Genomic DNA, 144,179 nt, shown 5'->3' on the forward strand with positions numbered 1-144,179 from the left:
AGTAAATTTGAATCTTCTTTAAGCTAAAACAAATACATAGAGAACATTTGATGGCTTTTGCTGTCTGCAAGGCAATCCTTTTGCCGTCCTGTAATGCATTTGGTATATTATTCACTGTAAAAATATAAGATACAATCCTCAGAATAATATTTGATATATATACTTATTTACTCGTCTGGTGCAAAGATTATTTTAATTGTCTTATTATTCTGTTATTCCAAATATTACACTAACCACTCAAATGTGCATACACTGTATACTGTCTGAGGCTTTCTGTCCTCTGTCTCATAGTTGGTTTGGGTGCATATTTTTTACTGTATGTGTTTGAGAGTCTCCCATTTTGCTGCTATCTCTAACCTGGGGTTGGATAAGGTTGCTAGTGCATATGTTTGGTCACAATGACAAACAAGTATATTGAAGAACAGGTCATAGAATATACTTTGTAGGATTTTGGAAATACATGTACGTTTCTCAAAGTTGGATTGTAAAATATATCATTGTATATTTGAATATACAAACAGTATCTCATCTTCTTTTTACCATTATTACCTTGCCAGACATGTTCCGAGACCGGGTCATTGGTGTGTTCTAGTGAATGGAATTACACATAACAGGCAAATCCTGCTATTGCTTACACAGGCTTATTAAAAATGGTAACCGTAACCCAGGTCTTTCGTGGCATGTTCCACATTTACTCAGAACTTGTGGAATTCATTATTTGATTGGTTCCATGCCACAATGATTGGCTTTGCGACTAGACTGATGTGTGATAGATATTTATTTTAAGTGAAGCAATAATCATGGATAACTAACTACTCTTACAAAATGAATGATTTTAAGCTGTTGATAGAAGAAAGTGTGAGAAGAGGGGGTTATGACTGTTGTTATACAAATGTATGCAGATTACGTTCAAATGAAATTGGCACCTCTTTCCTGTAATAATTAAGAAAGTTGAAACCCCAAACAACGTCCCACCATTTAGATGGTGGCAGTATAATAAACTGACCAATGGACTGGCAAACTTTCTATAAAGTGCATGGTTTTTCTATTTCAAAATAGAAGCAATTGAACGGCCAATGTGTATGTATAGTGCCTTTTAATTGGACCATACATCAGTAAATGGAGTGCTTGCTTTCACATTCAAAAGCTTTACATTAGCCTACCCCTACAATTAAAACACACTGTTGGACAAAAGTTTCCCATCAACTCAGGTATTTCAAGGCACCTGTGACGTGTCTCTCTAAATAGTCTAAAACATAAGGAATATTTTTGATTTAAACAAAAGTACATGTTTAAAGAATCAGTTAATATAAAGAAATAACTCAAAGAATCATTCCATCCTTAGATAATGTGGTCTTTAGGTCCTCTGGAAATGTTGTGTAGTAATATAAAAAACATGTTGAATCCCTAATGTCACCTTGTCTGTTTAACCAGTTTTGTTATCTGAGAGTACACTATCAACTAGAGTACATACAGGGGTTTCCAAGAAACTCAAATTAATTCCATTTGAGCTATCTGATAAGTAAATCCATTAGGGGAACTTAAAACGTTCTGTTCAATCTTCCTATGTCACGTTGTCAGAGAGCACATTATGATTTGAAGCTGTTAACTTGTTTTCTATTTAGATTTGTATTTTTCAGCCTGCAGTTAAAATAAATTACTATTGAAGATTGACAATAAGATTCAAGTTTTCCATTGTATACAAATATAAAAACTTGAGTCCAGTTTGGATTATTATTTTATGTTTCAGTCAGAGGATTTTTATTTTGGATATTTTGAGTGTGATTTCATTAATGCTGTCGTTTTCAATAATGTACAGGTAGTCTTGTTTCTTTGATTGTATTTGTGATATTTCTTTTAGATGTATTGTTGCTAGAACATTTCCACCTTCCTTATTTCTCTCCTCTGCAGTTGATCTCTTTTACAATATCCTCTCTAAAAGGATAATAGTGTGAATGTTTCTGATTTTCAGTGCAGTGTTTGAATGTACTAGTAATTTATTTGGGGGTTTATGTCTCGTAACAATGTTAATTTGAACTTTATTGAGAACTTTTATTTGAAATGAATATTCCGGTTATGGCAGCTTTTCCTCTTGTAAATGCAATCAAGGCTGTTTACTATATCTAGATCATTGCTAATTACCCTCATCCCAACTCTAAGCCAAAAAAGCCTAAGTGGGAAAACCATTGTTTAATGCTTCGTTTGAAGAATATAGAAAGCATGTCTAGCTTGGTTTTTCTGTCACAGAAAATGTCATTGTAGAGTTAACTACCCACTGGCTGGCTCCATGTTTTTCCCCAAATAAAAGTACTCTCCCTCACCATCAACCATCTCCTGTCTTGGTCTTGTTGAATAATTTTACTGAAGTGTGATATTCGCACTTGGTCAGTATACATTTTTGCTAAGCCCTTGGCTTTTGGAGTTCCATATGAAGTCACGGTTGTATATCAACAGTACTCTCCAGCCTTCTATTGTGACTCTATCACAATGTTCTACACCTTTCCGCAAACTTTCCTCCTTCCTGTAACATACACACAGTTCCTTTGATACTACAGATGTACTTTCTATGTGCTTCCTGTTTCAATCACTGTAACAGGCAAAAGGTAAATGAAATTAGCCTATTTCAATAAAGATTTCATCGTTTTAGTATGGCGTCCTTCCAAAACAAAAAGCACTTTCAGATCCAACACAAGAATTTGCATAAAATAAATCTTAACAAAATGCTGAGGATATATAGCTCAGACAGGAAAAACCTCAATATAGAATACCAAAGAATAATCATTAACACATTTTGACAGCAGGATATGTAAACATCTCTTCAGAATGTCCCATAAGCTGTGACCCCAAGGCCATTTCAGGGGTAATTAGTTTAGGGGTATTGGTTACATACTGTTTCTATTTTTGCAAAACACAGACTTTCTTTTATGAAAAGATACGTTCATTACTCCGGAAGGCCCACTGACATCTAAATTAAGACTACGTCTATTTTTAACTGGAAGTGTAATAAGAGCAACATGTAGTTCTACAGAAGCATCATGTCAAAACAACATTTTTCTGCAGACAGATCACGTGTGTGAGCACGAGGCTGCTTATTGGACTTGAGTAAGCCACACTGAATATTTCTAATAGTTCTTGCTCATCCATATATTTTATATATTCTTATCCCATTCCTTTACTAGACTGTGTGTATTAGGTTTTGTTGTGGAATTGTTACTGTCGGATCTAGAAGCATTTCGCTACACTCGCGATAACATCTGTTAACCATGTGTATGTGACCAATAAGATTTGATTTGAGTTCTAGTAACTTCTACAGTGCCTTCAGAAAGTATTCACACCCCTTGACCTTTTCCACCTTTCGTTGTGGTCCCGTGTGGCTCAGTTGATAGAGCATGGTGTTTGCACGCCAGGGTTGTGGGTTCGATTCCCACGGGGGACCAGTACGGAAAACAATGTATGAAATGTATGCATTCACTACTGTAAGTCGCTCTGGATAAGAGCGTCTGCTAAATGACTAAAATGTAAAAATATAAAAAAATGTTGTGTTACAGCCTGAATTTAAAATGTATTACGTTTAGATTTTGTGTCACTGATCTACATACAATACCCCATAATGTCAAAGTGAAATTGTTTGAATATATATATATATATATTTTTATAAAGCTGAAATGTCTTGTCAATAAATGTTCAACCCCTTTCTTATGGCAAGCCTAAACTTCAGGAGTAGAAATGTGCTTAATAAGTCAGATGATAAGTTGCATGGACTAACTCTTTGTGCAATAATGGAGTTTAACATCATCTCTGTACCATACACATACAATTATCTGTAAGGTCCCTCAATCGAGTAGTGAATTTCAAGCACAGATTCAATGACAAAGACCAGGGAGGTTTTCCAATGCCTCACAAAGAAGGGCACTTATTGGTAGATAAAAACAAACAGACATTAAATATCCCTTTGAGCATGAAGTTATTAATTACACTTTGGATGGTATATCAATACAACCAGTCACTACAAAGATACAGGCATCCTTCCTAATTCAGTTGATTTTATCATGAGGCCAATGGTGATTTTAAACCAGGATGGATCAACAGCGGCAGCGTAGCCTAGTGGTTAGAGCGTTGGACTAGTAACCGAAAGGTTGCAAGATCGGTACAAAATCTGTTGTTCTGCCCCTGAACAAGGCAGTTAACCCACTGTTCCTAGGCCGTCATTGAAAATAAGAATTTGTTCTTAACTGACCTGCCAAGTTAAATAAAGGTAAAATAAAATAAAAATTGTACTCTACAATACTAACCTTAATGACAGAATGAAAAGAAGGAAGCCTGTAGAGAATAAAAATATTCCAAAACATGCATCCTGTTTGTAATAAGACACTAAAGTGAAGAAAAAAATGTGCAAGGAAATGAACTTTTGTCCTGAATACAAGGCATTAGGTTTATGGCAAATCCACACATCATATTTTCAAGCATGGTGGTGGCTCCATCATGTTATGGGTATGCTTGTCATCGGCAAGGACTAGGGAGTTAAAAATAAATAAAAATAAAATAGAGCTAAGCACAGGCAATGTCCTAGAGGCAAACCCGGTTCAGTCTGCTTTCCAACAGACACTGGGAGACAAATCCACCTTTCAGCAGGACAGTAACCTAAAACGCAAGGCCAATTATACACTGGAGTTAATTACCAAGACAGAATTACATCTTCCTAAGTGGCCTAGTTATAGTTTTGACTTAAATTGACTTGAAAACTTACCCAGAAAGACTTTGCTGCCAAAGGTGATTCTAACATGTATTGACTCAGGGGGTTGAATACTTATCTAATTGAAAGTGTTTTATTTTCCATAATATTTTTTGGTGGGAATTTTGTGTAGATCATTGATGAAAAATAACAATTAAATTCATTTTAATCTCACTTTATAACACAACAAAATGTGGAAAAAGTCAAGGAGTGTGAATACTTTCTGAATGCACTGTATTAACAGAGGAATGTTCCCGCCATGGAGGCAAAACAAATCTGTTCCTGGGAGATCACCAGAGTATTGAACATCTTGCCAAACCTTTGAAACAACTTTTAGAATTAAATAACTTTCTTTAACACAGCTGCCTTGAGCTAGGGGTGCAGATAAACACATCATCATTCTGCAGACTCCTAAATATTTACACACATTCCATCTCAAACAATTCTATGTCTTGCCTGCGTAACCAAGATGTTCACATTATTTGTTGATAACAAGTCGTCTGCCGACGATATCCCATTGATGGAGATCAGAGTAGGCTGGTGGGAGGAGTTATAGGATGACATGCTTATAGGAATGGCTGGAATGGAATAAATGGAAATTATAAACACATCAAACATATGGAAACCACATGTTTGACTCTGTTCCATTGATTCCATTCCAGCCATTACAATGAACATGTCCTCCTATAGCTCCTCACACCAGCCTCCTCTAATGGAAATACAGTGCCTTCAGAAAGTATTCAGACGCCTTGACTTTTCCCACATTTTGTTAGGTTACAGCCTTATTCTAAAATTGATTAAATTGTTTTTTTTATTATAAATCTACACATAATACCCCATAATGACAGGTTTTTAGAAATGTTTGCTAATATATATATACACTGCTCAAAAAAAGAAAGGGAACACTAAAATAACACATCCTAGATCTGAATGAATGAAATAATCTTATTAAATACTTTTTTATTTACATAGTTGAATGTGCTGACAACAAAATCACACAAAAATAATCAATGGAAATCCAATTTATCAACCCATGGATGTCTGGATTTGGAGTCACACAAAATTAAAGTGGAAAACCACACTACAGGCTGATCCAACTTTGATGTAATGTCCTTAAAACAAGTCAAAATGAGGCTCAGTAGTGTGTGTGGCCTCCACGTGCCTGTATGACGTCGCTACAACGCCTGGGCATGCTCCTGATGAGGTGGCGGATGGTCTCCTGAGGGATCTCCTCCCAGACCTGGACTAAAGCATCCGCCAACTCCTGGACAGTCTGTGGTGCAACGTGGCGTTGGTGGATGGAGCGAGACATGATGCCCCAGATGTGCTCAATTGGATTCAGGTCTGGGGAACGGGCGGGCCAGTCCATAGCATCAATGCCTTCCTCTTGCAGGAACTGCTGACACACTCCAGCCACATGAGGTCTAGCATTGTCTTGCATTAGGAGGAACCCAGGGCCAACCGCACCAGCATAAGGGGTCTGAGGAGTGTGAGGATCTCATCTCGGTACCTAATGGCAGTCAGGCTACCTCTGGCGAGCACATGGAGGGCTGTGCGGCCCCCCAAAGAAATGCCACCCCACACCATGACTGACCCACCGCCAAACCGGTCATGCTGGAGGATGTTGCAGGCAGCAGAACGTTCTCCACGGCGTCTCCAGACTGTCACGTCTGTCACATGTGCTCAGTGTGAACCTGCTTTCATCTGTGAAGAGCACCAGTGGCGAATTTGCCAATCTTGGTGTTCCCTGGCAAATGCCAAACGTCCTGCATGGTGTTGGGCTGTAAGCACAACCCCCACCTGTGGACGTCGGGCCCTCATACCACCCTCATGGAGTCTGTTTCTGACCGTTTGAGCAGACACATGCACATTTGTGGCCTGCTGGAGGTCATTTTGCAGGGCTCTGGCAGTGCTCCTCCTGCTCCTCCTTGCACAAAGGCGGAGGTAGCTGACAGACACAGCAAACCTTCTTGCCACAGCTCGCATTGATGTGCCATCCTGGATGAGCTGCACTACCTGAGCCACTTGTGTGGGTTGTAGACTCCGTCTCATGCTACCACTAGAGTGAAAGCACCGCCAGCATTCAAAAGTGACCAAAACATCAGCCAGGAAGCATAGGAACTGAGAAGTGGTCTGTGGTTACCACCTGCAGAACCACTCCTTTATTGGGGGTGTCTTGCTAATTGCCTATAATTTCCACCTGTTGTCTATTCCATTTGCACAACAGCATGTGAAATTTATTGTCAATCAGTGTTGCTTCCTAAGTGGACAGTTTGATTTCACAGAAGTGTGATTGACTTGGAGTTACATTGTGTTGTTTAAGTGTTCCCTTTATTTTTTTGAGCAGTATATATATAAAAAGTTAAATGTCACATTTACATAAGTATTCAGCCCCTTTACTCAGTACTTTGTCGAAGCATCTTTGGAAGCAATTACAGCCTCGAGTCTTCTTGGGTATGACGCTACAAGCTTGGCACATCTGAATTTGGGGAGTTTCTCTCATTCTTCTCTGCAGATCCACTCAAGCTCTGTCAGGTTGGATGGGGAGCATTGCTGTACAGCTATTTTCAGGTCTCTCCAGAGATGTTTGATCGGGTTCAAGTCCAGGCTCAGGTTGGGCCACTCAAGGACATTCAGAGACTTGTCCAGAAGCCACTCCTTCGTTGTCTTGGCTGTACGCTTAGGGTCGTTGTCCTGTTAGAAGGTTGAACCTTCGCCCCAGTCTGAGGTCCTGAGCAGGATTTCATCAAGGATTTTTGATACCACCATGCTTCACTGTAGGGATGGTGCCAGGTTTCCTCCAAATGTGACGCTAGGCATTCAGGCCAAAGAGTTCAATCTTGGTTTCATCATACCAGAGAATGTTGTTTCTCATGGTCTGAGTCTTTAGGTGACTTTTGGCAAACTCCAAGCGGGATGTCATGTGCCTTTTACTGAGGAGTGGCTTCCATCTGGCCACTCTACCATAAAGGCCTAATTGGTGGAGTGCTACAGAGATGGTTGTCCTTCTGGAAGTTTCTCCCATCTCTGCTGAGGAACTCTAGAGCTCTGTCAGAGTGACCATCGGATTCTTGGTCACCTCCCTGATCAAGGACCTTCTCCCCTGATTGCTCAGTTTGGCCAACTCTCGGAAGAGTCTTGGTGGTTCAAAACTTATTCCATTTAAGAATGATGGAGGCCACTGTGTTCTTGGGGACCTTCCATGCTGCAGAAATGTATTGGTACCCTTGCCCAGATCTGTTCCTCTACACAATCCTGTCTCGGAGCTCTACGGACAATTTCTTCGACCTCATGGCTTGGTTTTTGCTCTGACATACACTGTCAACTGTGGGATCTTATACAGACAGGTGTGTGCCTTTCCAAATCATGTCCAATCAATGGAATTTACCACAGGTGGACTTCAATCAAGTTGTTGAAACATTTCAAGGATGATCAATGGAAACAGGATGCATCTAAGCTCAATTTCGAGTCTCATAGCAAACGGTCTGAATACTTATGTAAATAAGGTATTTCTGTTTTTTTTAAATATATTTGCAAAAAATTCTAAAGACCTGTTTTTGCTTTGTCATTATGGGGTATTGTGTGTAGATTGCTGAGGACATTTTTTGTTTAAGACAAATAGTAAAACAACAAAACAAGCACAACATTCTGAATATCTGCAAAGCATTAGCCAACGTCAACCCAAGGTCTTTTAACACACCTATACTTGGAAATGGTCTTAAGAGGCAAATTCCTAAGAAAAAATTGTCAAACCCCCTGGGAACCGTTGACGATCAGGAGTTTGCTGTTGGCTGTTCCTGTGTAAACAGTAGTGTGTGAACAGCTGGGTGTGTTCCCTGTCTGACTGTTATCGCTTAAACATTTTGCATTCCAGTTGAGTGCCTCTATTCAACATTACTACAGTGCACTGCCTCAGACTAAGCTGTAGGTAAACTAATAATTGCCAATGTCTGCCCTGGATGACTTGAGTCCCGTGGCTTTAAGAGCTCTGTAGATCATCTGTAGGACCATTTAATAAGCTGTGAAGCTGCTGAAACAAGTTTTTTCTTTTGGTTATTATTTTCTATCTTTTCCAACATTGGTGATTTAACCTCAGTGATTACTGCATGCAGCTATTTCTTAACACTACATTCAAAGACTCGTTATACTTCATACCCAAAACAGAACAAGGAAAGAAATGCAATACTGTATTTCATAACCTGGGGACTACAAGATTCTGACATTTTGGTTAAAAAATGAGTTATTCACATAGAGTTGCTCTTTAGGTGGTCCTTTACCTGTGAGATGTTGCTAGTTATCCATAGGATACTATCTCTTTAACAAATGTGTGATGAACATGAATTAATATATTTGATAATGTGATTAGAAATAATGAAGGGTATTTTCTTTATTTAATCATTAAATAGCTGTACTTTTCTATTGAAATTGAAATCATTTTAACATCCTGTGCACCTCAAAAAAAAAAAAAAAAAGATTGACAAATGTCTTAGAATTGGGATACTCTGCACTTTAGGTACCTTGATGGCGAGGACCTTAATGGGTTATGAAAGCAAATAATTCACTACAAAACATTTCTGAGATGTGAAAAATGTAATTCTCAATATCTCAGAACCATGCTTTGTGCAGATATAACCTTATAGTCCCATGGTCTCGATTTCCAAATACCACAAACCAGTTTCCCTGATGAGGAAGAAGTTAAGCCAAAAATAAGAAACTAGGCCTACACTATTAGGCTACTCTTTAAATAATACAATTGCCAATTTAAGGTGAGAGCTAACAAAACATCACACAGTAGTATGTAGCTGAACCCATGTTCACTAATAAACAAAATGTGGAAAACTAAATGTACTACTAGTCATAGTTTCCTTATGAAGAAGTGCTTCCATCTTGTGGCTCAACCAGTGCTCTGCAGGCTGGTGCTCCTGCCTTGGATCTGTCTGATATGATGTCTCCAACAGTAGTGATGAAGTAGATTTATCGTATAATTCAAAGGAATAATTACCAAAATATCAAGACAAACATTATTGATAACTTAGTAGTTAAATTCACATTTACATAGCCCTTGGAGGAAGTTTTTTTTATAAATGTTGTAATTATATACATTTTACATGACACCTTCCATGTAAATGGAAAAGTATTCTTGTTGAAAAAAGCATATACCAACTTAAATTTGTTATTTTTTAACAAATTAAAAAGTGTCTGTTTTAGGTAAAATTTTCACAGGTTACTGTAGAAATGTTAAAAACTTTTCAGTGCTCATGTCTCTTGTAGGACAACAATGTGAGCCCAAATAAGACATGCAGTATCCTGCATACTGTCGTTCAACTAAATTCACAGCTACATAAAAATGTCCTACAGTTTAATACAGGAAGTATTTCCTCTGAGATGTCCGTGTCTGACAGACATCAACTGAGCAGGAGGTATTTTCCCAAAAGCGTAAGGGTCATTTTGATAGAGACATACAGTACATTCCATGCTGTGTTTTTAGATTATGTTCCTACATCACAAGAGCCAGTGTGGAGACGCAGTGCCCCCTGTCTGTGGAGTGAACTCAGGGTCCTGAACTCCAGTGGCATAGTGTGTGGACTGGCATGGGACGTGTACTCGTAGGTCAGAGTGTCATAGTAATGGTACTTCACTGATTTCCCCTGTGAATCCTGAGGGAAAGGCCAGAAACCGTACAGGTGGATCTCCTCACAGAAGCGAGTGGCCATGGTGTACATCAGTAGACCAGTGGTTGGTCTCTTTATCTGGACGTTGTTGGTCAGCCAATACCTGAAGAATGGAGCAAGATAGTTATATAACCAAGCTAAAGGTATTTTAAGGCACTCAAGAGTTACCTGACATCTGAAAAAAATACCTAAGAAGAAATATTTGGAATCTTGTTTTAGGATAGAGCTATTTCTCAGTGTCCAATATTTCCCATTGTATCTGGAAAATCAATCTACAGAACCTATAAAACTAGTGGACACTTGCACACACGCCAAGGTCCTATGACAGATAACACATAGCAAGAACACATAGCAAGAATACAATCGTGTTGAAGATTATCTGAAGCAAAGTCTGGTAGAGGATGAGTGCATTGAAGCCAATATCCATTAGAAAGCACTGAACCCTCTGCATTCTTAGCACTACAATGGCAGTCCACTCACCCTTGATAAGCCCCTACAATAAGCACCCTTTCTCTCCCTATGTGGTGTCTTTCACTCAGCTCTTTGGGTGGATGTATGCTGAGGCGCCAGTGGACTCAAGAAGAGGAAAAAAATTGTAATAAGAGAGACAGGTCTCGGGCCTGCAGTCAACAATGCAAGCCCCATCTGGTCCTCTCACTCACAGGCCCCCAGCCCAGCATGGCCTACCTGGACCTCGAGATACTCTAAGAGGAGCCTAGTGACCTAGCAGTGGACTAGGACTCGCAGGAGGTCAATGGTGGATCTATCGAGTACTCAGAGAAGCAGAAACCCAGGGGAAAGTTTTCAGTTTGGCATTTATCAAGCACGACTGTAGCTAAAAGGTCATAGACACGTACTGCATTTCTAACAGCGTTTTCCCTGCATTTCAAAACATTTATTGCCCTTTCAGAAAAGATTCAAGGCTTTTTGTCAAAATACACTACAAAAAAAATAACACTTCTGCTGGCTAGCTGTCCTCCTGCAAACTCAACAGCAGGCAGAGAGGCCAGCAGCAGTAAGTTGGTCACCAATGGCCTGTTGAGTAGCTCTAATAATTGCAGGGGACCTGTGAACTGCTGCTTAATTAGTGGCTGCCAGACCCTGGATTGTGGAGCTCACAGGTGTACAGACTACGAGCTTCAGTGTCACAAAGAGTACACGCGTTCCCTCCTTGTCTTACCCTCTGACAGCATGGAGAAGGCGCAGTGAGGGGAAGGCGGTGTGCACATCAACCGTGTGCAGCAGGATGAGACGGATGGCCCACTCCACCCTCTCCTCTCCTCCCTTGGCCATGAAGGCTGGGATCCACAGTACGCTGCCGCTGAGGCCCCGGAGCCGCTGCAGGAAGCGCTCCCTCCACTCCTCACTGGCCAGGTCCTGGAAGGCCCGCTGCACCACAGATGGGTTCATGGTCACAAGGTTGGTGCGCCGGCCCACGTCCCCAGCATACTCCTCCACTGGCGCCAGGTTACATCTGCAAAGATACATTTATCTAAATTACTCTGCAATCACTTAGTCCATTTGATTAGTCTTTCACAAATATTAAGGTCAAACCACAGAACTCATAAATTAGCCCAATCCTACTGTCCTCAAACTCCATGAAGATTTGTAAACTCCACATACACTAATTTAGGTAGCTCTGACATTGTTTAACATGCATTAAACACATAATCAGTCAGCTAAGAACAACCCTACACCAAACACAGCTAGCTCAAGGGTGAACTGCAACTGAAAACCCTAATGAATGTATTCCATGTGTCATCCTGCTGTGTGTTGGTATCGTGTCCAAAGAAGGTTACTTGACTGACCTCAGTAAAAGTAATTACAATACTATACCAATGCACCGAGAGATAATGACCTAAGGGGAAATAAAATGTCCTGTATCTATAAAAATAAATAATGTGGGGCTGTGTGAGAGCCAGAGTCGGGTTTAACTGAGCACTGCTGTGAGCAGAGGCATTATCTCCCTACCTGAATACCTCAGCAAATCCCTCATCACTCCCTCCCAGCTAACGGCCCCTGCTAAGCCATGTCTTTCTCTGCAAACCCATCCTGACCTGTCTTTCCGTTTCCCTGTTGATCTGACACTCCAGCAGCAGGGAGGTTGGGGATTTACTCTTCCACCAGAGGCATACAGTATGGCTCTGCATATCCAGACGGTAGATCAAGTTACACAAGGAGAATGGGGAAAAACACCTTCCCAAAGTAATGAGGGACTTCAAATATCCCAATCTCATTACAGCAGTACAAATGTATCAGCAGAAATCCACTGCCTTGCTACAGTTTTGCAATTATTGTACAGGAATCAAAAAAACGAGATATACTATGATTCCCCTTCCAAAAAATCTGTGAAATATTGATATGGTTTCGCATATTTCCCAATTCCCATTAGTTCAGATGCCTCTCTTCATCATTAATTTATGTCATGTGTCAAACTCATTCCACAACTGGGCCGAGTGTCTGTGGGTTTTCACTCCTCCCCTGTACTTGATTGATTAATTAAGGTCACTAATTAGTAAGGAACTCCCCTCACCTGGTTGTCTAGGTCTTAATTGAAATGAAAAGCCAAAAACCAGCAGACACTAGGCCCTCCATGGAATGAGTTTGAAACCCCTGATTTATGTGCTCTACCTTCTTATTACCCATAATCACAATGCAGTGGATTTTTTTTTGCCAGGTCACAGAAAGCTGCTGTGTTGTGCACTGAAGTCCACAAGCGAAGGGAAAAGATGACAGGAGGAGAGTGCGTAGATAGTTGCGAGAAGGAATTATATATACAGCGAGCAGTGATCATGCTGTTTTTATGTGGCTGTTATGAAAGTGAACTGTGTTTGCGTGTGATCAGTGGTGTATTCATTCTGCCGATTCTGTTGAAAAACGCTTTTTAAATGGAAGCAAAACGGAATCGGGATTAAACATACCTGAATTTGTCCAATAGAAACTCTAATTTGTAATTGTTGGACTAATGATTACACCCTAGATCAGCTAGATGCAGGCAAGAGTGTGCAAGGCGTATTGAATGTGTCAAAGTCTGTCACCTTGATTAGTCAAAAATCTCTCGACCTGTGCACCTACATTGTAAACTTTTATTCATAGGTTAGGTTGTAGCAACCTCATGATGGGTATAGGGAAAATTGGTCTATCGCGTAGTAGCCTAAACCTATCGATGTTACATTGAGCTGGGTGAATGGCATTTGAATCCAATATGCTGTAACAGAAATAAAGCCATGCTCATAAAAAAGACAAATCATCCTCCCTCATCTCAAATGGCACCAACCGCCACTGTCACAATGCCTTGCTGTAGTGTGGACACAGTTAGGGGGAAGAAATCCAAGGTTGCCTATAACATCTGTAGTTGTACAATTGCTATGCATAGCTGTACTTTCTCTGTTGCTATACTGACAGACAAAGCAGTTATATAGCAATAAATAACCCACTCACAGAAAGCCGTTTGCTGACACACTAGCACAGAACAGTACTGACGGATGGTTTCAGACAGACATTCTCCCCTGGTAAATGAGTGTAGCAGTCCTAGGAACAAACGGCAGTGCTTCTCTAAAGCACCTCATTACATTTCGGGTGGATAGCAGTAGTTTTTGAAAATGTCACATTTACCCAGCAGGTATTTAATTGCTGTAAGTACTGCTGCTCATTTCTAAAAGTAGCAGGCATTTCAAAGGCGTGGAGAATATTTTATAGAGCAGTGGCATTGAATCCTCAAGGTAAAGTATTTGTGAAATCTAAGGGACTGTGCTTACATAAAAGTTATGAGTATAAAGATGTATAGTGCTTTAATAGATAGAGCCTCATTACTATCCTGAATATTCCCCTGCAAATCCAATGATAAACTAACTCATAATTCACTTTTATACACAGCAAATTGGCCCGTGTTACCTAGTCTTGATTTCTCAGTGTAACATTTCTAGTGTTGATTCAGGTGTTAAATTACGTTAACACTCATTCATGTAAAAGAATCCCAGTGTTGATGTTAATAACCAATCTTAAACCAAAATCACGCCCAAAATTATCATATTTACCAGAATGTTCTATTGCAGGTAGATTTTTAGAATTGTTTGTTTCAAATGCTTCCATGTTTTTACATGTACATTGATTGATTAATTAATATTATGCCCCTCGAATATAAATAACATACATTTTTCTAAACAAAACCAATCAGTTACTGGGACTTGTTGCACCCATTACTGAAATGGTTGTTCCAGTTTAGATGCTTTAGGTAGTCTCATATTTTATTCCTCCTGCAGTCATTCTGAATGCAGGTTGCGGGTGAATATAAATTAAAAATGTTGGATATCCCCACTCTGGCTGAATTCCAATAGGAATTACACATCACTTTGCAAGCCAGCATAATGTTACTTGCAGGCCTGGTGTTGCCTGTAAACCATGATTTTCAGACCACTGTATTAGGATAAAACTATGCCCTCAAAATAAGGCCTTATGAAATATGTGTTGTATTGTGTTAAATAATTTAATTGAATGATACCATATTCACTTAGTAGGCCACAGGACCAAAAATGTAAGAATGCAACAACCATGTCTCTGTCACCAGGGGTGCAACTTTCACTGGGGATGGGGGGACATATCCCACCCAAATTCTGAAATTAGATTTTTGTCCCCCCCAGTTTTATAATTGGAATGTGAAACAAAACGATGCAATGCTGTGTAGGATCATGCGGACACCTCCATGAGATCAGGTAGGCTGTTTGGAGTGTTTATCCGACTGGATAAAAAAAATATATATATATTTGTCCCCCCTACTTCTAAAACCAAAGTTGCACCCCTGTCTGTTACTAACAAATACAGTCATGGGTGGTAACTCTACAATTCACTTGGAAGGCAAGGCTCTGTGGGAAATATGCAAATAAGGCTTTACACTAAGCAGTGTGTTAATTTAACCCTGAAAAGTGAGGATCGGTATAGACACTGGACTAGTGTTGAATTTAACACTGGAGAATTTCCTGTGTACAAGAAGATAATTTGATTAAATGGAAATAACAACACTATATTGAAACTCACCTGCATCAATTCATTTCATGCAATAGTTGTTATAAGAACCAGGGGTGCAACTTTCACTGGGGATGTAGGGGGGATATGTCCCCCTCACATTTTTAAATGGAATTTTTGTCCCCCACAGTTTTATCATTGGAATGTGATACAACACGAGGCAATAGTGTGCTTTGGGACCATGCGGACGCCTCCGAGTGGTCGGGTAGGCTGTTTGGAGTGTTTATCCGACTGGAAAAAATAAATAATAATATGCTCCCCCCACTTCTAAAATCAAAGTTGCGCCCCTGATAAGAACCAAATAAAATAAAAGTTTATTTTGGTCGTGTACACAGATTTGCAGATGTTATCGCAGGTCCAGCGAAATGCTTGTGTTGCTAGTTCCAACAGTGCAGTAAAAAAACAATACACACATAATCCAGGAAAATAAAAAAAATCATTATATAGGTTGAGCCATTAGTAGAAAACAGTACTGAGAGTGTACAAAACATTAGGAACACCTGCTCTTTCCATGACATAGACTGACCAGGTGAATCCAGGTGAAAACTATGATCCCTTATTGATGTCAACTGTTAAATCCACTTCAGTGTAGATGAAGTGGAGGAAACAGGTTAAAAAATAATTGTTAAGCCTTAAGACAATTAATACATGGATTGTGTTTGTGTGCCATTCAGAGGGTGAATGGGCAAGACAAAAGATGTAAGTGCCTTTGAACGGGGTATGGTAGTAGGTGCCAGGCGTGCCAGTCTGAGCGTGTCAAGAACTGCAATTCTGCTGGGGGTTTCATGCTCAACAGTTTCCTGTGTGTATCAAGAATGGTCCACCACCCAAAGGACATCCAGCCAACTTGACACAACTGTGGGAAACATTGGAGTCAACATGGGCCAGCCTTCCTGTGGAACGCTTTCAACACCTTGTGTAGTCCATGCCCCGACTAATCAAGGCTGTTCTGAGGGCAAAAGGTTTTGTTTTGTACACTCATAGTATATAATGTAGGTATTCCTCTTGTCTAGATGGGATAGGGCAGTGTGCAGTGCAATGGTGATCTGTTGGGCCAATATGGAAATTGTAGTGGGTCTAGGGTGTCTGATAAGGTGGAGGTGATATGGTTCTTAACTAGCCTCTCAAAGCACTTCATCAGATCAGTTCCTTTCACTTTCTTGGGTACAGGAACAATTGTGAACATCTTGAATCAAGTGGGGACAACAGATTGGGATATGGAGAGTAAACACTCCAGCCAGCTGGTCTGTACATGCTCTGAGGACGCGGCTAGGGATACTGTCTGGGCCAGCAGCCCTGCGAGAGTTAACATGCTTAAATGACTTACTCACGTCGACCACAGAGAACGAGAGCACACCTTACCTGATAACAAAGTCATAGGAGTCTATCTCTGGCCCACAGCTGCTGTTGAGTAGGATCCCAGAGTTCCCTATGATGCCACAGCGCCTGTGGTACTGGTTCTTCATGGGGGATACAGTGGGCAGCAACTGGTATAGGTTTTCTGAGATATTGGTAGTGCTCTGACGATCAAAGATGTAGTGGATGACATCTCCAGGTTTCAATGTGCCCTTCAGAATAGAGATGTCCCTCTCTGGGTCGAAAAACCTCAGGATGTTCTTCCTATAGAAAGAAAATAAGTTATCCATGAGGCTTAGAGGAGTGTGAGATCTGATGGAGACCAATGCAGAGGTAGGCCTACCTGATGAGATTGGAGAGGGTCCTGTTGAACGTCCAGTTATCAGTAGAGAGCTTGGTGGTATTATTCGAGTATGAAGTAGAAGCAGGGCTCTTGTCCTCCCCTTCACTGACTAAAGGTTTAGGATTGGCCTTCACTGCTACATTTCTACAACAGGACAGAGAGGCATTAATCCTAAATTAAGGGCAACATGACTTTGATACATGCGATATAAGAATTAATGTCATCACTTAAAAAAGCAGTGTGAATGAACAACCATGTCCTGTGTGTAAAGCCATCAAACGTGTAATGAAATCCCTATAGTCCATTTCATGACATCCTTAATGAGACTTATTTTCAAAGCCCAGGGAATTTCTATGTTTATATCATTTTTAAACTGGACAAAAATATAAACACAACATGTAAAGTGATGGTCCCATGTTTCATGAGCTGAAATAATCCCAGAAATGTTCCATAGGCACAAAAATGTCTCTCTGTTAGCAAGCATTTCTCCTTTGCCAAAATAATCCATCCACCTGACAGGTGTGGCATATCAAGAAGCTGATTAAAGAGCATGATCATTACACAGGTGCACCTTGTGCTGGGGACAATAAAAGCAACTCTAAAATGTGCAGTTTTGTCACACAATACAATGCCACAGATGTCTCTAGTTTTGAGGGAGCATGCAATTGGCATGCTGACTGCAGGAACATCCATCAGAGCTGTTGCCAGAGAATTTAATGTTCATTTGTTACCATAAGCCGCCTCCAACTTCCTTTTATATAATTTGGCAGTATGCCTAACCGGCCTCACAACCACATACCACGTGTATGGCGTCGTGTGGGTGAGTGGTTTGCTGATGTCAACGTTGTGAACAGAGTGCCCCATGGTGGCGGTGGGGTTATGGTATGGACAGGCATAAGCTACGGACAAGCAACACAATTGCATTTTATCAATAGCAATTTGAATGCACAGAGATACTGTGATAAGATCCTGAGGCCCATTGTCGTGCCACCATCACCTAATAATGCACGGCCCCATGTCGAAAGGATCTGTACACAAGCTGAAAATGTCTCAGTTCTTCCATGGCCTGCATACTCACCAGACATGTCACCCATTGAGCATGTTTGGGATTATCTGGATCGACGTGTACAACAGCGTGTCCCAGTTCCTGCCAATATCTGCAACCTCGTACAGCCATTGAAGAGGAGTGGGACAACATTCCACAGGCCACAATCAACAGCCTGATCAACTCTATGCAAAGGAGATGTGTCGTGCTGCATGAGGTAAATGGTGGTAACTCATACAATATACTGCCTGGTTTTCTTATCCATGCCCCTACCTTCTTTTAAGGTACACTATATATACAAAAGTATGTGGACACCTCTTTAAATTAGTAGATTTGGCTATTTCAGCCACACCAGTTGCTGACAGGTGTATAAAATGGTGCACACAGCCATGCAATCTTCATAGACAAACATTGGCAGTAGAATGGGCTTACTGAAGAGCTCAGTGACTTTCAACGTAGCACCGTCATAAAGATGCCACCTTTCCAACAAGTCAGTTTGTCAAATTTCTGCTCTTCTAGAGCTGCTCCGGTTAACTGTAAGTGCTGTTATTGTGAAATGGAAACATCTAGGAGCAACAACGGCTCAGCAACGAAGTGGTAGTCCACACAAGCTCACATAACGGGAGAGCCGAGTGATGAAGAGCATAGCATCTGCAACACTCACTACCGAGTTCCAAACTGCCTCTGGAAGCAACGTCATCACATGTACTGCTTGTCGGGAGCTTCATGAAATGGGTTCCCGCACACAAGCCTAAGATCACCATGCCCAATGCCCAGCGTCGGAATAATGGTCGGGGGCTGTTTTCATAGTTCGGGCTAAGCCCCTTAGTTCCAGTGAAGGGAAATCTTAACGCTACAGCATACAATGACATTATAGACGATTCTGTGCTTCCAACTTTGTGGCAACAGTTTGGGGAAGGCCCTTTCCTGTTTCAGCATGTCAATGCCCCCGTGCACAAAGCGAGGTCCATACAGAAATGGTTTCACTAACGCTCTTGTGGCTGAATGGAAGCAAGTCCCTAGTGGAAAGCCTTCCCAGCAGCAGCAAAGGGGAGACCAACTCCATATTAATGCCCATGAATTTGGAATGAGATGTTCGACGAGCAGGTGTTCACTTACTTTTGTTCATGTAGTGTATCTATGACCAACAGATGCATATCTGTATTCCCAGCCATGTGAAATATATAGATTAGGGCCTAATGAATTTATTTTAATTGACTGATATGAACTGTAACTCAGTAAAATCGTTGAAATTGTTGCATGTTGCATTCATATTTTTGTTCAGTACACATCAGAGATTGTACATCAATTATGTGATTTATTAATTATTTAAATTAGATACACACAATTCTGTAATCCATGCAGCTTTCCCAAATCTCATAGGTCTTACATGTTTCTATGGAAACAAGCAATTTAATGTTTTTTATTCAGGTTCATTCTCTTGCCTTAGGGCAAAACCCAATCATAGGGTAATGAGATTGCTGATATGTTCATGTGTATTAAATCTGTTAATTATTTTACATGTCTGCAAGCATATGAGCTCTGAAGGGTAGAAAATAAAAAGCTTGAATAACAGAATTGATGAGTATTACAAAACCATAAGGCAATGGAGGAAGGGGCAGACCAGCCTGACAAACCTGTTTGGCTTGGGAATGAGGCTGTGCAAGCACAATTGTCTGGAACCTCCAAAATTCCTAGACCAAGAAAAAAGTAATTATAGCCACCAACAGCATAATTCACAATATTGTTTATATGTGTATGTTTTGTATTGTATTGTTAAAAAAAAAAATGGAATCGTGCAGAACATGAAGTGTGAGGGGCAAGAGCTGGTTTAATCAAATTCCAGGCATATAACTCAAGCTGTCAGAATATGGTATATGGCTATGCTCTTAATGTGTATTTAGATGAGCCTAAAGGCTCATCACGCTGACGTGAACATGAAGGACAAGAGCATGCATCAAAACGCAGTCAGATGGTGAAACAGAACAGCCATTACATTGATATAATACTGGAAAATGTGCGCTGAAGGCCATGCTTGTCATTAAAGAGGTATGTAAAGCAATGTGTCACATGATCCCTGGTAGCGCGGGATATCTCAATGTCTCAGGTATCTTATGTACCTGAGGGAAAAAAACAGGACATGCCAACTGATCTACCAATCTGACTGTTACCGAGTCTGGATAAAAACGTGTAGTCGGTCAACATCCTCTACACATCCTGCAAAGATCAACCTGAATGGTATATAATCTGTACTTTATGAGTAGCATGGACTACTGTTCAAGATATACAACATTAGATACATCATCATTGCCTTTTATGACCACAATCTCAACATAATAAAGAAAAGATGATAAAATCTCATCACATATCTGCTTCAAAAACCCAACTCTCACGGGGTGTGTAAAACTATAAAGCTCCAGAAAATCAATTAGAGCAAGTACCATAACACTATTGCTCCACTATTTGGAAGGTGCAAATGGAGAGTGAAAATCCCAATTAGGTATGTGCAATTGCATCTTCTGTCAGTTATTACAGAGGCAAGGAGAATCACTAATATACCAGGCAGCAGACAAGGAGCCAGGAGCATTCAGTCTGCTGAAATGAATGTGACAGGCCTGGCTGTGCTATCTGGGGAGCAACACAACTATTCTATTGTTCTTGGAACGGAGATATGTACTAATATAGGCAAGCTCCTTCATAAAACATTTGTAACTCATTGGTTCTTAGCATGTAATTACCATATAAACATGATTATTACTGTGTAATTACCACCATCATTTTGTTAATAAATACCTGGTCATTTCTGAACCGTAAGACAAAGTACTACATACCAACTGTTCCAGCTGCTTAACATTTACAGCCTTAAGAATCTTGACATTTGTGCTATCATTCTCTCCAGCCCCAGAAGTCTCCAAGACAGAACTGTTTGCAGCACATGTATCTTCCAAGCTTCAAGAGTTGTATTTGTGTAACAGAGGATTTCTGCTGCAGGGCTCAATTATGTCTGGAGAAAGGCAAACTGTTTCTTCTGTCACCAGTCTGTTGCTCTCTCAGTAACAAATCAAACAGTAATCTCCTATCTGCACAGCCACCCACCAAACAGCCCTCTACCATGACATGACTGGAGCTGGAGTGCAAACAGGATACACTGAAGTGTGGAACAAAACCACCAAGCGCATACCATTTGTCACGAAGCCCTGGGGTGTCTCAGCTCAGCCTGATGATACTATTGATTCAAGGTTTGATGTGGAAAGAAAAATGGGCTTCCAATTATTGGACTGGTTCCTTTTGATACAGTGGTCTGTTCTGTTGTGTTAGTATCTCTTCTAAAACAGTGACTATACAGACTGTTTTTATTATGAAAATGCAATAGAATTAGAGCAAAATCCAGTTGACACAGCTGTTAGAGAGTACAGTATTCTTCACTGAAGAGAGCTAACAGTGTAAAGTTACACCTGAAACTATCTGATTACCAGCACATTGTCTCCCCCCCAAAAAACTCCCCTGGTTTTGTAGCAATTAGTTAATCCATGCACCCCATAAGTAAAGTGCCAAGAGTACATGTATACTCACTCACTCACTCACTCACTCACTCACTCACTCACTCACTCACACACACACACACACACACACACACACCTAGGATCTGAAGGTAGTCCTTAAAGATACTATACCCTACTGTATAATGCATGGAGGCTACACTTCACACAAATTGCTCTTTGGAGATACAGGTATTGAGCGTCTGTTGAACAGCTGTCATCAATTGCATTATTACACTGGGATATCACAAACAAAGGAACAGCTAAAGTGAATGGTTCGATTAAAAATCCAAGACTACACTCTTTGAAAAAAGGGTTCCAAATGGGTTCTTCAGCTGTCCGCATTGGAGAACCCTTTTTAGTTCCAGGTAGAACCCTCTGTTGAAAGGGTTCTACATAGAACACAAGAGTTCTACCTGGAACCAAAAGGTTCTACCTGGAACCAAAAAGGGCTCTTCAATCCTATGGGGACAGCCGAATAATCTTTTTAGGTTCTAGATTGCATTTTTTTTTAAAGATGTACAGTAAAGGAATAGGAGTAGAACGTATCAATACATGCACAGGGGTTTATAACCTTGAAATGCACAAAAACGCATTCAGCCTACATGCATCCTACTGAAGAAATGTAACAGGAGCGCTCAACATCTTCTAAAGTTCTAAACTGAATGAGTGAAGATAACGCTGAATCTAACAATTCTATATGAACATAAGATAATTATATTTATCTTAATAATGCATTTTAACATCTAGATAACACGTGCAACAAAATGCATGAACAACTCGAATCAGAATCCACCGCTATACTTACGCAATTTCTTTCTCGACTTCAGCAATATCAGCAATGATCAGAAATAATACCAGCACTGTTACAATTCCAAACATCAATGTTCGTAATTCTAACTGCATGACTGAGAAGGTTGAAGAACTAATCGAAGCTACACTAAAAAATCCAAATCGATTGCATATATTATCCTTTTAATCGCTGACATTGATAGATTGTACGCAATTAAACTCAATTATGTCCACCAATATTCTTCAATGTTCATTTTAAACGAAGCCAATTTGTCTTCGAACAAATCCCAGGTTCAAGTCCTTTTTTAACGTTTTTTCTCTCTCCTTTTTTCCCAATAGCAGCGGCACTGTTTTCATTCTCACCGCAATTCCCCCAGTCAAACTTTCAAAGCTTGTGCTTGAAACTACAAGGGATTGAGATACGAGCAATACGGAAAAGATTTAAACCTTAAAGGTACAGCACGCCTTATGGCTTTCTACAGTAGGGTAGCCTATAGCTGCTCTTGGAGGCTTAGGCTGTAGGCTGCTATATTTGGCTACTATCTATTACCATTGTCTGGTCATCATTGAATTGTGATTGACTATTGTTATAGAACTAACTGATAACCAGGTTCAAGGGACCACCTGACACTATTAGGCTACCATATGTCATCAAATTAATATTCACCGTCTATATTTAACCATTCATCATATAAAGAGCATTGTAATAGACACAAAATAATAAAATATGTCATTGCTGTCTTTGTGAGGTTAGGTTTGTTGAGATAACATGTAAAAAATGTAATTTGGTATCATAAAGATATTTATTGGGTTGCATTCTGGTGTCATCATAACATAAATTATCCTTTGTATAGCTGGTTGTCCTGTCTGAGTCTGATTACTGTCCTCGCTCCAATGCAAAACCTTTCAGCTTTCAACTTAATGGTAGTCACGTTGAGTCAGTGAAAATTGTGTTTGTCAGGCGGATGGATGGGTGAGTGATTGAAGACCTAAGGGAGGAATTAAATACCGCCAGTACTCAGTTAAAAAACATTTGCATTTACTGTACACTTTGTCACTTTACTGGCTCATCGTACTGGTACACTGGTAATTGGAAATCCATTGGAAATGGATTTCTCAATAAAACCTTTTAAGGATTTTTTTGCTTGGAGTGACATGGGTTGTGTGTGGCAGTGGTACTAAGGTAAATGTATATGATTTTCCTACAACTGTGAATCAAATCAAATCAAAGCAAAATCAAATCACATTTTATTTGTCACATGCACTGAATACAACAGGTGTAGAGCTTACTGTGAAATGCTTACTTACAAGCTCTTAACCAACAATGAAGTTCAAGAAATAGAGTTAAGAAAATATTTACTAAATAAACCAAAGTAAAAAAAAAAAATAAGAATCAAAAAGTAACAATAAAATGACATAAAAATAACGAGGCTATATACAGGGGTTCTGATACAGAGTCAATGTGCGGGAGTACAGGTTAGTCGAGGTCATTTGTAAAGTGACTATGCATAGATAATAAACAGACAGCGAGTAGCAGCAGTGTAAAAACAAAGTGGGGGGGTCAATGTAATACTCCGGGTAGCCATTTGATTAGTCTTATGGCTTGGGGGTAGAAGCTGTTAAGGAGCCTTTTGGTCCTAGACTTGGCACTCCGGTATCGCTTGCCGTGCTGTAGCAGAGAGAACAGTCTATGACTTGGGTGACTGGAGTCTTTGACAATTTTTTAGGCCTTCCTCTGACACCGCCTAGTATATAGCAGTTGCCATACCAGGCGGTGACGCAACCGGTCAGGATGCTCTCCATGGTGGAGATGTAGAACTTTTTTAGGATCTGAGGACCCATGCTAAATCTTTTCAGTCTCCTGAGGTAGAATAGGTTTTGTCGTACCCTCTTCACAACTGTCTTGGTGTGCTTGGACCATGTTAGTTTGTTGGTGATGTGGACACCAAGGAACTTGAAGCTCTCTACCTGCTCCACTTCAGCCCCATCAATGGGGGGGGGGGGGGTTAATGAATGAATGAGACATTTGCTCCCCTAAATGCAACAAAAGTCAAACTTGGTGGGGTTTCCAAATAATGCTAATTTAACCATTCTCCTATTTGTTTAATATGCAGTGGAAAATATGTTTTACAGTGGTAAATATGAAAATAACAGCTTCCAAATGAAACGAACACCCCTACCTCTCTGTCAGGCTTTAAACCCTTTATTTCTACATGGCTGCACAAACCGTCTCCCTGTCCGCTGCATTTCGGCCTCAGCTGAGCTCCTTTAAACGCATAGTTTTTCCTTTGTACTTGCTCATTTTTGACATTTGTTTGCCATGTGTCCTTGATAAAAAAATTGCCTTTATTCAAATGCATTAGATTTATCCGTTGATTTATCGTTGTTTGCTTTTGTCAGTCAGCTGTTTAGAGTGCTCATTGCTTTGTTTTTCAAGTGTGCATGGGTACTGGTGTTCTTTGCACCGTCAGTGGTCAGAACAAGTAGACCATTTATTTAGCTTTATTATTTTTCCATCAATATTTGCTTTCTTTACTGGATCAGCTGATGATGGTCACCAATATCATTAGACAGCTAGCCTAATGTACAGCTAGACACCAATGTGCATCCAATCCATCTAACGTTAATGACAGTAGGCCTATATTTGACTCTTTCGGTTAGAAGCATTCAATTTTGCAATGGCATAGGCTTACAATATTTTGGATTTGTGTGCCCTTGAGAACTGTTTTCTTGGCGAAACTTAATTAAATGTTACAGTGCATTTTCTGAGATCTCCAAGATCCAGGAATCATACAGGGTTTAAGTTCAATGTTCTAATTCAATTGTTAAACGCTTAATAATTACAAATAACACTGTCATAAATGTTATTCATGTAAGGAAAGAAAGTTAGTGTTTTAAGTCACACAATCTGTGAAGACTCCAAGCATTCAACTCATGAATTATGGAAAACTCATGAACTAAGGTGCAAACATGTTTTGATTCAAATCGTGTATTATATTGAATGTAAGCTACCTGTTCTGCGTTTGTTCATGTGTGTAAAATTGCCTCGGCTACCGGCAGTGGTGTAGAGCTAGTGGAGGGTAAACGCAATTAAACACAGTTTACCCACCTTTTTCTGAAAAATACATTGAAAGTATAGGGAGCGTTACTTTTGTTTTACCGCAACCGGCAATCAGAGTTTTCCCAGCACCTATTTTTTTTACCACTACATCACTGCTTACTGACCAATTTGAAGTTCATAGTAATAGGCCTACACATTGTAGTCTAGTGTAGTAAATTGACCGTGTGTGTTTGGGTGACCATCATGTTTTTCCCGGGACAGTTTCAGCCCCACTTCAGGTGTCCCAACTTTTCAGGCTACAAAAATGTAAATTTGTCAACAAGAAACATCAATTAATGTAGGCCTAAGGAATGACCATCACTGAATGTCATTAGGAACACTATGGTGTTTTGTAACAGATGTCTATTTCCATTCATCAAATGGTGAAAGTGTACATACATTGCACTGTTTGGATTATTTTGGAGTGGCTGAACATGCACAGGTAGCCTACTTTTTGAAGTGATTTGTTTGACAATCAGATGAAAGCATCATGAGTGGTTGTGTTCATGCCACATTAAAAAGACATTCACTTTTACTGTTAAATTATGTCTTTATTAGTAGATTTGTTGTCTCTTTTAATGTGTGCAAACATGAAAAGATCATTGGAATCACATGGTTTGGGATTTAAAACATAGCAAAAAAGGCTGTCCAGATTAAATACATTTTATGTGTGTTTTTGAGCTTGGTGACAAAATATTTCAGGCATTCTTCTTATTCTTCTCATTCTCTATGCATATTGTGGTAACGTGAACTAGCCAAATAGATAACTAAAGGCATTGTAGGTAAGGACAGTTCATTTCTTTGCCTCCATTGTATTTCACGCATGTCCATCCAATTGTACTCTGGGAAGCAATAGGCATTCATTTCTGTTGCCTTCAGAGCACATCTGATTTCATGAGGTACTCAGTCCCATGGCTGTAAAGCAGACTTGGATTCAAGAACCACTAATAATAAATGCAAGACATTGCCTTAACCACATACTGTAGCCAAAAAACAGAATGAGGAGTTCCTCGCTGCATCTCAACACAGTCAGTTATTATTCACAGCAGTGGAGTGTATTCATGGATGCCAAGGGAAGCCAGGCTTCCCCCAAAAATCAACCTATTTTTTTTCTTCAAAACATACATTTTTTAAAAATCTTTCTCTCTGTGTTTCATAATTGTTCTTCAATTCACAAGATGCTGAACGTATCTCACAGGAGAAAGCATCTGCGCGAGTGAAACAGCGCCCCTCTGTCTCACTACGTGTAGGCCATCTATCTGATGCTATCTGGTCCAAACAAGATTGACATTGTTGCCACCCGTAGCATTGAAGGCAAGGAAAGCCAGAGAGCATTTGTCCTCCCTTGACAAAAAAGTAAAAAAAATTTGCCAATCAGCGTTGAGGTAAACTGAGTGAGTTCAACTGTGAATGGTCCTCGCTCACCCAAAAAGTGTCAAGGGAATCCAGCTTGGATTTGTCGTCATTCCTTATCAAATCCCATCGAGAGCATATGTCATGGACAGAATAACTTGAATTGTTGCATCTCGTTGTGTTGTTGTCCTCCGGTGGTTAGCTAGCCAGCTAGCTAAAATTGCCCCTTTCCTAAATTACCACTGGATGGAAATAGGGATTTAGATTTGAGGTTTTACTTAATTTTCTGTACTGGCCAATTATTATAACCAGTAGCGATTTTAGCATGTAGATCTTGGTGGGGCCCCCAAAAAATGTGGGTTGCATTCCAGCAAAGCTACAACGCAACACTAAACAATGCATTAATTGCATTGTAACGGTGACAAACGGTGCCCGCAAACTGTTAGGGCCTACATAAAGCTATCCCAAAAGCAAAGACCCAACAGCAGTCCCAACACTGCTACACCTGGCAATCAGTCAGCTGAGCCTTGTCTGGCAGCGAAACATTTCATTCAGTCTCATTTACTGCCTTTAAAAAAAATAGCTGATATGGCTGACTTGCTTAAACAAATGCGGTTTCTACTGACACTTGAGATGTACAAATTATGGCATAAGGGGATGACAAGTGGATAAGAGGCAATCCATAATTTCGATTAAGACATTAATGAGCGAGCTAGGAAGGACGTCGTCAATATAACTATTTGTTCAGCAGCACTTTTGAAATTGACAGCAACAGAATTCAGGACATGGGCTGTTCTTACAGTATTCTATCTGTATACCAAGTAAGAACCGTGGGATAAATAAAGGTGGCATATAAGCAGACAATGAAAGTTCTTACAATATCCGACGATTACACTTCTCAAAAACAGGTTATAGGCTACATGTGCAAGACCAAGTCAGAACAGTAGGTCGAAATTAAGAGGTGAAAAATAGACAAAATTATTAGGGTGAGGCACATGGGCTACTAACAGCTTACTACACAACACACACTTAGTATTACTTTCTTAGCTACAGTATAAATCCTCAAGTCTTTGGAAGTCTGTAGTCAAGTATTGTGGTCTTTGAGTGAAACACTATTTTACGTTGGCTGTGGAAAGCTGGATTCTTTACAGGAAAGTTAGCACCAGTTGGCAGCTGGGACTGTTAGTCAAATCAAATCAAATCAAATCGTATTTGTCACATGCCGCCGAATACAATAGATGTAGATCTTCCTGGCATATTATATCAGCAGCATACAAGACAGTTGTCTTGAACTCACTAAAGTCAGATTTTGCAGTTCCGAGTTAACAGTTGTTTTGAGCGCGACACAAATCATGCTTCATTGACAGCATAGCCAATGTTGAAGGCTTATAATTTGAAACTAGGAAAAGAGACCTTTAAACTTAGACTTGGCACCACACAGCCACCCCACTGAATAGTAGGCTAATGATTGCTTTGCAATGCTTGAGATTAGCAACTGATTCCTTGAATTTGTGATTTCCAACTTGTTGTGTAATGTTTATGTTCAATGGCCGATGAGCACCGATACATTTTATCTATAATTTCTCTTCATTATTTCTCTTCATATGACAAGGATTAAAAAGGATTTGCCAGTAGATTGAAGACTTGATTCATGATGATGATGAATGCTAGCTAAGATTTTGAAAGTATGATGTTGACATGATCAGTCCAATCAAAGCTACTGTAGATATATTGTGATTTGATGTCATTTAATCTGTGGCCAATCACCTTGAGCCTTCTCGGATGGGCACTTCTAATGTAACTCTATGACAGCACCCTAGGGACTAGAATTTTCTAGCTCTACCCTTAGACTTGGTGTTGACATAATGTCCCCATGAGTGACAGAACACCGAGCCAATCACCGCGCAATGCTCCGTATTTTCTGCTGGCTTGCTCCACCACCACAGAAAGCACTGAGCTTGGCTGAAACACCTGCATTTTGGAGCTGCCTTACTCAAGAAAACAAAAAAGAGACCATGTTTGTATGCAGCATTATTAACTCAATGATATATTTCTTTTACATTGTTTGCAAACTGTTATGTGACATGCATTAATGGCAAAATAACATGGAAAACATGTGGGGTTCTGCCCCACCTGCCCTGAATGATGGGTCGACACTGATTATAACGCGATTCTGACCCAACCATTAATTCATACATTGCTGTGCCCCTGGCCTGAGAGGACAGAAGTTCAATATGTAGCTAGATGTAGAAGGCTAATGTTAACTAGCTAACATCACCCATGAATGGAAGTTAGGCTAGGGAGCAAGCATTTTAGCCAAGTAGCATAGAACAACAAAAACTAAAAGTGTGTACTGTATGACATGTTTTGTCAACATGACAGAGAAGAAGATGGCATTGGCATTTCTCTATAAGTAGGGTGAGTCAACATGTTTTTGTACTTGCACGAACGCGCATGCACACACACACACACACACACACACACACACACACACACACACACACACACACACACACACACACACACACACACACACACACACACACACACACACACACACACACACACGGACACGGACAGCCACATCATATTTAGCTTACGTTGACTGGACTAAATTGTTTTTAGTATCTATTAGTTGTCACTCTATTAGACTAAGCATAGGTGATGATGATGAAATGGTGCTGGAATAGTGGAGGCAGCTCCTGTTTTCTTCGCGACTTGTGGTAACTCGCTGGTTCTAAATCAATAGTTAAGTGGTCTGAATATGTCGGAAACAGTAACTTGGTTAATCATGCTGTAGGTCATGTACAGTTGAAGTCGGAAGTTTACATACAGCTTAGCCAAATACATTTAAACTCAGTTTTTCACAATTCTTGACATTTAATCCTAGTAGAAATTCACTATCTTAGGTCAGTTAGGATCACCACTTTATTTTAAGAATGTGAAATGTCAGAATAATAGTAGAGACGATGATTTAGTTTATTTCTTTCATCACATTCCCAGTGACACTTCCGTGACACTTCCCACAACATTTTCTAAAGCCATGACATAGGCTCTGTCAACTTAGTGTATGTAAACTTCTGACCCACTGGAATTGTGATAAAGAGAATTATAATTGAAATAATTTGTGTGTAAACAATTGATAGAAAAATTACTTGTATCATGCACAAAGTAGATGTCCTAACCGACTTGCCAAAAATCTATAGTTTGTTTACAAGACATTTGTGGAGTGGTTGAAAAATGAGTTTTAATGACTCCAACCTAAGTGTATGTAAACTTCCGACTTCAACTGTAACTGTCTGTTACTGTACATGCAATATGCTTTGTGGACTTCACTGGACAGAGGTTGCTATCTGGTTTTGTGATAAAACAAAGGTTTATTCTGCCACTGTGTCTTATTGTCTCGGCCTTCAGGCCTATATATCACGGTCACAAGGCATATGAGCTAACAGGTTATAGAGCAAACAATGCAATTACCACAACACATAGGTTGTAATATAGCTTTTCTTTATGGGGCTTTCCCAGTGAATTTACCCATGCACCGATACTGGTTCAGAGTATATTTTCTGGGCCATATCTCAACTATGCAAACCTCTCTGAATCAATCTGTGACCTCTACATTAAGACACTGAACATCAACCTCTCGTTCTCCTCTAAATGTCACCCAGTCAAGCTCTATTTGGCTAGAATATTAATATTCCTTTGAATATGAATGTATGGATTTAAGTGTGTTGCTAAAAATGGTAGTTCCATCTAAATTACAGTTTCAAACTGTCATGTTTTGTGATGCTGTGTTTGATTCACAAGGTGAAGCTTTCATTAGTTTGACAGCACCGGATGGGACGAACAAGCCTTGAGACAGGAGGCTTGTCATGCATGGATGTTACTTGCAAAATATATATTTTTTTAAGAATGATAATTGCATTTGTGGGGCTTTGGTGTCATTAGCATTCTAAGTGTGATACATTTCGAGGAGTGTGTTTGTAACTGAGGTGCCTCTGATGCTGGAACCAATGTCATTGGCATGCATGAGCATCTCTCCTTTGTTGAAGCGTCTCACTGTGCTGTCTGATATGATGATGGCTAAAACCCACAAAGGATGACAATGCTGGGAGAAATGGCACAAGGGCTTTAAAGGAATCCCAGGAAACATTTTACATCAACAATGGGTTGGAATTAGCAAAAATTCTATATATTTTTAGAGCAGCAATCAGTTGCTTTTAGCAGTGAACTCCAAGTTTAGAATATGATGATATTGTTCTACAAGGTAATGCACTGTGAGTGCACTCCCATACTGTAGCTCTTGACATTTGTCCTGTATGTTCACAAATATTTTGAAGCTCTTACAAATGGTAATTACAGAGTGATATTTGATTACAAGAACACTTGTCATAGTTAACAACATCATTAATTATTGTCATTATGAGATCAAAATAGATGTTTTAAGATGAATTTATGTGTAGAAAATACTGGAAACCAACACTGTAATATTGTAGTAAATGTTAGTATTTGAAGAATATCCTAAAGATGAAATGGAATAGGTATTTATTTCTCTCTTTTTTTATGTGGGTTATATTGGTGGTTTGCAATCATAAAGACCTGGCACTGCTTTAATAGGCTACACCTGAGGGATAGACCTCTGCTACATTACGAAGTTGTTAGTTTGATTTATAAACTAAATGCTATGTACTTTAACAAACTAAAGGCGCAGGTCTCTGGAGAAATCAGTTTGCGCGACGAATCCCCAAATGAATTATGTGCAGTGTGATACAATAGCCAGCCGGCTGATGGATCACCACATGAAACAAAGCATAACAGATGCAGTGTAAACACACACACACACATACTGTACAGATAAACAAAGCACAATTATTTGCCTTGTTTGATTTTGCAGCATCTTGAGACTGGCATTCAATTATTGCGTACTCAAATGGTTGGTGGTTTATCACAGATTTCTTATGCTTTCCCTCTCTGTTTCCTTTCTTTCTCTCCTTAGAATAAAATGTTTATTGCAGTGCTAGTGCTGTCAACTATGTATGGTTTTTTATATGTATCTTTATATTGCAACTCTCTATTGTACAAACTGTCACTCTCATAAATTCGTGTCATCCCTATCAACGGCAAACAAGACCAGACCCAGAAAAAAATCGGTTGCGGACAGACTGAAATACACAGATAAGTATTGAACAACACTGTTACTGCTAAATCTGTGCCAGCATTGGTTTCAGACATTTGTCATTGGTTTTAAACACATGCAAATGTGGTTTGGGATAAGATTGCGCGTCGCCTTGTAAAAATCGACAGCATGGAATGGGTCTTTTGTCCTGCTGACAGATATCTTGCTTTTTCCCTCGGATGTAAACCATTGGCTTTGTACCACAGTAAACAACTGCATGCAATCAAGGATGTAATCAAGGATTACAATGGACATCCAACGCTGTGAACATCCAACACTCTGGAATAATATGGTCTCTGAGAAATTGACTATAAAACAGAAAGCAACATCAAACACATCCCATAATGTTGCAATCTTTAAATGTTCTATGACTTCCTTGGTTGTTCTTTTTATGATCAAGGGCTATAAAAGCAGACCTATCAACATGCACACGGTGAAATTGTGAGCCCATTTTGTAGCACAATGTTTTTTCTACTTGAATGAAGAGATAGAGGTAGAACCCTGCACACACAGGAAGAATGGAAAGCCTTAGAGGGATGTAAAGACTGTTTCTCTTGTTTCCTCCAGCCAGTGGTGGAGAGGAGAGGTGAGTGGGCTGATAGTTCCTGTCTGTGTCTGTGCTACTGCATTGCCAAACACTCTGAAGGCTGGAGTAGTGATGATTAGCTCTAGGCCTCCTCTGAAAATCCTGCCTTGCACTCTTTTCCCCTCCACCAGTGTTAACTCAATTCATCTGGTATGGCTTAAAAGAAAATTTAAGCCATATCAATATGGCTGTGTTAAGACAGGCAGCCCAATTCAGATTTTTTTCTTCACTAATTGGTCTTTTGACCAAACAAACCAGCTCTGAAAGAGATCTGATGTGAACATATGTGATGTGATTGGTCAAAAGACCAATTAGTGAGAAAAAAATCTGAATTGGACTGCCTGTCTAAATGCAGCCTAACCCTAATCTACCAAGCAGACCAGATAAATGCACTGCACGGTTGTCCGTTCACATTTTCAAAAGACACTCAGCAAGTACAAAGCACCAACATATGCTCTGGGAAGGCTATTTTAAACACTAAAACATTTTGGCTAATAATGGTGCTGTTGAGCATTATGAATCAAGTGTGTCTATACGATGAGCTCTTTTACAGAGAGCTTTATCTGATTTATCTGGATAAATCAGCACAGATAGCTAATAATGATATCAAATTCTGACTGAAACCGATATCAAGTATTGCTCAATTTTTACATTTACATTTAAGTCATTTAGCAGACGCTCTTATCCAGAGCGACTTACAAATTGGTGCATTCACCTTATAATATCCAGTGGAACAACCACTTTACAAAAGTGCATCTAAATCTTTTAAGGGGGGGGGGTTAGAAGGATTACTTTATCCTATCCCAGGTATTCCTTGAAGAGGTGGGGTTTCAGGTGTCTCCGGAAGGTGGTGATTGACTCCGCTGTCCTGGCGTCGTGAGGGAGCTTGTTCCACCATTGGGGTGCCAGAGCAGCGAACAGTCTTGACTGGGCTGAGCGGGAACTGTGCTTCCTCAGAGGTAGGGAGGCGAGCAGGCCAGAGGTGGATGAACGGAGTGCCCTTGTTTGGGTGTAGGGCCTGATCAGAGCCTGAAGGTACGGGGGTGCCGTTCCCCTCACAGCTCCGTAGGCAAGCACCATGGTCTTGTAGCGGATGCGAGCTTCGACTGGAAGCCAGTGGAGAGAGCGGAGGAGCGGGGTGACGTGAGAGAACTTGGGAAGGTTGAACACCAGACGGGCTGCGGCGTTCTGGATGAGTTGTAGGGGTTTAATGGCACAGGCAGGGAGCCCAGCCAACAGCGAGTTGCAATAATCCAGACGGGAGATGACAAGTGCCTGGATTAGGACCTGCGCCGCTTCCTGTGTGAGGCAGGGTCGTACTCTGCGAATGTTGTAGAGCATGAACCTACAGGATCGGGTCACCGCCTTGATGTTGGTGGAGAACGACAGGGTGTTGTCCAGGGTCACGCCAAGGCTCTTAGCACTCTGGGAGGAGGACACAAGGGAGTTGTCAACCGTGATGGCGAGATCATGGAACGGGCAGTCCTTCCCCGGGAGGAAGAGCAGCTCCGTCTTGCCGAGGTTCAGCTTGAGGTGGTGATCCGTCATCCACACTGATATGTCTGCCAGACATGCAGAGATGCGATTCGCCACCTGGTTGTCAGAAGGGGGAAAGGAGAAGATTAATTGTGTGTCATCTGCATAGCAATGATATGAGAGACCATGTGAGGATATGACAGAGCCAAGTGACTTGGTGTATAGCGAGAATAGGAGTGGGCCAAGAACAGAGCCCTGGGGGACACCAGTGGTGAGAGCACGTGGTGCGGAGACAGATTCTCGCCACGCCACCTGGTAGGAGCGACCTGTCAGGTAGGACGCATTCCAAGCGTGGGCGGCGCCGGAGATGCCCAGCTCGGAGAGGGTGGAGAGGAGGATCTGATGGTTCACGGTATCAAAGGCAGCAGATAGGTCTAGAAGGATGAGAGCAGAGGAGAGAGAGTTACCTTTAGCAGTGCGGAGAGCCTCCGTGACACAGAGAAGAGCAGTCTCAGTTGAATGCCCAGTCTTGAAACCTGACTGATTAGGATCAAGAAGGTCATTCTGAGAGAGATAGCAAGAGAGCTGGCCAAGGACGGCACGTTCAAGAGTTTTGGAGAGAAAGGAAAGAAGGGATACTGGTCTGTAGTTGTTGACATCGGAGGGATCGAGTGTAGGTTTTTTCAGAAGGGGTGCAACTCTCGCTCTCTTGAAGACGGAAGGGACGTAGCCAGCGGTCAAGGATGAGTTGATGAGCGAGGTGAGGTAGGGGAGAAGGTCTCCAGAAATGGTCTGGAGAAGAGAGGAGGGGATAGGGTCAAGTGGGCAGGTTGTTGGGCGGCCGGCCGTCACAAGACGCGAGATTTCATCTGGAGAGAGAGGGGAGAAAGAGGTCAATAATTTTAGGACCTGGATATCAGTATACGTATAGAGGACTGATTGAGTGCTTTAGAGACATCAAATACAGGTCATGTATTTACCTGCCTACACGTACATTTCTTATGTCAGTACATCACTGGGGCCAAGCTTCCTGCCATCTAGGACCGCTATACCAGGCGGTGTCAGAGGAAGGCCCTAAAAATTGTCAAAGACTCCAGCCACCTTAGTTATAGACAGTTCTCTCTACTACCGCATGGCAAGCGGTACCGGAGCGCCAAGTCTAGGTCCAAGAGGCTTCTAAACAGCTTCTAACCACAAGCCATAAGACTCCTGAACATCTAATCAAATGGCTACCCAGACTATTTGCATTGACCCCCCCCCCCCCCCCCCTTATACCACTGCTACTCTCCGTTATCATCTATGCATAGTCACTTTAATAACTCTACCTGCATGTACATATTACCTCAACTAACCGGTGCCCCCACACATTAACTCTGTACCGGTACCCTCCCTGTATATAGTCTCGCTATTGATATTTTACTGCTGCTCTTAATTACTTGTTACTTTTATTTCTTAATCATATCCATATTTTTTTTTAACTGCATTGTTGGTTAGGGGCTCGTAAGTAAGCGTTTCACTGTTGTAGTCGGCGCATGTGACTATTAACATTTGATTTGATTTGATATTTTCCCTGTAAAGAAATAAAGTGAAAATGTCACCATGTCTGGATTATTTTCTGAAAAATAATTTTATTTCCAGAGTAAAATAAATTATATCTTGCCATACAAAAAAGTGTAAGAAAAGGGACAATGCTAAAACTTTTTCTGTAGAGAAACTGTAAAAGAAGTTAGGTGTGCCATCAGGCCTTGAGGGTCTTCAAAAAAAGATGTTAAGGGATAACAAAATAAGAATGCCTATTACCTTGTTGTAGGATTATCAGCCATTGCATATAAATTACTCCCGGTACCTTTTGTGTGACTTGACATGCAGATTCTGCATTCTCGGAAGTTACAAGCAGTTCTGCTCTGCCCTACGCCAAGCACTGGTGTAGTTGGCTTTGATCTTTGATTCTTATTCCTTTCTTGTTATGACATTGGCTCCCATTTTATGTGTGATGCATATCACAACTAAACATTTTTTAAATAATTAAATCTCAAATTCCTATATTATCATCTCAGTTTAGTTAATTCTAATACAACATTCGGAACCTCACATACACAGTACAAATATATAAACTTGAATCTTCATTGTTTAGCTTGAAGAGATGTCATTATAACACACACAGAAAGACTTGTTGATTTTCCAATCTTTGCTTTTCTACTATGGTGCAAAAGCCGCCCTTAAAACATAAATAATACTTCTTATCTGGATAATCCCTCATATTAAGACATATTAGGGTTAAATAAACTAAGCAAATAAAACATGTAAATAGAAAAGCAAAGAAACTTTTACAACATTCAGAAAGGACTCTGCAAAAAGACAGATTTATCTCTTTCACAATGATAGAAATGTATATGAATAATATAACATTTGAACCCATAGAAAGACCAACTCAATTCTATGTTTATAGTCATAAACAGTGTATGTGTTCAAGTAAGAGCACTGTTTTTGTACAGTGTATGCTGACATTAACACCATTTCAGCTACTACCACTGAACTTCATTCTGACACTGAATGCATACAGTAACGTTAGACCATCGTCCTATATAAGCGCTCTACTTTCTCCACTATATAGTACATGAGAAAGCTCTCTGTTTGTTTCATAAAAATAAAGCGTATATTACGCAACACAGAATGACACATCTCTTTATTTCTATATTCTTGGCAACGTGGAGAAACGTCCTATCATTTATACTTATGTCTTAGTTCCATGGTGGAAGGGAACGAAATGTAACACATAGTGAAACTGACCAAACAGGTCCTGTCATTTTCAGAGACTGGATCCATGTTATACTCGAGCGAGTAGAAGTATGGCGCCTATAACAGTAGCATATTATTGACCATCTAATCACCTAAGAGCAGGACAGAGCCAGCCAGTAGTTGTCTTCTACTAACAATCACAACAGAGTTCACTGGTACTGGACTATACCCTTGCTGATAACACCTCTACAAACAAAACGGCCTCTATCAAAAGTTACCAAGGAGTTGAGAGCAGCAACAGTCTTCCAGGGCCTGTATAGGACTTCAGATAGAAAACATTCTAATGTTTAATTAAAAAAAATATAAAGGAGGATGATCGTCATTTATGATCTTCTTTAATAATGAATGTAGCAGATAGTCTTTTGGATGGTTCAGAAACTATAAAACCGACTCCATGTTTTCGCACAACTCATGGTCCTCTAGGTTGTATATAAACGTTGTCCTGTTTGGGTTCTGACTCCCATCCTTCATGTTGTCCATTGTGAGACTGGAGGGAAACAGTTCAGTTGGCGTCGTATAGCCCTCATGATTTTTTATGTATTTCTTATAGTTCTTGCGTAAACAGTACCAGGTGGTGGTGTACAGAATGAAGGCGGTGACCTTAAGACCGATGGCCAGGCTCACGTACAGATGTCTGTAGGCGATATTGTCGTACAGCAGGCAGGCTCCCTTATCCCCACACTCTGTACTCCAGAAAAGGCAAGTTGAGTCAATCCCAGCACCAAAGATCAGAGGAGGGGGGATGAATCCTACAAAACAGGTGAGGAGAGGATTACATCAGCAGCACAAGCTTTTCATCTCTACAACTGGAGAAATCAATACTTTAGCCTTATCATTACACCAGTACTGGTCAACAAACTGTAGCATCTGAAAGCCCAGTATGTTTGATTTATAAACAAAGTAATGTGACAGTGCAACCTGACTAGTTCAGATGTAAGTGTAACGGTACTATAACTTACCAAGTAGTCGCAGCAAGAGAAACAAAACTCCAAGAGCATATGATTTCAGCTCAGGGCTCACAGTCCTAGGAAGAGAAGGAGAAACAGAGAGCTGTCTGAGTAAAGTAAACCCTCTCTACATGTTGATTCTACTGGGCATGTTATGGCATGGTGTTAAGGTGAATTCCAGTGGTGTTACCTGATGAGGATGATGACGGAGGGCGTCTGAGCCATGGAGCCGATCATACAGCAGGCACAGATGACACAGAGGAAGGTGAGGAAGGCCTCCTGGCAGCCTGGACTGGGACACTTCCCTGGAACAGCTGTGGCCATCTCGCTGTCACTGGATATACACGTACACCCTGTCAAATTCTGAAGACAAGAGAATAGGTATATCTGCATTAGTATTACTTTATGTGACAATAAGCCAGATGAACACAGATACAACACGGCATTCTCACATCTCTTCCATCTCTCTATATGTAGGTTGTTGGGGAAATGTAAAATGACGAATGGTGGTGACTTTGTTTGTGCAGTGATAATAACAATCCAGAGATTTCATATGTAGAAAGGTCACTGCTCTGACTAGACACAGTAACACAGAGAAAATACCTATGATTCATAAAAGTGAGAGGAGTGTGATAAAGAACATTCATCCACAGCTTGCTTTGGTTCACAGCATTGGGCGAAGCATCTAAATACAGAGCAAGTCGTAACAATGAAGACCATCTAGATGTAGGATCTCTAGATGCAACATTGCAATTGAAAAGCTATGGATTTGTCACAGCTTGATGTGCATGAAGGCCATGATGGAAGTCACTTTGGTTTAATTAAGGGTAACATAACATCAGGGCATCTGTATGGTACATGGGAGCATTGGAGACAACATATTGTACTCGTCCACCGTTGCTCATAAGACAGAACGTTGTGTCCATTCCAGGGATTTTATTTCTAGGATAGCTGCTCTGTTCTTTAATGATCTAGCATTTGGGCTGTGGTGAATGCCTCTATCTATCACAGGACATAATGGGACGCAGAGAGATGAGGGTGGAAGGCTTCCAGGGTAATGACCTGAGCCGGAGGGGGGTAGATGCCTGTGCTCACTGTTGTAGTGCAGCCTGCAAAGCAGGAGGACAGGTAGGTGACTCCGTTGGAGCCGCACACTGGGCTGACTGAGGAGGTGTAGCAGTTACAGTTACTCATGCAGGGGACCTCTGGTTTCTCGCCCACCCGCAGTGTCCTGGAGAGAGAGAAAGAAAGAGAGAAGAAGCGAGAGAGATACAAACAGCTGTTCAGACTACACAGTGTACATATAGGAATGCTACTGTGTCCCTAAATAAACAAGTTAAACAGTGCAAAGCACATTTCCAGTTAGTGAGTGTAGGGTAAGTTGAGCAAAATGGGAAGTTGAGCCATCCCTGTTTCTAGGAAATCACAGACAAATGAATCATTTGACCAAATATTTAGAAAGGGGTCATAATTTCATGGACTTTGTGAAGGAAGAAACCACAAAGGAAAAATTGGTATGCAAGTTAAGTCCAAAAAACTGATTTTCACAAAGTCAAATACATTTTTTGTGTTAGATTGTTCTATAAATAAGTTGGGGTCTCTATAAGCTTGAATATGAGGTCCTAAACCTAGCACGAATGTGCATCCTTGTAGCTGTGTTGTCTAATATAGACAAAATGTTTGCCTTTGGGTAAATTGAGCCAAAGGCCATGGGCTAAGTTGAGCCAATGGTTGAGCAGATGGCAAGTTGAGCAAATTGAAGTATTTTCTTCCCAGGCGTAATGCAAGGCATTATGAAATGAGTTGCAAAATTAATAGGAAATATAGTCAAGACGTTGACAAGGTTATAAATAATGATTTTTAATTGAAATAATAATTGTGTCCTTCAAACTTTGCTTTCATCAAAGAATCCTCCGCTTGCAGCAATTACAGCCTTGCAGACCTTTGGCATACTAGTTGTCAATTTGTTGAGGTAATCTGCTTCCTGAAGCACCTCTCACAAGTTGGATTGGCTTGATGGGCACTTCTTACGTACCATACGGTCAAGCTGCTCCCACAACAGCTCAATAGGGTTGAGATCCGGTGACTGTGCTGGCCACTCCATTATAGACAGAATACCAGCTGACTGCTTCTTCCCTAAATAGTTCTTGCATAGTTTAGAGCTGTGCTTTGGGTCATTGTCCTGTTGTAAGAGGAAATTGGCTCCAATTAAGCACCGTCCACAGGGTATGGCATGGCGGTGCAAAATGGAGTGATAGCCTTCCTTCTTCAAGACCCCTTTTACCCTGTACAAATCTCCCACTTTACCACCACCAAAGCACCCCCAGACCATCACATAGGTTCCACCATGCTTGACAGATGGCGTCAAGTACTCCTCCAGCATCTTTTCATTTTTTTTCCTGCGTCACACAAATGTTCTTCTTTGTGATCCGAACACAATGCATAGTCCGGGTAGCCATTTGATTAGCTGTTCAGGAGTCTTATGGCTTGTGGGTAGAAGCTGTTTAGAAGCCTCTTGGTCCTAGACTTGGTGCTCCGGTACCGCTTGCGCTCCGGTACCGGTAGCAGAGAGAACAGTCTATGACTGGGGTGGCTGGAGTCTTTGACAATTTTTCAGTCCTCCTTTTCCTGTAGTCAACAACCATCTCCTTTGTCTTGATTACGTTGAGGGATAGGTTGTTATTCTGGCACCACCCGGCCAGGTCTCTGACCTCCTCCCTATAGGCTCCAACAGTGTTGTCAGTGTTGTGTCGTCTGCAAACTTAATGATGCTGTTGGAATCGTGCCTGGCCATGCAGACGTGGGTGAATAGGGAGTACAAGAGGGGACTGAGCATGCACCCCTGAGGGGCTCCAGTGTTGAGGATCAGCGTGGCAGATGTGTTGTTTCCTACCCCTACCACCTGGGGGGGCCCGTCAGGAAGTCCAGGATCCAGTTGCAGAGGGAGGTGTTTAGTCCCAGGATCCTTAGCTTAGTGATGAGCTATGAGGGCACTATGGTGTTGAACGCTGAGCTGTAGTCAATGAATAGCATTCTCACGTAGGTGTTCCTTTTGTCCAGGTGGGAAAGGGCAGTGTGGAGTGCAATAGAGATTGCATCGTCTGTTGATCTGTTTGAGCGGGAATGCAAATTGGAGTGGGTCTAGGGTTTCTGGGATAATGGTGTTAATGTGAGCCATGACCAGCCTTTCAAAGCACTTCATGGTTACGGATGTGAGTGCTACGGGTCTGTAGTCATTTAGGCAGGTTACCTTAGTGTTCTTGGGCACAAGGACTATGGTGGTCTGCTTGAAACATGTTGGCATTACAGACTCAATCAGGGACATGTTGAAAATGTCAGTGGTCTGCTTGAAACATGTTGGCATTACAGACTCAATCAGGGACATGTTGAAAATGCCAGTGGAGACACCTGCCAGTTGGTCAGCACATGCCCGGAGCACACGTCCTGGTAATATGTCTGGCCCAGCGGCCTTGTGAATGTTGGCCTGGTTAAAGGTCTTACTCACGTCGGCTACGGAGAGCGTGATCACACAGTTGTCCAGAACAGTTGATGCTTTCATGCATGCCTCAGTGTTGCTTGCCTCGAAGAGAGCATAAAAGTGATTTAGCTCGTCTGGTAAGCTCGTGTCACTGGGCAGCTCGCGGCTGTGCTTCCCTTTGTAGTCTGTAATAGTTTGCAGGCCCTGCCACATCCGACGAGCATCGGAGCCGGTGTAGTACGATTCAATCTTAGTCCTGTATTGGCATTTTGCCTGTTTGATGGTTCGTCTGAGGGCGTAGCGGGATTTCTTATAAGCGTCCGGGTTAGAGTCCCGCTCCTTCAAAGCGGCAGCTCTAGCCTTTAGCTCAGTGTGGATGTTGCCTGTAATCCATGGTTTCTGGTTGGGGTATGTACGTACAGTCACTGTGGGGACGACGTCATCGATGCACTTATTGGTGAAGCCAATGACTGATGTGGTGTACTCCTCAATGCCATCAGAGGAATCCCGGAACATATTCCAGTCTGTGCAAGCAAAGCAGTCCTGTAGTTTAGCATCTGCGTCATCTGACCACTTCTTTATTGACTGAGTCACTGGTGCTTCCTGCTTTAGTTTTTGCTTGTAAGCAGGAATCAGGAGGATGGAATTATGGTCAGATGAGGGGGCGAGGGTTGGTGATAATGGGCCTCTGTACACCTATGTAGATATTCCATAAAAAAAATCTGTTGTTTCCAGCTACAATAGTCATTTACAACATTAACAATGTCTACACTGTATTTATGATCAATTTGATGTTATTTTAAAATGGACAAAACATTTGCTTATCTTTCAAAAACAAGGACATTTCTAAGTGACCACAAACTTTTGAACGGTAGTGTATGTAGATATCTTTGTTAGAAAGAATACTATATTTTCCTTGACAGAATGATGCTGAATAGCTCAACTTACCCCACTTTCCCCTACAAGCAATTATCCTATAATTGTTATTTAAAAAATGTAAATTTAAAAATAAAAATCGGTGAAAAAAGATTTAGTAAAACGTATATTCTGACAAATGTTTCCGTAGTCAGAGTGTGACTTTGTTCCCACTTTCATCAAACACCCTGCCCCCAACAGGAGCACTGCTATTACATATGCTAAACCAGTGTATGTACAGGCTGTTCTTACTCGTTGCCATAGGGGACGGTCACCCCAGCGACAGGCCCTGTATCACAGCCAAGGAAGAGGAAGGAGACGTAGCAGGCGGTGGAGATCAGGTTGACCAGCATGGCCATGCGAATGGCCCCCAGGGCTGAGAGGTTCAGCTTCTTGACCAGAAGCCCCCCCAGGAATATCCCCAGACAAGCACAGGGGATGGCCGTCATACCTGGAGAGAGTTAATACCACCAGGTTAAGCTAATCTCCTTCTCATATACTGCACTGATGCTTCTCAGTGTACTGCTCTCTGTCTACTGTGTGGCACCAGGGGGTCTGGGCCTGTATGTGTGTATGTGAGAGAGAATGTGTGTGTGTCGTGCATGTGCATGCCACTCACCTAGTAGTTGATTGGCTGAAGAGGTTGTGAGGTTAAACTGCTGCTCCAGGTACTTCCCCAGGAAGGCAGCGAAGCCAGCCACTACACCAATCTCCATACAGGCAGCCAGCGTGATGCAGGTATACACTGGGTTGGACAGGAGGTGCTTGGTCACTTTAGGGATCACTGAAAAGAGAAGATCCTTAACATCAAAGCGTCACTTGGACACAGACATCTCTCTCTTGCTATAAATAAAAATCTGCCAGTTACATTAAACTGGTGTAAGGTTAATATAAAAATCTGAAAACATTGTAATTTGTATGTGGAATTTATTTTATTCTTTCCTCATGACTAGTAAAAAGCTACATCATTTCAGTAGAAGCAGAGGATTTAATTCCCTTGCTTTCTTTTCTCATAACAGACAACATAACAGGCAACATATATCGTACACTACCCCAGATATAGTGTACGATATCAGACTTATCAGACAAAACAGTCCAGACTTTACAAAACAGAATCTGGAACTGTTTTTCAAATCGCAGTTTTGAAAACAAACATTTTCATAAAAGAAAATAATCCTACAGCAATGGGAAATGTGAATTATTATATGGATTATAATTTATTTAAAAAAGTTTTGAGGGTAGATATATTTTTCGTTAGGGCAAATCAAGTCTGACCTTTTTAAGTGGAAATTACTAACCTTAGAAGCCTTTAAAAACCTTGAATATACTACAAGTTCACAGGAAAATTCACAGGAAAAAAAAGTGATCAAATTAAGATCCTACATTTGCACCTACAATTGAAGTTGGAAGTTTACATACACCTTAGCCAAATATGGCACAATCTCCGTGGCGGAGATCTTTGTGGCCATACTCGGCCTTGTCTCAGGATGGTAAGTTGGTGGTTGAAGATATCCCTCTAGTGGTGTGGGGGCTGTGCTTTGGCAAAGTGGGTGGGGTTATGTCCTGCCTGTTTGGCCCTGTCCGGGGGTATCGTCGGATGGGGCCACAGTGTCTCCCGACCCCTCCTGTCTCAGCCTCCAGTATTTATGCTGCAGTAGTTTATGTGTCGGGGGGCTAGGGTCAGTCTGTTATATCTGGAGCATTTATCCTGTCTTATCCGGTGTCCTGTGCGAATTTAAGTATGCTCTCTCTAATTCTCTCTCTTTCTCTCTTTCTTTCTGAACTCTCAGAGGACCTAGGTTCTGGCCTTTCTAGGGAGTTTTTCCTAGCCACTGTGCTTTTACACCTGCATTGTTTGGGTTTTAGGCTGGGTTTCTGTACAGCACTTTGTGACATCAGCTGATGTAAGAAGGGCTTTATAAATACATTTGATTTGAAATACATTTAAACGCAGTTTTTCAACTTAGTGTATGTAAACTTCTGACCCACTGGAATTGTGATCAAATTAAATCAAGTTTATTTGTCACATACACATGGTTAGCAGATGTTCATTCAAGTGTAGCGAAATGCTTGCACTTCTAGTTCTGACCATGCAGTAATCTCTAACAAGTAATATAACCTAACAATTCCACAACAACTACCCTATACACACAAGTGTAAAGAAATGAATACAAATATGTACATAAAAATATATAAATGAGTGATGGCCGAACGGCATAGGCAAAATGCAGTAGATGGTAAGAGTACAGTATATACATATGAGATGAGTAATGTAGGGTATGAAAACATTATATGAAGTGGCATTGTTTAAAGTGGCTAGTGATACATTACATCAAGATGGCAAGATGCAGTAGATGGTATAGCGTACAGTATATACATATGAGATGAGTAATGTAGGGTATGAGAACATTATAGAAAGTGGCATTGTTTAAAGTGGCTAGTGATACATTCAATTACATCAAGATGGCAAGATGCAGTAGATGGTATAGCGTACAGTATATACATATGGGATGAGTAATGTAGGGTATGTAAACATTATTTAAATTGCTAGTGATACATTGATTACATCAATTTTTCCATTATTAAAGTGGCTGGAGTGAATTATAAGTGAAATAATCTGTCTGTAAACAATTGTTGGAAAAATTACTTGTGTCATGCACAAAGTAGATGTCCTAACCGACTTGCCAAAACTATAGTTTGTTAACAAACCTAAGTGTATGTAAACTTCCGACTTCAACTATACCTACCTCAATTACCTCATAGCCCTACAAATCAACTCGTTACTGGTAACCAGTGTATATGGACAAGTTGGCCTTACTTATTGTGTACTTTTTCAACATTTTTCTCTCTGCATTGTTGGGAAGGGCCCATAAGTAAGCATGTCACTGTTAGAATGGAATTAAGAAATATATAAATATTAGGATGAGCAATGTCGGAATGGCATTGACTAAAATACAGTAGAATACAGTATATACATATGAAATGAGTAAAGCAGTATGTAAACATTATTAAAGTGACCAGTGATTCCATTTCTATGTACATAGGGCAGCAGCCTCTAAGGTGCAGGGTTGAGTAAGCGGGTGGTGGCTGGCTAGTGATGGCTATTTAACAGTCTGACAGCCTTGAGATAGAAGCTGTTTTTCAGTCTCTCAGTCCCAGCTTTGATGCACCTGCACTGACCTCACCTTCTGGATGATAGCGGGGTGAACAGGCCGTGGCTCGGGTGGTTGATGTCCTTGATGATCTTTTTGGCCTTCCTGTGACATTGGGTGCTGTAAGTGTCCTGGAGCGCAGGCAGAACGCTCCCAGTGATGCGTTGGGCATACCGCATCACCCTCTGGAGAGCCCTGCGGTTGTGGGCGGTGCAGTTGCCGTACCAGGTGGTGATACAGCCCGACAGGATGCTTTCAATTGTGCATCTGTAAAAGTTTGTGAGGGTCTTAGGGGCCAAGCCAAATTTCTTCAGCCTCCTGAGGTTGAAGAGGCGCTGTTGTGCCTTCTTCACCACACTGTCTGTGTGGGTGGACCATTTCAAATTGTCAGTAATGTGTACTCCAAGGAACTTGAAGCGTTTCACCTTCTCCACTGCGGTCCCGTCGATGTGGATAGAGGCGTGCTCCCTCTGCTGTCTCCTGAAGTCCCCGATCATCTCCTTCATTTTGTTGACGTTGAGGGAGAGGTTATTTTCCTGGCACCACTCCGCTAGGGCCCTCACCTCCTCCATGTAGGCTGTCTCGTCATTGTTGGTAATCAAGTCTACTACTGTTGTGTCATCTGCAAACTTGATGATTGAGTTGTAGGCGTGCAGGGAGTAAGGAGGGAGCTGAACACACACCCTTGTGGGGCCCCTGTGTTGAGGATCAGTGTAGTGGAGGTGTTGTTTCCTACCTTCACCACCTGGGGGCGGCCCATCAGGAAGTCCAGGACCAGTTGCACAGGACAGGGTTCAGACCCAGGGCCCCGAGCTTGATGATAAGCTTGGAGGGTATTATGTTGTTGAATGCTCAGCTATAGTCAATGAACAGCATTCTTACATAGGTATTGCTCGTCCAGATGGGATAGGGCAGTGTACAGTGCGATGGCGATTGCATCGTTTGTGGATCTATTGGGGCGGTAAGCAAATTGAAGTGGGTCTAGGGTAACAGGTAAGGTGGAGGTGATATGATCCTTAACTAGCCTCTTAAAGCATTTCATGATGACAGAAGTTAGTGCTACGGGGCAATAGTCATTTAGTTTAGTCACCTTTGCTTTCTTTGGTACAGAAACAATGGTGGACGTCTTGAAGCAAGTGGGGACAGCAGACTGGGATAGGGAGAGATTGAATATGTCCGTAAACACTCCAGCCAGCTGGCCTGCGGATGCTCTGAGGACGCGGATAGGGATGACGTCTGGTCCGGCAGACTTACGAGGGTTAACACGCTTAAACGTCTTACTCACGTCGGCCACAGAGAGCTAGAGCCCACAGTCCTTGAATGCTGCCATCTATCCACTGTTTCTGGTTTGGGTAGGTTTTAATAGTCACAGTGGGAACAACATCCCCTATACACTTCCTGATGAACTCAGTCACTGTGTCCGTGTATACGTCAGTGTCATTCTCATAGGATACCCGGAACATATCCCAGTCCGCATGATCAAAACAATCTTGAAGAATGGATTCCGATTGGTCAGACCAACGTTGAATAGACCTTAGCATGGGTACTTCCTGTTTGAGTTTCTGCCTATAGGAAGGGAAAAGCAGGATGGAGTAGTGATCTGATTTGCCGAAGGGAGGGTGGGGGCGGGCCTTGTAGCCATCCCGGAAGGGGAAGTCACAATGGTCGAGAGTTTTTGATGCGCGAGTACTTCAGACAATGTGTTGATAGAACTTCAGTAACGTTTTCCTCAAATTTTCTTTGTTAAAATCCTCAGCTACAATAAATACGGCCTCAGGATATGTGGTTTCCAGTTTGCACAAAGTTCAGTGTAGTTCCTTGAGGGCCATCGTGGTATCGGCTTGAGGGGGAATATACTCTTGGGAGGTAATACGGTCAGCATTTGATTGTGAGGTATTCTAACAAATCATGGTGGGATACAGATGGAGAACAAGTGATGTGCTACACTATATACAATACATAACAAGTGTTAATTTAACTGAACAAATACTAAATGCAATATAAAGGGACAGAAAAAAAATCCCCCCTCACCTCTGAGCTGCTGAAAGCAGGTGGGGCCGTTGACAGGCTCATGGTTATTGTGTACGACCCCGTTGCTGGACTTGGGCATCTCATTATAGTCCAGGGGCAGAGAGGTAGAGGGGAGCATGGCCTGCTCACTCTCCCCTCCACCGTCCCTGTCCTTCTCTCGGTCTGACAGGGTTTGGGGGAAGCCAAACATGAAGAGGGATGAGAAAAAGAGCAAGGCACCACACAGGAGGAAGCCTCCCCACCAGGCTCCGATCCACCGAGGGTCATCAGAAGTGATGTCCAGCTTACCTGTGCAGACGGAACACTTTTATCAAACTAAATATTGAGAGGAAACATTTGCCTCTTGGCTTATATTCAACTACTGAGGAATTCCAATGTTAGATTCTAGAGGGAGAGTGTTAATTTAACAATTAGATTATAGGCTCATAATTCAATCATAATACTATAATGTTAATAAACAAAATTAACATTACTTTGGCTTACCTTGAATAACAAAGTACTTAGCTCTAATTATGTGTTGCTAGGTTAATGGACTTCTTAATTGCTTTTCCATAGAACAGTGTTGGGAGTGACGTGAGGTTGTATTTCCCAGTAACTCACTGGTGTCGATGAAGAGGAAGTCCACATAGAACTTGGTGCAGAGGGACCCCAGGAGGAAACCACAGGCAGGCCCAAACACCAAAGTAGAGAAGACGATCCCTGGAATGACATGGAGACAAGTAGAGAGATAAGGCTTTATAGTAGTACAGTAGACAACACATTAACCATCTCATGGATGAAATGTAACAATTCTAAACTCAACCACAAGGTGGTGAACCATGTTCACTAATCCATTGCTTTTTCCAGAGGGCAGTATGGGGCAAGCTTTATAATGCAGAGGGCCGTAATCAAGGGACTATTTCATTGTAAGGACAAATGTTGTATTTAAGCATGCTATGTAAATAATTACGAGAAAAAAAAAATCGCCAGGAAACTGTTTTGAACTGCACTTAAATACGTGTATCACCTCTGATCCCAACCAGACAGATTTTGACAATCATCAACCCACTGATGCCATACAATAATGAGAGAAATTATACTTGCTCTGCATACTGTACATATCGAAAAAATATTCACTTGATATAAAAGAGACCTACTATAAAACAATGACAATCTACAAACTGCCCAGCTCTAATAGTGTGGCCAGCTGGAGCAGGACTGTGGGACCACACATCCTTATTAAAGTGTTATCTGTCAGAGTGTGGGTGAGAGCCTGGCACACGGAGTCAGACAGACAGAGGTGGACAAAGAGCCAGCGCTCATGAGGACCTGGGAGGCTTTATTTGGTCACCTAATCTCCTTTTATCTTTCGACACATTGTCTCATTTAATGTAAACTCATTCATTGAAAGTGGAAACAAAACATCACATTTGAATGTGTTAGTGAGTCAGGCATGGAATATTATGGATAATGTGGGTTAAAGCAGTAAGCAGCTCCTGGACCAACTGACACTCCCCAGAGCCTCTGGCTGAAGCTCAGGCCAGTCAGGTCTTGTGCTGGGGAGGCTCAGAGCCCATGGCCATGTTATTACTGAAATAAAATGACACTTAGCATAACACTGAGCTTTGGCAGGTGCTGTTTAAAACGCCTGATGGGCAGACAGACAATGGGAGGGTTTCGACAGGCAGCACTTCACCCAACACTAGTCCATTCACAGCCCAAAAAAACACAAATACTGTAAATGTCAGAAGATAGAAGTGTGTCTCTCTTTTTCATCAGGCCTGCACAAGATAAAGTATGTTTGCCGAGTGTTTCCCTTTTCTCGCTAGTGCATGGTAGTCAGATTATGCATTATGGGTGCATTATGGGTTTAAACCCTAAAATAGTAATGTTTTAATCCAGCAATGAGTTTACTGGAATTACACTTTACTTTAAAATGTGCGAACAAAGGACAAACAAAATTATTACAAAACAGTGCTATTTCGGTTGAATCTATTCAGTTGTGCAACTGACTAGGTATGCCACTTCCCTTCCTAGAAAGTGCAGAGAACACTTAAGCAGAGGTGTGATATTACGCCCTAGCTGGTTGACTAACTGTGATGATTTAGAGATACACAAAAGCAGTAGCCCTCCTTGCTATCCCAGCTCCCTTTTCAGTTGTGCTCCATTAAAGAGAGGGGCGGAGAGAAGAAGGGAAGGGAGCAGGAGCACCACTGAGTGGAGCATCCGCCTGACATTTCCCGTGCTGGCTCCGGGTCAGCCCTAGTACCGATGGGAATCCAGCTCCAGTCAGCATGACAGATGTTATGCATATGCCTCGAGCAGCCAATTAATGAGCATGTATGGAAAAAATGAATCAGTTTCACCATTCACTAAATTACACTGGCTTAGATCAAAGCTGTATATACTAGGGATGTACCGATATGTCATTTTTGGCCAATACCGATATCTGATATCTTCCTTGCCAAAAAAAAAACCCGACACCGATAACCGATATTTAACATTTTAGCGCCGTTTTAAGCATTCGAGTACAGTTAAATAGTTGAAACACACACACACACACACACACACACACACACACACACACACACACACACACACACACACACACACACATACACACAGACCACACTGACCACAAAGTTATTTTGTTGGCATTTACGTATGTCCCCATTACCAGTAAAACATAATCAAAACCTATTTCTTTCACTTACTTGCTATACTGTTTCGTTGTTCATTTGTTCAGTCTCACCAGGATTTCATCATACATGTCAAGCAGTGAAGTTTCAGCTCTGTCTGTCTGTGGCCTCTCTTCCTCGGTGTGCACTGTCACTATGTCTGTTTCCATCTTGTCCAGCTGTGTCTGTAACATTTCACATAAACCCTGTTTCTTGTCTGCATCGAAGTAGCAGTCCTTGTACCTAGCATCGAGCATGGTGGCGACACAGTAGAGGCTCAGAGAGAACGCCACCGAATCGCTTGTTCACAGCCTCTAGTAGAGTACTTTTCCAAGTTAACCCGACGGTCTGTGTTGGCATTTTTGTTGAGCAGGTGTTTCAATGCCATGACTGGGTATCACGTCTGCTGCAGACACAGTTGAGCTTATTTCTCGAGTCAGTTGTTCGAATGGAGCTAGGAGTGTTCATGTTTCCCAAGTTTCAAACATGTTCTCAAATGCCAATGAAATGTCAGCAGCGGCATGAGAACCAGCACATTCTTGAGCATACAATACGGCTTTCCTCAGTAGGAAATCCTCGTGGACCCACTGTGCTGTCAGAATCATAATGCTCATCGGGCTGACATCGCTGGTCCAAATGTCAGTCGTGAAGCTCATAGCAGTGACGTCCATATCAAGTAGCTCATGGATGCTGTGTAACTCCGGTAGGGCAGCATCTGAAAAATAGCGCCTACTTGGTAGTGTTTACCGGTGCTCGACCAGTCGGCAAAAGCCAACATCATCCACGACAGAGAACGGTTGATTGTCAGGGGCAATGAATTCCATTATCTTGGCATTAATGGATTTCGTCTTTATGTTGTCTCGCTGAAATGTTCTTACTCTTTCAAATGACTGCTCAACTTGTTGACTGCTCAATCCACACAGCAGACATTGTGGGCTAGGTTAGGAATGCTGTGTTGCAGGTGTAGCGCTATATTTTTCGTGGCGTCCTTACGTCATCTATCTACGTTATATAGTTAAGCACATCAGCTTTGACATCGGTTTTGCACATCGGCATTAAACTAGACATCGGGCCAATGACGATGTTGGCATTTTTAGCTAATATCGGACGATTCCGATATACTTACCGATATATCGTGCATCCCTAGTATATACATGCACATCACTGTGAATACTGACAATGAGACCCTGCATCCTGAACATACCACCATACCGCCCAAACCTAAGTAGGGAATTAACATGCACATTCAAACACATCAGTTTTAGTGATTTTTGTATTCCATAGGCTATATGTTTCACATTACTGGCTTGTAAGGTTTTTCTCCTAGGCAAGGCACAACAATAAAGTACTGCAAATTGTTCCTGTCATAACACAGAACAAATCAGGTCACTTTGTCTGGATAAAGAAAGGGAAGTCTGGAGTGTTTGCTTTAGGGTTGTCAAGCTGGGAACAAAACATATTGCTTCTTCCTTAGACCTAGGAAAAACCCTGGTTGTCTGGGAGGTTGGCAGTAAGGCCAACATGGCCTGTTGGTTGAAGGCAAATAGAGACACAGCTACAGTGAGCTTCAAAAGTATTGGGACAGTGACACATTTTTTGTTGTTTTGGCTCTGTACTCCAGCACTTTGAATTAGAAACGATATAATGAATTTGGGGTTAAAGTGCAGACTGTCAGGTTTAATTTGAGGGTGCCCGAAAAATGATAATATCGGTCCCATGACTTGAATAGGATTTGTGCCACAAAATGTTAGCATGTGGAAACAGTGCCAGGGAAACTAAACCAAAGCATGGATTGCCGTCATAGTCCATAGACTGCTTACAGGGTAAGGAAACCAAAATGGAATTTTGTAATTTGGGTGAACTATCCCTTTAAATAATAACTAGTTACTTTTACAATATTATTTCCCTTTTTCTTTGTTGGCACAAATTAAAATCACTCCCTCTATCCTACATTCACGCTCTTCCTGTTTCTGCATGAACGTTGCAGCATGTAGCTGGCATGGCAACTGGTAGCTAGATAGCTAGCAAGATGGCAGAGACAATAGCCTTTATCGTGGAAGTATTCACATTACTTTAAATTGGTAGAAGAAAAGGACAGATGTTACCCCTCAAATTTTGACTGATGCTACTTGCAGGATTCACAAGCAAACACAGGATCATCGGGTTCAGGCGATTGACCCATTTATTGTCTGGTAATAAAGCAAACAACGTAGCTAGGTGATCAAATTAGGCTCAGTTGATAAGAAATTACATTTCTCCAGCTCTGTCTTCACAATAAAAGGAAAGGGCACTACAATTACACAATGTGATCATATAGTTTTACATAGAATCTCTCTGGCCAGTTCGTATGTGTGTAAAACAGTAGCCTCTTGTCCTTGTATTTGAGCTCTCCCTTTATTGCCAAGGTGGTTTTATATTATTTATTTAAGTATTGTAAAGTATTGTAAAGGAGATATGGTGTCTGTCTTTATTACTTGACCTGGTATAGCCCAGAGTTATAGATTAGGCTATGCAAGCCATTCAAAGATAGTCAATTGGGCATAAGAATGAATGACCAACACGTGCAAGGCCTCTTCAGAGGGTTTTCTGTTTTTGGTAACGCAAAAGTAATGTAACTAGTTACTTTCCATAGTAAGTAACGGTGTAACATAACAAGTTACTTTTATTGCAAGTAACGTTGTAACGTAACAAGTTACTTTTAAAAGTACCGTTCCCCGACACTGCTCTAGGATCAATCACTTTGTCTGTAGTCTTGAACCAGACTCCAGTAGTCTGTCATCTATTTCTCCAACCAGCTGTAACAACAATTGTTGATCTCTGACTGTGATTGAATAGCCTACAAGTAATTTCCAGTGAAATAATAACTTATGCACCGAATGATCACTCTTAGTTTCACCATGGTGTCCTTCAGTAAGTCATTCCTAACAGACAAATAAAATACTACATGGAACAAAACTATTCCCAAAATAGTACATAGAGTTGTAAAAATGTAATAAAAGCAGGAGAGAGAAAGCAAAGGGAGCAGATTATGCCAATAAAGTTGTCATGCATGCTGACAGCGTTTTCAGGAGAAACTCCAGCACAGTTTCCATCTTGTGTATACACTAAATGGCCTGTTGTGCATCAAATTAGTGCTGTGCAGTCACTGTTTCAAGCTTTTCCTTAGAAACAGAGTGTTGTTTCCAAATAGCAACAACGCCACCATTGTTCTCACCACAGGAAACATCAAAGAAGAACAACTCAGTTAGTGATATCACCTTCCAGAGGCTTGCCGGTTAAGGCGTCAGCATGCTTCAGTGCCGAACGAGTGTGCTCGCATACTCGCTTAAAAGCAGCAATAGTACTGTTTGTCCATTTTGAGACACTGTAGCCAGTATATGCTTCCTCAAAATAGTCAGAATTAATCTAAGATAACACCAGAAATCTGTCGTTCATTTGACGTTTTTTTTGCCGAAGAGATCTTAGTCGCGCAATTTTACATCTAAGATGTTTGGTGCAGTATTTTTCAATGAAAACGAGTCATCTGTCCTTGAATGACAACAAAGAATTTACTGAAGAATCGCTACAGTTGACCAATGACCAACAAAGGGGCATAGACTTCGACTCCGAACCTCGGATTGCCTTCAGAAAAAATGCTGTGTTCCCGAACAGCCGAAAAAACCCATCGCCGAAGTCCAAAACAAACAAAAACGTCACAGATTGACATCATAATATATGCACAAACTCTATCAAACTGTTTTGGCTGGGAAGCATGCTGACGCCTTTAAAGTAAGTCCATAATCACTCACTTACAGGCTCAAAGTTTAAACCAAACTCTCTGTTTCAGAAACACTATCTCCTTGGTAATCACACTCAACTATCCTACATCTGTTGCACAAGACATGTCATGAACCTAATATATTTCAACATTCAACCTTTTTCAAGGACCATGCGTTCTGTGCATCTGATAGTGAGAAAATGAGAGGCATATGATTATTATTCTTTTTTTTTTTCAAAAAAAATTAAATAAATGTCACTCCTTTTTTCTCCCCAATTTCGTGGTATCCAATTGGTAGTTACAGTCTTGTCTCATCGCTGCAACTCCCGTACGGACTCAGGAGAGGCGAAGGTCGAGAGTCATGCGTCCTCCGAAACACAACCCAATCAAGCCGCACTGCTTCTTGACACAATGCCCATCCAACCCGGAAGCCAGCCGCACCAATGTGTCGGAAGAAACACCGTACACCTGGCGACCGTGTCAGTGTGCACTGCGCCCGGCCCGCTAGTGAGCGATGAGACAAGGATATCCCTGCCGGCCAAACCCTCCTTAACCCAGACGACGCTGGGCAAATTGTGCGCCGCCCCATGGGCCTCCCGGTCACGGCCGGCTGCGACAGAGCCTGGACTTGAACCCAGAATCTCTAGTGGAACAGCTAGCACTGCGATGCAGTGCCTTAGACCACTGCGCCACTCGGGAGGCCTGGGGGGCATATGATTTTGCTGTCATCCTGCAGGTTTAAGCGTTCCAGATAAGGAAAATAATGCTGAGACTTAACATTCCATAGCAGTGAACGCAAGACATTCTTAGTGATATGAACCTGGGACAGAAGCTACCCAGCCCTGCCTGAGTCACAACAAACACAGAGCTGCAGGACTTCTACAGTGCTTCTAGCCATTCCCCCCTCCTTTTGTCTTATCTGGAAGACATGAAATGGCCAGCAAATAGGTCTAAGAGATGTTTTATTTTTAGAGCTGTCAAAAGAAAAGCTCACTCTAAGGACAAGCAAGAACACCCAGTGTTTCTCTCTCCAGGCAGGCAGGTGCACCACACGAGCCTACCCCTCCCCTACTGAGGACAAACAGGCAGCCCCCACCTACTCCTCTCTCTCTCTCTCTCATCCTCATCTCAGGACAGTAGGTACAAAAGCAAGTGATCATCTCCCCAGTTCCTGACATCAAGCGGATAGGCCTCCTTTCACCTTTTCCATTTCGCTCTCTCTCCCTCCCTCTCTTCCTCTCACACTTTTCTGAGGAGCTCAGGTTAAACTCTGTGGGATAATGAATGTGGTGTGGCCATATGTGAGAGGTGATTTTGCATGGTTCATTTATGAGATTTCCCTCTAGGCCACCACTGACAGGCTTGGTTGCATTTAGCATGGCATCTGGTTATTCCCCAACCATCTTGTAGGTGAACCAGTTCAAATGTTTTCAAACCTCAAGTCTTTCCACTGATCTCAGCACAACTGGACCTGAGCATTGCTAGATGACCATGATAGCAAGCATTTTACTCTGCATGCAAATGAGAATGAAAATAAGACACGCCTTCATTTCAAGTTCTATGAAAACAGTTAAGACAAAACTGCGATATTATACTATGCAAGAGAAATAATAGACATTTTGATTTAATGAAATAAATCTTCATCTTAATTAAGGCCATAACCTGAGCCAAATGGTCTTGTTTGTAATTGTTCAAAATATTTCCCTTAATTGCCTCTGAAATCCTATTTTCTTCCAACAGTCCTGTTATAGAACAAGTACAAAACAAACTAATTTGTAGTTTGCTCAAGCATTTAAGTATCCCGTGAATTATACTCTCTGTAGAGCATGTCAGACGTAATTCAATACCACCGCTGGGCTCTAGTCTTTCTGTCTTCCACTAATTTGCTTAGAGAGCAACAGAACCAGGCTGCACTTCCTGCTGTCTATAAATCACATCCTTTAGTGATATTAATTAACCCAGTGGTCCATCCCACTGACCGACAGCAAATAATATTTTGGGAAAATGAAAATGTTAGTCTCTGTGCTCTATGTTGTAATACATGCTGCATCTATGAACAAAAAACAGGGGAAGGTTTGCATATCCTAATGTAATACCTAGTACTGGGTACGTCCAACAAACACAGATTCAGGTTTAATAGAGATGCAATAGAAGTGGCAATGTCATGTTTAACATTGTAACCCTGATCTAAAGGCAGGAGGGGCCTTTTCCTCCACTAATGTGTGTATTGAGTCAAGCAAAGTTATATTTTACAGGCACCTCCAGTTTATAGAGCTCCCTCTAATGGACCTTCCTAACACAATACAGACATTAAACCAGAATGCAGGCCATAAAAGACAGTGACCAGCCTTGCATTGTTCCTGGCACCATCACTCCAGAGCCTAATGAAACCTCTTGAGAAAATGGTTTCAAAGCTATTCAACCCATCAAACACATAAGCCTACATACAAGCACTCCATATCACAGGTGTAATGCTGCACTGTACATGTATGCACCCAATAGCATGTTCTGTGCACGGGACAGTATGCACACTATGCTAGTGGCATATGCAATGAAACACAAAGTGACACAGAGTTGTGTAACCATCCAAAATATATTAACCATTTATAGTCTAAACAAAGACTATTGATCATTACAAGTTGTAGGAAAAGACAAGGAAGTGTGAACACAATAATGGCTACTGAACCTCATAGCCTGTATAGCGTATGCCTTTACCCTCAGTTCATTTTCTTGCTTTTCTCTCTGTGCAGAGGTATTCTTTGTTCCCCTCCATTAATCCTGCTCAAGTTTACTAAGCATCTAGGAGAATAATCCTCCAGAGCCCAGTGAGAGTATAAGGAGACAGTGCAACGTGGGAGGCCAGACCACTGCCTGCCCACCCCAGGCCACTTTCACAGAGGGCCAGATTGAGAGGCAGAGACAGAGATCATCCTTAAACTAGTGCCAACTGCCAGGGTTTCAGAGTCTCAGACCTTTTTGGGTTACGCTACACACTGACTGGGTGTCACAAAAAACAACAACACAATGTACAGGACAGGAAGGGTTGGAGGACATTCATACAACTGCAGGTCTGGACACAAAACAAACTTTAGTTTACTGTAACATTGTTTGTGTTAGGCTTTGGCGGTATACAGTATATATCATATATGCAGTATATGGAAATAACCACGGGATGGTTTTTCAATACTGTTAAAACCATAAACAATATTTCTTTGAAGTTTTTCAATACATTTTAATATTTGTAGGTACTTTTTAAGTAAATACCTGCAGTCAATTTGTGCAATACGTTAAGAGATAAAGCAGATCACGTTCTTCATTTCAACTGTCAAATTATTTTACACTATGAAGCTTACCATAGTTCCCCAGAACAGTTGAGCCAGTCACATGTATGTATGTAAATAGCACAATGAGAGAAAGCAGGAGCAGGTGAGTCCAGCTGTGCATTGCAGGGGTTTTATATTAAAAGTCAACTCTGTTTTCTTCACTCAATAGAGTGTTCAGGGTTTCATAGAAAATACATTAGTGGAACACAATCGGCAGAAAATAGCTTCATTTTCATCAGATGACAACAGAAGCGACGCTATTTGGCTGGCAGCCACACAAGTAAGAGCTTACAATGAAAAAGCAAGGTATTTTTTGCAAAAACGATGCGTGGCCATCATATTTCTAATGTGTATCATAGAAAGAATGTAGCCAGCTACATTTCCTGATGTTTTGCTTAAAGTTAATCTTGCATTTTACTGGAGAAAAGTAGTCTGGCTACAACTAGAAAAGTACCAGAGAAAAGTAGCTACACATCAGTCAGAGCGCTGTCTAGTGATAGAATGCCCGTTTGTGAATTCTCATCTGAGAAGGGAATTGCAACTGAAGCACAAAATTAATCTGATGCCAAGCAGAAATTACAAGAAGCATTTTACATCTGCGTTTACAAAACGCAGCAAGATATTTCTTATGCATTTTGTCATTTTTTCCTATGTAAAAATGCAGAATTCTGTGTTATCGCGACATCGAAGTTTAACTTGCTAGTTATATAAGTGGCTGAATTAATAAGGTGACGGGGCATCATATTGTGTTAGCTTTCCGTGTCTGAGTTATTTGTACAGCTGTCAATATCTTGATTTCCTTGCGTTTTTTCTCCTCTCCGTTCTCGGCTGGTCTTTTCCTCGCCCCTCTTCCCCATCAGAGCATGAAGGCCCATTGCCCTAGCGACTCCGGACTCCATAAAAACACCGTATACACATGCTGCTCCAGAGCCAGTACGGTTCTTCCTTCAGACAAGCACGCATCAGAACATTGTTCAAATGCACAATATCTCTCATTCACATTCGCTTGTAAATGTCCAAACTCACCAAAAATGACATTCAGTAGCTCCCACCTATATATGTATTATTTTATGAGCTGGATTGCCTGTCTTTGTAATTTGTTTATTTTATTTTGCACTTGTTAGCATTTAGCTAACAGCCTCCATTGATATTCGCTATTACTTGTGCTAACTTTCTTAGCATTCTGGTAATAGACGCCTAATGGATTTTCTTGCGTTGTTTTGGCGCCCCCTTGTGTACTAAGCCGGTAATACCGTATATTCCGTGATGATAGAAGGACGGTATGACAATATGAAAATCTGGATACCGCCCAACCATAGTTTGCATCAGTAATATCACTTTCTATTGACCTTCAGATAAAGCCATGTGTGTTAAGTACAGTGGACCACTGCTGCCTGGAGTGATTAAAGACCAAGACCTTGGGTAGGAACCTGCTGAGAGTGGGCCGTGTGCACACTGGTTCAAAACAAACATCAGATAGCCTAAAGAGAATTTAAACACTAACTAACTTGATACAGTTGAAGTCGGAAGATTACATACACCTTAGCCAAATACATTTAAACTCAGTTTTTCACATTTCCTGACATTTAATCCTAGTAAGAATTCAGGGTTTTAGGTCAGTTAGGATCACCACTTTATTTTAAGAATGTGAAATGTCAGAATAATAGTAGAGAGAATGATTTATTTCAGCTTTTATTTCTTTCATCACATTCCCAGTGGGTCAGAAGTTTACATACACTCAATTTGTATTTGGTAGCATTGCCTTTAAATTGTTTAACTTGGGTCAAACAATTTGGGTAGCCTTCCACAAGCTTCCCACAATAAGTTGGGTGAATGTTGGCCCATTCATCCTGACAGAGCTGGTGTAATTGAGTCAGGTTTGTAGGCCTCCTTGCTCACACATGCTTTTTCACTTCTGCCCACAAATTCTCTATAGGATTGAGGTCAGGGCTTTGTGATGGCCACTCCAATACCTTGACTTTGTTGTCCTTAAACCATTTTGCCACAACTTTGGAAGTATGCTTGCGGTCATTGTCCATTTGGAAGACCCATTTGCAACCAAGCTTTAACATCCTGACTGATGTCTTGAGATGTTGCTTCAATATATCCACATCATTTTCCTACCTCATGATGCCATCTATTTTGTGAAGTGCACCAGTCCCTCCTGCATCAAAGCACCCCCACATGATGCTGCCACCCCCATGCTTCACGGTTGGGATGGTGTTCTTCGGCTTGTAAGCATCCCCCCTTTTCCTCCAAACTAGAGGTCGACCGATTAATCGGAATGGCCGAATATTTAGGGCCGATTTCAAGTTTTCATAACAATTGGTAATCTGTATTTTTGGCCACCGATTTTTTATTTTTTATTATTATTATTTTTTTAATATAAATATTTTTTAACTAGGCAAGTCAGATAAGAACACATTCTTATTTTCAATGACGGCCTAGAAACGGTGGGTTAACTGCCTTGTTCAGGGGCAGAACGACAGATTTTTACCTTGTCAGCTTGGGGATGCAACCTTACGGTTAACTAGTCCAACGCTCTAACCACCTGCTTTACATTGCACTCCACGAGGAGCCTGCCTGTTACGCGAATGCAGTAAGAAGCCAAGGTAAGTTGCTAGCTAGCATTAAACGTATCTTATAAAAACAATCAATCAATCATAATCACTAGCTAACTACACATGGTTGATGATATTACTAGTTTATCTAGCCTGTCCTGCGTTGCATATAATCGATGCTGTGCGCATTCGCGAAAAAAGGTCTGTCGTTGCTTCAACTTGACCTAACCATAAACATCAATGTCTTTCTTAAAATCAATACACAAGTATATATTTTTAAACCTGCATCTTTAGTTAATATTGCCTGCTAACATGAATTTCTTTTAACTAGGGAAAATGTGTCACCTCTGCAACAGAGTCAGGGTATATGCAGCAGTTTGGGCTGCCTGGCTCGTTGCGAACTGTGAAGACTATTTCTTCCTAACAAAGACAGCTGACTTCGCCAAACGGGGGATGATTTAACACGATTGCACGACTGTACCTAACCATAAACATCAATGCCTTTCTTAAAATCAATACACAGAAGTATATATTTTTAAACTGGCATATTTAGCTAAAAGAAATCCAGGTTAGCAGGCAATATTAACCAGGTGAAATTGTCACTTCTCTTCCGTTCATTGCACGCAGAGTCAGGGTGTATGCAACAGTTTGGGCCGCCTGGCTCGTTGCGAACTAATTTGCCAGAATTTTACGTAATTATGACATAACATTGAAGGTTGTGCAATGTAACAGGAACATTTAGACTTATGGATGCCACCCGTTAGATAAAATACGGTACGGTTCCGTATTTCACTGAAAGAATAAACGTGATAGTTTCCGGATTCTATCATATTAATGACGTAAGGCTCGTGTTTCTGTGTGTTATTATGTTATAATTAAGTCTATGATTTGATAGAGCAGTCTGACTGAGCGATGGTAGGCAGCAGCAGGCTCGTAAGCATTCATTCAAAATAGCACTTTCGTGCGTTTTGCCAGCAGCTCTTCGCAATGCATTGCGCTGTTTATGACTTCAAGCCTATCAACTCCCAAGATTAGGCTGGTGTAACCGATATGAAATGGCTAGCTAGTTAGCCGGGTGCGCGCTAATAGCGTTTCAAACGTCACTCGCTCTGAGACTTGAAGTAGTTGTTTCCCTTGCTCTGCATGGGTAACGCTGCTTCGAGAGTGGCTGTTGTCGATATGTTCCTGGTTCGAGCCCAGGTAGGAGCGAGGAGAGGGACAGAAGCTATACTGTTACACTGGCAATACTAAAGTGCCTATAAGAACATCCAATAGTCAAAGGTATATGAAATACAAATCGTATAGAGAGAAATAGTCCTATAATTCCTATAATAACTACAACCTAAAACTTCTTACCTGGGAATATTGAAGACTCATGTTAAAAGGAACCACCAGCTTTCACATGTTCTCATGTTCTGAGCAAGGAACTTAAACGTTAGCTTTCTTACATGGCACATAATGCACTTTTACTTTCTTCTCCAACACTTTGTTTTTGCATTATTTAAACCAAATTGAACATGTTTCATTATTTATTTGAGGCTAAATTGATTTTATTGATGTATTATATTAAATTAAAATAAGTATTCATTCAGTATTGTTGTAATTGTCATTTTTACAAATAAATCAATTAAAAAAATTGGCCGATTAATCGGTATCGGTTTTTCTTGGGTCCTCCAATAATCGGTATCGGCGTTGAAAAATCATAATCGGTCGACCTCTACTCCAAACTCAACGATGGTCATTATGGCCAAACAGTTATATTTTCGTTTTATCAGACCAGAGGACATTTCTCCAAAAAGTACAATCTTTGTCCCCATGTGCAGTTGCAAACCGTAGTCTGGCTTTTTTATGGCGGTTTTGGAGCAGTGCCTTCTTCCTTGCTGAGCGGCCTTTCAGGTTATGTCGATATAGGACTCGTTTTACTATGGATATAGATACTTTGTACCTGTTTCCTCCAGCATCTTCACAGGGTCATTTGATGTTGTTCTGGGATTGATTTGCACTTTTCGCACCAAAGTACGTTCATCTCTAGGAGACAGAACACGCCTCCTTCCTGAGCGGTATGAAGGTTGCGTGGTCCCATGGTGTTTATACTTGCGTACTATTGTTTGTACAGATGAACATGGTACCTTCAGGCATTTGTAAATTGCTCCCAAGGATGAACCAGTCTTGTGGAGGTCTACAAATATTTTTCTGAGGTCTTGGCTGATTTCTTTTGATTTACCCATGATGTCAAGCAAAGAGGCACTGAGTTTGAAGGTAGGCCTTGAAATACATCCACAGGTACACCTCCAATTGACTCAAATGATGTCAATTAGCCTATCAGAAGCTTCTAAAGCCATGACATCATTTTCTGGAATTTTCCAAGCTGTTTAAGGCACAGTCAACTTAGTGTATGTAAACTTCTGACCCACTGGAATTGTGATACAGTGAATTATAAGTGAAATAATCGGTCTGTAAACAATTGTTGGAAAAATTATTTGTGTCATGCACAAAGTAGATGTCCTAACCGACTTGCCAAAACTATAGTTTGTTAACAAGAAATTTGTGGAGTGGTTTAAAAACAAGTTTTAATGACTCCAACCTAAGTGTATGTAAACTTCCGACTTCAACTGTATATACAGAACAGTGAAATAAACGAGACGACGTGGAGGCGTCTATAAATCTAGAAAATGTTCAAACAATATCCTCTCTTTACACTATATCAACCCTGGCCAAAATACCCTCCCTCCCTCCTTCCCTCCAGTAAACTACACAGACGATAGGGTCTGACCGTAAAAAGGCTTTGACGAGTCTTTCTTCTAGGGAGGATCCAAATGAAAAGCCCTAAATGGAGAGGCTTTGGGTCGTCAGACTCAGCACTGGCCGTTCTCTGTGTGCCCAGCAGAACAAACTGACAGGGAATAACATTCACACTGAAAGTCTATGAAATGGATTGGACAGTTCTGTGATGCCCCTAAGGAAGGGTCAGCAACTTGTTAACGCTGAGCAACATGTCACATATAGTCTACACAATGTGCTGCCTGGTCTCGCCCAAACAGTTTCCTCTTCCCTCTCTCTCCACTGAGCTCAATGTGCACTGAAATAGCACCTTATTGTTCTGTCAAGGCAACTTTTGAAGGGTAGTTTAGGATGGGGGGAAATGTAACTGAATACATTACGAGTGTTAACTTTTCTGACAAGGGAAGGCGAAGCAATGGGGAAATGGGCAGTCGGCCAAACTTCTCTATTCAACTACTGCTAAAGTTACAGTATCTCTCCAACAATGCCTTACCTATGAAGTCATCTGTAGTCAAGCAAAACATCTCCACCAAGGTTATTCACATTCTGACAAGGGGAAAGAGATATTGAATTATAGTATCTAAAAAGCAAACTATGACTCCTACCTTGAGTCAGAACGCTGTCTAGTTATAGAATGCCCTTCCGTGAATTCTCATCTGAGTGAAGTGAACTGAAGCACAAAATTAGTCTGATGCCGAGCAGAAACTACAATAAGAAGCATTTTACATCTGTGTTTACAAAATGCAGCAAGATATTTCTTATGCGTTTAAAAAAAATCCTGTGTGAAAAAACACTCAATAACTTTTACTATCAAGTTAAAGTTATGGGTGGCGTTATTCCCCCCTTATCTCCGAGCAGGCAGGCCGTTGCCCTAGCAACTTCAAACTCCACACAGACACAGCGTGTGTACACATCCTGCTCCAGAGCGAGTACTGTTTTTCCTTCAGACAAGCATGGGTCAAAACTTTGTTCATTTGCGCAATGTCTCTCATTCACATTGTAAATGTCCAAACTCACCAAAAATGACATTCGGTAGCTCCTACCTCTATATGTATTACTTTACGAGCTGGATTGCCTGTGTTTGCATTAAGTTTATTTTCATTTGAGCTTGTTAGCATTTAGAAAACAAAAAACAAAAATACAGAGCAACATTGCAGTGCAATAACTTTGCAACATCTTAGGTATAGTCTATTGCCAAGAATGACAAAGCTAGTAACCTAAATGTTTTGGTAAACTTTACTTCCTTTGAACTTGGACCATTAAAGAGATGGGGTGTTTTTACAGTTGCTTGAGTCTGTTCCATTCACTGGGGATTAGGTCAGCATCAGGCCAACTGAAACATGGGTCTGTTTTCAGAGCACACCACTGTACTAGGAGATGCAAATCACACTGACTTTGATTTATTGTCAGAAGGAGTGCATATACCAGTGGTCACCAACTACCGATCGACTGGTCGATCTTCAAGGCATTCCTAGTCGATCACCAAACATTTATGTAAAAAACCCAATGAAACAGCCTTGCATCATTATTTTTTAATTTGTTTCGTGCTCTTGGCAGTAGGTGCATTTGATTCAGCAGCCCTAGCGCTGGGAATGCAGTGTTCCCATTTTGAACCTTTTCATATGTCTGAGGATAGAACTCCGCCTACCCGGCAGGCCCAGAGGGAAAATCAAGTGCACCTCCAGGCCTACCCTTGGCCAATCAGATAGCTCAGATCACAGAGTCTGCACAGTTTCCTCGAGCCATAGACTGTAACAAGAAGCCTTGAGCGCACAACAAAGTTGATACTGTGAGATTTAAAAACTTTTAAAATCATGACTAGAGATCGACTTAACAAATACAGCAAAACTCTGCTGTTTTTATGAGTAAGTTCATGTTTAAGTTGTTATTCAGCACTGATAACACATTGTTCAACACTTTTATAAGCCATAAAATGCACTACAACCAGCACTGCTGCTGCAATGAATGAGTATAGCAAAGTGTTTCAAAAGGCTTGTGTTGTTATTATTACCGACTTGTCTCTTTTTTTATATCAAGTAAAAAAATGATTATGATAAACACTCAGTAAACATTAAATATAGTATCAGGCTGTATCAAAGCAAACATTCAGTCTAATTTTCTACATAAGATTCCCATATATTACACTATTAGAAATGGGTTAAAAGGGAATAGTAGAAATATGTTAAAAATCACTCATGAGAATATCAGAGGAAAATAAATCTTAAGAGTTTTTAACAATTCACCCAGAAACCCTTTAAGCCTAACCCAGAATTCCTTAGAGAGCAACTTTCACTTCTGACCCTGCATTAATGCCTTTTGGGCATTTCCTCCACACTTCCTCTCTGAGTTGACTTCCTTGACCTTGAACACATAAGACATCAAAAAGTCCAACCATCTTTGCATCAGCTTCACATTTCATCATTTACAAGCTGTTGCTCACACCCTGGTTTTATTAGAAGAAGGATTTATATTTTAAATGGTCTTAGCAGCTCCATATTCAATCCTTTCTGAGTTAGTTATTCATTAATAAGAAGGTGGAAGGCGGCGTGATGCCATAACCTCTGGTGTCAAATGGTAACCCCTAGAATAGTGTGATAATATCCATATTGGTTAAAACTTAAAAAAGTCAAAAAGATGACTACATTTGTGCAGTTAAGTCAAGCTCTAATGTAACATTTTGAAAGGAAACATACTGTATGTTAACCTGAACAACACTAGTCTACACACTGACGGAGCAGGCTCACATGGGGAAAAAATCGGATCCTATTTGAACCTTTTACTGAGTCTGATTTAAACCTTTTACTGAGTCTGATACGAAGTTCAAGCTCAATCAACTCCATTTGCGTGTGCAGTGGAAAAATAAGAATGTGAACTATGATGAAGGCCATTGATGAAAATGTGTCTGAGACTTGCCGGCGCCAGGGCCTATTGTGATTCAATCCCAATTTATGACATTGTCCGGATGGCTGGCCATATGTTTGTTGTCACAGGAGTCAAACACACCTTATCCGTGGCGGGACGCTCCCACGGAACACTGGGAGTACGGACACCGTCAGAGGTGTGAAGACAGATGAAAACTTGAATCAACGTAAATAATGTTACTGTGTGAATTAAACTGACATGTTTGGATTGTTTCAAGACTTCATACAGAGCTGAACATTTTGATATGTTGTATTGTACTGTATGTGTTATGGATTTCTGACACAGAGGTGCGCTCCTATCATTTAGATTGAGTTGTGATGATTCAATTCGAAAATGCGTATGGTGTTTATTTTATTGTTTTGGGCCAATCAAAGTGATGGTCATTAAAAGATGGGAGTTATTGAGATCGAGTTCCGCCGTAGTTTGGATAAAAAGTGTTAAGTTGTTTCATTCAGGCAGTCATTGGAAAACAATCTATAGTGTGTTTTTATACTTTAGACTTAGATATTTTGTATATTTTGACATTGAAGAGTTCCGGTATGTACTATTTGATAACTATTCTTATTGTATAACTGTAATAAATCTGATTACATTTAAATTGATACGTACAGTAGTCCTCATATTTCTGTGAATTAGTCTTTGATCTAATGGTCTATGGGTAAATGTTATTACACTACACATAGTGCATCTCTGGGCTAAGGTTAACTCAATAAATTAATGCTAGGACATGATTGCAAGGTATTAGTTCTTTGTCTCTTAGACACTTAATAATTGCATAACGGTGAACCTAAACAGGTGTGACTTATAGTACTCTGAGTGGGGACGATAAGACTTGCTATCTTACTATGCATCGGATTCGTTTAAAGGCCTATAGCAATATTTACATGATAATGGAGTCAGATTGAATATTATATTATGGTCATATTCCTCCTGCACTAATTTATTTATTTTATATATTTATTTTTGTTTAGTCATTTTGTCACCCTTTTTTCTCCCCAATTTCGGGATTACGATCTTGTCTCATCGCTGCAACTCCCCAACGGCCTCGGGAGAGGCGAAGGTCGAGTCATGCATCCTCCGAAACCATGACCCGCAAAGCCGCGCTTCTTAACACCCGCTCGCTTAACCCGGAAGCCAGCTGCACCAATGTGTTGGAGGAAACACCAATCAACTGACGACCGCCACAAGGAGTCGCTAGAGCGCGATGAGCCAAGTAAAGCCCCCCGGACAAACCCTCCCCTAACCCGGACCACGCTGGGCCACTCCCAGGCTGTAGTGACGCCGCAACACTGCGATGCAGTGCCTTAGACCGCTGGGCCCCCTCCTGCACTAATTTCTGTCATCCTCAGTCAGTGTCAATTCTTACTAATCTACACACATTCACGTGCACCTCCCCCATATGCATAGCCACGTCGACCAAGCCAGCAAGGCTACAGGCTCCAGAGCGAAGTGCTATCTGAACACGCACCACAATATGTTTGGAGTTTGATCAATTTCATACATAGAATGGAGAGGTGTGCCTAATTATGTTTGTGTTTGTTTGTGTCTGATTTCGAGGCTTGACACATTAACAAATTACATTCCTCCCAAATTCAATGTTCAACTGTAATTGAGGTTTATATCTTGTTAATTTGAATTTATTATTTTAATCTTTAACATGAATTGCATTACTGAAGTCACGAGTGTGTCCCGAAGCTGCTGTTTTTTTTATCCCCTCGCCACTCTATGAAAGTCGTCAGCAACACGTGACAATAGAGGGCCATTTGTATAAGTTGGAAGGGGTGAGGGGCTAGTTTGGGATTCACAATGAGACTGTGCTGCCCCTAGTGAGGCAATTCAGCAGCAACACTGTTTGATAGGCAATGATTTCTGATTGGACTCTCTCTCTGTCTGCTGCAGTTTCGGGAAGTCTCATGGATATAGCTGTATTATGTAAGCAGAGACAGCACAGACAAAGCAAACAAGAGAAATAACGGACAAACTCACAGAGTAAACTTAGGTGAGGTCTATTTTCATCGAGTACACCGTGTAAGAGAGGATTAGGGGATCTGCATCCTGCCCACCAGCCACAACTAACAGCATTATCCTGCCTGGACTATAAAGCCTTCAGAGCATGGTGTATCACAATGTCAACATGTTCTTCTGCAGGCATATCCACTTCAAACAGAGATAAACACAGGTACAACACTGTACATCTTACTGATGTGTTCGGATATGCCTCCAGACACATACAGTGCATTCGGAAAGTATTGACTTTTTCAAAAATGTTCTAACATTACAGCCTTATTCCAAAATTGATTAAATTGTTTTCCCCCCTCATCAATCTACAGACAATACCCCATAAAAACAGATACATTTTTGCAAATGCAAAAAAAAAGAAGAAATATACCATTTACAGAAGTATTCAGACCCTTTACTCATTGCTTTGTTGAAGCACCTTTGGCAGCAATTACAGCCTCGAGTCTTCTTGGGTATGACGCTACAAGCTTGGCACAGCTGTATTTGGGGAGTTTCTCCCATTCTTCTCTGCAGATCCTTTCAAGCTCTGTCAGGGTGGATGGGGCGCATCGCTGAACAGCTATTTTTAGGTGTCTCCAGAGACATTAGATCTGGTTCAAGTCTGGGCTCTGGCTGGGCCACTCAAGGACAGTCAGAGACTAGTCCCAAAACCACTCCTGCGTTGTGTCAGGGGGACTGATAATGTCGTTGCTGACGCACTCTCTCGTGCACCCTGTTCCTGAATGTCCACGTGACTGACCACTGTTCATTTTTGTGTTTGGTATTGTCCTGTTCTATCGCTCCAGTCGGTTCCCTTCTGGTCTCATTTTCTTCTTTCCTCTTAAAGGTTGCTTCCTGTGCGCAAAAGTTGCTGAGGTCTGGGGAGGACGAGGTTGGCTGGGGCAAGTGGAAGGGTGAATCCGTAACCCCTCATGGATTTAAAAGGCATGGATGGTTCAATATGGGATGCAGCCTGGGTTCTCTACTAGGATCCAGGGCAGTGTTTTGTTATGTGTGACCGGTATGGTATTCCGGGGTCCTAGTTGGCTGTGTGCTTAGGGTCGTTGTCCTGTTGGAAGGTGAACCTTCGCCCCAGTCTAAGGTCCTGAGTGCTCTGGAGCAGGTTTTCTTCAAGGATCTCTCTGTACTTTGCTCCATACATCTTTCCCTCGATCCTGAATAGTCTAACAGTCCCTGCCAGTGAAAAACATCCCCACAGCATGATGCTGCCATCACCATGCTTCACCGTAGAGATGGTGCCAGGTTTCCTCAAAACGTGACGCTAGGCATTCAGGCCAAAGAGTACAATCTTGGTTTCTTCAGACAAGAGAATCTTGTTTCTCATGGTCTGAGAGTCCTTTAGGTGCCTTTTGGCAAACTCCAAGTGGGCTGTCATATGCCTTTTACTGAGGAGGGGCTTCCGTCAGGCAACTCTACAATAAAGGCCTGATTGGTGGAGTGCTGCAGAGATGGTTGTCTTTCTGAAAGGTACTCCCATCTCCACAGAGAAACTCTGGAGCTCTGTCAGAGTGACCATCAGGTTCTTGTTCACCTCACTGACCAAGGCCCTTCTCCCCCGATTGCTAAGTTTGGCCAGCTCTAGGAAGAGTCTTGGTGGTTCCAAACTTCTTCCATTTTAGAATGATGGAGGCCTCTGTGTTCTTGGGGACCTTCAATCCTGCCGAAATGTCCCCCCCCCCCCCCCCCCCCAGATCTGTGCCTCGACACAATCCTGTTCGAAGCTCTATGGACAATTCCTTCGACCTCATGGCTTGGTTTTTGCTCTGACATGAACTGTCCACTGTGGAACCTTATATAGACAGTTCTGTGCCTTTCCAAATCATGTCCTACCTATTGAATGTACCAAAGGTGGACTCCAATCAAGTTGTAGAAACAGGATGCATCTGAGCTCACTCGTGACACTAATTTAAAAAAATTACAAAACTGAAATACCATATTTAGAGTAAAATCACTCCAAGCTGCAGTAGGATGAAAACAGCAGTTTATCAAATGGGACACATGAATCTGTTGGAACTCTGGGATGTTATCATGACAATAAATACTCCTTGGATCGATAAAATGACCCTGTCTCCTGAATTCATTCACAATATGAGTCCATTGCATTAAGATCTATGATATTAATGTACTTTGTGTGAGGCTCCCTTTAAAGGAGAATAATAAGTATTCAGGCCAGAAGGATTATGTAGCACTTCTTAGAAACGGAAGACGAAAAACAGGGTAAGAAAATGTAAGCAAAGGTAAACACTGTCAATTTGAATTTACAGCTGAATTCCGTTGCACAGTGAGTAGCAGGCACCTATTGTCTATATCAAGTCTTTGCTATGATTAGAATTCACCTTAGGGTTAACATTCTAAACGATGACTGTCATTAACACTTAACAATCTTAACTAAAGCGATCTTTGTTCCAGTTTGGGAGAAGGCAGAGTTTGACACCAGCAACACGGCCCTGTATAACCAGAGGTCATTTAAGGACAATAGCTTGCAGTCCTAACCCTCCCCTCCCACTTAACTGATGAAACCCAGCTAAGAAATTGGTACCCAGAATGTTTCTGTTTGGTTAGAGATAACCTTCTGTGAGACGCTGTCTTATCATTCATACACCCGGCTGAGGAACGGAAGGGATGCTCCAGTCACACTGGCTGCGGAGATGTAAATGAGTCACTGAAGTGTTAATCCCTAAACACTGACCTGTATGACAGCTCACTAAATGTCAGGTGCATAACAGCAGAGCACTGTCTTGTCTTGTGTTTATCTAGTCTACTGCACTTTAGAGGAGTTATTTCAAACAACACAGATTACCTTCTCGATTGGAGTTAAGCACATCTTTGTAATGTAGTCATCTGGGAGAGTATACATGCATACTAAACCACATACTGTAGTTCCTAATATAGTATTTAAGTATTCATGTCATCATTCATGCTTTTAGTGTTAATTAAATATGTATTTTTCTATGTGTGCGTGCAAACTGTATGTGTGTCTGTGTGCGTGTTTTTGTTTTGTTCATCTGCCTACGTACGTGTGAAGAGGTCTATCTTTTTCCACTGCTAAACGCCGTAAGTCAACAGCATTAGTCTACCTGATCCTGACATGTAGTCGGATAATCTGTGGGTCTTAACCTTGTGTCACCACACACACCATTCCAGGTAGGAGAGAGTCCTCTTTAGCCTGAATACCTACATTAGGGAGATAAATGAGGAATCTGTGAGTGTTTGATGGAACTGACACTAGTGCAGTACTCAGTACTATGGGACAGCCTGTTCATTATAGGCTACATATCCACTTACGGCCACACAGTATTCTTGATCACAAGGAACTGCAGTAGATTTTCTTTAAAACCTGATATTAAGTAACCTTAATGATGGATTCCTCAATGTGAATTTGACCTGATTGGCATTCATCCCTTTAAATCCGAGAGTGGGTGAAGCAGTGGACTGCATTCGGCTTGTCATATTTATTCATTAGTCATCATTGTGCTTGAGAGCCAACACGGCCAGGGAAGGTCCCTGCTGAGAAATTAAAAGAGAGATATGTCTACAGTCTGTGATTTGCAATTATTTCAATAATGCTACGTTACAGCCCTTTCATAATGGTAATGATAGCCAGGTCAGGGAGGGAGGGAGGGAGGGAGGGAGGGAGGGAGAGCAGAAGAAAGAGAGCAAGAAAGAGAGTGAGAATGAGAGAGAGCGAGAGAGAGAGAGAAGGGAGGAGAGCACAGTCTAATAGCCATAGTAACCCTGTATTGTAGGGATTAACACCGGTAACCAGGATCCAGGGATTGTCCTGGGACCACTCTTCACATTTCTCAAAATAAATTATGACAAGATCTGGAAAATTACTACATTTTCTCCCAATGTAGCACTAATGCAATTCCACAAAATACACAACATGCGCAGCAGCAGATTGGCATCATTTTTTATGCACATTATCCAAACAGGCTGTCGCATGGAAACCTTTAGCCTAGCATATTTACGTCACACTTCACACAAAAGGTTCTTCCTCTTAAAGTTTTGAGCTTATGCCGCGATCGTTTGTGGTAGATGGTGGCAGATTGTGGTAAATTGCGTCATTCTGTCATTGCACCACACTATCACAAGGGGGAGTTAGAATGCTGATCTAGCGGTAGTTTAAACTGTGACACAAATTTACTATCTTTTCGTAAATGAATGTAGGTATGAATGTTTCAGTCCGAGAGTCTCTCTTGATTGACACTGCCGGATTGCACACGAGACTCGAATGCAGTTTAGAGTTCTCATCAGAACCCAAGCCCGAGCCCTGGTCCAACGTCACAGAAATGAAATGAGCTCGTACCCGAAAAATGCCAGATTTCTAGAAAACAATAGGCTATATTGATTTATACAGGTGTTGAGAACAACACGGCAGAGGCGGGCGGCACTGGAGTGAGGAGATGAGGAAACAGCCATTGGGCCTAGAAAATGCGCAGAGTGAGGAAAACACCTTAGTTATGATCAACTGAATTATGAAAATATTGGAATAAAGTAGGCTAATGCAATTGAAGGCATGTATCAAGCTTGAACTGAAACTCCCAAAATCATATCCAACCGTTATACTAATTTAAAGCAATAGTCGTGTGTGGTCACCTAGATTATCATTTCAGCACTGTTTTGATTGGAACAGTGCCATCGCGCTGCTTTGAGACAAGTGTGGGGAACTTGTCTAGATAAATCAATCAATGTCAATTTTTGTTTTCACCGAATCTCTGTTTCGATATTTGGGAACAATTAGGCTGGGGGAAATGTTAGCTAAGTTGAGGTGAGTGCTAACGATCATCTTTATTCTAGTTTACTCATATATTAGCTGATCAGCACATTTTCCTAGCATGTTTTACAAGTCTGCTTGCTCTTCACTCGTGTAGTAACCTGTCCTACTTCAGACCAAAAGACAGTAACTTGTCCGATAATCAATCAATGTGATTTAGTTTCACTGAATTTCTGTCTCTATATTTGGTTAGTTGATCTCTGGCTGGACAAGTGGAAGTGGCTCATTTATTTGTTTAGTCATCTATCACTGATTAGAAACATTTAGCATGCAATAATGTAGCCTAAATCAAGTGTATTATGTATCTACTGACTCACGTAGTAGCCTTATATAGCCTTGTATAGAGCCTAGGCTTTTGTATGTAGTTCTGTCTTTGAGCTCTTCTTTTCTATTGATGTTCTGTATTATGTCATTCTGTATTATGTTTCATGTTTTGTGTGGACCCCAGGAAGAGTAGCTGCTGCTTTTGCAACAGCTAATGGGGATCCTAATAAAATACCAAAATACCAAATACTATCGTCTCAATCCCACTGAAACCCAAAATCGCATGAAAACTCCTAACTTGATTCTATAATCCATAAACTGCATTATCAAAGCACGTCTCGCCTATGCATGTCAAAATAGCACTATAACATTTCCCCCGCTTCTCTGCACTGTATCGTATTTCTGCGGTAGAGGTATGTGTGATAAACAAACGGTATGAGAGTAGATATATTTTTTCAACAGAGTTGATCCCCATTAAGTTACCTTGATATTTAATCTATTTCCTCTCTTTATCATGAGCTGATCTGCTATCTGTATTATCATCAACTCGATTTTGCCAAATAGGAGATATTCTGTCACTTGTTTGAGGTTATCTACAGTGGTTCCTCCTTTAGAAGTTGCAGCGTACTGCGGCACAGCTTGCATGTTGCCGCAGAATTCTGACACATTATTTAAGCGTGAACCACTGGTACCATTAATGCCAGTTAGTGCTAGTTTGACCACCAGAGGGCATCTTTGAGAAGCATTTGATAGCCTTCAATAAAGACTGTACAAGAGAATGCAGGCACGCGGGAGACAAGGGTTCAATTCCCTGACGAGGAGGAAGGAGTAGGCTGTCCTTGTAAATAAGAATGAGTTCTTAACTGATTCCATATGTGTTATTTCCTAGTTGTGATGTCTTCACTATTATTCTACAATGTAGAAAATAGTAAAAATAAAGAAAAACCCTGGAATGAATAGGTGTGTCCAAACTTTTGACTGGTACTTGATTAATTAATTTGTTTAATATTATGGTGTTTCTATTCCAAGAAAAACGAAAAACCCTCTGGGAAATATGGAAAATATGGCGCTGTGAAACGTGATTGTCGGGAGTAGAGTACTGGGCTATTTAGCTAAAGAATCCCCATGTCATGTGGGTAGGGCACGCGGGAGATGGGTTCAATTCCCCGATGGGGAAGAAGGAGGAGTCTGTCCTTGTAAATAAGAATTTGTGCTTAACTGACTTGCCTAGTTAAATAAAGGTTACACTAAGAGCATAACATTTCTGCACCCTAATTTTCTAATTCTAGTCTAACCAATACCCAAACTGAGATTAAGTGAAAATAAATAAAAACTTCAATATGCTCTTTAAATAAATAAGACCGACACCACTTTTAACAGCACATTACTCAACACTAATGAGACTCATGTTGGCTACGGTAGGCCTACAGTATATTGAAAAACATGACATGACTCTCCGCCAATAATTACATATAGAGGATTGGAGGATTTATGAACGGCCTGTTTAGCAATTCACAACAATGTCATTGGAGATCAGAGTTACTCTATCATTACTAAATATTAGTTTCACTTCTTGTGAAATCTTTACACAGCGACAATCTTATTTTAGGAGAACCCTGGCATAGTGACCATATATTGGTTTTAAATGCTTAAAATTAGATTTTTGCGGTATTTCCCGGGACTTTCGGAATAAATAGGAATTATTCCCGGTATTGAAACTAGATTTTCAGGAAAATACTCATCCCTACTATGTTGGGCCTTGTTGCAGTTTGTATGATCTGTTTGTAATGCTGCCTTAGATGTTTTCCTGAGGGCTGAGGGTGACACACACAGTGTCCATTGTGCTTATGGGTGGTGGCAGCGTGGAGGCAGGCAGAACAAAAATCAGGGGGCTATGGGAGGCTAAGACAAGGTGCAGCTCTCTGACTTCTTCTAATGGAGTTCCCCCAGCTGCCCCATAGAAGGAGAGGAGGAGCCAGAGCAGGGTAAAGGGATCAGTGACTGCCTGTAGCTGGTAGCAGCTCCTTCAGCAGGTGGCTTGGCCCAATTACCAGGCTAGAGACGCCAACAGCAAGGCCCCTCATTCCTCAACAAGGGAAATATAATGAAGCTGCTTGGACAAAAGCATATCTGCCACAAATAAGTCTTAATTGTTCTGAATCCTGAGGAAGTGGGTAAATTGATGGGGTTTGCCAAATGTGAAGCTTGTTCAATGGAGAGGGAGAGGTTGGCAGTGATCTATAATGTGGAGAGGGTTGGATTTGGAAGTGAAATATGGAAGTGATATCGTAATTTTTTATTTATTTATTTATTTCACCTTTATTTAACCAGGTAGGCAAGTTGAGAACAAGTTCTCATTTACAATTGCGACCTGGCCAAGATAAAGCAAAGCAGTTCGACAACATACAAAAACACAGAGTTACACATGGAGTAAAACAACATACAATCAATGATGCAGTAGAAAAAAATACAAAAATAAAATAAGATTATATACAATGTGAGCAAATGATGTGAGATAAGGGAGGTAAAGGCAAAAAAATGCCATGGTGGCAAAGTAATTAAAGTATAGCAAGAAAAACACTGGAATGGTAGATTTGTAGTTTGAAGAAAGTTCAGAGATAAAATATAAATAATATGGTGCAAAGGAGCAAAATAAATAAAATAAATAAATACAGTAGGGGAAGAGGTAGTAGTTTGGGCTAAATTATAGATGGGCTATGTACAGGTGCAGTGATCTGTGAGCTGCTCTGACAGCTGGTGCTTAAAGCTAGTGAGGGAGATAAGTGTTTCCAGTTTCAGAGATTTTTGTAGTTCGTTCCAGTCATTGGCAGCAGAGAACTGGAAGGAGAGACGACCAAAGGAGGAGTTGGCTTTAGGGGTGACCAGAGAGATATACCTGCTGGAGCGCGTGCTACAGGTGGCTGCTGCTATGGTGACCAGTGAGCGGAGATAAGGGGGGACTTTACCTAGCAGGGTCTTGTAGATGACCTGGAGCCAATGTGTTTGGCGACGATTATGAAGCGAAGGCCAGCCAACGAGAGCGTACAGGTCGCAGTGGTGGGTAGTATATGGGGCTTTGGTGACAAAACGGATGGCACTGTGATAGACTGCATCCAGCTTGTTGAGTAGGGTATTGGAAGCTATTTTGTAAATGACATCGCCGAAGTCGAGGATTGGTAGGATGGTCAGTTTTACGAGGGTATGTTTGGCAGCATGAGTGAAGGATGCTTTGTTGCGAAATAGGAAGCCAATTCGAGATTTCACTTTGGATTGGAGATGATTGATGTGAGTCTGGAAGGAGAGTTTACAGTCTAACCAGACACCTAGGTATTTGTAGTTGTCCACAAATTCTAAGTTAGAACCGTCCAGAGAAGTGATGCTGGACAGGCGGGCAGGTGCAGGCAGCGATCGGTTGAAGAGCATGCATTTAGTTTTACTTGTGTTTAGGAGCAGTTGGAGACCACGGAAGGAGAGTTGAATGGCATTGAAGCTCGTCTGGAGGGTTGTTAACACAGTGTCCAAAGAAGGGCCAGAAGTGTACAGAATGGTGTCGTCTGCGTAGAGGTGGATCAGAGATTCACCAGCAGCAAGAGCGACATCATTTATGTATACAGAGAAAAGAGTTGGCCCAAGAATTGAACCCTGTGGTACCCCCATAGAGACTGCCAGAGGTCCAGACAGTAGGCCCTCCGATTTGACACACTGAACTCTGTCAGAGAAGTAGTTGGTGAACCAGGCGACGCAATCGTTTGAGAAACCAAGGCTACTGAGTCTGCCGATGAGGATGTGGTGATTAACAGAGTCAAAAGCTTTGGCCAGGTCAATGAATACGGCAGCACAGTATTGTTTCTTATCGATGGCGGTTACGATGTCGTTTAGGACCTTTAGCGTGGCTGAGGTGCACCCATGACCAGCTCTGAAACCAGATTGCATAGCGGAGAGGGTGCGGTGGGATTCGAAATGGTCGGTAATCTGTTTGTTAACTTGGCTTTCGAAGACCTTAGAAAGGCAGGGTAGGATGGATATAGGTCTGTAGCAATTTGGGTCAAGAGTGTCACCTCCTTTGAAGAGGGGGATGACAGCAGCTGCTTTCCAATCTATGGGAATCTCAGACGACACAAAAGAGAGGTTGAACAGGCTAGTAATAGGGGTTGCAATAATTTCGGCAGATCATTTTAGAAAGAAAGAGTCCAGATTGTCAAGCCCAGCTGATTTGTAGGGGTCCAGATTTTGTGGTAATGTGGTGAGGCAAGGCCAGAATATTTTACTATGAGACGTTATTGAATGAAACATAGAAAGACCTACAGCTCATCAGGTTTTGTATCAGGTAATCTTTTTTCTTAGAGACATAGTGATTAAAAATAGGATGTTTATCAATATGCTAATAATCGTGCTCCACACTCTCATGCTCCAAGTTAGTTCCCCGAGGACGTTCTCTTGAGTACGTTCTTGTGAGGACAAGTATGGAGAATGCATAAAAATGTACATTTGAGAAGCACTGCGCCCTCCCGTGCTACTGCATTACCTTTGACCAATACAGACGAAACAAGATAACTACACTGAACAAAAAAATAAACGCAACATATAAAATGTTGGTCCCATGTTTCATGAGCTGAAATAAAAGATCCCAGAAATGTTCCATATGCACAAAAAGCTTATTTCTCTGAAATGTTTTGCACAAATTAGTTTACATCCCTGTTAGTGAGCATTTCACCTGACAGGTGTGGTATATCACGAAGCTGATAAAAACAGCATGATCATTACACAGGTGTACCTTGTGCTGGGGACAATAAAAGGCTACTCTAAAATGTGCACACAACACAATGCCACAGATGTCTCAAGTTTTGAGGGAGCGTGCAATTGGCATGATGACTGCAGGAATGTCCAACATAGTTGTTGCCAGAAAATTGCATGTTCATTTCTCTACCATAAGCCACCTCCAACATCATTTTAGATAATTTGGCAGTATGTCCAACTGATGTCAGAACTGCAGACCACGTGTAACCATGCCACCCAGGACCTCCAGTACCAGCTTATTTACCTGCGGGATCATCTGAGACCAGCCACCCGGACAGCTGATGAAACTGTGGGTTTGCACAACCAAAGAATTTCTGCACAAACTGTCAGAAATAGTCTCAGGGAAGCTCATCTGCGTGCTCGTTGTCCTCACCAGGGTCTTGACCTGACCACAGTTCGGCGTCGTAACCGGCTTCAGTGGGTAAATGCTCACGTTCGATGGCCACTGGCACGCTGGGGAAGTGTGCTCTTCACGGATGAATCCCGGTTTCAACTGTACCGGTCTGATGACAGAGTGTGTATGACATCATGTGGGCAAGCGGTTTTCTGATGTCAATGTTGTGAACAGAGTGGCCCATGGTGGCGGTGGGGTTATGGTATGGTAAGGCATAAGCTACAGACAATGAACACAATTGCATTTTATCGATGGCAATTTGAATGCACAGAGATACCGTGACGAGATCCTGAGTCCACCATCACCTCATGTTTCAGCATGATAATGCACGGCCCCATGTCGCAAGGATCTCTAGACAATTCCTGGAAGCTGAAAATGTCTCAGTTCTTCCATGGCCTGCATACTCACCAGACATGTCACCCATTGAGTATTTTGCGATGCTCTGGATCAGACATGTACGACAGCGTTTTCCAGTTACCGACAATATCCAGCAACTTCACACAGCCATTGAAGAGGAGTGGGACAACATTCCACAGGTCACAATCAACAGCCTGATCAACTTTATGCTTAGAAGATGTGTCGCGTTGCATGAGACAAATGGTGGTCACACCAGATACTGACTGGTTTTCTGATCCATTCACCTACTTTATTTTAAGGTATCTGTGACCAACAGATGCATATCTGTATTCCCAGTCATGTGAAATCCATAGATTAGGGCCTAATTAATTAATTTCAATTGACTGATTTCCTTATATGAACTGTAACTCAGTAAAATCTTTTAAATTGTTGCATGTTGCATTTATATTTTTGGTCAGTGTACATAATGCAAACATAATCTTGTAACTTCCTAATTATAAACTAGCTAGCCAGCTAGTTTTAAATGTAAAAAAAATACCTATAAGAATGTTGTTATGAAAGGTAGATGGCCAACGTTAGCTACAAATTATTTGTGGGTAGCTAGCTAGCAACCAATTCTTTGTCAGTTAGCCTGCGATCACAGCAAACTACAGTGGATATTTTAGGCAGGAAAACATGCCAAAGTTAACACAGGGTGTATTTATTAACGTTTCAAGATAGAATATTGTAGTCCGGCAACATATGAGACGTGAATGTTTTCAATACATTTTGTGGTTGTGTCATATTACGTCAACAATCCTGATAATTTATTGTTAAAGCTTGCATCGATCCATGTTTCAAAATATGTACAAACGGAGTATGCACCCGAGAAATGCCCTTCGAGCTCCGTTTCGTATTCTGTGATTTGGACTCATACACCGACCATTGCGTGCTCCAATTTGCATGCTCAGAGCACGGTAGTCTGCATATTGAAAAACACAAATAGTAAACTCCTGTGAATTCATTGAAAACCTAGAGAATACAGGATGCCAGCGAGAGGGACCTCCTGACCCTGGCTATATAATAAAGGTTGATTCAATCTTCATCTGATTGTTTGTAATAATCACTGCTTACACTATTGATCCAAGTCCATTTAATTAGGCAATGTTATCCTGCGCTCCACGTCAGCATTGATACAGGGATAAAGTGCTGAACATGCTACTGGGTAATCCTAGGAGCAATCAGAGCCACTACTTATAGACCACTCAATCAGTGATGCTGGGGATTTGTGCTAATGCCAGGAGAGGAGTGAATCTGCACATTTTGAGCACTAAGCACAAGGTCAACCTAACCTCAGAAAATGAACAGCTACGGTGCATCCATAAATAGTGTGGATCTTGCGTTCTTCTAAAGAGGAAGGGCCAGTTCCTGGGCATTTATTTGTGAACACTTCTCTATGTCACGGTGTTGTGATGGGAGGCTCGCCTCTCAGATCAGCCTGAGCCTTCTGACAGCTGCCTCCTTCCCAGCAGGCATAGGGCCAGAGCCGACGGCCGTGTCAGGGGAAAGGCTGAGCATCTCAATCTAATAGTCAAAACCTGTTAGACAAACAGGCATTTCCGTGGCAATAGCTTGCTGATGTTGTTGTGTTTATGATCTGCCTCCGCTCCCTCTTATTCCCTTGTGCCTCCCCTCCCTGACCAGAAAAAAATCCCCTTTTTAATCAGCGTCGACAAGGTCTGACCCAGATTGCCTTGAGGTCGCACGATGACGGGTGTACTGAGGCCACAGTGATTGGAGATAGAGAGGGAGATGAGGAGGTTATGATGACCACCCTTTGTATGCCTAGTCTAACACACATCCACTCTACCTTCTCTAAGCATTCAGACAAACAGATAACCCAGGCTATACAGTAGCAGGACTCAGATTGGTACAGGAGGTGCCGGGCCGGGTCGGAGAGGGGTGGGGTAATTTGGGAAGGGCAGTGTCTCTGGATGGGCAGTGGACCAGGCCACTGGCCCTACTCTCCGGTGCTGCAGATGGCGGGCTGTACTGTACGGTGAGTGATATGTTGAGAGGCAGGCCACGGGCGGCAGGCAGCACACTGCTCTGGTGTTACCGTGTTAAGGCCTCCCTCTGGGGCTCTGGGCCACGTCTGTTATCCAACACTGACCCACTTCATCCAGAGGTCTGACATATTTTGAGGCTTCCAAACTCAACCTTCACTTCCCTCTCTGGTGAGCCCAGCTGGAAGGAGCGGATGCACGATGCTCATCTGGCTAGCCCAGCGCCCGTGAGCCACACTGCAGCTTCTAGGCTGGGTAATGTGCTCAAAATTCTTAGAGGTCCACACTCTCCAAAACAGAGCTAAACCAAGGCACATGGGCAGCAGCATGACTGGTCCAGCTCTGCCCTCTGCTCTGATGAAACTGCCCTGCCAAAGCACACACATGGGTCAGTGCTCATGGCTGCAGAGACCCTGTTAACACCAGTGCAGGAACATTCTCTAGTCAGTTAACTGTAACACTTCCTGGTTGACTAGACTCTAACGCAAATGATAGGAGCATTAGCAAGAACTACGAGGGGGATGACAGTATCTGGTACATAGACAACGCTTAACCAACTCTTAATCTTTAGAGCATAATTCTCAGGACTGATAAAGGACATGCTCAGCTTTTAGATACATTGCTACAAACATTGGCGATAAAGGTGCTGTATTATATTGGCATCAATAAAGATACTGTAAAATACTTGAATATAGAAACCATATAGCTCTTATCCCTCACCTTTAGCTAAAGTTTCCACAGAGCACTGAGACATCACTGTTTGGCTGACAAGTCTATGCCCTCATTTGTCATTTATTCATGGCCACTCAGAAATTATAGCCTTCACACAATGTGGTGTCACATCGGGGTCAACAGGAGAAAGCAGGTTCATATAGCGGAAACAGGCCTTACTATTGTAGCTAGCCCAGCCTTAATCGCATACAGAATCTGTGTATTAACAAGTACGCAGCAATACTGTGTCCAGATGCCCAAACAGCACACAAAGGAGTTGAGTGACACCATATGATATTTAACTAAGAGCAGCCAAACCAGACACATAACAACAGATTTGTGCCATGGACAGCAGTAATGACTGGCTCGTATAACCATAGTGTTGGACAACTGAAGGATAACATGAGGAAGGCCCAAATGGAAGTTGCTACAAACTACATCAGCCTGTTCCTATAGAGTACAGGAGATGACTCACTAGCACTGCATGGCATTTGTTTTGCTACATCAGCAGACAGCATTGATAAATGCTATCATTAAGCTTAAATAATGACAGCAGATTATAATGGCGTTATCCGCCCACTACAATTTTATTACGACTCTTAATAATGGCTATCACTTATCAATCAGTGTGGTACAGGTTGCCATTTACCAGACTGTGTGCTCTTTTGGGTACAAGGTCTCCCGCATCTAATTGTCTTAAACACATTATGTGATTTCTTTCCATGATTAGATTTTCCAATGCATATGTAGCTGTATTTCTCTGCACTCTCCAGACATGCTAGCTTGTTGTTGAGCAGTTAGATCCAATTGACACGGCTCAGTAAGGCCACTGTTTTCTGACAAATGGTGTATAGCTACTATAGCGGTGCCTCTGAAGCATCCAGGGAGTTATGCTGCCAAGCAGGTGATGCCAGGCCTGCTGTCAGGCTAGTGGAGGGGCAGGTCCACACAACACAATGACGAAGAGAACTTCTCTGCTGCCTGTTAATGAATCCATGTTGTTTATGGTGTTGCTAGGGCACACTCAGCTTGGAGTTTATCGCAGAGATGGAAAAACCCATTTAGAATCTAATCCTTCAAGATGACATTACAGTGCCTAGTTTAAGTAGCTTATAAATACACCTTGCTGAAGCCACTGTTTGGAGTCAGAACATTGTTGCAGAATGTTGACGGGTCTCTCGAGGATCTATGTCACTGCAACAACTACAGAAGACTCCTTACAGAACCAAAGCTGAAGTGTCCATCCTGCCCTGCCTTTCTAAAGTCTTCGAAAGCCAAGTGAACAAACGGATCACCGACCATTTCGAATCCCACCCTACCTTCTCTGCTATGCAATCTAGTTTCCGAGCTGGTCACGGGTGCACCTCAGCCACGCTCAAGGTCCTAAACGATATCATAACCGCCATCGATAAAAGACAGTACTGTGCAGCCGTCTTCATCGACCTGGCCAAGGCTTTTGACTCTGTCAACCACCATATTCTTATTGACAGACTCAACAGCCTTGGTTTCTCTAATGACTGCCTCACCTGGTTCACTAACTACTTCAAAGATAGAGTTCAGTGTGTCAAATCGGAGGGCCTGTTGTCCGGACCTCTGGCAGTCTCTATGGGGGAGCCACAGGGTTCAATTCTCGGGCCGACTCTTTTCTCTGTATATATGAGGGTGAGGGTAGGTAACAACATCTCCACCCCGCTGATCCTCAACACTGGGTCCCCACAAGGGTGCGTTCTCAGCCCTCTCCTGTTCTCCCTGTTCACCTACGACTGCGTGGCCATGCACGCCTCCAACTCAATCATCAAGTTTGCAGATGACACTACAGTGGTAGGCTTGATTACCAATAACGACGAGACGGCCTACAGGGAGGAGGTGAGGGCCCTCGGAGTGTGGTGTCAGGAAAATAACCTCACACTCAATGTCAACAAAACAAAGGAGATGATCGTGGACTTCAGGAAACAGCAGAGGGAGCAGCCCCCTATCTACATTGACGGGACAGTAGTGGAGAGGGTGGAGAGTTTTAAGTTCCTCAGCGAACACATCACGGACAAACTGAAATGGTCCACCCACACAGACAGCGTGGTGAAGAAGGCGCAGCAGCTCCTCTTCAACCTCAGGAGGCTGAAGAAATTTGGCTTGTCACCAAAAACACTCACAAACCTTTACAGATGCACAATCGAGAGCATCCTGTCGGGCTGTATCACCGCCTGGTACGGCAGCTGCTCCGGCCATAACCAGAAGGCTCTCCAGAGGGTAGTGAGGTCTGCACAACGCATCACCGGGTGCAAACTACCTGACCTCCAGGACACCTACACCACCCGATGTCACAGGAAGGCCAAAAAGATCATCAAGGACAACAACCACCCGAGCCACTGCCTGTTCACCCCGCTATCATCCAGAAGGCGAGGTCAGTACAGGTGCATCAAAGCGGGGACCGAGAGACTGAAAAACAGCTTCTATCTCAAGGCCATCAGACTGTTAAACAGCCATCACTAACATTGAGTGGCTGCTGCCAACATACTGACTCAACTCCAGCCACTTTAATAATGGAAAAATTGATGTAATCAATTTATCACTAGCCACTTTATATTATATAATGTTTACTTACCCTACATTACTCATCTCATATGTATATACTGTACGCTATACCATCTACTGCATCTTGCCATCTTGATGTAATTAAATGTATCACTAGCCACTTTAAACAATGCCACTTTATATAATGTTTTCATACCCTACATGTCACAGTATCTAACGAAGGTGGCGCCCCTCCTCGGTCGGGCGGCGCTCGGCGGTCGTCGTCGCCGGCCTATTAGCTGCCACCGATCGTTGTTTCTGTGTCTTTTGGTTTTGTCTGTCTGTCTATCTCGCACCTGTTTTGTGTTTGTCATTAGTGGGGGGTTATTTAGTGTGTATTTTCAGTTGGGGTTCTCGTGCGGGATTGTTTATTGTCCACTCAGGACAGTTGTGTTTATAAATTGTTAGTATAGATTATTATTGCCGGGCTGCGCCCCGTGCGCTTTTCGTTTCCAGTGCGCGTATTTTGGGAAGGTGTTTTTCCCTTGGCAGACTTCGCCACGCGCCTGGTGCCCTACGGCTATTGCGTGTAAATCATATTATTAAAACACCGTTGCTCCGGCCCTCTGTCTCCTGCTCCTGATTCCACCTCTCCACTGGTCCTAGACAGTCGTGACACTACATTACTCATCTCATATGTATATACTGTACTCTATACCATCTACTGCATCTTGCCATCTTGATGTAATGTATCACTAGCCACTTTAAACAATGCCGCTTTATATGTTTTCATACCCTACATTACTCATCTCATATGTATATACTGTACTCTATACCATCTACTGCATCTTGCCTATGCCTTTCGGCCATCACTTATTTATATATTTTTATGTACATATACGTATTCATTCCGTTACACTTGTGTGTATAAGGTAGTTGTTGTGAAATTGTTAGGTTATATTACTTGTTAGAGATTACTGCATGGTCGGAACTAGATGCACAAGCATTTTGCTACACTTGCATTAACACCTGCTAACCATGTGTATGTGACAAATAAATTTGATTTGATTTGATATCAGTGATGTCGCTCATGCTGCGGGTGATTCTTTGATCCACCTCTACTCACGACACCATCCTGTATACATCTGGCCCTTCTTTGGACACTTTGTTAACAAACCTCCAAACGAGCTTCAACGCCATACAACATTCCTTCCGTGGCCTCTAACTGCTCTTAAATGCTAGAAAAATGAAATGCATGCTCTTCAACCGATCGCTGCCCGCACCTGCCCGCCCGACTAGCATCACTGCTCTGGACGGTTCTGACTTAGAATATGTGGACAACTATAAATACCTAGGTGTCTGGCTAGACTGTAAACTCTCCTTCCAGACTCACATTAAGCATCTCCAATCCAAAGTTAAATCTAGAATCGGCTTCCTATTTCGCAAAACAAAGCCTCCTTCACTCATGCTGCCAAACATACCCTCGTAAAACTGACTATCCTACCAATCCTCGACTTCGGCAATGTCATTTACAAAATAGCCTCCAACACTCTACTCAGCAAATTGGATGCAGTCTATCACAGTCTATCAAATTGGATGCAGTCTATCATCGCCAAACCCACTGGCTCCAGGTCATCTATAAGTCTTTGTTAGATAAAGCTCTGCCTTATCTCAGCTCACTGGTCACCATAGCAACACCCACCCGTAGCACGCGCTCCAGCAGGTATATTTCACTGGTCACCCCCAAAGCCAACACCTACTTTGGACGCCTTTCCTTCCAGTTCTCTGCTTCCAATGACTGGAACAAATTGCAAAAATCACTTAAGTTGGAGACTTATATTTCCCATACTAACTTTAAGCATCAGCTGTCAGAGCAGCTTACCGATCGCTGCAGCTGTACACAGCCCACCTGTAAATAGCCCATCCAACCAACTACCTACCTCATCCCCATATTTGTTTTTCTGCTCTTTTGCACACCAGTATATCACTCCAGTGTAAATTGCTAAATTGTAATTACTTCGCCACTATTGGCCTATTTATTGCCTTACCTCCTTACTTCATTTGCACACACTGTATACAGATTTTTCTATTGTGTTACTGACTGTACGTTTGTTTATCCCATGTGTAACTCTGTGTTATTTTTGTCGCACTGCTTTGCTTTATCTTGGCCAGGTCGCAGTTGTAAATGAGAACTTGTTCTCAACTGGCCTACCTGGTTAAATAAAGGTGAAATAAAAAAATTTAAAAACAGAGGTAATATAGGTTGACGTATGGTAAAATGTGGTTGTTGTTGATATTGTAAATACGGTACTATACTATATAGAAAATTACCATATAAAAGTGAAATTATCTTGTGAAGTGACTTGATATCTCAGGAGAGTACATGTTTACTTTTTAAATAAGAAAGTAGTGATGCACCGATATTACATTTTTGTCCGATACCGATACCCGATATTTTCCTTGCAAAGAAAAACGATACCGATAACCGATATTTACAATTTACAACATTTTAGCGCCCTTTTAAGCATTCTAGTACAGTTAAATTGTTAACACACACACATGGACGCAGCGGTCTAAGGCAATGCATCTCAGTGCAAGAGGCGTCACTACACCCTGGTTCGAATCCAGGCTGTATCACATCAAGCTGTGCACAATTGGCCCAGTGTTGTCCGGGTTTGGCCAGGGTACATTTACATTTTACATTTTAGTCATTTAGCAGACGCTCTTATCCAGAGCGACTTAGAGTAGTGAATGCATACATTTCATTTCATGCATAGGGGTAGGCCGTCATTGTAAATAATAATTTGTTCTTAACTGACTTGCCTAGTTAAATAAAGGTTACACACACACACACACACACACACACACACACACACACACACACACACACACACACCACACTGCCCAAAAAGTTATTTTGTTGGTATTTACGCATGTCCCCATTACCAGTAAAACATAATCAAAATCTATTTCTTTCACTTACTTGCTGTGCTGTTTCGTTGTTCATTTGTTCAGTCGTTTCATTCTCAACCAGGATTTCTATAGAACACCGTTTGGGTCTTGGCATGTTAAAAAAGATACACGTCAAATAACACTTTTTGACGTGTCAAATAAACTTGTTGACCAATCAGGACCTGAATATGACTGCACGTCACATAATAATGTAACATGTTCATTAATTTTGTGCGTATTTATTACACATTGATTACACTATCACTCGTATTTCATGTCACAACGATTCATCGATACGTATGCTATGATGCTGGTAAAGTTGTCTCGCGCACCTACAGTGCTGGTCATAAAAAAAGCTAGCTAGCTCATGGATGCAAACAATGTTCTTCCCAAAAAACATAGCAAAACGACATGTTTCAGTAGCTATAGTTAGCTAGCAAACTATATAGCTAGGTGTCATCATCTAAAATATCCCTAATTTATAAGACAGTTCTTATTTGATTAATGGGGCGGCAGGTAGCCAACTGGTTAGAGCGTTGGACTAGTGGCCGAAAGGTTGCAAGATCAAATCCCCGAGCTGACAAGGTAAAAATCTGTTAACCCACTGTTCCTAGGCCGTCATTGAAAATAAGAATTTGTTCTTAACTAACTTACCTAGTTAAACAAAGGTAAAATCAAATAAAAAAAATGTATGGTGGTTGGACCCATCTATTTGAAGCTAGCCACAATAAGGAAATTCAACAATAGTGGACTTCGCGGTTAGCCTTCAAAATAAAAGTATGTAATTGACAGTGATGCAAATGCATACAAATAGTATAATTATGCCATAATTGAATAGATCATGCTAAACGAGGTTGGAATGATATATAAAATCAACAAAAGACAATCATTTGTTAATTTGACAAAAATCTGTTGAAATCACACTGGATGTATTATACTTTACAATAGCATTGGGGGCATACTTATTTGACTGTACTGCCTTACCTATGGATTGTGGGTCAATGCCATGGGGTATCAGTCTACCCAGAGAACATTAGCATCATAGCTCTTATTGCGGGATTCTGAAACAACTGAATTGAGCCACATTTATTGTCAACCTATGTGTATTGAACACTATTCCAGAGGAAAAACATTACAGTGCGGATGTTTTAGAGTCTGATAACTCTGAGGAGGACGTTGGGAAAAAATATATTGGCTACTGAGTAGACTGTTACCCCATTTCATTAATCCCCAATCCTTAGGTAAAGCTGTGAAGTGCGATATGAATGTCAATACACACAATAGGCTGACTGGGGAGGTGATTTCACACAGTCACGCGATAAGAGCTACAACGCTAATATTTGCGTAAACTCTTCACAGTTGTGTTCTGTGGGTGTCACCGAGTAGAATAATACACCATTTCATTGCTTCACATTCCAACCTTGTTTAACATTATCTAGTCTAAATATGGCATGATTCCACCAATTCTAACCTTCTGCATAACTTTCAAAGAGGTACTTTTATTTTGAAGGCCAACCGCAAATTCCACTATTGTCTCTAATCCTTATTGTGGCTAGCTTCACAACACATATCCCCCTCAGGTCGAGCCACATTAGCCAGATGAAGCTAGCTGGCTGCTTATAACGTTAGCTTTGGGCAACAGGGTTAATTAGCTGGCTAGCTATTTATTTTCATGAACTGAAGTTCAATTTCAATAGGTGAACAACAAGTGGCTACCTAGCTAATACTTACTCACAATGACTCCTAAATCATTGCTAAGAATAGTGAAAATGACTGCAGTTTCTACTGGTCATTGTTTTCAGGCTGGTTATATTGGTGCTAGCTAGGTACCAAGCTAAAGCTAGCTAGCTACCCCAGAATTTGCAGTTGAACAAATAATGCTTTATTACCAATGCGGTATTGTAAACACATCTTCGTGGCCAGTGTTTGCTTGTTTGCAGACTTTTTGTACAGCTTTGACAGTGCTACTGATAGTAGTGGTGGCGCTTGGTTGCACGTGCAAATTCAGAACACACAACATTCTGTGATAGAACGGTGTTATTTGACGTGTCAAATTAAAAGCGTATTTATTCATGCGTCAAATAGTGTTATTTGACGTGTATCTTTTTTGACACGCAAAGATCCAAATGGCATTCCATAGTATGTCGTGAAGCTAATAGCAGTGACGCTATTACTAAGGAACTCCGGTAAGGCAACATCTGAACAATAGTGCACTTGGTAACGTTAGTGTGTCCCGGTGCTCAACCAGTCGTGAAAGCCAACATCACCCACGACAGAAAACGGTTGATTGTCAAGGGCAATGAATTCCATTATTTTGGTGTTAATGGATTTCGCCTTTGAGTTGTCTCGCTGAAATTTACTCTTTCAAATGACTGCTCGGCTTGACTGTTCGATCCACACAGCAGACATTGTGGGCTAGGTTAGGAATGCTGTGTTGCAGGTGTAGCGCAAAATTTTACGTTGCATCATTAGGTCATGTACCTACGTTATATTGGTATGCACGTCAGATTTGACATCGGTTTTCTCACATCGGCGTTAAACTAGACATCGGGTTGATACCAATGTTGGCATTTTTAGCTAATATCGGCCGATTCCGATATGTTCACCGATATATCGTGCATGTTAAATAAAACAAAAACCTCTCGTCTTCATCATTTGTCAATTTTTTTATTTAACCTTTATTTAACCAGGTAGGCTAGTTGAGAACAAGTTCTCATTTGCAACTGCGACCTGGCCAAGATAATGCATAGCAATTCTACACATACAAAAACACAGAGTTACACATGGAATAAACAAAACATACAGTCAATAATACAGTAGAAGAATAGAAAACAAAAAGTCTATATACAGTGAGTGCAAATGAAGTAAGTTAAGGCAATAAATAGGCCATGGTGGCGAAGTAATTACAATATAGCAATTAAACACTGGAATGGTAGATGTGCAGAAGATGAATGTGCAAGTAGCGATACTGGGGTGCAAAGAAGCAAGATAAATAAATAAATACAGTATGGGGATGAGGTAGACAGATGGGCTATTTACAGATGGGCAATGTACAGGTGCAGTGATCTGTGAGCTGCTCTGACAGCTGGTGCTTAAAGCTGGTGAGGGAGATATGAGTCTCCAGCTTCAGTGATTTTTGCAGTTCGTTCCAGTCATTGGCAGCAGAGAACTGGAAGGAAAGGCGACCAAAGGAGGAATTGGCTTTGGGGGTGACCAGTGAGATATACCTGCTGGAGTGCGTGCGACATGTGGGTGCTGCTATGGTGACCAGTGAGCTGAGATTAGGCGGGGCTTTACCTAGCAGAGAAATGTATATAACCTGTAGCCAGTGGGTTAGTATGAAGCGAGAGACAACCAACGAAAGAGTACAGGTCGCAGTGGTGGGTAGTGCATGGGGCTTTGGTGACAAAATGGATGGCACTGTGATAGACTGCATCCAATTTGTTGAGTAGAGTGTTGGAGGCTATTTTATAGATGACATCGCCGAAGTCGAGGATCGGTAGGATGGTCAGTTTTACGAGGGTATGTCTGGCAGCATGAGTGAAGGATGCTTTGTTGCGATATAGGAAGCCGATTCTAGATTTAATTTTGGATTGGAGATGCTTAATGTGAGTCTGGAAGGAGAGTTTACAGTCTAACCAGACACCTAGGTATTTGTAGTTGTCCACGTATTCTAAGTCAGAGCCCTCCAGAGTAGTGATGCTGGACGGGTGGGCAGGTGCGGGCAGTGATCGATTGAAAAGCATGCATTTAGTTTCACTTGCATTTAAGAGCAGTTGGAGGCCACGGAAGGAGAGTTGTATGGCATTGAAGCTCGTCTGGAGGTTAGTTAACACAGAGTCCAAAGAGGGGCCAGAAGTATACAGAATGGTGTCGTCTGCGTAGAGGTGGATCAGAGAATCACCAGCAGCAAGAGCGACATCATTGATGTATACAGAGAAGAGAGTCGGCCCGAGAATTGAACCCTGTGGCACCCCCATAGAGACTGCCAGAGGTCCGGACAATAGGCCCTCCGATTTGACACACTGAACTCTATCAGAGAAGTAGTTGGTAAACCAGCCGAGGCAATCATTTGAGAAACCAAGGCTGTCGAGTCTGCCAATAAGAATACGGTGATTGACAGAGTCGAAAGCCTTGGCCAGGTCGACGAATACGGCTGCACAGTAATGTCTCTTATCGATGGCGGTTATGATATCGTTTAGGACCTAGAGCGTGGCTGAGGTGCACCCATGACCAGCTCTGAAACCAGATTGCATAGCGGAGAAGGTACGGTAGGATTCGAAATGGTCGGTAATCTGTTTGTTAACCTCTATGGGCTAGGTGGGACGCTAGCGTGCCACCCGTGGTGCACTCCATCAACAGCAGGTGCATTTCAAGAGCGGCAAATTTGAATCCAAATAAATGTCAAAATTCAAATTTTTCAAACATACAACTATTTTACACCCTTTGAAAGATAAACATCTCCTTAATCTAACCACGTTTTACGATTTCAAAAAGGTTTTACGGCGAAAGCATAAATTTAGAGTATGTTAGGACAGTACATTTACAAGAGTTGTGTGTAATGTTTTGTCAAGTCAAAGACAGGGTCACCAAAACCATAAAACCAGCTAAAATGATGCACTAACCTTTTACAATCTCCATCAGATGACACTCCTAGGACATTATGTTAGACAATGCATGCATTTTTAGTTCTATCAAGTTCATATTTATATCCAAAAACAGCGTTTTACTATGGCATTGATGTTGAGGAAATCGTTTCCCTCCAATAATCGGCAGTCAAGTCAGCGTCACAAATTAAATAATTAAAATTAGAAAACATTGGTAAAATATTATATTGTCAGTTAAAGAATTATAGATTTACATCTCTTGAACGCAATCAACTTGCCAGATTTAAAAATAACCTTACTGGGAAATCACACTTTGCAATAATCTGAGCACTGCGCCCAGAAAAATACGCGTTGCGATACAGACTAGACGTCATGTTGGGGAGATCTAAAATCGAAAATACTATGTAAATAATCCATTACCTTTGATTCTCTTCATCAGATGTCACTTCCAGGTATCACAGGTCCATAACGAATGTAGTTTTGTTCAAAAAAGCTCATCATTTATGTCCAAAAATCTCCGTCTTGTTAGCACATGATCTAAGCCAGCCGGACTTCTCGTCATGAACGAGGGGAAAAAATATATTTACGTTCGTTCAAACATGTCAAACGTTGTATAGCATAAATCATTAGGGCCTTTTTTAACCAGAACATGAATAATATTCAAGGTGGACGAATGCATACTCTTTTATAACGTATTGGAACGAGGGTACCCAACATGAACTCGCGCGCCAGGTGTCTAATGGGACATCATCGTTCCATGGCTCTTGTTCGGTCAGATCTCCCTCCAGAAGACTCAAAACACTTTGTATAGGCTGGTGACATCTAGTGGAAGCAATAGGAAGTGCCAAAATATTCCTCAGCCCCTGTGTTTTTCAATGGGATAGGTTTAAAGGTAATACAACACATCAGGTATCCACTTCCTGTCAGAAAATGTCTCAGGGTTTTGCCTGCCAAATGAGTTCTGTTATACTCACAGACACCATTCAAACAGTTTTAGAAACTTTAGAGTGTTTTCTATCCATATATAATAAGTATATGCATATTCTAGTTACTGGGTAGGATTAGTAACCAGATTAAATCGGGTAAAAAAAAAATATCCAGACGTGCAAATGCTGCCCCCTAGCCCTAACAGGTTAACTTGGCTTTCAAATACCTTAGAAAGACAGGGTAGGATAGATATAGGTCTGTAGCAGTTTGGGTCTAGTGTCACCCCCTTTGAAGAGGGGGATGACCGCGGCAGCTTTCCAATCTTTGGGAATCTCAGACGATACGAAAGAGAGGTTGAACAGGCTAGTAATGGGGGTTGCAACAATTTCGGCAGATCATTTTAGAAAGAGGGGGTCCAGATTGTCTAGCCCGGCTGATTTGTAGGGGTCCAGATTTTGCAGCTCTTTCAGAGCATCAGCTATCTGGATTTGGGTGAAGGAGAAATGGTGGGGTCTTTGGCGGGTTGCTGTGAAGGGTGCCGGGCAGTTGACCGGGGTAGGGGTAGCCAGGTGGAAAGCATGGTCAGCCGTAGAGAAATGCTTATTAAAATTCTCAATTATAGTGGATTTATCGTTGGTAACAGTGTTTCCTAGCCTCAGAGCAGTGGGCAGCTGGGAGGAGGTGCTCTTATTCTCCATAGACTTTACAGTGTCCCAGAATTTTGGGAGTTTGTACTACAGGATGCTGTTTGAAAAAGCTAGCCTTAGCTTTCCTAACTGCCTGTGTATATTTGTTCCTAACTTCCCTGAAAAGTTGCATATCATGGGGGCTATTCGATACTAATGCAGAACGCCACAGGATGTTTTTGTGCTGGTCAAGGGCAGACAGGTCTGGAGTGAACCAAGGACTATATCTATTCCTAGTTCACATTTTTTTGAACGGGGCATGCTTATTTAAGATGGTGAGGAATGAACTTTTAAAGAATAACCAGGCATCCTCTACTGATGGGATGAGGTCTATGTCATTCCAAGATACCCCGGCCAGGTCGATTAGAAAGGTGTGTTTTAGGGAACGTTTGACAGTGATGAGAGGTGGTCCTTTGGTTGCAGACCCATTACGGATGCAGGCAATGAGGCAGTGATCGCAGAGATCTTGATTGAAAACAGCAGAGGTGTATTTGGAGGGCGAGTTAGTTAGGATGATATCTATGAGGGTGCCCGTGTTTACAGATTTGGGGTTGTACCTGGTAGGTTCATTGATAATTTGTGTGAGACTGAGGACATCAAGCTTAGATTGTAGGATGGCCGGGGTGTTAAGCATGTCCCAGTTTAGGTCACCTAGTAGCACGAGCTCAGAAGATATATGGGGGGCAATCAATTCACATATGGTGTCGAGGGCACAGCTGGGGGCAGAGGGTGGTCTATAGCAAGCGGCAACAGTGAGAGACTTGTTTCTGGAAAGGTGCATTTTTAGAAGTAGAAGCTCGAATTGTTTGGGTACAGACCTGGATAGTAAGACAGAACTCTGCAGGCTATCTTTGCAGTAGATTGCAACACCACCCCCTTTGGCAGTTCTATCTTGGTGGAAAATGTTATAGTTAGGGATGGAGAATTCATTGTTTTTGGTAGTTTTCCTAAGCCAGAATTCAGACACGGCTAAGACATCCAGGTTGGCAGAGTGTGCTAAAGCAGTGAGTAAAACAAAGTTAGGGAGTAGGCTTCTAATGAAACGCTAGCCAGGAGTAGTCACCCGGGATTGCGGTTAGCTAGTTGCGAAGATCCAGATGAAAATGTTCAGAATCCGGGGATATGGAGAGAAAAAAATAGGTCCGTTATGCTCTGGTTTGAGTCACGTTGTACGAACTGGCGAGAGCTTTCCGAGCTAAAGGTTAGCTGATGACCGCTAGCAGTGGTTTGCTGACTGATTGCTGGTAGGTAGTTAGCTGGCTAGCTTCAGTTGAGGGATTCCAGATCCGAAGTAAATAGAAATACTTTCGGGGAAAAAACAGATCCACTACACATTGGGTGAGGCGGGTTGCAGGAGAGTATTTAGAAGTTGAGGTTTAGGAAAATAGTTTAAAAAGATATGCGAAGAAAAATATATATACAAGGGACACGACAGGACAAAGACGTCTGACTGCTACGCCATCTTTGATAATGATCATCATACAGTATGTAAGCATGTCCTTTTTTCTCTTTGGGCATGTCTTGAAGTGACTTATCCCAGGACTTTTTGAAGTAAAGGTCTTGAGTTTTAGTTTCAGAAACTGTAATGTAAGGGGCTGCTGTGGGAGTGTCTGCCAGTAAGCACAGGCAAATTGCTTTAGGCTGCAAAACTGTTCAGGTAAGAATCGCATATTTGTGGCTTTCCAAAGAAGTGGGCACTTGTCTTGTCTCTGGCCATAATATAAAAAGAAGGACCTTTGTGTGTTCCCCCTCAGTAGCTAGTCTGTCATATTTAGTTTGGATTGACTTTATGACAGATCCCAGGGTCGGTGTGTGTGTGTGCGGGTGTGTGTCTCTCTCTGTGTGTGTGTGTGTGTGTGTGTGTGTGTGTGTGTGTGTGTGTGTGTGTGTGTGTGTGTGTGTGTGTGTGTGTGTGTGTGTGTGTGTGTGTGTGTGTGCGCAACCTATGCCTGCACAGCTTTGTGTTGGCCAGGGAGAGACTGGAGTACTTTATACGCTGGAACATACAGAGCATTCTTCCCTTCTCCTGCTCTGCTGGGACCTCAGGCTGTTGCCGTCGGTACATGAAGCCTCAAACGTCAAAGTTTAACACCAGAGTACTGATAAATGGAATTGCATTTCAAAAGGCCACATCTCTGATAGACGCTTCTGTTCGAATATTCTTTCACTATTCCTATCTTTATCAATGACAATGCATGAAGCACGCATTTAAAAAAGAAAAGATCTAGGCCTGATCATCCTATTATAGCCTCTCCCCACATCTAGGAAAACATTTCTGAAACCTGTGAAGTTAATATGATATTAAATTAGCTGATGCAGAGCAGTAATAACAATTTTCCAATCATCAAACAATAATCTGTTACAGACCCCAGATCCTAGAAATACAGCCTTTTACACTGGTGGCAAAAAGCACATCAATAATTGAACCGATCATAACCACTTCATACATCGACACTGAATAAACAAATGTGATCCTTTCAGTCTGCAGATAGGACCTCTCATGTTACAGGAGACTACCCAGGCTTGAAAAAGCCTTAAAAGCAGTGAGAGTTGGATGTGTAGGGTTAAGGCCTAATGTTTTTGGGAGGGAGCGTCATTGCTGAACCACTGTATATGTATGTGCTGTATGGTTTTGCAACCTGAGGCCCTGTGGGAAGAGCCATAATTAAAACGATATGGTGAAAGAGCAGTGGGAATGGAGGGAGATCCTGTTGACTAACTCTCTAATCATATTTGCTCCCTTCGGCCCAATTGAGTGCCTACGTCTAGACATGGAAAACAAGATAATATCGTAAAACACAGCACCACTTTTAACATCAAGTCGTGATGAAAGCAATTTCACCCCTACCTAGACTAATCCTTTCAACCCTTAGTATTGCATTTGAGGAAAATAATACAATGTTCAGCGCTCAACATGATTGGAACCACAAGTTCAACAGTGACAAATCCCAAAACTGAAAGTAAAATCAAGTGGTCAGACTCTAACCTTAAAGCAGGCCTCCTTCTCCTGAAAAGTCAGGCAGTTTGAGAACACTCTGTAAGTGCTGCTATGTAAAAAAAAAAATGCCAACATCGTTTCAATCCGTTTTATCTGACGATTAGTACTATAAGTCCTGCCTGGCAGGGAGAGACAGCCTTCTGCCCAGGCCAGCCCTGTCTCCGAGTCAGTAGGAGCTGTTTTTCACATGTGGTATGCATGTGCAGTCTGGCTGCTCAGACGCACCTCATGGCTTGCTGGTTGGCATTCCTGCCTCACTCTGTAATTATGGCTTCACTCCTACAGACCACTGCTCTCTCTGCTCCTCTCTTCTCTACAGCCCACTCTCACATTTTCACAGGCCTTCCACTGATGTCATACTGCCATTACCTGAACAGTTTATACCACTGGCTAATTAAAATAATATGCTATGCATGAGGCTATAGGCGGCATCTGCCATCATCTTCAACATCACCATCAACAACCAAAGCTTGTGATGATGAACAATTAGAAATGAACATATCACAGCAGAACATAAATCTGAGCAGAGACTTCTACCAACTGTGTGATAGTAGTAGTATATTAGTCTAATCACCACAGTCTCACCTCACACCCTGGGTCTCACTGCACTATACAATGAGCTGCAGATTAATATTCATGCCTCCTGACACATTGATGTACAGTATGAACCTGGTTGTGTCAGAGTGAGAACACAGAGATACATTTCACAAGCAGTGTTCAAATAGCGCATACGTCTTCATCACCCATCACAAGGATCATATTGTATACTGTAGTTCTGCTCTCTATTTCTGCAGGAGTCCCATTGTCACTCCTTGCTCTCTGATTGCCTATAGGCCAACTACCACTTCTTCCTCCTCTGTCCACCGTTTATGCCTTTTAAATGCACCGCACTGGTCCATCCATTTTACGGACAGTATGTGAGGCTGTTATTTCAGGTTATCCTTACAGCAGTAATGCATAGTAGTGAAATATAAAGAGTCAAATCTCCCATAGCGAGCATGTAGTAGAATTATTCAGGCCGGACAGACGAAAAACAGACAGACCCCTTACGGAAAAAACACATGAATTTCACGTGAAGTGTTCCAAAAACACTTTTCTACATAATATCACGTGAAATTTCATGTGAAATCATGTGATTTTTCTGTAAGGGACAGACTGACGGCAGACTAGGAGGCTAAAGGGTAATCACTATGCTGACAGTGTCTGTTTTAGTCATCAAACATACAGAATCCATTAGGCTACCATAACACCAGCTATTAACCTTCATATCATGGGCCTTTGGGACGTATTAAGCTCATATAAAACAACATATTCAACCTCCCCAGGCATGTACAGTACAGTATGTTGGGGTGATTTTTCTTTAGTAATGTATCTATGGGTGTGTTTGGCCTGCATTGATCAAAAATAATATATTTCTGTATGTGAAAATATAGAAGCATCTATTTCAGCTTTTTGAGACTGGTTATTACCAGGCAGTGGAAGTCAGTGCTGTCATGCTGAATCAGGACTGTCTTGCAAAAGTGAGGAAAAATACTGCAAAACACAACTTAAGTACAACTTTATCTGATTACTGTCACAATGTGTACATTCCCTGCATATAATGTTTCATGAATAATCATACAATACATTCATAGCCGCATGAGGATGTTGGGGGGGTCTGCAAAATGTTTTTTGGGGGAGGGCTATATATGCTCGCGGTACAGACAGCTATATCGGTCCGCTAATACAGGAATAGTAAAGGCTCAGTGCACTTCTTTTATGGAAAAAGAAATTATCTAAAAAATACAGAAATATTCAGATTTTTCATGGGGGTGATACAGCAAATAAATCTTAGAGAGATTCAGACAATCTCCTCCATTCATGCTGTTACAAGCACATGACATGCCAGCAGCATGAGGATTAGAACGATCAGCTGAGCACATGCTCCCAACTCAATACCACATTGTTCTCTGATGCTCACCGCTTGTTTTCCTCCAACTCTCCTTGCAGCTTATGAGGAGAACCGCACCAAATCTCCCTCTATGCCTGCCAAACTTTAATCAGTCTACTTCCTACTGTACAGTGCTAACAAGGCGCTGCAGTTGTGCCTTACGTCAAAGCTGTTCTGTGCTTGTTTGGTTCTGTCGCTTCTAGACAAAGCAGAGCACATTGTGAAAAATAGCTAGGACTAAGAATGAAAGTTGGTGAGGTACAGTTGAAGTCGGAAGTTTACATACTTAGGTTGGAGTCATTTAAACTTGTTTTTCAACCACTCCACAAATTTCTTGTTAACAAATTATAGTTTTGGCAAGTCGGTTAGGACATCTACTTTGTGCATGACACAAGTAATTTTTCCAACAATTGTTTACAGACAGATTATTTCACTTAATCACAATTTCAGTGGGTCAGAAGTTTACATACACTAAGTTGACTGTGCATTTAAACAGCTTGGAAAATTCCAGAAAATTATGTAATGGCTTTAGAAGCTTCTGATTGGCTAATTGACATCATTTGAGTCAATTGGAGGTGTACCTGTAGATGTATTTCAAGGCCTATCTTCAAACTCAGTGTTCTGTGCTCTTTGCTTGGCTTCATGGGAATATCAAAAAAAAATAAAAAATATTTTAGAACACAAGCCTGGTTCACCCTTGGGAGCAATTTCCAAACGCCTGAAGGTACCATGTTCATCTGTACAAACAATAGTACTTAAGTATAAACACCATGGGACCACACAACCGTCATACCGCTCAGGAAGGAGATGCGTTCTGTCTCTTAGAGATGAACGTACTTTGGTGCGAAAAGTGCAAATCAATCCCAGAACAACAGCAAAGGACCTTGTGAAGATACTGGAGGAAACAGGTACGAAAGTATCTATATCCACAGTAAAACGAGTCCTATATCGACATAACCTGAAAGGCCACACAGCAAGGAAGAAGCCACTGCTCCAAAACCGCCATAAAAAAGCCAGACTGCGGTTTGCAACTGCACATGGGGACAAAGATCGTACTTTCTGGAGAAAAGAACACCATCCCAACCGTGAAGCACGGGGGTGGCAGCATCATGTGGGGGTGCTTTGATGCAGGAGGGACTGGTGAACTTCACAAAATAGATGGCATCATGAGGTAGGAAAATGATGTGGATATATTGAAGCAACATCTCAAGACCTCAGTCAGGAAGTTAAAGCTTGGTCGCAAATGGGTCTTCCAAATACACAATGACCCCAAACATACTTCCAAAGTTGTGGCAAAATGGCTTAAGGACAACAAAGGTAAGGCATTAGAGTGGCCATCACAAAGCCCTGACCTCAATCCTATAGACAATTTGTGGGCAGAACTGAAAAAGCATGTGCGAGCAAGGAGGCCTACAAACCTGACTCAGTTACACCAGCTCTGTCAGGAGGAATGGGCCAACATTCACCCAACTTTTTGTGGGAAGCTTGTGGAAGGCTACCCGAAACGTTTGATCCAAGTTAAACAATTTAAAGGGAATGCTACCAAATACTAATTGAGTGTATGTAAACTTCTGACCCACTGGGAATGTGATGAAAGAAATAAAAGCTGAAATAAATCCCTCTACTATCACTCTACTCTACTTCTCTCTACTATTATTCTGACATTTCACATTTTTAAAATAAAGTGGTGATCCTATCTGACCTAAGACAGGGAATTTTTACTAGGATTAAATGTCAGGAATTGTGAAAAACGGAGTTTAAATGTATTTGGCTAAGGTGTATGTAAACTTCTGACTTCAACTGTATATGCTGTTGGCCTGAGATCATACAAGACACGGAAGGCCTTTGGTTTGAGTTTGACCGACACATCAGTGTTACACTAACAAATGTCATCCCCATTACTATTGTTGTAAATGTATGTGTTCTCACATTCTGTGGTGCTGCTGAGATATCAAACAAGGCCATGCATGTAGCAGCTGATTCATCAAGCCACGTCTCCTATATCCCATCAAAGGCTAATGTGCATCCATGGACACCAAGTTACGCCCAACCTTTATCAAACTAGGAAACCTGGCTGTTTTAATCAGGATTTGTGGCTTTATCTACCAATATAACAATGCTCTCTCTCTCATTATCAGCAAAAAATAAAGAAGAAAGAGCACATGTTGCACGGAAATGTCCAATTACCCCTCAACGATATCTCTTTGTAACCTTGACAACTGTAGGTCTTTAAAGCGAGTTGCAATCATAGACATGATTTTTTCTTCATCTCGACTTGTGAGATGACTGTGAATTATCTCTCCAGGTGGTCTTCCTCTGGCAGCAGATTTTAACCAGCAGCCAGCATCTAGCCTAAAGGCTGTGATGTCATGTAACATGCCCTGTGTACGCCCTTCAGTCAATCAGAATAAATATTTAACAAAGTTATGGTGTGTAAACACAGCAACACAGTCGTGACGAGGGCACAATAACACCACTTCCCCCTTGTAAAGATTTTACATGGGCCCTCAGATCCTCAAAAAGTTCTACAGCTGCACTATCAAGAGCATTTTGACCTGCTGCATCACCGCTTGCTATGACAACTACTCGGCATCTGACCATAAGACTCTACAGCGGGTAGTGTGCACGTCCCAGTACATCACTGGGGCCAAGTTTCCTGCCATCCAGGACCACTATACCAGGCGGTGTCAGAGGAAGGCCCTACAAATTGTCAAAGACTCTAGCCACCCAAGTCATAGACTGTTTTCCCTGCTACCGCACGGCAAGCGGTACCAGAGCTTAAAGTCTGGGACTAAACGGCTTCTGAACAGCTTCTACTCCCAAGCCATAAGACTGATAAACAGTTAACAGTTGACCCCCTTTTTTTTTGCACTGACATTCTTGCACTGACTCTACCCACACACTCACACATAGTACACTGACACTCCAACACACAGATACACACTACATATGCTCACACACAAAATACACACACACTACATATGCTCACACACACACACACACACACACACACACACACACACACACACGCATATTGACGCCATACACACACTCACAGATAGACACACTTTCAAAAGCTGCTGCTACTCTGTTTATCATCTATCCTGATTGCCTAGTCACTTTAACCCCTACCTATATGTACATAATACCTCAACTACCTCATACCCCTTCACATTGACTCAGTATCGGTACACCTTGTATATAGCCTCATTACTGTTATTTTATTGTGTTACTATTTCCTTTTTTTGGTTTTATTTGATTATTATAAAAAAAAATACTATTTAAGTCTGCAATATTGGAAAAGGGCTCGTAAGTAAGCATTTCACAGTAGATTCCACACCTGTTGTATCCGACGCATGTGACAAATACAATTTGATTTGATTTAATTGTGGTTATACAAGGGGGGCTCATGACACACATATACTGAATGCTCAATGTGCAAGGCAGAACAACATTAGGGTGTTGTTAATACATTGGCCTTTACAATCAGCAGAGCAAATACTTCAGAGCCAGACAACCCTTAATTTTGAGAAGTTTGTTGGGATGACTGACCACAGTATATCTTACCAAACATCAGTGAAATATATTCAAAGATGCAGTAAGGCACTGCAAAGAGACAGTATCCTCAGGGTACATTCGCAAACAATCATCTGCTATCTAAGGTTAGCTCAGAAAGTGCTTTGAATACACTGTTAAACCTTGAAAAGCTAAGTCAGCAGTTGGTCAAATACCTGTGTGAGAGCGCAAGCCACCTGAGTGGAGACATTTTGTACTTTTATGCTCCTGTTTCATCCCAGGCATCTGCACTTGACTATGACTCCAGCACAAATGTAATGGAGATAATAAACCCCTCACAGATCTGCTCACCTGGCAGTCACATGGGCCAGATTGTGCTTGGGGACAAAAGAAAGACTGAGCACAACACAGAGAATACATTCACGCTGTATTGACTCAAAGGCAGGGCTGTGTACACACTGCACCTTCCGGCAGTGATCAGAAGACAAACACAACCACTGTTTGTCCTCCCACCATACAGATGGGCCAATTTGGGTAGTCTTATGAACCCGTTGGCACTGGAACAAATAGATTGTGAAATGCTAGTGTGATAACAATCTCCTTCTCTCAAATATTATTTCAATATATAATAGCTATATGGCATTTAGCAGACACTTCTATCCAAAGCAACTTACAGTTATGCATGTATATATGGTCCTGGGAATCAAACCCACTATCCTGGCGTTGCAAGAGCCATGCTCTACCAGCTGAGCTACAGAGGAGCACACTCAAATACAGAAAAAAATAGAATATATTGCAGTGAAATGTCCAATTATCCCTCAAAGATGTCTCTGTCACCTTGACAAAGATCCCATTGTGTTATTGTGATCCTCCATTTCTATTTAACTGTAAGGTTAAACTGTAAGGTTAAACTGTAAAGTTAAATAGAAATGGAGACTCACAATGACACAATGAGATCCTTCCCTCCTGAACCTTTATTAAATCTCTATGGTCCACCTTTTCTGTTTTATTTCTTCATTAAAATGACATGTGTGAAGTGGTGTCAGTGTGTAGTAAATCTGGTTTATAGTGTATTAACATATCCTGTAGTGTAGCAACGTATCCCCATAGTGTATTAATGCATCTAACTAACTTACCTATATAGAGAGAGGAGTCTTTCCTCTTCACATGGTCGTCTATGTAGGACACGCCCAGGGGTTGAACTGGGGTGGCACCAATCCCCAGCAGCATCTGGGCCCCAATCAGCAGCAGGTACATCATGTTGGTGTTTGCCTTGTTGGAACACAACTCCTCTATATATTGCCCACCATTCCTGGTACTGTTGGCGCACCCATTCCTGCCCACCTCAGTCCTCCATGTCTGCCCTGGCTTGTACTCGTATTGGTTGGTTAGAAACTCTGGCAGTGCTGACAGAAGAGCTCCTAGCGCCATGACGATACCCCCACAGCCAATCAACCTTGGCCGGTTTGCTTTGGCCCCGAAGTAGCTGACGAATAGGATAAGAGCTAGATTGCCAATCTCAAAGCTGCTGGCGATCACACCCACATCGGCACTTTGGAGGTTGAATCGTCGCTCCAGGGTGGTCAGGACACTCACCTGAGAAAGCAACAGCAGAGGAAATATGTTGCTCATAAACGGAAATCATAACTAACTTCCCATAACTGATTAACTTCGTAAATGACAAGGTATTATCATTACGAGGCTAAAATATTACCAGGCTTAAAGCCTAATTGTTTTCACACTAGCTGAGAAGTATGTAATTGAGAGGAACATGGGGAAAACGCCTAGCTTACAAATAGCAATTAAATAAATACGGCATGGATCATGGTTACTCTTTTACCACAAGAATCACTTGCAACATTTGATGCAGTTCAATGAATGGCCTTTGGTATACTGAATCACATCTCAGATGGGTGCAGTATTTTACAATTACCATTGAAAACCAAGTAACCAAGACTGTAGGCCTAAACATTGAGAAAAAATAATTTGTCCTAAATTAAGGTTATTTAAGTGACATATAATTTTGGTTATTACAGAACAAACAAGTATATATAAGACAAATTACATGTTTCTATAGTAAACATCTCAGAAAATGTGATTTCCCCAAATGAAATACAAAATAATTACATAAAACTCTAGATATTGGAATTATAAGGATTAACATGCCAAGGGGTTTCGAAACTTCAGGTACATGCAAATGAGAAAAATGTTGATATTTGTTTGCACGGTGGAATTTTGAATCAAGTTGCATGCAAGAGGGTTTAGAGAAATATGACATGGCTATGAAATGTTTCTCATTGTGCTCTGAGAAAAATCCTCTCTCTGCCAAGATGGTGCCCTGTTTTTGATTAGCTGGGCACTGCATCACTTACTCGCATGGCTTTATGGAAAGTGCATCCTCCCCAAACGCTCTCGCTCTCTCTCTCTCTCTCTCTGAGTTAATGGTGCAGCATTTAACGCAAGTAAAAGATAAGAGCATAACACTGTCTCTAGATGGAAGTTGGGGCAGCAGGGGATTTTGCCTCCCCTCTGCCATTGTTGGTAAAATACATGGAAGTCAGACATCATGGAATGCATTTCAGTTCATCAGATACTATGCTAACTAAGTATAATGATCCTAACTACGTATAATGATTAAATTGATCTCCATTTCATTTAGATTTTTTCATGTGATATGTACCCCATCACAGACTTACCAAACCCCATTTATAACTGCTATGAAGGTACGTTTTTGTAAGACACTGATTTCCATGATGAACACAACTTGAATGTTAAAGACCAACTTCACAGAGGCTCAGGAGGACTATACATAGTTTGATAGCAATGACCTTGGTAAATCTGGCCAGTCTTCTGTTTTTAGTACAGGAATGTGGTCTAAGCCCAGCTATCTGCACTGGTTGCCTTCTAGTTGGTGATACGGAACACCCACAACTAATAGGGAAGAAATATTCTTAAAGAACATAAGACCAACCACCCACCCACACCTTTTTATCAACACTGTACAGGCTACAATGATGCATGGGAACACCAAGGCCAGACTGAAGCAGAAATGCATGGAATACACACAAATGCTCTACCATAAAGAATTTGGAAAATTACCAAAAAGCCCCGTTTCCATTGGCCATTTGAAGTCAACCTGGGTTGGGCTGGCCTTTGTGGGCAATCTCAAATTGGGTTTCCACTACCTCCAGAAATTAAAAATGTTGTCATGTTGCTAGGTAGCCGTGACTGTGCAGATGTTGAAGAATTCGATTCACCCTCACCATGCTGTAACGAACATTACCCCATACTCCTGCCACTGCCAGCCAGACTCAGAGCCATGTAGTAAGCATTTTTTTTTTAGCTTGCTATGGCATTGGGCTTTAGCTAGCTAGCTAACCAAGCAAACCAGATGACAGATTTGATATGATGTAGCTAGCTAGCTAGCTTTCACGACCTGGCCAGTTAAAATTCCTACTAGTTAATGTTAGCTAGCTAGCAAGCTTTTTCAACTCTGATTTGCTAGCTAACGTTAGGTAGCTAGCAATCGAGGGCTGACTGTTCTCATAAAAGTTTATTGTGCACTGCAAAAATGAATGAAGGAGCCAGCTATGGTGGTAATTTGTGCAATGTCTGACTCAGTACTGCTTGTCCATGTGCTAGGTAACAGCAACAAGCCCAGACGAGCTAGCTAAACATGGTGTCAGCATCCAGCTGTGATCAGCTGGTGGTTGCATAATAACGGCGTCACCAACCCGAAATCTAATCGAGCTGGCATTAGTTGTGAAAATGGTCTGCGATGGTCCCGGTTTCCCCTGAATGGGCTCGAATTTGAGAATTCTATTCGAGCCAGCCCTAATTCTAAGTTCCAGTGGAAATGGGGCTTTGCTCCGCAGGAAGTACAATAGGCTGCCCCTTCTCAAAGGAGTGGATCCTCAGATGTATCAAATTAAATTGGTGAGTATTGTCTAGAGAGTTCATAAAAAATAATGTGGGTTTGCAATGTCTGGGAACCAACTGCTGAGCCATATCCCACCTGTCATATTTTCACAACGATTATCAAACTATTTTCGGATGTGTCCTAAAATGTCCTTGAAAGGGCACGGTCCTCTTCCATTCCCACAGTGATGTCCAACAGGCTAACATGCTAAATTAAGCTCCTCTTAGGAGCCGTGGGGACAGGAAAATAACAGCTAATTTAGAGAAGGATGCCATTGCCAGTAGGAAAAATTATCTTCTCTCTGTGACAATACAAAGTGATTACTTTAAATGGCAGGTGTGACTGAGAAATAACTATACTAATTCAACTACCTACACTTTGATTAAATTTGAACACGACCACAGGTTGGGCTTCCGAGTGGTGCAGCAGTCTAAGGCACTGCATCTTAGCGCTAGAGGCGTCACTACAGACCCTAGTTTAATACCAGGCTGTATCACAACTGGCTGTGATTGGGAGTCCCATAGGGCGGCACACAATTGGCCCAGCATCGTCCAAGTTAGGGTTTGGCCGGGGTAGGCCGTCATTGTAAATAAGAATTTGTTCTTAACTGACTCGCCTAGTTAAATAAAGACTAAAAACAAAAACTTTTATAAATCAATGTAGTGATGTCAGTCATCCTATGTACAAGGCCTATCAGCAGACACCAGCACAGGCTCCTGAACCTCCACTTCACCACCACACCACAGCAGAGGAATGGCAGCCAGGCCAAGCAGACCATATCATGTCATCTCTTGCCCAGACTAGACTCGGGCACCAGTGGGCCTGACAGCAGTGAATTTAGAAGAGCACCAGTCCCCCAAATTCCATGTGTTGTATATGCACTCTGCCATCAAAGCATTTTACTAAAAGATACTACATTTCTAGACTCAATAATTGACAAAAATATTTATAGTTAGGTTTATGTTATCTAAAAAGACTGTATACATTGCAGAGAGATGAGTACCTCTAGCTACAGAAAGCTAGTTAAGATACACCTGGAATCTTGAACTCAAAAGTAAACACTGTTAGTCTGGAAGGTTTGTTGTATTTATTGCAGCATGGTTACAATGCAAACTTGTCTGGCTGTGTTTTCATGGACAATGTGACCATTTAGCCTCAACATTACCTCACCTGTCCAGAATGAGAGGAGCCAAGCCCCACACCCTTTTTTAACAAGCGGATGAGGCTTGTGTAAGCACAGTTTATGACATAACTACAGCCCTTTGCTAAATAAAACTGTTGAAGTGCGTCTTAGGTTCCTATGCTGTCTAGACGCCCTTTCAAAAGGGCAATTCAGTGTCTGCCAGAAGCCTTTACAGAACCCTGTCTAATTCCAAAATATTAGGTTTTGCAAGTTGCAAGATTGGAGAGGGCGAAGGTAGTAACACCAAACTTTAACTATAGCTTAACCTGAACGCATTAAAGTCTCAAACTTAGTGTAGAATTAATATAATCAACTACTAATGCTAGGTTTGAAAATCAAATATATGCAGGGGAAATTATAAAGTACATAGACAGTTCAGCCTGTTTTGCCATGCGTAGATGGAGCACGTAACAGCAAACAAATTCACCACTGTCACTCATCACCACAACATTCAACGTGGGCTGAAACCACAGAGTTCTGTTGAATTTCCGAGAACTAACAACTTAAGATAGGTTTACACACCATTTCCAGATCATTCTCAAAATGTAACGAGGGAAGCTGAGAGTCATACCACAACCCCATAGTGTTGAGAGTAATTGTCTATGCAGGTATGTGCACTGACTGTTTACCCAGAGACTATGTTGCCTGGGAAAAAGTCCATTGTAAGCTGCTAACGTAGAGCAAGAGCATAGGCCATGACCCATGACTCCCAGTCTGGCTCTCTGGCTGCCAGCACACACTTTAAGTTGCTTCACCCTATCATGTATACAACAATAGCTCTGACACAGGAGGACCTCAAATAAGGTCATGACAGGGTCATCAGCTTGTCCCTGTAGCTGGTGCCTGGTTTCCAGCCCATGCAAATGGAGCAGGTGCCATGTGAAAGAGACTACCTGTGCTGACAGCGATAGAGCATGGCTGAAGGCCTGTCATGCGCCTCCCTCTCAGATCCATAAATTGCTTATCTTTACTCACCAGTATAAAATGTACCCTTATTAGTTAAATGTGTGTTAACCTTCTTTAGAATAACCTCCTGGAAAGTGTAGTTGAAAACATTTACTTAGTCAAAGTGAGACAGGGCTTTAAATGGTAGTTATACTGTAGGTGTAAACATTCTAGCTAAGCTAAGCTATAAGTGCCTATGTATAAAAGCCATCAGAGTCCCCTGCAGCCACTGCTGCAGATGAGACATCTTCCGTTTCAACTACATTCAATTCAATGAGACATAACTAGATCAATTATCACACAGAGGAATCCTGATAGACCCATTCCTTCCACTGTGACCGGCGAGTCTGTACATAGCAGAGAGACACATCACAGAAAAATGTGTGCAATGTTCCATCCAAGTCAGAGAGAAAAGGTTGGAGACTACTGGTTGTAGGCCCAATTTGATGATAACTTTACTTGGTTCACAAGCAAGTAGTGTTAGAAAGTTAGTCCATCTAAATAGATTTAAAAAAACATGTTATAACAACATGTTATAAAAATAAAATAAAATAGATTGAAAAAACGAAGTACCAAGTACTTTGGAAAACATTCCTCTCAATAATTTGGGGTCATTAAACTTCATATCAAAAGCAGGAAGTAGTGAATTCTTGTTAATTGTACATTTGACTCAACAATCCAAGTCTACTCCTTACAGGGGAAATTCTGACTGGATACCAACATGCCTCATCCACATAGGCTACACTGTTCCCATGGTCAGGAGGAGGCTTTTGGTTCAGTGGCACAGAATAGATAACATGTTCCACTCCAAATAAGGTCAAAGCATTTCAGTTTACATCTTTGATTTCCCTGGGAAGTGGCACTAGCCCACCATACCACTTTGTGACTTAAAATACCCTACTATAAAGTAATTAATTCAGTCATCCACAATTTGTTGTTTCATGTCATAAGCGAACTGTTGAACATCACCATGAAACAACTGAATTTGAGAAGGGAGTATAGAAAATATTTCTGTGAGGAGGACCTATTAGGACTAAAACGATTTAAACGCTTCAAAAGAGTAGGCCTACAACATATCAGAAGCATCAGGTGTGAACTTGAGATAAAAGAGTTGAATAGGCTTGTCTGCTCTTCTTAAACAAGATAGCATTGCCTTCAAGCCTGGCACTCTGATAATACAGGTAGGGGTCTATAATTTCACTGATCTAGCTACATCAATAGATTGTGTTATTGCAGCATATTGCATGTTTATTACAGCATTTGCCGCATAAACTAACAAATCACCTGTAAATGGTTGTCCTCTACGGAATCAGTGTTATTTTGGGTACTTGGATTATTTAGGTGCGGCATTAGAACAAACCATCATTAACAGGTTTGTTTTGACAGAGGGAAAATAGGCTATGTTAGCTGTGGACATATGGACAATGTTAAACTCCTCAACCAGACGAAATTTTGTTTCGAATTGAATACTGAGTCCACATGTGGGCTAGCCTGGCATGGGCACTGGCTACTGCGTATTTAAAACACCGGTGAATGTCAAGCCTTCTTTAAACCGGCTAAAGTGTATCTCATTATGTCATAGCTGTTGCCCGTTTCATGACAGATAGCCTACTTTGCTTACATGCTCAGTACTGGCACGGAGTTATTGCTAAGATAAAATGGCCCAAAGTATTAGAATTCATATGAAACCTGAGTCTGGACAGATGTTCTCATGAGAGACATCACAGACGTAATGACACAGCTTAAAATGTTTCACTCACCAGGTAGGCTCCAACAGTGCCCTGTGCCAACATCAGGGCACATTCCGATATCAAAAATATCTTGATGTTTGAGAAGCATGATGACTTTTTACGGGTACCCTCTCCAGTGCTCCTGTCCGAGCCCCTCTGTTTTTTCACCTGCATCCTTTGGAGCCGCTACTTTGTATTACAGCGAGAAAAGAAATCCAGAGGGTAACCGGCCCCTGTAGGCTACATTCAGCACGTGTCTGACGCACGGTCTGTCTATTTTCTCGTTCAACCTATGCTTTACATCTGACTAACTATTACAGTAAATATACAGCCAGACTCCAAAGGGCTGCCCCTCCGCAAGCTCTAAACATTGCCACTTCGTCGAATAAGACACATGAACTCCACGACGATTTTCTCATATGCATACGAGAATGAGAGACGCCAGGTTTTCTCTCAAATAGCATTTTTTCAGAATCTTGACGTTCGTTCCGGAATGTTAAGCATAACAATGCGTAGATTCTAAAAACAATCGATAAGAATCTTGCCACGCTGTCGCTGCTCCACCTTTACTTGGCATGGTCTTTGGTCATGTAGCCTGCTATACAGTATTTAAGCATGCACTCACTCCCTCCACCACAACTTGTGTAGCCTATGTTCTGACTCGGCGCCTCTTCCAACCACTGACAGCCCTACAGTGGCGCTGTGTAGCATGCACCAAATTCTGGGTTGCAACATGGTCTCAGAGCATTTAGTATTATTCCGTATGTAAATCCAAAGTAAATCCGGGACACTTTACAAAGTATGCATGTCGATTTCCGCGCTTATAAACCCAGGGTCGTTACACTATGTTACGTTTCGTATGGTACGTATTCATTTGTGGATGTCCATCACCCATTTTTTTATGATATGTTACGAATTACAATTCGTATTAAGTTATTTTACGAATTGAAAAACGAATGATATGTTACGAATTCTGGCTAAGTGGCTAACGTTAGCTAGCTCGCTAACATTAGCTAGGGTTACATTTAGGAGTTAAGGTTAGGGTTAAGGGAAGTGTTAGCTAAATGGGTAGTTAGGGTAAGGCAAAGGGTTAGCTAAAGGGTTAGGGGAAGGGTTAGCTAACATGCTAAGTAGTTGCAAAGTAGCTAAAAAGTAGTAAGTTGTTGAAAAGTTGCTAAAATGCTAAAGTTGTCCTTGATGAGATTCAAACTCGCAACCTTTGGGTTGTTAGACGTTTCCATTATATGCCTACACACCCGCCCTGACCAATCACCCTCTTTTAATTTTGCCTTAAGTAACCATCTGTCTTATCTAACCATACCAGACATAACATATCATACTAAATGGAGTGGCTCAGATTTACTTACAGACTCTGTCTCTCTCTTACTCTCTCTCAATTTCAATTTAAGGGGCTTTATTGGCATAAACATATGTTTACATTGCCAAAGCAAGTGAAATAGATAATAACCAAAAGTGAAATAAACAATAAAAAATAAACAGTAAACATCACACTCACAAAAGTTCCAAAAGAAAAAAGACATTTCAAATGTCATATTATGTCTTTATGTGATGTTGTACGGATGTGGCAATAGTTAAAGTACAAAAGCTAAAATAAACAAACATAGGTTATGTATATACATTTTTAATTTAACTAGGCAAGTCAGTAAAGAACAAATTCTAATTTACAATAACAGCATAGGAACAGTGGTTTAACTGCCATGTTCAGGGGTAGAACCACAGATTTTTACCTTGTCAGCTGGAGGATTCAATCTAGCAACCTTTTGGTTCCTGGCCCAACGCTCTAACCACTAGGCTACCTACCATTTACATGGCATTTTTTTGTTTGTTTGTTTGTTTGTTTGTTTGTTTGTTTGTTTGTCTCTCTCTCTCTCTCTCTCTCTCTCTCTCTCTCTCTCTCTCTCTCTCCCTCTCTCTCTCTCTCTCTCTCTCAAACTGAGATAGGGAATTTGTTCATACTATTATTATTTCACGTAAAGGGCTGTTTCAAAATATCAGTAACATATTGTTTGTTGCTGTGCGTTGTATTACTCAATGCTAAACCGAAAATGTGAGCAAGATGATTAGGTAAATAGCCCACAACAATTACTGTAACAAATAATTTCAGTATGATGTACAGTACCAGTCAAAAGTTTGGACACACCTACTCATTTCAGGGGTTTTCTTTCATTTTACTATTTTTTACATTGTAGAACAATCTTGACAACATAAACACTATGAAATAACACATATGGAATCATGTAGTAACCAAAAAAGTGTTAAACAAATCAAAATATATGTTATATTTGATATTCTTCAAAGTAGCCATCATTTGCCTTGATGACAGCTTTGCACACTTGGCATTCTCTCAACCAGCTTCATTAGGTAGTCACCTGGAATGCATTTCAATTAACAGGTGTGCCTTGTTAAAACTTAATTTGTGGAATTTATTTCCTTCTTAATGCGTTTGAGCCAATCAGCTGTGTTGTGACCAGGTGGGGGGGGGGGGGGGGGGGGGGGGTATACAGAAGATAGCCCTATTTTGTAAAAAACCAAGTCCATATTATGGCTTGAACAGCTCAAATAAGCAAAGAGAAATGACAATCCATCATTACTTTAAGACATGAAGGTCAGTCAATCCGGAACCTTTCAAAAACATTGAAAGTTTATTCAAGTGCAGTCGCAAAAACCATCAAGCGCTATGATGAAACTGGCTCTTATGAGAACCGCAACAGGAAAGGAAGACCCAGAGTTACCTCTGCTGCAGAGGATAAGTTCATTAGAGTTCCCAGCCTCAGATTGCAGCCAAAATAAATGCTTCACAGAGTTCAAGTAACAGACACATCTAAACATCAACTGTTCAGAGGAGACGGCATGAATCAGGCCTTCATGGTCGAATTGCTGCAAAGAAACCACTACTAAAGGACACCAATAATAAGAAGAGACTTGCTTTGGCCAAGAAACACGAGCAATGGACATAAGACCGGTGGAAATCTGTCCTTTGCTCTGATGAGTCCAAATTTGAGATTTTTTGCTCCAAACACCGTGTCTTTGTGAGACGCAGAGTAGGTGAACAGAGGATCTCCGCATGTGTGGTTCCCACCGTGAAGCATGGAGGAGGAGGTGTGGGGGTGCTTTGCGGGTAACACTGTCGGTCATTTATTTAGAATTTAAGGCACACTTAACCAGCATGGCTACCACAGCATTCTGCAGCGATACGCCATCACATCTGGTTTGCGCTTAATGGGACTATCATTTGTTTTTCAACAGGCTAATGACCTAAAACACACCTCTAGGCTGTGTAAGGGCTATTTGACCAATGTGAGTGATAGAGTGCTGCATCAGATGACCTGGCCTCCACAATCACCCAACCTCAACCCAATTGAGATGGTTTGGGATGAGTTGGACCGCAGAGTGAAGGAAAAGCAGCCAACAAGTACTCAGCATGTGTGGGAACTCCTTCAAGACTATTGGAAAAGCAAGTCTCTGACCAAAAGGCTCCTTAATAGCTTCTACCCCCAAGCCATAAGACTGCTGAATAACTAAACTAATCAAATGGCCACCCGTACTATTTAAATGGCCACCCATACTTTGTTTTTTAACTGCTGCTACTCGCTGTTTATTATCTACGCGTAGTCACTTTACAAATTACCTTGACTAACCTGTACCTTCACACATTGACTCTGTAATGGTACCCGCTGTATATAGCGTCGTTATTGTTATGTAAATGTATTGTGTAACTTTTTGATTGATACATTTTTTTTTACTTGATTTTATTTAGTTAATATTTTATAAACTCTATTTCTTGAACTGCGTTGTTGGTTAAGGGCTTGTAAGTAAGCGTTTCACGGTAAGGTTGTATTCGGCGCATGTGACAAATAACATTTTATTTAATTTTATTTGATTCCCAACAATACATGGCGTAACTGCTGGCTTTTTATGGGTAAAAAAGACCAGGCTTATCTGACACTCCAGCACCTCCTAACTTATACCCAAGTCCCCAAGCAGTGGACATCTGTTTGTCCACCAGGGAGCCATATAATTCATATTTCACATGGAGAAAGACAGGTTTCCTTCAAAGGAAAAATACATACTAGATCACTAGATCACTGTTGGTGGTTCTATAAACCTAGTGTATGTTAAGGCAATATAAATACTTGTCTATAACACACTACATCTTGTCTATAACAAATTACTTAGATTCCAAGATGGTGTAGCTGTTTGTCTTGTCTCGTCTGTTTGTCCCGTCCCATGTATATATGTTTTTCTTCGTATATATTTCATATATTTTTTTTAATATTTTTTTTTATCTCAATTTCCATTTATGGACTGAACATACTCTCCTGCAACCCGCCTCACCCAATGTGGTACGGATCTGCTATATTTTACACTTTAGAACTGGAACCCCCATCAGCAGCTATCCAGCTAAGTAGCTACTAGCTAGTAGTCAGTTAGCCACTGCTAGCGGTCATCACCGTTAACTTGGACATCAGCCAGCCTCAGCCTGGTCAATTCCTGCCAGTCTGCACAACGCGATATCAACCCAGAGCATATCGGACTGCTTTTTCTCTTCCACATCTCCGGATTCTTACCGCAAGCTCTGAAGCTTTACACTGGATTGTCGCAGCTAGCTAGCTGCTACCCGAGTGGCTACTCCTGGCTAACGTCTCTGTCCTAAAGCAAGAGATCCATCAGCCAATTCTTGGGCGACAATACCTATTTTGCCAATTGGCTGGACCCTTTTACTGCCTACACGGTGCCCCACTGATCCATCACGACTGGTCTGCCGACGTAACCGCCCGAGGGGGTTTCAACAGGCTCTTCCATTGCGAGGCCCGTCTGCTGGCCTGCTAGCCCTGGCCCGCTAGCTGTCTGAATCGTCGTGTCTCCAGCTCGCCTAGCTACTCACTGGACCCTATGATCACTCGCAACACATGCCTCTCCCTAACGTCAATATGCCTTGTCTATTGCTGTTTTGGTTAGTGATTATTGTATTATTTTACTGTAGAGCATCCAGCCCTGCTCAATAAGCCTTAGCTAGCCCTTTTGTTCTACACCCCACACATGTGGTGACCTCACTTGGTTTAAAAATGGTGTCTCTAGAGACAAAACCTCTCTCATTGTCACTCAATGCCTAGGTTTACCTCCACTGTATTCACATCCTACCATACCCTCGTCTGTACATTATGCCTTGAATCTATTCTTCCATGTCCAGAAATCTGCTCCTTTTACTCTCTGTTCTGAATGCACTAGACAACCAGTTCTTATAGCCTTTAGCCATACACTTATCCTACTCCTACTCTGTTCCTCTGGTGATGTGGAGGTTAACCCAGGCCCTGCAGCCCCTAGCTCCAATCCCTTTCCCCAGGCACTCTCATTTGTTGACTTCTGTAACCATAAAAGCCTTGGTTTCATGCATGTTAACATTAGAAGCCTCCTCCCTAAGTTTGTTGTATTCACTGCTTTAGCACACTCCGCCAAACCGGATGTCCTAGCCGTGTCTGAATCCTGGCTTAGGAAGGCCACCAAAAATCCTGAAATTTCCATCCCTAACATATAACATTTTCCGACAAGATAGAACTGCCAAATGGGGCAGAGTTGCAATCTACTGCAGAGATAGCCTGCAGAGTTCTGTCATATTATCCATGTCTGTGCCCAAACAATTACAGCTTCTACTTTTAAAAATCCACCTTTCCAGAGGCAAGTCTCTCACCGTTGCCGCTTGTTATAGACCCCCTTCAGCCCCCAGCTGTGCCCTGGACACCATATGTGAATTGATTGTGCCCCATCTATCTTCAGAGTTCGTATTGTTAGCTGACCTAAACTGGGATATGCTTGACACCCCGGCCATCCTACAATCTAAGCTAGATGCCCTCAATCTCAGAAAAATTATCAATGAACCTACCAGGCACGACCCTAAATCTGTAACCATTGTCACCCTCTTTGATATCATCCTGACCAACTCTAAATACACTTCTGCTGTCTTCAAACAGGATCTCAGCAATCATTGCCTCGTTGCCTGCGTGCGTAATGGGTCCGCGGTCAAACGACCACCCCTCATCACTGTCAAACGCTCCCTAAAACACTTCAGTGAGCAGACCTTTCTAATCGACCTGGCCCAGGTATCCTGAAAGGATATTGACCTCATCCCGTCAGTAGAGGATGCCTGGTTGCTCTTTAAAAGTGCTTTCCTCACCATCTTAAATAAGCATGCCCATTCAAAAAATGTAGAACTAAGAACAAATATAGCCCTTGGTTCACCCCAGACTTCACTGCCTTTGACCAACACAAAAACATCCTGTGGGGTTCTGCGTTAGCATCGAATAGTCCCCGCGATATGCAACTTTTCAGGGAAGTCAGGAACCAATATACTCAGTCAGTTAGGAAAGCTAAGGCTAGCTTTTTCAAACAGAAATTTGCATCCTGTAGCACAAATTCCCAAAAGTTTTGGGACACTCTAAAGTCCATGGAGAATAAGAGCACCTCCTCCCAGCTGCCCACTGCACTGAGGATAGGAAACATTGTCACCACCGATAAATCTCCAATAATCGATCATTTCAGTAAGCATTTTTTCTACGGCTGGCCATGCTTTCCACCCGGCTACTCCAACCCCGGCCAACATCTCAACACCCCCTGTAGCAACTTGCCCCCCCCCCCCCCCCCGCCTCTCCTTCACCCAAATCCAGACAGCTGATGATCTGAAAGAGCTGAAAAATCTGGATCCCTACAAATCAGCTGGGCTAGACAATCTGGACCCTCTCTTTCTAAGATTATCTGCTGAAATTCTTGCAACCCCTATTACTAGCCTATTCAACCTCTATTTCGTATCGTCTGAGATCCCTAAAGATTGGAAAGCTGCCGCGGTCATCCCCCTCTTCAAAGGGGGAGACACTCTAGACCCGAACCGTTATAGACCTATATCCATCCTGCTCTGCCTTTCTAAAATCTTCAAAAGCCAAGTTAACAAACAGATCACCGACCATTTCGAATCCCACATTACCTTCTCCACAATGAAATCTGGTTTCCGAGCTGGTCATGGGTGCACCTCAGCCATGCTCAATGTCCTAAACGATATCATAACCGCCATCGATAAAAGACAGTACTGTGCAGCCGTCTTCATCGACCTGGCCAAGGCTTTCGACTCTGTCAATCACCGCATTCTTATAGGCAGACTCAATAGCCTTGGCTTCTCTAATGACTGCCTTGCCTGGTTCACTGTGATAGAGTTCAGTGTGTCAAATTGGAGGGCCTGTTGTCCGGATCTCTGGCAGTCTCTATGGTGGTGCCACAGGGTTCAATTCTCGGGCCGACTCTTTTCTCTGTATATCTCAATGATGTCACTTTTACTGCTGGTGATTCTCTGATCCACCTCTACTCAGACTACACCATTAAGTATACATCTGGCCTTTCTTTGGAAACTGTGCTAACAAACCTCCAAACGAGCTTCAATGTCATACAACACTCCTTCTGAGGCCTCCAACTGCTTTTAAATGCAAGTAAAACTAAGTGCATGCTCTTCAACCGATTGCTACCCGCACCCTGCCGCCCGACTAGCATCACTACTCTGGACGGTTCTGATTTAGAATATGTGGACAACTACAAATTCCTAGGTGTCTGGTTAGACTGTATCTCCAATCCAAAATCAAATCTAGAATCGGCTTCCTATTTTGCAAAACAATGCCTCCTTCACTCATGCTGCCAAACATTCCCTCGTAAAACTGACCATCCTACCGATCCTTGACTTCGGCGATGTCATTTACAAAATAGCCTCCAACACTCTACTCAGCAAACTGGATGTAGTCTATCACAGTGCCATCCGTTTTGTCACAAAAGCCCCCTATACTACCCACCACTGCGACCTGTATGCTCTCGTTGGCTGGTCCTCAAATTCATCGCCAAACCCACTGGCTCCAGGTCATCTATAGTCTATGCTGGGTAAAGCCCCACCTTATTTCAGCTCACTGGTCACCATAGCAACACCCACCCATAGCACGCACTCCAGCAGGTATATTTCACTGGTCACCCCAAAGCCAACACTTCCTTTGGCCGCCTTTCCTTCCAGTTCTCTGCTGCCAATGACTGGTACAAATTGCAAAAATCACTGAAGCTGGAGTCTTATATTTCCCATACTAACTTTAAGCATCAGCTGTCAGAGCAGCTTACAGATCACTGTAACTGCACACAACCAATCTGTAAATAGCACACCCAACTACCTCAACCCCATATTGTTACTTATCCTCTTGCTCTTTTGCACCCTAGTATCTCTACTTGCATATCATCATCTGCACATCTATCACTCCAGTGTTAATGCTAAATTGTAATTATTTCACCTCCATGGCCTATTTATTGCCTTACCTCCCTAATCTTCTACATTTGCACGTACTGTACATAGATTTTTCTATTGTGTTATTGACTGTACGTTTGTTTATGTGTAACTCTGTGTTGTTGTTTTTGTCACACTGCTTTGCTTTATCTTGGCCAGGTCGCAGTTGTAAATGAGAACTTGGTCTCAACTGGCCTACCTGGTTAAATAAAGGTGAAATAAAAAATAAATTAAAAAAAAAACATCCAAAATTGTTATGTGACCTGCAAATTGTGCATAACAAACATTTTATACACACATTGTAAGAGATAGTTGTCTTATCATCCTAAAAGTCACATCCTGAAAAGCAGGGCCTTCAATAGGAGCATGTCATGGTAAGAGAAGTAGAAAGATGCTGGTTATTATTTTGCAACAGTATACATTTTTATCTGTATACAGTTCGTTCAGTAAAATATGTTGAAGCAAATGTTCGTTTCGGACACTCAGACCAATGCTGTAATTTAAAACACATGGAAGTCCTCCTTCCCTGTACTCTTTTCCTGCATGATTAACAACATCATTGAGGTAGATAGATTAAGGTAATTTGTTTCTGCCAGCGATTAATAACTGCCTGCACACCAGAAGATCACATTCTGTTGGGTGTCCATTAATTGAAATGAGGCTATGGTGTAGAGCAGTGATTCCCTACATGTTTTAGTTACTGTACCACCAACCAATGTTCCCTCTCAACTGCGAACGCAGCAGCCCCGAAATACAGTGTCAGCCCACGGAGAGAAACATGAGACTGAACTTCACTCAACTTTCTAGAGTTTTCCCTGTTAATTAACACTATCAACGTTTCCCTTTACTGTGGCAATTGGGATCGAATCAACAGAATATTTGCCACTTTCAATACAACAAAATTAACTATAGTATGCAAGACTTAGTATGCGAAACTAACTTTGCAAGATATTTTGTTGTAGACAAAACGCAGTAGTACGCACAATGCCGTTGGGGGTACCCAAATAAAAATGTTAAAATTAAAATTAAAAAAATAATAATATATATATATATATATATATATATATAATATTTTTTTAATTCTCACATTTTCAAACGGTACATTTATATTTTCCAAAGGGGCTATGCTTTTGGGTGAGTTTTTTTTCTCACCTGAGTAGCCTTGTTTCACTGCCAAAAATAAAATGAAACCATCTAGTGTTCAGAGAAATAACAACACAACGTCAAATACAGGTAGCCTAGTCAAATAATTAACATCCAGTCACATTACTCTCTCGCGAGAAACCTTCACTCTTGCGCAGACATTTAGAAATGAAACATGACAATTTGAAAAATAAGTCACAGGAGTTTTTTGAGCGAGAATAAAGATGACTTTTAAGTAGTAAGACATGTATAAAAGCAACAGATACCATTAGTAAGAAGGGGCTAGAAGGATCTTATGGTGAGCTACTGAGTGGCAGAGATCTTTGTGGGCTATACTCGGCCTTGTCTCAGGATGATAAGTTGGTGGTTGAAGATATCCCTCTAGTGGTGTGGGGGCTGTGCTTTGGCAAAGTGGGTTGGATTATATCCTGCCTGTTTGGCACTGTCCAGGGGTATCATTGGATGGGGCCACAGTGTCTCCTGACCCCTCCTGTCTCAGCCTCCAGTATTTATGCTGCAGTAGTTTATGTGTCGGGGGGCTAGGGTCAGTGTGTTATATCTGGAGTATTTATCCTGTCTTATCCGGTGTCCTGTGTGAATTTAAGTATGCTCTCTCTAATTCTCTCTTTCTCTCTTTCTTTCTTTCTTTCTTTCTTTCTTTCTTTCTTTCTTTCTTTCTTTCTTTCTTTCTTTCTTTCTCTCTCTCGGAGGACCTGAGCCCTAGGACCATGCCTCAGGACTACCTGGCGTGATGACTCCTTGCTGTCCCCAGTCCACCTGGCCGTGCTGCTGCTCCAGTTTCAACTGTTCTGCCTGCAGCTATAGAACCCTGACCTGTTCACCGGACATGATACCTGTCCCAGACCTGCTGTTTTCAACTCTCTAGAGACAGCAGGAGCAGTAGAGATACTCTCAATGAAAAGCAAACTGACATTTACTCCTGAGGTGCTGACCTGTTGCACCCTCGACAACTACTGTGGTTATTATTATTTGACCATGCTGGTCATTTTATGAACATTTGAACATCTTGGCCATGTTCTGTTATAATCTCCACCCGGCACAGCCAGAAGAGGACTGGCCACCCCTCATAGTCTGGTTCCTCTCTAGGTTTCTTCCTAGGTTTTGGCCTTTGTAGGGAGTTTTTCCTAGCCACCGTGCTTCTACACCTGCATTGCTTGCTATTTGGGGTTTTAGGCTGGGTTTCTGTACAGCACTTTGATATATCAGCTGATGTAAGAAGGGCTATATAAATAAATTTGATTTGATTTGACAGGCAAGCCCCATACTATTGTGGAGGACTTAATTCTTCCTGCTGCGCGGATATGTCTGGACAATGCTGGGGGGAAAGGACAAAAAAACTATACAAACAATGCCTTCATCAAACAACACTGTTTCGTGACGCATCAGTGACATGGCAGGAGATGTTTTGAAACAATTAGTGCTTCACATACAAGCCAGTGAATTCTATGCGTTATAGCTGGATGAGTCAGCAGACATGGTGGGCCTGGCTCAGCTTCTGGTATATGTCCGTTATGTTTATGGGGGGTCAATTAAGGAAGACATCCTCTTCTGCAAGCCACTGGAAACCAGGACAACATGAGATGATATTTTTAAAGTACTGGACAACTTTGTGACATCAAATGGACTTTGGTGGTCAAGATGTGTTGGTATCTGTACTGATGGCTCAAAAGCCATGACAGGGAGACATAGTGAAGTGGTAACGCGCAAGCAGTTGCTCCCGACGCCACTTGGGGACACTGCAGCATCCACCAAAAGGCACTTGCTGCCAAGGGAATGCCTGACAGCTTGAAAGACGTTTTGGCCATTACAGTGAAAATGGTTAACTTTGTTAAAGCAAGGCCCCTGAACTCTCGTGTATTTTATGCATTATGCAATGATATGGGCAACAACCATGTAACGCTTTTACAACGTACAGAAGTGCGCTGATTATCAAGGGGCAAAATATTGACAATTTTTTTTACATTGAGAGACGAGCTCAAAGTTTTCTTTACTGACCCTAATTTTCACTTGTCTGACCGCTTGCATGATGATGAGTTTCTCACACGACTGGCCTATCTGGGTGATGTTTTTTTTCACCTGAATGATCTGAATCTAGGATTACAGGGACTCTCCGCAACTATATTCAATGTGCGGGACAAAATTGAGGCTATGATTAAGAAGTTGGAGCTCTTTTCTGTCTGCATTAACAAGGACAACACACAGGTCTTTCCATCAGTGTACAATTTTTTGTGTGCAAATGAAGTCAAGTTTACGGACAATGTCAAATGTTATATAACGAAGCACCTCAGTGAGCTGGGTGCGCAATTATGCAGGTACTCTCCTGAAAAGGACGACACAAATAACTGGATTTGTTGTCCCTTTCATGCCCTGCGTCCAGTCCACTTACCGATATCTGAATAAAAATAAATAACAAATCTGAACAAGAGAGCCTCATCGAAATTGCAACAAGTGGTTCTGTGAAAATTGAATTTAATCAGAAGCCACTGCCAGATTTCTGGATAGGGCTGCGCTCAGAGTTTCTTGCCTTGGCAAATCGCGCTGTTAAGACATTGATGCCCTATGCAACCACGTACCTATGTTAGAGTGGTTTCTCGGCCCTCACTAGCATGAAAACTAAATACAGGCACAGACTGTGTGTGGAATATGATTTAAGGCTGAGACTCTCTCCAATACAACTCAACATTGCAGAGTTATGTGCATTCTTTCAAGCACACCCTTCTCATTAACCTGTGGTGAGTTATTCACAATTTTTGATGAACAAATAAGGTTTTATATGTAATATGGCTAAATAAAGAGCAAAATTATTGATTATTATTATATTATTATTTGTGCCCTGGTCCTATAAGAGCTCTTTGTCACTTCCCATGAGCCGGGTTGTGACAAAAACTCACACTCATTCTTATGTTTAATAAATGTATCGTATATTGTGTGTGTGGCAGGCTTATAATGATGGCAAAAACAACATTTGAGAGTGCGCTGACCCTGGTGCTTGAGGGGGTACGCAGCTGGAGGTTGAATGTTTGAAGGGGTACGGGACTATAAAAAGTTTGGGAACCACTGGTTTACAGCATGAGCGGTCGTGAGTAGATGTGCTTCTTTTGAGATCAAGGTGAGAGCTGCATGTAGCCACTTGTACACTTTAAAAAATATATCCTTTGCTTGTTAGTGAGTTATTAGCCCAGTTATAGATTGTTTGTAGTCAGCAATAGGGGAGTGATTGTTCCTACAAGAGCCCTAAATGTGTACATTTCTAGACATCTTTAAAAAGATAGTCAGGTGAAGAGCTTTTTTTGTGTTAAAGGGGCAGTGTTATATTTTGAGACAAGCTTGAATAAGCTAAGTAGCCAATAGGCAGAGGGTAGCATAATTTGTCTGATTCTCTGTAATAATGACATGGGAATAATAATGCATTTTGCATCAAACAACACAACAACATTTTCAGTCACCTCCTTGTCTGAAGGACAAGTGGATAAACAGGTTAATGTCAAGCCCTGCATCTTTTTTCAAAAGTCTCATGGAATGTAGGCCTACATTGAACACAGATGAAATCATAAAACAGCTATTTCCATCTTAAAATGTTATGGGATGCATGTTCTCCATTGTTTTTGATGGAAGGCCACTCTGATAGGCCTACATTATGATCAAATAGCCACAGTAGCCTACTTGGCTACTTTTAAAACTGTAACTTAAAGCGGGTACAACCTCAGTGTTCCCAGTAAACGTGCGCTGGAAGATGCACCGAATTTTCACAATGTTCAAGTTTGCGCTCAGCAGACATTTGCTCAGTGCCGAAAAAAAATTAGATGGAACACTGCCACCAACTGAATTTTTGTCCGCCTGGAGTACCCCTGAAATACCCCCTCATGTGCATTTTACCAGTAAACCTATGGTCTCATGAGTCTTCTCAAGTACCCGCTGTGGGTAGGCTAAGTACCCCAAGGTGTCCTAGTACCCCTGGTTGGAAACCACTGGTGTAGGGGGCGCAGAGAGAGACGTGAGCTCAGCCAAGGCTATTATAATTTCAACCAAAACACAAGTGAAAGATTTACCTTCTCTAATCGAAATTTACATGAACTCTGCTCAAATATTGGCAATTACTTGTGTGTTTTAATCACTTACTCTGGGCCCATGTTTACAACAAGTGGGCCATCCATCAACATTCGACAGAAGAACTATTTAGAATACCTTTAGAGGAATGTGTCTACCTGATTCAGGGAGCACAGTTAAGAGTTGGGAGTTGGGGACCATTTTTTTGTGTTAAATACAGTCTGTGAACAAATTTGAAATGTATCAAATCAAATCAAATCAAATTTATTTATATAGCCCTTCGTACATCAGCTGATATCTCAAAGTGCTGTACAGAAACCCAGCCTAAAACCCCAAACAGCAAGCAATGCATGTGAAAGAAGCACGGTGGCTAGGAAAAACTCCCTAGGAAAAACTCCCTAGAAAGGCCAAAAACCTAGGAAGAAACCTAGAGAGGAACCAGGCTATGAGGGGTGGCCAGTCCTCTTCTGGCTGTGCAGGGTGGATATTATAACAGAACATGGTCAAGATGTTAAAATGTTCATAAATGACCAGCATGGTCAAATAATAATAATCATTGTAGTTGTCGAGGGTGCAACAAGCACGTCCGGTGAACAGGTCAGGGTTCCATAGCCGCAGGCAGAACAGTTGAAACTGGAGCAGCAGCACGGCCAGGTGGACTGGGGACAGCAAGGAGTCATCATGCCAGGTAGTCCTGAGGCATGGTCCTAGGGCTCAGGTCCTCCGAGAGAAAGACAGAAAGAGAGAAAGAGAGAATTAGAGAGAGCATATTTAAATTCACACAGGACACCGGATAAGACAAGAGAAATACTCCAGATGTAGCAGACTGACCCTAGCCCCCCGACACATAAACTACTGCAGCATAAATAGTGGAGGCTGAGACAGGAGGGATCAGAAGACACTGTGGCCCCATCCGATGATACCCCCGGACAGGGCCAAACAGGCAGGATATAACCCCACCCACTTTGCCAAAGCACAGCCCCCACACCACTAGAGGGATGTCTCCAACCACCAACTTACCGTCCTAAGACAAGGCCGAGTATAAATTGATGGTTAAGATTACGGAATGCCAAGTCATATTTCTCAATATTCTGTTCCAGTTAAAGGGTTGTTCAGATTCAATTAGATCTGTGGACCATACCTTTTTAATGGCTTTCTCAGAAGATGAGCTTTCCAAAAGTTGTTTATATATTATAGAGATCAGTCCTTTCGGGAGCTCAGATAATTTATTTATAAATCCCATCATTGGATGGTTCGGTAGTTGGGTTTCCCAAGGGATACATAGGCCAGCATAGCTGACCTAAGTTGTAAATATAGAGAAAAGGATTTGCCTGGTAAAGTGTTGTCACGACTTCCGCTGAAGTGGGCTCCTCTCTTTGTTCGGGCGGCGTTCGGCGGTCGACATCACCGGCTTTCTAGCCATCGCCGCTCCATTTTTCATTTATCCATTTGTTTTGTCTTGTTCCCTGCACACCTGGTTTTCATTCCCCAATCACACTACATGTATTTATTCCTCTGTTCCCTCTCATGTCTTTGTGTGAAATTGTTTTGTGTTACGTGTCAATTTTGACGCGTTAGACTGGTGTTCATTTGTTCCGTGTTTTATCACGAGGTATGTTTATTTGTTTGAACATAATTACACTTTTGACAATTGGCTGGAGGTTTCGACGCAGTGGCGTCTGTTGGTTTCTCCTGCTTCAAAAAAGTGTGCACCTGTTCACAACTCTCTGCTCTCCTGCACCTGACTCCGCTCCCAGTACGCACAACATTGACAAGTGTATGTCTTTGAAATCTTGGAATGGGTATCGATTCCACATTTGGACCACTGGGGGATGCAAAAAGCTGCCCTCCAGATCGCAAGGTGTTATTGGGAAATATTGGAGTATGGGCATGGCATTCTGATTCCCAGTTACATTGTTTTTAAATTTTGCACAAAATACAAATTATGTGAGCAATAATAAGGGATATAAGGGATATATGTCACGTCCTGACCAGTATTGAGGTCATTTTGTTATTGTAGTTGGTCAGGACGTGGCAAGGGTGTGTTTGTTTTGTGTTGTTGGGTTTTGTGGGTACTGTTTTATGTCATCTACTTCTATGTGGTTATCTAGTTGTTCAATTTCTATGTTCAGGGTTTTGGTTTGGCCTTCAATTGGAGGCAGCTGTTCTTCGTTGCCTCTAATTGGAGGCCATATTTAAGTGGGGGTTTTCAGCTTGTGTTTTGTGGGGGGTTGTCTCCGTGTATAGTCAGTGTACCTTACAGGACTGTTTTCGTCATTTTTTTGTTCAGTGTTCATTTTCTTTCAATAAAACAAGAAGATGATTCACATACCCGCTGCAGTTTGGTCCCTTCCTTACGACGAGTATGACAATATATCAGTGAAGACCACCTCTTCCAGGGCAATAGGAGACACCGCATTTCTCTCTATACTCATTAAGGGGGTGGAAGAATCATGTCGAAACCAATTCAGGGTGGGACGAAATGCTAGTGCCTGGAAATACAATTCAAAATTTGGTACGGATAGTCCTACATCTTTCCCGCTTTGCAAGTTTATTTATTTTATACAGGCACGATTACCTTTCCATATCCATTTAGAAAATGCACTATGGATTTTATCCCAATAGCCAGAAGGGGGAGACAAGCGAAGCATTGAACTACAGAAATTAAGTTGTGCAATATATTCATTTTGACAATAGATATTCTGCCGGTTAAAGCTACTGGGATATTAGTCCATCTAGTGAGGTCGGATTGAATTGATTTTAGAATCCTGTTGATTGATTATAATCTAGATAAAACTTCCTGGTTTTATCTAAGGAAGTAAATATATCAATTCCCAGATATTTCAAATGGGAAAGGATTGGGATTCCATAAGTAGAGATGGAGTCCTCCATCAGGGTCTTGAGAGGCAGTAGGACAGATTTGGTTAGATTTATTTTATAACTTGATGGAGCTGAATTTGTCTATGATCTTCAAAGCGTTTTGGAGGGATTGAGATAATTGTCTAGATAAAGTAAGATATAATCAACATATAAAATGATATGACGTGATCCTTAGAATTGAGAGATATTGGTGTAATTTCTTTCAATTGTCGAATTGCCTGGCCCAGGGGCCATATAGAAAATAAAAATAGGGGAGGTGAGATGGGATCACCAGCAAGCCAGCTTCCTCAGTTGAGAGAAGAGGACTTGTTATATCGTTTAAAAAGGACTCGTTCTGGCATAGTGTGGATTTACAATCAGAGGTGTACAATTCTTTATATAAACAGGATAACCTTTGGTTGATTCATCAGGGTACTGATAGTAACTCACCTAATTCAGATTCAGAAGTTGCAATAATTGATCATAACTGCAAAGCTTGTTAGCCAGTAGACAGACGACTGGGTAAATTACCATGGAAGTAATGGTTGAGTCTAACTCGATGGATGGCAAATTCTGCTCTGTGTGTTATCAATATATTTTTTTTCTGTCTGGACTTTCAAGAGTATTCACTACCTGGTCTGAAAAAAGTGTCTTTTGAGAATGCTTTAACATCGTTAACAACTTTTCTAATTCTGATATCTTCTTTAATTGTGATTTATTCAGTCCAGATGCAAATGCAGTTGCATTGTTTTTAACAAAACCTTTAATGGCGTCCCATAAAATCTGAGGATCATCTACTGAATTTTTGTTAATCATTATAAATTAATTCAATTTAGTTTCAAAATGTTCACAGAAAGTAGGATTTTGTAGTAAGGAAATATTAAAGTGCCATCATGTAGCTCTTTTAGGAGATTCTGACATTTGTATCTGGCAGTAATAAGTATAATAATCAGATAGGCTCATATTTCGAATTTCTATTTCTTGATTAAAGAAAACAGAGCAGTAGATAATAGTATGAGAATGTTTTGTGCCTGTTCGAATAGAGTGTTCTCTTCAAATCAAAAGCAATTCAAATCAAATGTTTTGCTATCAATGAAGTTGTAATCAGAGAGTATACTGCATGTTGGAGAACCTTGGTTGCCTGTGGATTGTAGTTGGTCTTAATAGATTTGTTCCGCATGTCCAGAATGGCATTCATGTCTGTCCTAATAACCAGTTGGAATTCAGTTCATTCTAACAATATGCTATTCAGAGAATCAAAAAACATAAGATCATATGAATTTGGAGCATACACATTAACAAAGGCAATTTTCTTTCCAATATGGATACATTTAAGGAAAGTGATTGGACCTTCTTGGTCTTCACCTTTACCAATGATGGTGATTTTGAGTTTCTTATGTATCATTATGATTACCACTTAAGTTTTGTTTGGGGCTGATGAAAAAGCAGCCAGTTTGTACAAATTGTTCTCTATTCTATATGTGTCCTTTTGGAGCAGGTGTGTTTCTTGGAGAGTTGCTATATTAATAGGGTTTCTTGCTACAATATCAAAACAGCTGGAACGCTTGATAGGAATATTAAGGCCTTTCAAATTCCCTGAGAGAATAGCTAGTGTTGCCATTGTTTTTCTAAAATGTAATTGTTATCTAGTGTTGATAAGCCTATAGATGTAAAATAAAAAGCAGAACCCACTGGGAAACCCACCCGCTCCCCATCCAGATGTCCCTCTCTATAAATCGTTCCCCCTTTCCTTGTTCCTTGTACCCAAAGATGAGGGGTATCCTCGTCATTGTCCGTTGGGTGCAGCATTAAAGCCATTGGCTAGGCTGCATGATTGTGCATGGATAGTATACTGTATAGGTAACAATAAAAGTGACTAGACAACAGGATAGATAATTAACAGTAGAAGCAGGGTATGTGATGAGTCAAAAGAGTTAGTGCAAAAAGGGTCAATGCAGATAGTTTATGTAGCTATTGGTTAACTATTTAACTAACTATTAAGCAGTCTTATGCCTTAGGGGTAGAAGCTGTTCAGAGCCCTGTTGGTTCCAGACTTTGTGCATCGGTACTGCTTGTCGTGCGGTAGCAGAGAGAACAGTCTATAACTTCGGTAGCTGTAATCTTTGACAATTTGTAGGGCTTTCCTTTGACACCGCCTGGTATAGAGTTCCTGATGTCAGAGAGCTCGGCCCGAGTGATGTACTGGGCTGTAGGCATTACCCTCTGTAGCGCCTTGTGGTCGGTTACCAAGAAGTTGCCATTGCAAGCGGTGATGCAGCCAGTCAAGATGCTCTCAGTGGTGCAGCTGTAAAACTTTTTGAGGATCTGAGTGCCCATGACAAATCTTTTCCGCCTCCTGATGGGGAAGAGGTGTTGTCGTGCATTCATCACAACTGTGTTGGTGTGTGTGGACCGTGATAATTACTTAGTGATGTGGACACCGAGGAACTTGAAGCTCTCGACTCCCTCCACTACAGCCCTGTTAATATGAATGGGGGAGTGTCCGGCACTCCATTTCCTGATGTCCATGGTCATCTCCTTTGTCTCCATTGTCTCCTTTGTCTCCTTTGACCTCCTCCCTATAGACTGTCTCATCGTCGTCGGTGATCAAACCAAGCACCGTCGTGTCATCAGCAAACTTAAGGATGGTGTTGGAGTCGTGCACGGCCACACAGTCGTGGGTGAACAGGAAGTACAGGAGGAGACTAAGCATGCACCCTGAGGGGCCCATGTGTTGAGGGTCAGTGTGACGAATGTGTTGTTGTTTACTCTCTCCCCCTGGGGGCGGCCTATCAGGAAGTCCAGGATCCAATTGCAGAGGGAGGTGTTCGGTCCCAGGGTCCTGATCTCAGTGATGAGCTTGGAGGACACTATGGTGTTGAGCGCTGAGCTATAGGCAATGAACAGCATTCTCAGCTAGGTGTTCCTCTTGTCCAGGTGGGAGAGGTCAATGTGGAGAGTAATAGAATTCCATCATCTGTGGATCTGTTGGAGCGGTATGCGAATTGGAGTGGGTCCAGGGTGTCTGGTATGATGGTGTTGATGTGAGCCATGACCAGCCTTTCAAAGCATGTCATGGCTACAGATGTGAGCGCTACGCTGCGATAGTCATTTAGACAGGAGAACTTGGCATTCTTGGACACAGGGACTATGGTGGTCTGCCTGAAACATGTAGGTATTACAGACTGGGTCAGGGAGAGGTTGAACATTTCAGTGAAGACACTTGCCAGCTGTTCAGCGCATGCTCTTAGTATGCATCCTGGTAATCCGTCTAGCCCCGCGGCCTTGTGAATGTTAACCTATTTAAAGGTCTTACTCACATCGGCTACGGAGAACGAATTCACACAGTCGTCCGTAACAGATGGGGCCCTCATGCATGGTTCAGTGTTGCTTGCCTCAAAGCAAGCATAGAAGGTATTTAGCTCGTCTGGTAGGCTCACTTCACCGGGCAGCTCGTGGCTAGGTTTCCCTTTGTAATCCTTGATAGTTTGCAAGCCCTGCCAGATCTGATGAGTGTCAGATCCGACATAGTAGGATTTGATCTTAGTCTTGTATTGCTTTTTTTACTGTTTGATGGCTTGTCAGAGGTCGTAGCGGGATTTCTTATCAGCGTCCGGATAAGTGTCCCACTCCTTGAAAGAGGCAGCTCCAGCCTTTGGCTCAGAGCAGATGTTGCCTGTAATCCATGGCCTCTGGTTGGGATATGTACGTATGGTCACTGTGGGGACATTGTTGTCAATGCATTTATTAAAACCTGTTGGGGCTAGGGGGCAGTATTTGCACGGCCGGATAAAAAACGTACCCGATTTAAACTGGTTACTACTCTTGCCCAGAAACGAGAATATGCATATAATTAGTAGATTTGGATATAAACACTCTAAAGTTTCTAAAACTGTTTGAATGGTGTCTGTGAGTATCACAGAACTCATATGGCAGGCCAAAACCTGAGAAGATTCCATACAGGAAGTGCCCTGTCTGACAATTTGTTCTCCTTCATTGGCATCTCTATCAAAAATACAGCATCTCTGCTGTAACGTGACATTTTCTAAGGCTTCCATTGGCTCTCAGAAGGCGCCAGAAAGTGGAATGACGTCTCTCCAGTCTCTGGGCTAAGTACAGCAGCTCTGTTTGTTACTGGTCAGGCTGAGAACAGTGACACTGGAGATGCACGTTCATGTGAATTCTCCATGTTTTTCTTTCTCTCTTTGAAGAAATACAACGTCGCCGGTTGGAATATTATCGCTATTTTATTTTAAACAGCGTTTGACATGCTTCGAAGTATGGTAATGGGTATTTTGAAATTTTTTGTCACGAAATGCGCTCGCCCGTCACCCTTCGGATAGTTACCTGACCGCACGAACAAAACGGAGCTATTTCAATATAACTATGGATTATTTCGAACCAAAACCTGGGAGTGCATTCTGACGAAGAACAGCAAAGGTAATCCCATTTTTCTTATAGTAAATCTGAGTTTGGTGAGGGCCAAACTTGGTCCATGTCAAATTAGCTAGCCGTGATGGCCGGGCTATCTACTCAGAATATAGCAAAATGTGCTTTCGCCAAAAAGCTATTTTAAAATCTGACACCGCGATTGCATAAAGGAGTTCTGCATCTATAATTCTTTAAATAATTGTTATGTATTTTGTGAACGTTAATCGTGAGTTATTTAGTAAATTCACCGGAAGTTTGCGGTGGGTATGCTAGTTCTGAACATCACATGCTAATGTAAAAAGCTGTTTTTTGATATAAATATGAACTTGATTGAACAAAACATGCATGTATTGTATAACATAATGTCCTAGGAGTGTCATCTGATGAAGATCATCAAAGGTTAGTGCTGCATTTAGCTGTGGTTTTGGTTTTTGTGACATATAGGCTTGCTTTGAAAATGGCTGTGTGATTATTTTTGGCAGGGTACTCTCCTGACATAATCTAATGTTTTGCTTTCGATGTGGTAAACTCTTCAATGTTATCGGATGAATCCCGAAACATATTCCAGTCTGTGGTAGCAAAAAAGTCTGCTTCATCGTACCACTTCCATATTGAGCGTGTCACTGGTACTTCCTGTTTGAGTTTTTGCTTGTAAGCAGGAATCAGGAAGATAAAGTTGTGATCAGATTTGCCAAATAGAGGGCGAGGGAGAACTTTGTATGTGTTTCTGTGTGTGAAGTAAAGGTGATCTAGAGTTTTTTAGTTTTTTGAATTTGGCAATATGTCCAACTGGCCTCAAAGCTGCAGACCATGTCAAACCACACCAGCCCAGGACCTCCACATCCGTCTTCTTCACCTGCGGGATTGTCTGAGACAAGCCACCCGGAGAGCTGATGAAACTTTGAGTTTGCACAACCAAAGAATCTCTGCACAAGCTGTCAGAAACCATCTCAGGGAAGAGCATCTGCATGCTCGGCATCCTCACCAGGGTCTTGACCTGACTGCAGTTCGGTGTTGTAACTGACTTCAGTAGGCAAATGCTCACCTTTGATGGCCACTGGTATGCTGGAGAAGTGTGCTCTTCACGGATGAATCCCAGTTTTGACTCTACCACCCAGATGGCAGACAGCGTGTATGGCATCGTGTGGGCGAGCGGCTTGCTGATATCAATGTTGCCAACAGAGTGGCGGTGAAGTTATGGTATGGGCAGGCATAAGCTACGGACAACAAACACAATTGATTTTATCGATGGCAATTTGAATGCACAGAGATACCATGACGAGATCCTGTGGCCCATTGTCGTGCCATTCATCCTCCGCCATCACCTCATGTTTCAGTATGATAATGCATGGACCCCTGTCACAAGGATCTGTACACAATTCCTGGAAGCTGAAAATGTCCCAGTTTTTCCAAGGCCTCCATATTCACTAGACATGTCACCAATTGAGTATGTTTGGGATACTCTAGATCGACATGTATGACAGCGTTTTCCAGTTACCGACAATATCCAGCAACTTCACACAGCCATTGAATCAACAGCCTGATAAACTTTATGCTTAGGAGATGTGTCGTGTTGCATGAGGCAAATGATGGTCACAGCAGATACTGACTGGTTTTCTGATCCACTCACCTACTTTTTTTTAAGGTATCTGTGACCAACAGATGCATATCTGTATTCCCAGTCATGTGAAATCCATAGATTAGGGCCTAATGAATTCATTTCAATTGACTGATTTCCTTATATGAACTGTAACTCAGTAAAATCTTTGAAATGTTGCGTTTATATTTTTGTTCAGTATAGTATGGTCTGCAGCTAATCATGAGGTATTTTATCTCAGGTGTGAAAAACCTTGAGACTTCCTTAACATTAGAGATCGTGCAACAAAGACCCACACACCTCCCTCTTAACCTTACTCGAAGCTGCCATTCAGTCTTGATGCATAGAAAACCAGTCAGATGTATATTATCCATGTCCTTGTTCAGCCACGACTCATAGGATATTACCGTTCTTCGGGTCCCGTTGCTAGGATAGTTTAGAATGGAGCTCGTCCAGTTTTTTTCTCTAGTGATTGTTCATTCACCAATAGAACGGATGTTAGAGGCGGTTTATTTACTTGCCAACGTAGTCTCGTCAGGGAGCCCGCTCGTTTGCCTCTCTTGCCCTGTCTCTTCCTCTTTCAAGTCATGGGGATTAGGGCCTGGTCTGGAATGAGCAGTATATCCACAACTGCTGACTCATTATGGTAGAAATCTTCATCCAAATCACAGTTAGTGATCACTCTTCTGATGTCCAGAAGCTGTTTTTGGTCATACAGTAGGAAATTGTAGCGGAAATGTTATGTACAAAAAAAGTGAATTTGAATTTTTTTTCAGAATTGGTCAAGACAGCAGCTATCCATTGCAGCGCCGTCTTCCCATTCCCAAACACAAGGTCAGTGCAGGCTTTAGCCTACACATCGGACTGAATTAGCAGATCATTTTGAGATGGCGAGTCAGCCAGGAAGGGAGAAGTCCTCAATTTCAACATTTCTCTCCATAGAAAATCTAGCTTAGGTTACCTTACTGTCACTAAGTTACGCACTACTGCCCTCGTTTGTTTAATGTGATTGAATGACACACCCAAGAAACACCCACATTAAAACACACTCCAAAGACAACTCTCATTTGGGCTTCAGTAATGGCCACTGCATTTCTTAATGAGCACCGGAAGAAATACATGCGGAATAGGTGAGTGCAATTCACATTTAACATCATAAAAACCAATGCTATGTCTTTTTGATGGCAGTTTGTGTTAAACATTGAAAGGGACATTTTTTTTGACTACGCCATAAATTATGTACTTAAGTAAGGCATTGTGATTGCCACATTACTGTCATTATCTGCACCTCTCAGGCTGATGCTGCAGAGAAGGCAATTTAACGCAGTGCCTTTTGGGGTATTTTTTAGGAGCAGCATGACCCTGGAGATATGGAATGATAGAAGTTAATGCATCTGCAAAACACACTCTGCTTCTCAAGGGGTTTCTTATTGACACACCATCCTAGGGACTGTAAAAGTAGTGCCAAGAAAAGCATTCACTGCTCATGGCTTCAGTTGTTGTGGTCTATGTGCACTCTTAAACCACGGCCATACCTGTAGGATGAGGCATAACATTTCCTTGGACTATTTATCAAATCAACATTACACAGGCAGGTACATTTTAATTCATAATTCATATTCAATTGCACAATATGAACTATAGATAAAGTCAGGATTGAGAGGCTATGAGATGTACTGTAACTGTCACTAATCTATATTTCTGTGAGAATCCAATGTGGGGTCTAGCCTATGCATGCATGAATACTGTATCTTAGTATATCACGTTAGAATGTTCACACTTCTGTGTAGGAATCGAAAGGTCAGAGTAAAGAGAAGACGTTCTCAAAATAACCTCAGCAAACTTTTGATGATGCGCCATATGACACATGCATTTTTTATGTGAGTTGGAAGAGGATGTGACAAAGATTTTGTCAAAGAGATGACAAAAAGCTTTCAGTGCCTGGGGTACAAGCAATCCAATCCTGTCCTCACACATCCTGGCTTTTACCTTCTATTTCCAATGGAGATGGTGTGTCATACACAGCAATGGAGCTACTCACATAGAGTATCATTATTCTTGACTGACATGACTCATGATGTACACTGAGTATACCAAACATTAGGACACCTTCCTAATATTGAGTCACCCCCCTTAAGAATCCTTCTTTAACCTACCGCCTCCCATTCATCTACACTGATTGAAGTGGATTTAACAAGTGACATCAATAAGGGTTCATAGCTTTCACCTGGATTCACTTGGTCAGTCTATGTCATGGAAAAATCAGGGGTTCTGGATATTTTGTATACTCAGTGTATAGGCATTCATATTCATAGTGCTCTCATCTAGTAATATCACCTAGAATCTATTGCCATTATTTATTTGATTGTCATTCGCATTCACAGAGTACGATAATAATGTAAAGTGTAAAGTCTCTGGAAATATGCATAACACTTTCAATGAAGCAGTGTCCACAAGAGAAGCATAAAGTCCCTACGTACTATGCCACTGCCCATTCCCTCCTAGAGCTGTCTCCATGGCAACTGCTGTGGCATTAGAGCAAGCTGAAGAATTTCGGGTGGATGCTGGGATCCTGTGACAGATGAGATGAGGATTATGGAGCATTCACTTGGTTGTTAAATATCTCAGAGGCAAAAATCCATACAGAACAGAATACAGCTTGGAAATTACAGCTTGTGCTATAAAATTCCCCTAATTGACCAATCGGGCTTAATGCTGCCAAAGTAAGACACAAATTACTGTAAATCAAATTTATTTATAAAGCCATTCTTACATCAGCTGATATGTCGAGGGTGCAACAGGTCAGCACCTCAGGAGTAAATGTCAGTTGGCTTTCATAGCCGATCATTCAGAGTATCTCTACTGCTACTGCTGTCTCTAGAGAGTTGAAAACAGCAGGTCTGGGACAGGTAGCATGTCCGGTGAACAGGTCAGGGTTCTATAGCCGCAGGCAGAACAGTTGTAACTGGAGCAGCAGCACGGCCAGGTGGACTGGGGACAGCAAGGAGTCATCAGGCCAGGTAGTCCTGAGGCATGGTCCTAGGGCTCAGGTCCTCCGAGAGAGAGAGAGAGAGAGAGAGAGAGAGAGAGAGAGAGAGAGAGAAAGAAAGAAAGAAAGAAAGAAAGAAAGAAAGAAAGAAAGAAAGAAAGAAAGAAAGAAAGAAAAGAGAAAGAGAGAGAGAATTAGAGAGAGCGTACTTAAATTCACACAGGACACCGGATAAGACAGGAGAAATACTCCAGATATAACAGACTGACCCTAGCCCCCTGACACATAAACTACTGCAGCATAAATACTGGAGGCTGAGACAGGAGGGGTCAGGAGACACTGTGGCCCCTTCCGACGATACCCCTGGACAGGGCCAAACAGGCAGGATATAACCCCACCCACTTTGCCAAAGCACAGCCCCCACACCACTAGAGGGATATCTTCAATCACCAACTTACCATCCTGAAACAAGGCTGAGTATAGACCACAAAGATCTCCGCCACGGCACAACCCAAGGGGGGCACCAACCCAGACAGGAAGATCACGTCAGTGACTCAACCCACTCAAGTGACGCACCCCTCATCAGGACAGCATGGAAGAGCACCAGTAAGCCAGTAACTCAGCCCCTGTAATAGGGTTAGAGGCAGAGAATCCCAGTGGAGAGAGGGGAACCGGCCAGGCAGAGACAGCAAGGGTGGTCCGTTGCTCCAGTGCCTTTCCGTTCACCTTCACACTCCTGGGCCAGACTACCCTCAATCATAGGAACTACTGAAGAGATGAGTCTTCAATAAAGACTTAAAGGTTGAGATCGAGTCTGCGTCTCTCACATGGGTAGGCAGACCATTCCATAAAAATGTTGCTCTGTAGGAGAAAGCCTTGCCTCCAGCTGTTTGCTTAGAAATTCTAGGGACAGTTAGAAGGCCTGCGTCTTGTGACCGTAGCATACATGTAGGTATGTAAGGCAGGACCAAATCTGAAAGATAGGTAGGAGCAATCCCATGTAATGCTTTGTAGGTTGGCAGTAAAACCTTGAAATCAGCCCTTGCCTTAACAGGAAGCCAGTGTAGAGAGGCTAGCACTGGAGTAATATGATCAAATTTTGGGGTTCTAGTCAAGATTCTAGCAGCCGTGTTTAGCACTAACTGAAGTTTATTTAGTGCTTTATCCGGGTATCCGGAAAGTAGAGCATTGCAGTAGTCTAACCTAGAAGTGACAAAAGCATGGATTAATCTTTCTGCATCATTTTTGGACAGAAAGTTTCTGATTTTTGCAATGTTACGAGATGGAAAAAATCTGTCCTTGAAACAGTCTTGATATGTTCGTCAAAAGAGAGATCAGGGTCCAGAGTAACGCCGAGGTCCTTCACAGTTTTATTTGAGACGACTGTACAACCATCAACAGAAGATCTCTTTGTTTCTTGGGACCTAGAACAAGCATCTCTGTTTTGTCCGAGTTTAAAAGTAGAACATTTGCAGCCATCCACTTCCTTATGTCTGAAACACAGACTTTAGGGCTTCACCATGTTTCATCGAAATGTACAGCTGTGTGTCATCCGCATAGCAGTGAAAGTTAACATTATGTTTCCGAATGACATCACCAAGAGGTCAAATATATAGTGAAAACAATAGTGGTCCTAAAACGGAACCTTGAGGAACACCGAAATTTGTAGTTGATTTGTCAGAGGACAAACCATCCACAGAGACAAACTGATATCTTTCCGACAGATAAGATATAAATCAGGCCAGAACTTGTCCGTGTAGACCAATTTGGGTTTCCAATCTCTCCAAAAGAATGTGGTGATCGATGGTATCAAAAGCAGCACTAAGGTCTAAGAGCACAAGGACAGATGCAGAGCCACGGTCTGACACCATTAAAAGGTAATTTACCACCTTCACAAGTGCAGTCTCAGTGCTGTGATGGGGTCCAAAACCAGACTGAAGCGTTTCGTATACATTGTTTGTTTTCAGGAAGGCAGTGAGTTGCTGCGCAACAGCTTTTTCAAAAGAAAATTGAGAGGAATGGGAGATTCGATATACAGTGAGGGAAAAAAGTATTTGATCCCCTGCTGATTTTGTACGTTTGCCCACTGACAATGAAATTATCAGTCTATAATTTTAATGTTAGATTTATTTGAACAGTGAGAGACAGAATAACAACAAAAAAATCCAGAAAAACGCATGTCAAAAACGTTATAAATGATTTGCATTTTAATGAGGGAAATAAGTATTTGACCCCTCTGCAAAACATGACTTAGTACTTGGTGGCAAAACCCTTGTTGGCAATCACAGAGGTCAGACGTTTCTTGTAGTTGGCCACCAGGTATGCACACATCTCAGGAGGGATTTTGTCCCACTCCTCTTTGCAGATCTTCTTCAAGTTATTAAGGTTTCGAGGCTGACGTTTGGCAACTCGAACCTTCAGTTCCCTCCACAGATTTTCTATGGGATTAAGGTCTGGAGACTGGCTAGGCCACTCCAGGACCTTAATGTGCTTCTTCTTGAGCCACTCCATTGTTGCCTTGGCCGTGTGTTTTGGGTCATTGTCATGCTGGAATACCCATCCACGACCCATTTTCAATGCCCTGGAAGGAGGTTCTCACCCCAGATTTGACGGTACATGGCCCCGTCCATCGCCCCTTTGATTCGGTGAAGTTGTCCTGTCCCCTTAGCAGAAAAACACCCCAAAGCATATTGTTTCCACCTCCATGTTTGACGGTGGAGATGGTGTTCTTGGAGTCATAGGCAGCATTCCTCCTCCTCCAAACACAGCGAGTTGAGTTGATGCCAAAGAGCTCCATTTTGGTCTCATCTGACCACAACACTTTCACCCAGTTGTCCTCTGAATCATTCAAATGTTCATTGGCAAACTTCAGACGGGCATGTATATGTGCTTTCTTGAGCAGGGGAACGTTGCGGGCGCTGCAGGATTTCAGTCCTTCACGGTGTAGGGTGTTACCAATTGTTTTCTTGGTGACTATAATCCCAACTGCCTTGAGATCATTGACAAGATCCTCCCGTGTAGTTCTGGGATGATTCCTCACCGTTCTCATGATCATTGCAACTCCACGAGGTGAGATCTTGCATGGAGCCCCAGGACGAGGGAGATTGACAGTTCTTTTGTGTTTCTTCCATTTGCGAATAATCGCACCAACTGTTGTCACCTTCTCACCAAGCTGCTTGGCGATGGTCTTGTAGCCCATTCCAGCCTTGTGTAGCTCTACAATCTTGTCCCTGACATCCTTGGAGAGCTCTTTGGTCTTGGCCATGGTGGAGAGTTTGGAATCTGATTGATTGATTGCTTCTGTGGACAGGTGTCTTTTATACAGGTAACAAACTGAGATTAGGAGCACTCACTTTAAGAGTGTGCTCCTAATCTCAGCTCGTTACCTGTATAAAAGACACCTGGGAGCCAGAAATCTTTCTGATTGAGATGGGGTCAAATACTTATTTCCCTCCTTAAAATGCAAATTAATTTATAACATTTTTGACATGCGTTTTTCTAGATTTTATTGTTGTTATTCTGTCTCACTGTTCAAATAAATCTAACATTAAAATTATAGACTGATCATTTCTTTGTCAGTGGGCAAACGTACAAAATCAGCAGGGGATCAAATACTTTTTTCCCTCACTGTAGGCTGATAGTTTTTTATATTTTCTGGGTCAAGGTTTGTGTCACGCCCTGGCCATAGAGAGATTTTTTTATTCTCTATTTTTGGTAGGCCAGGGTGTGACTCGTGTGGGCATTCTATGTTCTTTTTCTATGTTCTTTATTTTCTATGTTTTGGCCGGGTATGGTTCTCAATCAGGGACAGCTGTCTATCGTTGACTCTGATTGGGAACCATACTTAGGTAGCCCTTTCCCTCCTTGTGTTGTGGGAAGTTGACTTTGTTTATGGCACATAGCCTTTAGCTTCATGGTTTGTTGGGTAGTGTTTATTGTTTTGTTCGGCTTCTTTTCTAATAAAAATAATCTGTACGCTCACCACGCTGCACCTTGGTCCTCTCCTTTCAACCGACGTGACAGAACTTCCCACCACCAATGGACCAAGCAGCGTGGTAAAAAGGACTCCTGGACATGGGAGGATATCCTGGATGGCAAGGGATCCTACACATGGGAGGAGATCCTGGCTGGAAGGGATCGCCTCCCATGGGAACAGGTGGAGGCAGCCAGGAGAGCGGAGGCAGCAGGAGAGGGGAGTCAACGTTATGCGGGAACACGGCTGGCAAGGAAGCCCGAGAGGCAGCCCCCCCAAAAAATGTTGAGGGGGCACACGGGGAGAGTGGCGGAGTCAGGCGATAGACCTGAGCCAACTCCCTGTGCTTACCGGAAACAGCGTGGTACTGGTCAGGCACCGTGTTATGCGGTGAAGCCCACGGTGTCTCCAGTATGCGCTCATAGCCTGGAGCGCTATATGCCAGCCCCCCGCAAGTGCCATGTGAGAGTGGGCATCCAGCCAGGGCGGATTGTGCCAGCTCAGCGCGTCTGGTCTCCAGTGCGACGTTTCGGCCCAGGGTATCCTGCGCCGGCTCTGTGTACTGTGTCTCCGGGGCGCTGGGAGGGCTCAGTTCGTCCTATGCCTGCGCTCCGCCCATGCCGGGCGAAAGTGGGCATTGAGCCTGGAAGAGTGGTGTCAAGCCTACGCACCAGATCTCCAGTGTTCCCTACAGCCCAGTCTATCCTGTGCCTCCTCCACGGACCAGGCCTCCAGTAGGTCTCCCCAGCCTGGGGAGTCCTGTGCCTGCTCCCAGAGCCAGGCCTCCTGCATGTCTCCCCAGCCTGGTGAGTCCTCTTAGGGTAGGCCAGGTTGTGACTAGGGTGGGCATTCTATGTTCCTTTTTCTATGTTCTTTATTTTCTATGTTTTGGCCGGGTATGGTTCTCAATCAGGGACAGCTGTCTATCGTTGTCTCTGATTGGGAACCATACTTAGGTAGCCCTTTCCCTCCTTGTGTTGTGGGAAGTTGACTTTGTTTATGGCACATAGCCTTTAGCTTCACGGTTTGTTGGGTAGTGTTTATTGTTTTGTTCGGCGTCTTTTCTAATAAAAAGAATATGTACGCTCACCACGCTACACCTTGGTCCTCTCCTTTCAACCAACGTGACAGTTTGGCTTTTTCAAGAGAGGCTTTATTACTGCCACTTGCACATACTGTACATTTCAAATAGAATAGGAGTGGTCATACAACAAGAGTATCAAGATAATTCCATGGAATTTTAATGCTGAATTTCACAACACTGTCAAAATAAAGTATAATTGATCAAACCACTGAACTAAGTTGAACCAAAAACCAGATACTGGTATGCCTTTTTCTCATCTATTTCCACCATATTTCCGGCAGTAAAAGTCTCAATAGGTTTGCCATGTGCATGCCGCCATGTTTTTGTTTATGTGGGTTTCCTGGTTACCATGGTGGCAGAGGAGGCAAACACAGGGCTGACAGCTGAGTAGAGAGGTATAAGGAGAGAAGAGGAGCTGTTGACTGCTCTGTCTCAGAAGCCTCTTTAGGAGAAGACATCTCACAATCTCCCAGCCTCTCACTGGGATCAACACCTTGTAGTGCCTTGAACCATGCAGGACCTAAGCCACTGTGGATTCTCTATGTGCAAATGGTTCCTGGGCTCTTTCCATCAGTGTTCATGGCCTGACAGCTGAAACTGTTCAAAAACATACTATACAGCCAAGAAGGCAAGCAGTGACTCATACCTTGTGTGTTCATACCTTAGAATTGGGAGGGTCAGTAAAGTTCCATTTACCTCTGTGTGAAAGTGAAAAAGTAATCACACCCTGCTAATATTTGACATGTCATAAAACAGGAAGTGTACTGTTATGACTACGTACACTAATAAACCTGTACAAAAGTATGTTTTTATTTATTTTTCTCAAATGAGAAACTTCAAGATCTTGACCCTACTATACATCTGGATTAGCCATCTGACAGTCAACAGAGATCACTAATGACTCACATGCTGCACAATTCAGACATGTGGATCTACTGTGACGTTACACTAATGTGTTCCATGGAGCACCAACACGATGATATCATGATGCTATTACCAGCTACTTATACAATGGGTGGGTCTAATCCTGAATGCTGATTGGTTAAAACTGCATTCCAGCCGGTGTCTATTCCACAAGTTACCCCCGGCTAAATCTATGATGTTAAAATGCCTATTTACTCTGTTCCATCTGACTGCGCAGTCTCATCAGCCCAGCCACTCAATTTATGAACTTCTCCACTATAAAAAGCATCTTGACATTATCTCACATTTCTTATAGACTAACAATTAGTTTTCAACAGAGGAGATTTGTATAAACCTTCCTGTCTGTCACTCCAACATTTGCAACATTGCTTCAATATTAAAATTCGGTCTCCAGCTGTCCCATAGTAATGAACGTGTCGGGAGTCGGGACGAGACAGACAGGCAGGCAGCGTTTCTCAGCCAGTCGAAAACATGAATCAGCTGGTATCATTTTTATGGATATATACAAAGAAATGTCAATTGAAAAAAGGTCAAACAAAACCAAGTGCAGCTAGTTTGCAGTCTTTTCAGCTTCAGTTTGAAGTGATTGTGTTACCTGTGTTGTTGGCTAGCTCCTCTGAAAAAATGTTCTATGCCAGGCGAAATCGTGCCTCATTAGCTCATTGTTGTATGTATTTGGATGTATCCAAATAAATGTCACTAGAAAACAGCTTAAACAAATGCAAATGCGGCTACTGTTGTTATTCTGGCTGCGCTGTTTGATGTGACTGTAAGTTAGCCGTAGTTGGCTAGCTAGCAAGCAAGGGATAAGAACGTTGCCAGCCAGTATGGCAATGGAACATTTAGAACAAATGACTGCGTCGCGTCAATTGATACAGAACAAAAAGACTGAACGACTGGGTCGCGTCTCTGGCAATTTAACCGATAGAATGAATGACCATCCGTCTTAGATAACAACCCTATGTTTGTGTCGGGATTATATCTTGTGGAAGGATGAAATAGTATGATTCAATTCATCAAAATAACTTTTTTAATGAAAATATGTCAATCATTATTTGAATATGTTGGTTACCTGTTGTATAAAAGTGATAATGCCCTCGAAGCTGGTGTTTAGAGGATATATTGGCACGGTTACTGGAATTCTGAGGAGCAATTGCTAAACTAGAGACCTTGGATTGCAGTTCCCAAACAAAGATCACTGAGTGTGGTGTACAGTGTGCACGCCCTTTGGCACAGGACTCGTGAGAGTGAGAAAGAGAGTGACGACAGGTCAGGCTTGTAATCTGACATCCAAGCAGGCAATGTGTAACACAGACAATAATATCAGATTCATAGTACAATGTCCTGCTCTGCCTTTGTACCCAATTGTATAATATACAGTACTGACCAAAAGCGGAGTTCAGCTTCATTCTTTCAGAAATCAGAGAGTTCTGCTATGGCGTATAAATACTGCATGATTATAACAGTCAAATGGTATTTGCAGCTACTTTAATAGTAGTTCAGGATTTTTGCGCCACAGCAGAACCCTCTGATTTATGTTAGGATTTTCTCAAAGAGGCCCTTTATCTATTTTCCCAGAGTCAGATGAACTCATGGATACCATTTCTATGTATAATTGCCAAAATCCTGAACTATCCCTTTAAAAATGTCAGGAGGCTCTTTTTGCTCATTGATTGTGGCCTGTCTAAAAATAGTGTAACAGTGTCTGTTCTATGTTCTAACCATCACACGCTGAGGCTTTGCTGTCTATTTTTAAACTGGTATCAATATAAGGGGCAGCATGTGGTTTTCAACTTTTATCACTTGCACTGCTAAGAGTGTTTCAAACATTCCACATATGAACTAGCAATAGAGCCCCACAGTGGAGGTGTCATAATACCCATAAAACCTAGTGGTCAAGCAGGGAATTTTACCCATAGGGGATTTTAGAAACACAGTGTGTATGTATGTATGTATATTATTTTACTGCTCTCGGGGTGTCATTTACTATTATGTATTTATTTTTACTTTACTTTTTCCTTATTTTAATATTATTATTTATTTTTTACTCTTTATACGATGCGCAATGCAGAGAACACCGGAATAAGAATTATAGTTTCATTACCATAGTGAAATATTGTAATGTTTGTTTATGTGTCAATTAACCCCAATTGGAGATTTGACACAAAAATAACATTTCATTCATTCATTCACTTAAAATAAGGGCTGTGTTTCATGTAGGCTTACCCTGGCGTGACATTTTGATAACCATGTAAACTTTTATCAATATATTCGGCTCTTCTCTGATTTGAAAATGCTAATTGGCATCAAAATGAACATCATGCAAGACTACAAATCCCTGCAAGCTACTGCACGTCAAATCTAGCTGGAACCTTTGCTAACAGGTACATTTAAATACATTTAGCGAATTTTTTCATTACTACATTTAGCTAACATTAGATAGTTAATCCATATATTCTAACCTTTGTCTCGATTCGTCAGTCTCGTCCAGATCATCATGGCATTTGTAGTTCTTTATGATATCCACATGAGCAGCTAATTAGCATTTCATTTGTTGGGGGTAAATACAGGCGAATATATTGATAAAAGTAACCTTGCCCGAGAGAGATTTACATGGTTATCAAAACGTCACACCAGGGTAAGCCTACACGAAACACAGCCCTTATTTTAAGTGTTTCTAAAATCCCCTATGGAAAAAATTAATGGTGGAAAAACGATTGGAACCATTTCTTTGTTTGACCGCTAGGTTTTATGGGCATTATGACTCATACTGTGGTACTCTATATGGTCATTCAGTGCTTATTTCCAGATGCAGGTCAGCTCCACAGAGATTTGGCGGTCTGCTGTTTACTCATCCCAGCTCACAGTGCTCTGGCTGGGCTACTGAACCCTGACCGAGCCCTCTGATGTCAGGCTACACTCACAAACACCTTGTTTTTGTACTTACTGCAAAATGGGTGTGATGTGCTATAAGCCAAAATATTAAATAAAGTGCTTGTTCGTTACACTTTATTTGGATAGTCCGGATTGTCCTTCTGTAATGTAGATGCTCTACAGATGGTCACACTATCAACAAATTATCTGTTGATAAGTATCCGCTTGATAAGGTTAGGGATAGGTTTAGAATAAGGGTTGGCATAAGGGTTAAATTTAGGGTTAAGATTAGGGTTAGGGTTATAGATAGATAGTTAGTTGAAATGTTACTGATAGCATATAGATAGTCTGTACAGCATCTACAGATGGACTATCCAAATAAAGTGCTACCTTTGTTTGTTGTGGCTCATAGCCAATGCTCATGGGGACCACACCTTCTATCTTAACACATACGTATTCAATGGAAATGGCGGTCATAGGGAAATTACAATGATACAATGAAGCAGCCAGAAGAAAATATAAAATGCAAAGCCACTGGACCAGAAGGACAAGCCAAACTGCATAATATGTATTACGTAAGGAGTCAAAGGAAACTGCTAATCTAAGAGGAAAGTCCAGGACCTGGGAATAAATATGTTTGTGTGATACTGTACCTTTAACAGGGTTGGGGAGTAATGGATTACACGTAATCCGTTACATGTAAGGGATTTTTTTTTAAAGTAAACTCTAATCCTTTACGTTATCAGCTAAAATATTGTAATCAGATTACCGATACTTTTGAAAAAATAGATTATTACTTTGAGGATTAATGTTAAATTCAGAAAGGATATTTGCGGAAAAAAATATTTGACACTTCTGTTTTCTCAATGACATTCAAATCAGCATTGAAAAAAGGCGCATATTTAAATTTGTTCCACCTGAGCGAGTCTGACCACAAGTCAGAGACCACTATGATGACACACAAAATGTGTTTGATGGATCACGGGAATAGAGCAGGAATAGGCTTTTGTAGGCTACAGTCCAAGCTATGGCTTCCAATGGTGTGACTGCTGTCGGCATCCAAAGATTATCCAACTTGAATAAACGCTTAGCGGTAAGGATGACAGTAGTGGTGTAGTCTACGGCGATACGGAT

At 41.8% G+C, this 144,179-nt stretch overlaps 2 protein-coding genes across 4 annotated transcripts; both read right to left on the bottom strand.

Annotated features, from left to right (window-relative positions):
• Positions 1-9,099: 9,099 nt before the first annotated feature.
• Positions 9,100-22,878, bottom strand: LOC106561148 (alpha-2,8-sialyltransferase 8B). 2 transcript variants are annotated; one of them, XM_014124799.3, is made up of 6 exons: positions 21,002-21,535; positions 19,808-19,864; positions 17,126-17,269; positions 16,789-17,046; positions 11,585-11,878; positions 9,100-10,507 (listed from the first exon to the last, which is right to left on the bottom strand). In XM_014124799.3, the coding sequence occupies exons 1-6, from the start codon at positions 21,022-21,024 to the stop codon at positions 10,222-10,224; spliced, it is 1,062 nt and encodes a 353-aa protein (XP_013980274.1). In that variant the 5' UTR covers positions 21,025-21,535; the 3' UTR covers positions 9,100-10,221. The 2 variants fall into 2 exon arrangements, with proteins under 2 accessions (XP_013980274.1, XP_013980273.1); XM_014124798.3 differs by lacking the exons at positions 19,808-19,864; positions 21,002-21,535 and adding an exon at positions 22,518-22,878.
• Positions 22,879-35,800: 12,922 nt separating this feature from the next.
• LOC106561149 (solute carrier organic anion transporter family member 3A1) lies at positions 35,801-109,485 on the bottom strand. 2 transcript variants are annotated; one of them, XM_014124801.3, is made up of 10 exons: positions 108,814-109,485; positions 102,143-102,602; positions 48,115-48,213; positions 47,515-47,802; positions 42,951-43,115; positions 42,584-42,782; positions 39,034-39,169; positions 38,129-38,301; positions 37,951-38,015; positions 35,801-37,740 (listed from the first exon to the last, which is right to left on the bottom strand). In XM_014124801.3, the coding sequence occupies exons 1-10, from the start codon at positions 108,955-108,957 to the stop codon at positions 37,370-37,372; spliced, it is 2,100 nt and encodes a 699-aa protein (XP_013980276.1). In that variant the 5' UTR covers positions 108,958-109,485; the 3' UTR covers positions 35,801-37,369. The 2 variants fall into 2 exon arrangements, with proteins under 2 accessions (XP_013980276.1, XP_013980275.1); XM_014124800.3 differs by having other exon boundaries at positions 39,001-39,169.
• Between the last annotated feature and the right edge of the window lie 34,694 nt (positions 109,486-144,179).

This window comes from Salmo salar, chromosome 10, assembly GCF_965601325.2.
Source record: "Salmo salar chromosome 10, fSalSal1, whole genome shotgun sequence".
Taxonomy (NCBI): domain Eukaryota; kingdom Metazoa; phylum Chordata; class Actinopteri; order Salmoniformes; family Salmonidae; genus Salmo; species Salmo salar.

What these genes read in the sequence shown, in the direction of transcription:
- LOC106561148 (XM_014124798.3), bottom strand. Translation starts at nt 22,615, where the DNA reads ATGCAGTTAGAATTACGAACATTGATGTTTGGAATTGTAACAGTGCTG. An exon ending in GAAGTCGAGAAAGAAATTGC is followed by an intron (nt 17,270 to 22,517) that starts GTAAGTATAGCG and finishes GTCCTGTTGTAG; the next exon opens with AAATGTAGCAGTGAAGGCCA. An exon ending in CTTCTCCATGCTGTCAGAGG is followed by an intron (nt 10,508 to 11,584) that starts GTAAGACAAGGA and finishes TCCATTCTTCAG; the next exon opens with GTATTGGCTGACCAACAACG.
- LOC106561149 (XM_014124800.3), bottom strand. Translation starts at nt 108,957, where the DNA reads ATGCAGGTGAAAAAACAGAGGGGCTCGGACAGGAGCACTGGAGAGGGT. An exon ending in CTTCCTCTTCATCGACACCA is followed by an intron (nt 47,803 to 48,114) that starts GTGAGTTACTGG and finishes CCGTCTGCACAG; the next exon opens with GTAAGCTGGACATCACTTCT. An exon ending in TCTACCCCCCTCCGGCTCAG is followed by an intron (nt 38,302 to 39,000) that starts GTCATTACCCTG and finishes TCTTGTCTTCAG; the next exon opens with AATTTGACAGGGTGTACGTG.